The following is a 144,179-nucleotide window of genomic DNA, read 5'->3' on the forward strand; positions in this document are numbered from 1 at the left end:
AGAAACAGAGGGGGAGATTTATCAAAACCTGTCCAGAGGTTGCCCATAGCAACCAATCAGATCACTTTTTTCATTTTCCAGAGACCTTTTCAGAAATGAAAGAAGTGATCTGATTGGTTGCTATGGGCAACTCAGCAACTTTTCCTCTAGACAGGTTTTGATAAATCTCCCCTCGGCTTTTACGTCTCCAAATTTGTTCTGTTCCTGGGGGAGTCATGGAACCAACTTGCATAGGTTCCTCCATGTACTTAGGAGAGGAAGAAGAAGTGGAAGACTGGTCTGAAGAGAGCCAAGGGACAGGGGTGGATCTATGTTCCCTCAGCTGTCTGTCAAGTCGTACTGCAAGTGTCATAACTTGGTCTAAAGTGTCAGGGAAGGGATTACTGACAAGCAAGTCCTTAATGGTATCTGGAGAAAGGAAGGAAGGCGCCTCATGTGCGGGATCAGTAGATCTTGTAGGTGGGGGTGGGGGACGGTGAATCCCAAGCCGCTTACCGAAGTTGGTTGTGCGCCCACACACAACAAGGTTAAGAGCAGAAGAGATATGGAAGAAGGTCCACTGCAGCCCTCCTGGGTAAGAGTAGAATCTAAAACGAATGACCAGGGAGTCAGGAGTTTGTCTGGCGCAGAGAGGAACCATCAGACAGCCAAATAAAATCAATGGATTTATTAGATGCAATGCGTTTCGCTGCGCATGCGCAGCTTCATCAGGCATGACAAGGGAAGGCTGGTAACAGATATATATACCTCCAGGAATTAACCATTAGAGTGCTTTTTGAAAGAGTTGTTACATAAAATTACATATCCATGTAAAAATGTAAAAAAATATATAAATAGATATAAATAAATATAAACAGATAAGCAAAAATCACAAAAATAGTAATAAAACAGCAATATGAAAGCACAATGCAATCCTGTAAACACATATATATATATATATATATATATATATATATAAATAATATAATATAATTATCGCATGTGGTGTGAGTATAACACCACTAGCGACTCAAGAAGTCACACCGCTTAATCACCGGTGCGGCATTCAACAACACAAGTTGGGTATTATTTCGAAAAATATATATGATATAGAGAGTTATGTATATTAATTCAAGGGATAAAAAATTTATAATTATAAATCGCTGCCTTATTAAAATAAAATAAAAAGTAGATAAATGACAGTGCGGTAAACCAAATCGCAACTGACCAGAAGGAAATATATGAACACTACTTAGAAAAAAGATGAACTAGAATAACTAGTGCGGTATTGAATACAACAACCGGCGAAAATGCAGGGTGTGAATATTCGAACAAAAATCCAAATTTACAAAAAAAAAAATTTATGTAGAAAGGAAAGGAAAATGAACAGAACTTAGATAATAAAACATAAGGAATAATAAATACACAGTGGGGCGCTCCAGGGTGAACAGCACAGAAGGAACGAAGAAAAATCAAGGTGTAATCTTTTCGAAATTAGTCCATATGAAAAAATGGGAAATTTTTAAACCCCAAATTATCAAATTATTTAACTGTATCGATACATTCATTAAAACCTTGAGGGTGCAAAGTATGTAGTTTGTGAATCCAAAAGGATTCGCGATTATTTAATCTTTGTATTCTATTCGGTAAATGAATGGGATAGTTTCTTGAATAATTAATTTTAAAGTTTCAGTGTTTTTTTTGGTGATGAAGAGTGAAGTGTCGGGACAAACTATGCAACAAAAAAACATGTTTTATGTTCCATCTGTGTTTGTTCATCCTGGAGCGCACCGTTTGTGTGGTACGGCCAACGTATTGGCGGTCGCAACCACAGGTTAATAGATAGATAGCAAAAGTGGTGTTGCAATTTAGTGAATCCTTAATTTTAAATGTTTGTTGTGTAAAAAAGGAAGAAAAAGTATCAGTTTGGATGATCCATTCACAACAGAGGCAGCAACTTTTTTTTACAAAGAAAACAATATGGTTTGATAGAACAGGAATTCTGTGGTGTACGATGTTCGGAAAATCTGCTGGGGGCTAATAAATTGGTGAGATTTTTGGAACGTCTGTAGGTGACATTAGGGATTGGGGGAATTAGTTCCAAAAATCTCAGCAATTTATTAGCCCCCAGCAGATTTTCCGAACATGGACTGACGGGTTTTGGGAGCACCCTTTATCAAAGCATACAAAACAGTAATGAAACCCTGAATAAATAGATAATTTCAAACCTTAGCAGCAGACGGCTGGCACTGGTACTGTGTAGTTAGGCACTTCAGTCTGCAGTACAGCCTAGCGGTTCAGTTCAGTTCCGAGCCCTCTCACCGTCACACCCCGGTGCTACTACCCGCAGAGAAGAAGCAACTTCCAAATACAAACGCAAGAAAGGAGAAGCGGGGGCACTCACGTTTAGGTGATCAGGTAACAGGCTTCTTTATTTCATCGGTGCAGGTAAAATCATACAATAGAGGTGCTCCTGACGCCCCGCTATTGTATGATTTTACCTGCACCGATGAAATAGAGAAGCCTGTTACCTGATCACCTAAACGTGAGTGCCCCCGCTTCTCCTTTCTTGCACCTGAATAAATAGACATACAATACAAAAGACACTCTCCCTATGCATTAACCTGTTCAGGACACAGGGTGTATGCATACGCCCTGCATCCCGAGTCCTTAAGGACTGAGGGCATATGGATACACCCGTGGGAATTCCGGTCCCCGCCGCAAGCCGGTTGGGGACCAGATCAGGATGCCTGCTGAAATCATTCAGCAGGCATCCCGGCACATCGCCCAGGGGGGTCCTGAGTCAATTCAGACATGCGATTTTCTCCAATTCCGGGCTGATCGGGTCTCAGGTGACCCGATCACCCGGAAAATAGGGCCGATCGGAGTTGTCAGCGACAGCCCCGATCAGCCTAAGGGATAGGAGTGAGGTCGCAGAGCTGCGATCTCCTCCTATCCCCTGCCATTAGCAGAACGGAGTTCTGACCAATGGCAGCGCAGGACAGGATGTCCTGGATGTCGAGGGGATCGTGGGAAGAAGATGGAGGCCGTACCTGCAGGAAAAGATGCCTGGAGACTGCTGGATCCTGGCTCAGGTAGGGAATCGTCGGTGGGGGGGGGGGAATTGAAAGTAAAAGTAAAACGATCTTTACTGTGGCAACCACTAGGAAGGCCAAACTGTTCTACTCTGTGCAGTTCCCAAAACAAGCAGAGATGTCAGCAGAGAGCACTGTTGCCAGACAGAAAAGAACAACTCAACTTCAGCAGCTGATAATTATTGGAAGGATTAAGATTTTTTAATAGAAGAAATTTACAAATCTGTTTAACTTTCTGGAGCCAGTTGATATAAAAAAAAAGTTTTTTCCTGGAATACCCTTTTAATATACATGAAAAGATGTGTAGTTGAACATGTAGGTTAAATCATAGTGTCGCAATGGCATATTAAATATATACTCATATATACACTGGATATAGGCAAAATATCATGTTAATATGCACAAATAAATATATAATATAGCCTACAGTGTATGTCAATGCGGTTCTATGACATGATAATTGTATGATCAGATGTATGTTAGATATCAAACGAATAATGCAGCATAATATCTGATCTACTGTTAAGACCTGTGGGAGATCGCGTGCCCAGTTTAATAATCCAGTAGGCTTCACGCGCCAGGAGTTTCTTCCTCCTCTCTCCACCACGAGTGTACAGTAAAAAATTACATGATATCTTTATTCTGACAGCGAGGCTGCATTCACGCAGTCACGTTTTTAATTGCAATTATTAAATGCAGGTACAGATTATAAATGGAGGACGAGTATAAAGGAAAAACTGGGACTTTTCCTGCATTCAGATCCAAAGCTGGCTTTATATTCTGTAATTAAAATTTAAAACCTAAACATGTGAAAACAGTAAAGTTCTTCAGATGACAAATGGATAGTTTTTATTAAGTTATACCAATTATTATTATTTTTTTTTATAAATTGCTTTATTTCTCTAGATGAAGAAATGTTTTACATTTATAGGGATAGAAAGATCATCTTTAGAGCTATGTCAGTAAGGTGAGCTCTACTCTTTATTGGTATCATTTTGTAGTAGATGGAACTTTGTGATCACTTTAAATTCCATGTTTTGTATGATGTGATGTGACCTAAAAACAATAAATATAGTAAATATAAATAGTTGCATTTTTTACATTTAGACATTTCCCCACATGTTCTTTTATTTTTTTTTATTTTTTTTTTTATAGTTTATACTTTTTTATTATTGGAAAATGTGGTAATATACATTTTTATTAGGGTATTGTAAAAAAAATATATATATTAAAAAACTATACTTAAACTAAACTTTATTTTTGATCATTCTATTGTTTGTATAGTACACTTTATGGGGGAGATTTATCAAAACGTGTGAAAAAAAAAGCTGACCAGTCGCCTATAGCAACCAATCAGATTTCTTTTATATATATATATATATATATATATATATATATATATATATATATATATATATATATCAGAGGCCATGGGCAAGTGGTCAGCTTTTCCTCTGCACAGGTTTTGATAATTCTCCCCCCATGTTTCTATGTTAGTGCCATGACAACTGAATAGCACATCGTCAGTTGTATCAGTGGTACCATTCTGAACCCAAACAGGATCAGCACCTGTCAGATAGTTGAGGCATCTAAGGAGTTAAATGACTGGCATCAAACTGATCTATAATGCTGGCTGCAAACAGTGGTTGTTAGCTACAGAGAGCAGCTGGCATCCACCAGGTATGGAGTTGACATAGCTAATAAGCACATGCCATGCTCATTTCCCAATATTAAAGGGGTACTCCAGCCCTAAGACATCTTATCCCCTATCCAAAGGATAGGGGTAAGATGTCTGATGTCGGGGGTTCCGCCACTGGGGGACCCCTGCAATCTCTCATGCAGCACCCACCTGTCTCAGCTGCACGGAGTGACTATAGCTTTGTGTCTGAACACTCCGCCCCCTTGTGATGTCACGCCCCGCCCCATCAATGCAAGCCTATGGGAGGGGGCGGGGGTGATGTCACAACGAAAAACATTTAATCAGGACATAATTGAGCACACATAGAAGATAATTACATTGGCCTAGATTTATTAAACTGTGAGAGAGAAAAACTGAAGTGATTTATCCATAGTGACCAATCGCAGCTCAGCTATATTCTCTTGAAGGGATTATCCAGGAATAGAAAAAATAAAAGCTAATTTCTTTTAAAAGCAGCACCATGTCTGTCCCCAAGTTGGGTGTTGTATTACAACTTGGCTTCATTTACTTCAATGGAATTGAGCTGCAGAACCACACCAAACCTCGAGACAGATGGGGAGCAGTTTTTGAAAGAAATTGGCAGTTTTTTTCCTGGATAACCCCTTTAACCCCTTAAGGACCAAGGACGTACCGGTACGTCCTTGGTCCTGCTCTCCTGATATAACCCGGGGTTACACAGTAATCAATCGTGGCGCCGCACGCTATTAACCCTAATTGAAACCAGTGATCAATGATGAAGATCAGTGTGTGCAGTGTTATAGGTCCCTATGGGACCTATAACACTGCAAAAAAAAGTGAAAAAAAAGTGAATAAAGATCATTTAACTCCTCCCCTATTAAAAGTTTGAATCACCCCCCTTTTCCAATAAAAAAAAAAACAGTGTAAATAAAAATAAACATATATGGTATCACCGTGTGTGGAAATGTCCGAATTATGAAAATATATCATTAATTAAACCGCTTGGTCAATGGCGTGCGCGCAAAAAAATTCCAAAGTCCAAAATAGTGCATTTTTGGTCACTTTTTATATCATTTAAAAATGAATAAAAAGCGATCAATAAGTCCTATCAATGCAAAAATGGTACCGTTAAAAACTTCAGATCACGGTGCAAAAAATTAGCCCTCATACTGCCCCATACGCGGAAAAATAAAAAGTTATAGGGGTCAGAAGATGACAACTTTAAACATATTAATTTTCCTGCATGTAGTTATGATTTTTTCCAGAAGTCCGACAAAATCAAACCTATATAAGTAGGATATCATTTTAATCATATGGACCTACAGAATAAAGAGAAGTTGTCATTGTTACCAAAATATGTACTACGTAGAAACGGAAGCCCCCAAAATTTACAAAACTGCGGTTTTTTTTCAATTTTGTCGCACAATGATTTTTTTTCCGTTTCACTGTAGATTTTTGGGCAAAATGACTGACGTCATTACAAAGTAGAATTGGTGGCGCAAAAAATAAGCCATCATATGGATTTTTAGGTGCAAAATTGAAAGAGTTATGATTTTTTAAAGGCAAGGAGCAAAAAATGAAAATGCAAAAACGGAAAAAAAAACCTGTCCTTAAGGGGATAACAAGCTACTGTACAGTGAAAGCTGAGCTGTGATTGGTTCTTGTGGAAAAATCTCTCCAGTTTTTCTCTCACACACAGTTTGATACATCTGGGTCATTATAATTTTGTCTATTATATGGCCAAAAATAATCATAATTTCTCAGTTATTGAAGATTTCATTAAATTATTTATGTTAAATGATGTTGATAAATGTGGTTCTCTTCACTCACATTTTAAAACACATTTTTAGTGAATTAAAAAATAGACTTTCCTAAACTTAGTAAGGGATTACACTTTCCATTCTGTATAGAGGAGTCTACCATATTTATGTTAACATCGCACATTGGAGGCAGCCAAGAACGTTTTTTGCTGGATTTTCTGAAAGGCAGAAGCAATTACTAATTCACTTCTAAAATGTGTAAATGATCATGGTCTATCAAAGAAATTTTTAAAAGAAAACTTTTAATTCCAACACATAGTGCAGCAACAGATGATGATTGTTCCTAGTCAAATTTGGTAAAAAGTTTAAACAAAATTAACCCCTTCCCCGATCCATAATGTACGGATCCCTCATGAGTCGGGTGAGGGGAATATGATACGGGCCCATGATTCAGTCTGTGCTATCAGAAGCTGACATCTGCCAGAAATGACAGATATCATAGCCAGCTTAAATAGTTAAATGCCGTGATCAATAGCGTTCACTGCATTTAAACATTAAATGCTGATAATCCCTGGTGTCTAGGGGACCCATTGGCAGCTCTGTCGATGGGTTGCTGGGGAAGAGCATGGACATACCCTTTCCTTCCGATGCTCAGTGGATCGGCGGTCATCGGTGGATCGGCTTAAGGCAGCCCTTAGCAATTGAGCGCCGATAACATAGATCAATGTAATGCAATAGCATTACGTTGATCTATGTAAGCCATCTACAGATGTGTAAAAAATATTTTAAAAATATAAAATGAAGTCCCCAACCCAATAATAATGTAAATCACCACCCTTTTCCTATTTTCAAATAAAACACTGTCAAAAAATTAAATAGACAAACATATTTGGTATCTTCACGTGAGTAATTGTCTGAACTATTAAATTATGACATGATTTTTGGTCACATCATGTCCCAGAAAAAAACTTAATAAAAAGTGATCAAAAACTCACATATATGCAATAGTGGCAAAGTTAATGTGACATGTTGCGCTCTGGCCACAGACACTGGCCATGAGCGCAGCATCCCCATGTCCCCGACTGCCAGCGAGGCCAGGATTCGCATCGCGGGACACGCCCGCATGCGAATCCCGGCCCGTCTCTTACCTCACTCCGCTCCTGCAGCTGCTTCCTCTCAGCCCCGGCGCGCGCGCCCCGTCCCTTAGGGCGCGCGTGCCGGAGCTTTGAAATTTAAAGGGCCAGTACGCCCTTAATTAGTAAATTCCCCTGTCACCATGTTATAAGTTATTTGCACCTCCCATGGCCCCCTGCCAGATCTTCAGTGCTTATTGCATAAGAGAAAGCGTTCCCAGTGCCTGTTTTGCCTATCCGTGTTTCCTGACCTTCCTGCTACGTTTTTTGACTCTGAACCTTTGCCCCCTGCCTAGACCTTCTGCTATGTGGACTACTCCTCTGCCTCATCCTCTGGTACCCCGCTTTGCCCAGTTACCTGTGTGGTCGAGCCGTGTCGGGGGGGGGGTAGCGACCTGGGTTGTCCTGCCGCAGCAAATCGATCCTGCTTTGCAGCGGGCTCTGGTGATGACCTGCGGCACCTTAGACTCCGCTCCCTGATACGGTCTGAGTCATCAGCCACACAGGTAGAGGAACCCCATCCAGTTTCGTGACAGCTTGCATTCAGATGCGTGACACGCGTTGCATACTGGAAATAAATGTTTTACTGTCTCCACGTTGTCTGGTCCTTCAGCGCCTGAAGTCCACTTTCCTTGGAGGTTTTTGTCTTGTAATTGCTACACCGGTGGCACGGCAGCAGTGGACCATTGTTACATACCTTCACCCAAGTTGTGCTGGCCCATGCACAACTTGCTCTGGTAAGCGCTACTATCATCTAGTGTCTTACTTTGATTTGGCGATATTACACCATGGAGCGCTCCTTTTCTGTTTTTCTAGTTAAAAACTAAAGGCACAGTTAAAAACTAATAAAGCTCTGTAGCAAAGAAGTGGAGCAGCACTCAAATATACTCAGGAGCGGGTGCAAGGTGAGGTCAGTCCTGGTCCAAAGTTCCCACTAGGTACAGCAAATTGATGCACAGCAGCACTCCAATTTGTCATTAAATGGTGGCTTTATTCAATCACACAAGTGTAGAGACGCTTCGGTCACCTCTCGTGACCATAAAACAAAACAAAACTTATCTAAGTTTGGTATCATTGGAATCGTACTGACCCATAGAATAAAGTTGGCATGTCAGATTTACTGTATTTTAACCTCTTAAGGACGCAGGGCGTAGGATACGCCCTGCATCCCGAGTCCTTAAGGACGCAGGGCGTATCCATACGCCCGTGGGAATTCCGGTCCCCACCGCTAGCCGGTTGGGGACCGGAGCCGGATGCCTGCTGAAATCGTTCAGCAGGCATCCCGGCATATCGCCCAGGGGGGTCATTATGCCCCCCCATGTCGGCAATCGCCGCAGATCGCTGGACAATTCAGTCCAGCGATCTGCGGCGATTCCGGGTCAATCGGGTCTCCAGTGACCCGGTGACCCGGAATTACTGGCTGTTCGGGGCCGTCTCTGATGGCCCCGAACAGCCAGAGCCTGCAGGGGTGAAGTGGCACTGGTGCCACCTCACGATCGCCCTGATTCGTCGGCCGGTTTACCGGCCGACCAATCAGGGCGCCTGCTGCGGGCGTCACTCCCGCACCCGCTCCGCCCCTCTTCCGGAGGGCGTGAGCGGGTGCGGGAAGACGACCCCGGGTGCTGGGGACCCCGATCCCCGGCATCAATGTTGGGATCGGGCCCCAGGAGCGATGGCGGCGGCGAGGGACAGTCCTGTGATGAAGCAGCAGCAGGAGGTGAGTTACAGCCTCCTGCTGTTGCTTAGCAACAGCTCCCAGCATGCAAAAAGGGCATGCTGGGAGCTGTAGTTATGCAACAGCAGGAGGCAGACCACCACAACTCCCAGCATTCCCTCATGGGCATGCTGGGACTTATGGTTTTGCAACAGCTGGAGGCACATTTTTTCTATGGAAAAGTGTACCTTCAGCTGTTGTATAACTACAACTCCCAGCTTGCACAAACAGCTAAAGTGCATGCTGGGAGTTGTAGTGGTGCATCTGCTGGTTGCATAACTACAACTCCCAGCATGCCCGTTGGCTGTCTGTGACTGCTGAGAGTTGTAGTTTTGCAACAGTTGAAGGCACACTGGTTGTGAAACTTAGATAGTTTTTTTTTTTTACCTAACTCAGTGTTTCACGACCGGTGTGCCTCCAGCTGTTGCAAACTACAACTCCCAGCAGTCACCTTACAACATGCACCGTACATGCTGGGAGTTGTAGTTTTGCAACAGCTGGAGGCACACTGGTTTTGAAACATTGAGTAAGGTCACAAATTCCGTGATACATAACCAGTGTGCCTACAGCTGTTGCAAAACTAAAACTCTCAGCATGTACAGTCTGTCAGCGCATGCTGGGAGTTGTAGTTTTGCAACAGCTGGATGTCCCCCCCAATGTGAATGTACAGGGTACACTCACATGGGCGGAGGCTTACAGTAAGTATCGGGCTGCAAGTTTGAGCTGCAGCAAATTTTCTGCAACAGCTCAAACTGCCAGCGAGAAACTACTGTGAACCCCCGCCCGTGCGACTGTACCCTAAAAACACTACACTACACTACCACAAAAAATAAAATAAAAAGTAAAAAACACTACATATACATATACCCCTACACAGACCCCCTCCCCTCCCCAATAAAAATGAAAAACGTCTGGTACGCCACGGTTTCCAAAACGGAGCCTCCAGCTGTTGCAAAACAACAACTCCCAGTATTGTCGGACAGCCGTTGACTGTCCAGGCATGCTGGGAGTTTTGCAACAGCTGGAGGCACCCTGTTTGGGAATCACTGGCGTAGAATACCCCTATGTCCACCCCTATGCAATCCCTAATTTAGGCCTCAAATGCGCATGGCACTCTCACTTTGGAGCCCTGTCGTATTTCAAGGCAACAGTTAAGGGTCACATATGGGGTATCGCCGTACTCGGGAGAAATTGGGCTTCAAATTTTGGGGGGTATTTTCTGATTTGAGCCTTTTTAAAAATGTAAAGTTTTTGGGAAAAGAAGCATTTTAGGTAAATTTTTTTTTTTTTTACATATGCAATAGTCGTGAAACGCCTTTGGGGTATTAAGGTTCACTTAACCCCTTGTTACATTCCCCGAGGGCTCTAGTTTCCAAAATGGTATGCCATGTAGGCTTTTTTTTGCGGTCCTGGCACCATAGGGGCTTCCTAAATGCGGCATGCCCCCAGAGCAAAATTTGCTTTCAAAAAGCCAAATGTGACTCCTTCTCTTCTGAGACCTGTAGTGCGCCAGCAGAGCACTTTTCACCCCCATATGGGGTGTTTTCTGAATCGGGAGAAATTGGGCTTCAAATTTTGGGGGGTATTTTCTGCTTCAACCCTTTGTATTAATGTAAATTTTTTGGGAAACCAAGCATTTTAGGTACATTTTTTTATTTTTTTTTACATATGCAAAAGTCGTGAAACACCTGTAGGGTATTAAGGTTCACTTTACCCCTTGTTACGTTCCCTGAGGGGTCTAGTTTCCAAAATGGTATGCCATGTGTTTTTTTTTTTGCTGTCCTGGCACCATAGGGGCTTCCTAAATGCGGCATGCCCCCAGAGCAAAATTTCCTTCAAAAAAGCCAAATGTGACTCCTTCTCTTCTGAGACCTGTAGTGCGCCAGCAGAGCACTTTTCACCCCCATATGGGGTGTTTTCTGAATCGGGAGAAATTGGGCTTCAAATTTTGGGGGGTATTTTCTGCTATTACCCTTTTTAAAAATGTATAACTTTAGGGAAACCAAGCATTTTAGGTAAAAAAAATTTTTTTTTTTCTACATATGCAAAAGTCGTGAATCACCTGTGGGGTATTAAGGTTCACATTACCCCTTGTTACGTTCCCCGAGGGGTCTAGTTTCCAAAATGGTATGCCATGTGTTTTTTTTTGCTGTTCTGGCACCATAGGGGCTTCCTAAAGGTGACATGCCCCCCAAAAACCATTTGACGCTCCTTCCCTTCTGAGCCCTCTACTGCGCCCGCCAAACACTTTACATAGACATATGAGGTATGTGCTTACTCAAGAGAAATTGGGTTTCAAATACAAGTAAGAATTTTCTTCTTTTTACCCCTTGCAAAAATTCAAAAATTGGGTCTACAAGAACATGCGAGTGTAAAAAATGAAGATTGTGAATTTTCTCCTTCACTTTGCTGCTATTCCTGTGAAACCCGTAAAGGGTTAAAACGCTTACTGAATGTCATTTTGAATACTTTCGGGGGTGTAGTTTTTATAATGGGGTCATTTATGGGGTATTTCTAATATGAAGACCCTTCAAATCCACTTCAAACCTGAACTGGTCCCTGAAAAAAAGCGAGTTTCAAAATTTTGTGAAAAATTGGAAAATTGCTGCTGAACTTTGAAGCCCTCTGGTGTCTTCCAAAAGTAAAAACTCATCAATTTTATGATGCAAACATAAAGTAGACATATTGTATATGTGAATAAAACATTTTTTTTTGGAATATCCGTTTTCCTTACAAGCAGAGAGCTTCAAAGTTAGAAAAATGCAAAATTTTCTCATTTTTCATCAAATTTTGGGATTTTTCACCAAGAAAGGATGCAAGTTACCAAAAAATTTTACCACTACGTTAAAGTAGAATATGTCACGAAAAAACTATCTCGGAATCAGAATGATAACTAAAAGCATTCCAGAGTTATTAATGTTTAAAGTGACAGTGGTCAGATTTGCAAAAAATGGCCGAGTCCTTAAAGGGGTAGTCCAGTGGTGAAAAACTTATCCCCTATCCTAAGTTTGATATCGCGGGGGGTCCGACCGCTGGGGCCCCCTGCGATCTCTCTGTACGGGGCCCCGGCTCTCCGCCGAGATAGCGGGTGTCGACCCCCGCACGAAGCGGCGGCCGACACGCCCCCTCAATACATCTCTATGGCAGAGCCGGAGATTGCCGAAGGCAGCGCTTCGGCTCTGCCATAGAGTTGTATTGAGGGGGCGTGTCGGCTGCCACCTCGTGCGGAGGTCGACACGCCCCCTTCCTGCCGGCTGTCGGGGCTCCATACAGGAGATCTCGGGGGGCCCCAACGGTCGGACCCCCCGCGATCTGCAACTTATCCCCTATCCTTAGGAAAGGGGATAAGTTGCTCACCACTGAATCACCACTGGACTACTCCTTTAAGGTGAAAAAGGGCTCAGTCCTTAAGGGGTTAAACTTTGAAAAACAATTGTTGCACAAAATTGTGCACTTCCATATTTTTTTCAATTTTGACATAAACATATATATATTTTTTCTGGCTCTATAATACATCTATATATATAAATCTCAACGTGTGTGTGTGTGTGTATGTATGTTCCACAAAAACTTCCAAATGGCAAAAGATATTAACATGAAACTTGGCACACGTTACTTATATGTCAGCAACAAACATAGGATAGGTGATTTAACCCTTACTCACCCCCATTTGCCAGGGGTGGGGCTTATGTTTAAAGTCCCATACAAGTCAATGGAAATATAAGTTACTGCATAACTTCCAAACGGCTGGAGATATTTCGATAATACTTGGTCACATGTTACTTATATGTCCACTTAAAATATAGGACAGTTAATTTAACCCTTAACTACCCCCATTTGTGAGGGTTGGGGTTTTTGTTTAAAGTCCCATGCAAATCAATGGGAAATGTATGTTCCCACATAACTTCCGTACGGAAGAGAGATTTCAATACCTGGTACACATATTACGGGTCAGGATATGAGGACGGGATGGGAGGTCGGGATAGGAGGACGAGATAGGAGGAAGGGATATGAGGACGAGATATGAGGTCGGGATAGCAGGTCCGGATAGGAGGATGAGATAGGAGGATGGGATAGGAGGTCTGGATAGGAGGTCGGGATAGGAGGTCGGGATAGGAGGTCGAGATAGGTGGTCGAGATAGGAGGTCGAGATAGGAGGATGGGAAAGGAGGTCGGGATAGGAGGACGGGATAAGAGTATGGGATAGGAGGTCTGGATAGGAGGTCGGGATAGGAGGTCGAGATATGAGGACGGGAAAGGAGGACAGGAAAGGAGGTCGGGATAGGAGGTTGAGATAGGAGGATGGGATAGGAGGTCAAGATAGGAAGTCGAGATAGGAGGTCGAAATATGAGGACGGGAAAGGAGAACAGGAAAGGTGGTCGGGATAGGCGGTCGGGATAGGAGGTCGGGATAGGAGGTCTGGATAGGAGGATGGGATAGGAGGATGGGATAGGAGGTCGAGATAGGAGGTTGAGATAGGAGGACGGGAAAGGAGGATGGGAAAGGAGGTCGGGATAGGAGGTCAGGATAGGAGCTCGAGATTGGAGGACGGGATAGGAGGTCGGGATTGGAGGTCGAGATAGGAGGACTGGATAGGAGGACTGGATAGGAGGACTGGATAGGAGGACGGGATAGGAGGATGGGATAGGAGGTCAGGATAGGAGATCAGGACAGGAGGTTGAGATAGGAGGTTGAGATAGGAGGACAGGATAGGAGGACGGAATAGGAGGACGGGATAGGAAGACGGGATAAGAGGTCGAGATAGGAGATCAGGATAGGAGATCGGGATAGGAGGTCGAGATAGGAGGTCGGGATAGAAGGTCAGGATAGGAGGACCGGATAGGAGGATGGGATAGGAGGACGGTATAGGAGGTCAGGACAGGAGGTCAGGACAGGAGGTCAGGATAGGAGGTCGAGATAGGAGGTCAGGATAGGAGGTTGGGATATGGGGTTGGGATATGACAAGAATATATGAGGACTGGATATGAAGTCAAAAGCTTCCTCCTTTGTTTATTTTCCTCCCCAACAGGGATTAGGAAGGAAAAGTCGGGCAACGCCGGGTATTCAGCTAGTAATATGATAAAATAAAGTGTGCCACTTTGGTCCATGACAAGTATTCTCCCTGCAAAACTTTTGTCAACTGTACTCTGAGTTTATTATTAGTGAACCTTCCGAAAAGCCTGTAGAAAAGCAACAAATAATAATAGTGATTTTTTTTTTGTGGATGATTCCATAATTTTTTCCAGGATTACATTTTTCCTGTATTTTATTTGGAAACCCATATGCCATTGTTTTTATAAAACATTTTTTATATGTTTAAATCAAGTTTCACTAAGCCAAAAATAAATCAGCTATTACACAGTGTTCTGCATCATAACTGTAATGTACATGTGAAAAAAAGTTTAAAAAAAAGAGCTGATTAAACATTCTCTACATGATTTAAATCCGTAATTTTAGCTAAGGGTTGTATTCATTTTTTTTTTATTTTTTTTTAGTTTTAGTTCCTTAATTATCAAAGTTAATAAGTTAGGAAAAAGCTTGAAACTATTCTTTGTACATAATATTCTTTGAAGTACTTATACTTCAAACACATGTAATGTCCAAACTTGCTGCAGGATACAATGACTGTGTGGAGCTACCAATAACTGTAAAATAAGAAATAAACACCATAGTACATCTAAGCAAATTAAGAAATAAACACCATAGTTCTTCACTGTATGGATTGATAGAAAAGACAGTAAATAAGATAAAACGTTGCTTAGATCAATTACATGGCTAGACTAAATAAATTCAAAGTCAGATGAAAGTACTCTATCACAGCATGCCTAAGAAAAAAAAGTCTTAAAAATATTCTGTTGAAAAGAAGCACAGTTCTATTTACGTAGGGTAAGAAGACAGCTTCATATAAAAAAAACTGCATCGGTGGACATCGGGGAATTAAGGTCTGGGGACCGCATCAGCAGATGCTGAGCGGTGTGGAATGTGGCAACAGTTTCGCGGTCAAACACCCGCTTCCTTTGGCCTCCTGGAGGCTGGAGGAAGCGGGTGTTTGACCCCAAAACTGTTGCCACATATCTCACTGCTCAGTGTCTGCTGATGCGATCCCCAGACCTTCATTCCCTGATGTCCACCGATGCAGTTTTTAATATGAAGCAATAAAGGGAAAATGTTTAGTGCCCTTGGCAATTTTTTCTCTCTTCTGCTACAGTTCTATTTACATTACTGGCAGGATAATCTGCTTTAATTATTACAGCTGACAAACAGGTTAAAGGGTTTATCACAGGGTTAAAACATTTCCCCTATTCACAGGATAAAGGATAATGAGCTGATCACTAACAGTCCAACAGATAAGACCCCCATGATCAGAAGAACAGAGGACTCCTTGTCTCCCCGCAAATTAAGCCTGTTCATTAACTTGTAATCAGATTTATGAACAAAGTAAAAGCCAGAACTAGCTGATGGCCGACCAAACAGCTAATAGTTCCCTATCCAGTGAATCTTCAGATTACCCATTTAAATGTATGTGTGTGTATTTAGAGGTGTAAGGAGGAAGGAAGATGGCAACATTTAAACCCTCATGAGTTGCATAAAATAAATGCATTCTAAGATACAATTTTGCCCATGAACAATTAATTGGGTTCTCCCAACTTGAAAATTTATCTACAGGAGAGGGGATATTTATCTGATGGCAAGGGGTCTGTGGTGTCCCGGTACCACATCCTATACAGTACCTATGTATGTGTGGGTCCCCATAGCCAGAGTCCCTAGGACGTAGGGATCCATGTAATGTAGTTTACCCCTTGTCGCCTCTATTTCTACTAATAGACCAGTGGTCTATATAAGGTTGATGTAAATATAATGATATATCTGTAAATAAATGGTTAATTACCTGTACCATAGCGTTGCAGGACCTGCGAGTCATGTGACTAGGTGAACTCTATGGTATTAAGTTTAAGGACCTTTGGAGGCCCTGTGACGTAAGCAATCCCAATCAGATTTGCCCCGCCCCCTGCCCATATAAGGGAGCGGCGGCCATCTTCTCTCTCTCTTGTTCCTGGGCAAGCAAGACCTGTACAGCAACTAACGCAGTGAGTTAGGCCCGAGCCTTGCGGCAAAGGCTGAACAATTCTAAATATAGAGTGTACCAATTCCCAGACACTCTGCAGCATCACCGCACCGGATAATACCCCTAAATACGGACGGATCTGCAAATATCTACCCTTAATTCAGAGACTATTTAAATATCAAGGTCCGCAACATCTGTCAGTCACTAAGCAAGCTAAAGACTGTTTATATGAGACTGTTACTGTGCCTTGGATACTGCAAGCACTTAAGTAAAGTTGTTCAAGTTCAAGTTAAATCTTCTTGTGGACCTTCAGTCATTTCATGCACCTATCGTTACTGGGAAGGGCGGCGATAGGCCGGAACATTGATTCAGCATACCAGCCCTCAGCCTGGCATCACGAACTATAGGGTTAACATTAACCCCTCATATACCATACCACCACTACCATACACCCCCCAAGGGCTACCACAGGTCCGACTGCTAAGACCCATGCAATCTTGAGAAAGGGGACCTGGGTCCTCTGTCGTAAAGGGGCAACAAAGAAAAGTGCACTGGTGCACATATTTTCTGGCAAATAATTATTTTTTTATTTTTTATTTTTGACATTTTGCATAACAACAAGAACATTGAACAACATGTATGCAACAGCGAGAGGTATACTGCAAAAAGTGCAAACAATATGCTCTCAGACAAAAACAGTAAAAAGTCCGAGAGTAAATAGGAAACAATTGTCCATTAGGCATCGGCTATAGGTCCGACGGCAGCCAGGGCTCCTTGGAGGGCATTGAAAGGGAGACATAAAAATGTATTAACATTTGTGAATATACACTATCTTTACTCATTAATGATAAAGGGAGATTAGAAAAAGTCTGAGGCTGCTACTAAGGTTTAGCAAGGAGAGGTTCTAAGTTAAGGGGGATGTAGGTGGTAACATCAGCAGTCACCTCAACCCTCAGGTACCTAAACTGTTTGACCACCTTTAGGCGGCACTGGAATGGACAATGGGAGTTGGTAATGCACAGACAGAAGCATCAATGAATATTTAGCCAAGATGGAGCCAACGGAGTCAAGTAGGTGAAACTGCCAACAAAGGCTGCTCTGCATCAACGAAATACACCTGAGTGCCACCATTGTTTTTTCATCCAGAGCACCATGGGTAACATTGGGGCAACATGCCCCTGCCTTAGCAAAAGGGCCTTAAAATATTTAAATTGGTACAGCATACAACAGCCGTACCATGAAACTCATGAAACCTCAGAGGGCCATCCAGTCCTGGAAGCTTCCTTGGTATGTCACGGATGGCTTTCTCAATCTCCACTCCAGAGGGGCATTAAATGCATTAGCTTGAACCTCCTTTAGTGGAGTAGGAGGGAGAGTGCAGAAGAAAGAGGAAAACTCTCTTGGGAGGAATACAGATTCCTGTAGAAGTCCTGAAAAACCCAGTTAAAGGGGTATTCCAGGCAAAAACTTTTTTTTATATATCAACTGGCTCCGGAAAGTTAAACAGATTTGTAAATTACTTCTATTAAAAAATCTTAATCCTTCCAATAGTTATTAGCTTCTGAAGTTTTCTGTCTAACTGCTCAATGATGATGTCACGTCCCGGGAGCTGTGCATGATGGGAGAATATCCCCATAGGAACTGCACAGCTCCCGGGACGTGAGTCATCAGAAAGCCGTTAGACAGAAAACAGCAACTCAACTTCAGAAGCTAATAACTATTGGAAGGATTAAGATTTTTAATAAAGTAATTTACAAATCTGTTTAACTTTCCACAGCCAGTTGATATATAAAAAAAAGTTTTGGCCTGGAATACCCCTTTAATGTCAGAAGGGGCAGTGAACACTCGTTCTTTAGTACATGGGATGAAAGTAAAAGGTTGACTTGCTTTAGCAATGTATACCAAAAGGATACCATTCTTATCTCAAACTCAAATAAGACTGCCTCCCTGTCTGCACCCTTTTTTGTACCTGCTGCTTTTCCTTGATTGAAAGAGCCCTCTTGCGATTTAACCCAAGCCCTGGTTCCGATGTGCGATCTCTGAGATCCTCGCCTCCGTAAGCTGCACCTCCCTTTTGAGAGCCAACTCCCAGTCTCGATAGATAGCCCTCTGACTCACATTGCCAGCAATTAAAGCCCCTTTTATCATGGCTTTGTACGCATTCTCTTGTGCCAATGAGTCAGGGTGGGTACCATTATACTCCCAGTAGCTATCGTGAAATAATTTAAGGGCCTCAGACACTGCTATGGATGCCAGCCACCCAGGGTGCATGTGCCACAACGTAGAAGAAGGAAAGGGCCAAGACTTAATGTAAAAATCAGGGCAGAGTGGACTTAAATCTCTCTCTTAGTACACTTAACTTCACATACCATAGGCAAAAAGTCAGAAGAAGCTAAAGCTATGTTTATTCTTGAGAAAGTTTTGTAAACCAAGAAATAAGAATACCTGGTTGAATATTTCCAATGCCAGACATCCTGCAGGCCCATAGCTGAAAACCACATAGCAAGGTGATGAGAGGCAAGATCAGCGCCGTTCGTGCAATATGAAACCGTATTAGGCACAGCGTTGAAGTCACCTATAAACATGACAGAAGCAGAGGGGAGAGAGGCAAGTTTAGTCATTAGTAACTTCAAGAGGGACAGAGTGAAAGGAGGAGGCATTTGGATATTAGAAAAATATTAAATAACACAATGTAAATAAGCAAGTATAAACCTTCTGCCCTGTTACATGGGTCTCCTGCAAGCAGATAATGTGTGGTAAGTTTTTCTTGACAAAATCGAAACAGAGAGCCTGCTTAAATTTCAAGTTAACATTCCAACTAACGACCTTGAGAGTACCCATTTGCAAAAGATAGGCAGCCAATAAATGGCTGCCTATCTTTAAGCAGAAAATTAAATCCATTATAACTCCCTCTCTAACACTAAACAGAGCTACAAATTCAGACCTAGATCCTAAAAAATACAAACCAGTCTGGAGCTGAAGGGCAAGGTACAACAGGACCCCAAGTGCAAGGGTGTCAGAGGCAGGGACCTGAAAAGACACTTAGCTGGTTGCTCCTCAGGACTCTTCTGGAAGAGTTAATGTAAGGTATAGCCTCACCACACTCACTCTGTCCCTCAGTGGATCAGACTTCTGTTGTTATCAGAAAAAAGAGGAGCCACCTGGGAAGCGACACACACAGCTCATTGCAGCCTGAATTGCTGGCCGAGATCCCTCTCGAAATGGCACCTCCCATGTGGTGATGGTCATGCTGAGCAGGGAAGAAGAGACAGCAGGGAGCAGCAGCAGAGCTCACACACCTAAACCAGGGAGAAGAGAGGGACACAAAAAGTCACCAGGAGCCTCAGCTGAAGGGAGAAGAAGACGGAGGCATGCACCACACTTTCCCACTGACTGCAGGAGCCAGGCTGGCTGGGCTCGCGGTCCAGAGGAGCACACACAGTGACAGGACTGGGACTGCAAGGCAGCAGGAGGTATCTCAAGATAACAGGTACCCCTCACAAAGCAGCAGGTAAATTGGTTCATAACACCTTAATAATATAAAGTAGTATGTAAAAGTTTAGGCACCCTTGACAATTTCCATGATTTTCATGTACAATAATTGGGTGTTTGGATCAGCAACTTAATTTCTGAAAGACACAATAATATTTCAGTAGCTAAATGAGGTTTATTGGATGAACAAAAAATGTGCAATCTGCATCAAAATGAAAGTATCTAGGTGCATAAATTTGTGTCCCCTTGTCATTTTGTTTAGGTAAATACCTGTAACTACCGAGCATTGATTTATTGGAACAGACAGTTGGTTTTGTGGCTCATTAAGCTTCACAGACAGGTGCATCCAATCATGAGAAAAGGTATTTAAGGTGACCAATGGCAAGTTGTTGTTCTCTTTGACTCCCTCTAAAAAGTGTCAACATGGGGGCATTAAAACAACTCTCAAATGACCTGAAAACAAAGATTGTTCAACATTATGGTTTAGAAGAAGGCTACAAAAAGCTATTGCAGTGGCCAGAAGTATCAGGTCAATTAAAATATCGCAGAGGCAAAGTCGAAGGATGGTGAGAACAGTCAAAAACAGCCCTAAGATCACCTCCAAAGACCTACAACATCTTCCTGCAGATGGTGTCACTGTGCATTATTCAACAACAGCACACTTTTCACAAGCTGTATGGAAGAGTAACGCGGAAGAAGCCATTTCTGTACACATGCCACATGCAACAGAGTTGCTTGAGGTACAGTGGGGATTAAATGTTTGGGCACCCCAGGTTAAAATTTGTATTAATGTGCATAAAGAATAAATAATCAAAATAACAGAAAACAAAAAAATGCTAAAGTTTGGGCACCCTGCAGAATTTATAGCATGCACTGCCCCCTTTGCAAAGCTGAGACCTGCCAGTGTCATGGATTGTTCTCAATCATCATTTGGGAAGACCAGGTGATGTCAATCTCAAAGGTTTTAAATGCCCAGACTCATCTGACCTTGCCCCAACAATCAGCACAATGGGTTCTTCTAAACAGTTGTCTAGAAATTTGAAACTGAAAATAGTTGACGCTCACAAAGCTGGAGAAGGCTATAAGAAGATAGCAAAACGTTTTTCGATGTCAATATCATCTGTTCAGAATGTAATTTAGAAATGGCAGTCATCAGGAACAGTGGAAGTTAAAGCAAGATCTGGAGGACTAAAAAAAATATCAGACAGAACAGCTCGCAGGATTGTGAGAAAAACAATTCAAAACCCACATTTGACTGCACAATCCGTCCAGAAAGATCTGGAAGACACTGGAGTTGTGGTACACTATTCCACTATAAAGAGATACTTGTACAAATATGGTCTTCATGGAAGAGTCATCAGAAGAAAACCTCTTCTATGTCTTCACCACAAAAATCAGCATTTGAACTCTGCAAATGAACATATAGACAAGCCTGATGCATTTTGGAAACAATTCCTGTGGACCGATGAAGTTAAAATTTAACTTATTTGGCCTGAATGAGCAAAGGTACGTTTGGAGAAGAAAGGGAACATAATTTATTGAAAATAACCTCTGTCCAACTGTTAAGCATGGGGGTGGATCAATCATGCTTTGGGGTTGTATCGAAGCCTGTGGCACAGGGAACATCTCACGAGTAGATGGAAAAATTGATTCAATAATATTTCAGCAAATTTTGGATGCTAACTTGATGCCATCTGTGAAAAAGCTGTTAAAGAGAGGAAAAAAGTTAAAGAGAGGATAGCTTCTACAAATGATCCTAAACACACCTCGAAATCCACGAGGGATTACATTAAGAGGCGTAAACTGAAGGTCTTGCCATGGCCTTCACAATCTCCTGACCTCAACATAATTGAAAATCTATGGATAGACCTTAAAAGAGCAGTGCATGACAGACAGCCCAGAAATCTCAAAGAACTGGAAGACTTTTGTAAGGAAGAATGGACAAAGATACCTCAAAAAAGAATTGAAAGACTCTTGGCTGGCTACAAAAAGCGTTTACAAGCTGTGATACTTGCCAAAGGGGGCAGTACAAGATATTAACTCTGCAGGGTGCCCAAACTTTTGTAGACGCCATTTTTTTGTTTTCTGTTATTTTGAAAGTGTAAATGATGGAAATAAAATTTTACTTTTGTTGACATATTATAAGAATGTCTAATCTGTAATGTGTTGCCTTTTGGAGATTTTTCCATCTTTCCTTGGCTTCTTTATGCACACGAATACACATTTTTATCTGGGGTGCCCAAACTTTTGATCCCCACTGTATGCAAACACACATTTGGAAAAGCCAGCTTCATTTTGGAAGAAGGTGCTGTGGACTGATGAAATAAAGTTGTAGTTATTTGGTCATAACAAGGGGCATTCTGCATGGCGTCAAAAGAATACAGCGTTCAAAGACAAACACTTGCTCCCCAAAGTAAAATTTGGTGGGGGTTCCATCATGCTGTGGGGCTGTGTGGGCAGTGTCGATACTGGGAGTCTTGTTATAGTTGAGGTTTGCATGGATTGTGCTCAATATCAGCAGATACCTGAAAATAATGTAGAGGAATCAGTCACAAAGTTGAAATTACCCCGGGGTTAGATATTTTTCTTAACAAGACAACGACCCAAAACATTGCTCAAAATTTACTCTGGCATTTATGCAGAGGAACAAGTACAATGTTCTGGAATGGCCATCCTACTCCCCAGACCTGAATATCATTGACAATCTGTGGTGCGATATGAAGCGGACTGTCCATCAAACCTAACTGAACTAGAGATGTTTTGTAAGGAGGAATAGTTTAAAATACCTTCATCTATATTCCAGACACCCATTACAGTCTATAGGAAGTGTCTAGAGGCCGTTATTTCTGCTAAAGGCTGCTCAGCTAAACAGATATTTCTGTTGGGGTGTCAAAATGTATGCACCGGTATGTATCTATTTTCGTTTGGTGCAGATTGCACATTTTCTGTTCATCCAAAGGACCTTATTTCACTACTGAAATATTATTGTGTCTTTCAGATATTTGATCCAAACACCCAATTATTAATAAATGAAAATCATGGAAATTGTCAGGAGTACCTAAACCTTTGCATAAGACTTTATTTGAAAGATAATAAAAAAAATGTAGTCAAATATTTAGCTCTAATATACTGGACTGGGTATGAAATGTGATATATAATGGAAAAAGTGCTACAATCAATACTATGACCACGATCTACCTGTTAGCCTTTTGGTACGATTTTCCATAAAAACTAAAGGGTAACTGCATTTATTGCATATTTTTTAATAAACCAGTTAACATAAATGTCCTTTTTAATAATCAATTGCATGGTCATTTTACAGTAAAACTAAAAAGTGGCTGTAATTCTGAGGCAGGAATGCTTTCATATATTCATGAAATCACTTTGAAATTGATGCTGTGTCCTGGGTAGTAAAATTTTATATGCTAAAATTTCACTTTTAAATGTATTTGTAATGCCGTAATATGTGCAAAGTGTTTCTGTTCAGGTCCCAGCAGACATAAAACAAAGAAGCATTTTATACTTTGATGCCTGCCTGACAACCGCGAAAACATAAATTGATGAGAAGCAACGTAAACGGGTAAAAAGTCTACAAGCGTGATTAAAGGTTATTTAAAGAACATTAATCGTAAAGGAAGGTGTATAAAACCTGTTTTAATGAAACAGGTATTGAGATAAAATGAAACGATTCAACTAAACAGGAATACAAGTTACAGCAAAACTGTATTTGAATTTAATTTCCTAGATCAGTGTAGATTTAGTAAAAGGGAAAAAGAAGAGGCTCATAAAGAGAAAAAAGAATAACATAGTGAGGTAACATACTGGGGCTCCAGGTGGTTCTGGTGTAGGTCTGGCATATGTGTAAGACTTGTTAGTACTGCATTTACCATTTAAGATTTTGCAGAAGTAGGTATTTTGGATATAGAGGACATGTGTAGGGGCGTAGCTATAGGAGATGCAAAGGTAGCAGTCATATCAGGGCCCTAGTGCCTAGGGGGGCCCGAAAGCCCATCTGACCCATAAGAGAACAGTATTATAATCGGCCCAAGGGACCCTGTTGCAGTTTATGCATCGGGGCCCAGAAGGTACAAGTTACGCCTCTCGACATGTAGATTTGGACACAAGATTGTGGGACTGGTGCATGGGAATGGTATAATATATACTTATTGATGATGAGGCAATCCTGTCTTGTGGAACACTGACCAATGGGGTGTCACCTTGGCGTCTACATTCTGCTGAGCCTGGCATTTTATGCTTTCAGTTGCCACTCTGACCTTGCTTGTGAAAGAGTGTACTTTCCAGCTAGCTTACTACTGCATGTTATTCTGTATTCTAAATCTTAGACTTTGATATTCGTTTAACCCTTTGTCTGACTATTTGGCACTTTTGTAGTTCTGTTGGCTATTGGAACCTGCTTGCTTACAATTCTATCATTGTTTCCCTCTGTGTTTTGTATCTTGTACATGTTAATCCATTGTTTCTCTACCGTTTCTCTCTGACCTGTAATGTATTGTGTATTGTTTATTATTTTGACGTGCGACACCCCTGCACTTAGTCTGGAGCAGGGACTGGCCCCAAGTTGCGGAATCGCCATTTATTGCGACAGTGGATCTGGGTGAAAGCCAGAGTAAACTGTTCCCTGCCCATATGTGACAATAACATCTAAAAATGCAAACGCTTAATGTGAATATTGCGCTCATTAGAGGTGGTTGTGCAGACCAGGTACAACATTGGACAACATACAACAGATAGATGGAAATCCCTGCAGAATGGCAAACAACAATTGTATAGCAATCCAGACTCTTCCTCCAAGTAATGATGCGATTAAAACAGGGGCTGGGAGCTCCTCATGTTAGACATTGAGGCATGCTTATCACCCACAATGCGATGCATTTCGCAGCAAGAAGGCTTTATTAGGCCCGATTGTTAAGTTATGCGCCCACATGCGAGCCCCAGTCCGTCACTCACCTGGTGCTTCTCCTGCCCCCGCCTCTGCCTCTCTGCTCCGGCGCACGTGTCCCCGTCCCCTAGGGCGCGCACGCGCCGGAGCTTTAAGATTTAATGGGCCAGTGCGCTCATTAGTTTAATTCACCTGTGGCTCATTGATAAATTCCTCCAAACTCCTCACTTCCCTGCCGGAACTTTGTTGCCTTGAGCCTGAGAGAAAGCATTCCTGTTATTGCCTTGCCATGTATCTTATCCTTTGCTCTGTGACCTGACATTGCTCCTTGCCGCCTGTCTACTGACCATTTGCCAAGTTCCTGACTATGCTACTGTGACACCTGCCCTGACGTTCTGCTATCCTGACTACAAGCTGTTTATCCCTCCTGTGCCTCGCATCTCGTCCGCCGCCTGTGTGGTTGAGCCGTGCCAGGGGTAGTGACCTTAGATTCCGCTCCCTGGTATGGTCCAAGCCATCTGCCACACAGGTCCAGCGGATCCACATCCACCGGGGTTACTGTCTTCTGAAACGTGAGTGTAACAGTAATGCATCCCGCTGAGGTACCCCTGCCTGAAGTCTCAGATCTTCCCTCCGTTGTGGTACGTCAGTCGCAGCAGTTGGCCCTACAGGCGCAGTAACTTTCTCAACTTTCTGCTATGATGCAACAGCTTTTGGCCTTACATCAGCAGCAGGTACCGCAACCTGGCCCACTCCCACCTACGGTTCATGCAGTGTTTTCTGGCTCCCAGCTACGTCTGCCGTTACCTTTCAAGTATGATGGGGATTCCAAGTCATGCAGAGGCTTCGTTACACAGTGCTCCATGCACTTGGAGCTCATATCTGAACTGTTTCCGATGGAACGTGGTAAGGTGGCCTTTGTCATCTATCTACTGTCTGGAAAAGCCCTGGCCTGGGCTACACCCCTTTGGGACCGTGGTGATCCGGTGTCCTCCAATTTGTCAGACTTCTTGGCAGAATTTCGCAGTGTCATTGAGGAACCCGCACGTGCCTCTTCTGCTGAGACGGCTTTGCTGAACCTCTGTCAAGGTTCCGTTGGTGACTACGCAGTTCAATTCACTCTTGCCTCAGAACTTGCATGGAATGATGAGGCTTTGTGTGTCACATTCAAAAAAGGACTGTCAATCAGCATTAAAGATGCCCTCACAGCACATGATCCTCTATCCTCTTTGACAGAACTTCTGCACTTGGCTACTCGCATTGATGTGCGTTTTGCTGAGAGACAGGAGGAACTGTGCTTAGAGAGGGAACCTGTTTGAACAAGGATATATCCTCATCTCGCGCTCGTGTTTCAACGTCCACCTCTTCTGTTTCCTGCAGCTCTTGCCGCAGGGGCTATGCAAGTGGATCGTTCTCGTCTTAAGTAACAGAAGAGGTCAAAACGACGTAGGGAGAATTTGTGCTTTTATTGTGCTAGCCTGTAGCACTTCCTCAAGGAGTGTACAGTTCGCCCACAGCGTCCAAGAAACGCTCGCACCTAGGGTTTGTGGGAGAGGCGTCCCTGGGTGTGAATACTACCTCTCCACGCTTAACTATTTCTGTACAAGTCTTCGCTTCAGCCAAGTCTTCCTTCAGCACTACAGGATTTTTGGATTCTGGATCAGCAGGTGACTTTATTGATGCTTCTTTGGTCCACAAGTATCATCTTCCCCTTATTCAACTTGCCAAGCCCTTGTTCATCTCCTCTGTTAATGGACAAAATCTGAACTGTATGGTTCACTTCCGTACTGAATCTGTTGTCATGCAAGTAGGAGTATTGCACAAAGAAAAATTGAATTCTATGTTCTACCACACTGTACTTCAGAGATTCTTCTTGGTCTTCCTTGGTTGCAACGCCATTCTCCGCATCTGGATTGGAGAACTGGAGAGATTATTTGTTGGAGACAATCCTGTCAAAATCTTTGCCTCCAACCAGTTCATCCTAAAGTATTTTCTCATCTTCCTCCTTTACCTGGCCTGCCACCACCTTACCAAGATTTCCTTTTAAGAAATAGGCTGAATCTCTGCCTCCTCATCGTCTTTATGACTGCCCTATTGATCTTCTGCCTGGTACCACTCCTCCTCATGAAAGGATATACCCTATATTGGTTCCTGAGACCAAAGCCATGGCTGAGTATATCCAGGAGAATCTCCAAAGGGGATTTATCTGTAAGTCCTCTTCTCCTGCTGGAGCTGGTTTCTTCTTTGTAGGGAAGAAGGATGGCTCACAGGGGACTTAACAAAATTATGGTCAAGAACCGTTACCCTCTACTCTCATCTCAGAACTTTTTGACCGTCTACGTGGTGCCAAGGTCTTCTCCAAGTTGGACTTACATGGAGCATATAACCTCATTTGTATCCGGGAGATGGAAAATGACCTTCAATGCTCGTGACGGATATTTTGAGTATCTCGTAATGGCTTTTGGTCTCTGCAATGCTCCAGCCGTTTTTCAAGAGATTGTTAATTATATTTTCCGTGATCTTCTCTACACCTGTGTTGTCGTATACCCAGATTACATCCTGATCTTCTCTTCCAACTTAGAGTAGCATCGTACTCATGTTCGTCTGGTTCTTCAGCAACTACGGAAAAATCATCTCTATGCCAAATTGGAGAAATGCCTGTTTGAGAAATCTAGTCTTCAGTTTCTTAGCTACATTGTCTCTCATCAGGGCCTGCAGATGGATCCAGAGTAATTGTCTGCAGTATTGAATTGGCCTCGTCCTTCGGGCCTACATGCTATTCAACGATTTCTGGGATTCGCAAACTATTATCATCAATTCATCCCACATTTTTCATCCTTGGTTGCTCCAATTGTGGCTCTCACTAAGAAGGCATCTAATCCTAAGTCTTGGCCTCAAGAGTCTGAAGAGGCCTTCTCCCGTTTAAAGTCTGCATTTGCCTTTGATCCCGTGCTTACAAGACCTGATCCGAAGAGGCCCTTTGCTTTGGAGGTTGATGCCTCATCTATTGGAGCGGGTGCAGTTCTTACTCAGAAAAACGCAAAGGGCAATACTGTAACTTGTGGGTTCTTCTCCAAGATCTTCTCTCCTGCTGAGAGGAATTACTCCATTAGAGATCGTGAACTCCTCCTCAAGCTAGCTTTGGAGGAATGGCGACATTTATTGGAAGGTTCTTCTCATCCGGTCAGCATCTACTCCGACCATAAAAATCTTCTATACCTTCAGTCAGCTCAGCGTTTGAACCCCCGCCAGGCAAGGTGGTCCCTGTTCTTTTCTGGGTTCAACTTCTTCATTCACTTCCGTCCAGCAGACAAGAACATCAGGGCTGATGCTCTCTCCAGGTCCTCTGACATCATTGGTTTGGACTCCACGCCTAGGCATATTATTCCTCCTGACCGTTTGATTCCTGCCGCTCCGGCAAGTTCCTCTGGGAAAATCCTTTCTGCCTGCCAGATTCAGATGTAAGGTCCTGAAATGGGGTCATTCTTCCTTGACAGCAGGACATCCTGGAATACGCAAGACTCTACTTCTTATCTCCCGACTCTACTGGTGGCCACATCTTGAATGGTGTTTCTGATTTTGTCCGTTCCTGTGTAACTTGTGTCCATGACAAAACTCCTCGACAGAGACCTGCAGGACTCTTACAGCCTTTACCCATTCAGGAAACTCCCTGGTCCCATATCGCCATGGATTTCATCACCGATTTGCCACCATCTCATAATAACACTGTCATCTGGGTTGTTGTAAATCGGTTTTCCAAGATGGCTCATTTCATTCCTCTACCAGGTCTTCCTTCTGCCCCGCAACTGGCGAAGTACTGCCTGATGAAGCTGCTTTCCTGCAGCGAAACGTGTTGCATCTTGTGAAATAAACTACTTTGATTTTATCTGATCTCCATTCGTTTTGTATCCTGCGCCACGTGGAGCTGGCGTTCTCCTTGAAGCCAGACCGATTGAATTTTGTTTACATGGTCTTCCTCAGCATATCGTTTCAGATCAAGGTGTGCAGTTTGTCTCTAAGTTCTGGCGAGCCCTTTGTAACCGTCTGGACATCAATCTGGACTTCTCCTCTGCCTACCACCCTCAGTCCAACGGTCAGGTGGAGAGGGTTAATCAAATCCTGGAGACTTATGTTTCAGCTCGCTGAGACGATTGGGTCGACATTCTCCCCTTGGCTGAATTCTCATATAATCATTAGGATTCCGAGTCCACAAGGTCGTCCCCCTTTTTTGTTGTCTACAGACTCCATCCCCATCCTCCTCTTCCTTTCCCAGTTTCCTCCAGTGTGCCTGCTGTATATGAGCTGGTCCGTGACTTCTCTACCATCTAGCAACAGACCCGACAGTCGTTATCCCAGGCTTCTTCACGCATGAAGGTGCAAGCGGATAAAAGTAGAAGACCTCCTCCGTCCTTCTCTCCTGGTGACATGGTGTGGCTTTCTTCCAAGTACATCCGCTTCAAGATACCCTGTTACAAGCTCGGTCCTCGCTACCTTGGTCGCTTCCAGATTCTACAAAAAATCAACCCTGTCTCCTACAAACTCTGTCTACCTGCTACATTACGTATTCCCAATTCCTTCCACGTCCCTCTCCTCAAGCCTCTTGTCATAAACCAGTTTTCTAAGACAGATCTTGTCCCCAAACCTGTCTCCGGCTCTTCTGACATCTTCAAGGTTAGAGAAATTCTTGCAACAAAAACTGTGAAAGGTAAACAATTTTTTTCTGGTAAACTGGAAGAGTTACGGTTCTGAGGAGATATCTTGGGAGCCTGAGGAGAATATCCTGGACCATGACCTTCTCAGGTTTTCTGACTCGTAAAAGGAGGGGGAGACCAAAGGGGGGGTACTGTTACATTATGCGCTCCAGCCACACATGCTGGCCGTGAGCGCATGGTCCTGTTACCTGCTGTTGCCGGTGGGGCTGGGACTCGCATCGCAGGACGTTCCGTCACTCACCTGGTGCTTCTCCTGTCCCCGCCTCTGTCTCTCTGCTCCAGCACGCATGTCCCCATCCCCTAGGGCGCACGCGCGCTGGAGCTTTAAGATTTAAAGGGCCAGTGCGCTCATTAGTGTAATTCACCTGTGGCTCATTGATAAATTCCTCCACCCTCCTCACTTCCCTGCTGGATCTTTGTTGCCTTAAGCCTGAGAGAAAACATTCCTGTCATTGTCTTGCCGTGTATCTGATCCTTTGCTCTGTGACCTGACCTTGCTCCTTGCCCTCTGCCTAATGACCATTTGCTAAGTTCCTGACTACGCTACTGTGCTGCCTTCCCTGACCTTCTGCTTTCCTGACTGAGCTGTCTTATCCCTCCTGTGCCTCGCATCTCCTCAGCCGCCTGTGTGGTCAAGCAGTGCCAGGGGTATAGACCTGGGTGCCGCCTGCCGCAGCAAGTCCATCCCGCTTTGCGGCGGGCTCTGGTGAAAACCAGCAGCACCTTAGATTCCACGCCCTGGTACGGTCCGAGACATTTGCCACACAGGTCCAGCGGATCCACATCCACCGGGGTTCCTGTCTTCTGAAACGTGAGTGTTACACCGACTACGTGGTCTTGCCATGAAATGTTTTGTATTGCTAGTAATAACTTGTCTGAATGTCTAACCCGACATTCAGCACCTGTTTTAATCCCATTATTACTTTGAAAAAAAGTCTGTATTTCCCTTTGTAATTGATTGCAGTCTTACAGTGAATCATATCTGTACTGAACCTTTATATGTTCATACATGGTTATTAGATGATCCCTAAGGTTTTTTTTTTTACCCTTTATTTGCTGTGTATTTGTTCTTCATTGTTCACCTTGTGCTCCTTTTCTTTATATTAGCGATCCTGTAGGTCTTCGTACATTTCTGACAAACTGTAGATGCAGCTAAATACTAATACAAGGTTGATGTGAAGGAGTGGTACAAGAGACATAGACTGAAGACACCCAGGAGAGTATGCAGCGCAAAAATTCATCAAAGTTTGCATAGCATGTGTTATCTGTCTCCATCTATGTAAAATTCCCAGGTTAAAGGCGACCACTATTTTTAAACAAGCAATGGCTTATGAAAATCTGCCCCTAACAGAGCTTATAGCACAGGAATACATTTTCAATAGCTGCGTAGATACATATGTGACATATGTGTATAGTACAGTTAAACATACATTTTACTTGGGAAATTAAGGATCATAGTGGTTAGTGGTCTGTTAGCTTTCATGTTGAATTTCAGATCCAGGGGGTGCATTTTAAAGGGGTACTCCAGAAAGTGCCAGAAAGTTATACAGATTTGTAAATGACTTCTATTTAAAAATCTTAATCCTTCCAGCACTTATCAGCTGCTGTGGGCTCCAGAGGGAGTTGAGTTGTTCTTTTCTGTCTGACCACAGTGCTCTCTGCTGACATCTATGTCTGTGTCCGTAACTGTCAAGAGCAGTATAAGTTTGCTATGTGGATTTGCGCCTGCTCTGGAGAATTGCTGACATGGACAGAGGTGTCAGCAGAGAGCATTGTGGTCAGACTGAAAAGAAATTCAAAAAGAAAATAACTTCCTGTGAAGCATACAGCAGCTAATAAGTGCTGGAAGGATTACAATTTTTAAATAGAAGTAATTTACAAATCTGTTTAACTTTCTGGCACCAGTTGATTAAAAAAAATTATTGTTTTCCACCGCAGTGCCCCTTTAAGGTTGCTGTCTTGAGCACCAACTCTTGTTCCATGCCTGTTCAAAAGTAATTTGCTACTTTTATAATTTGATGTTCCATAAACAGACATAGAAGAGTGATCATGAAGTTTGCCAAGTTTAAAATTCTTTTATTTTAAATAGAATGTTTTATCACTTTTCTTTAGTTTGGCAGACAGGCAGCTTGCTCATGAAAAAGGAACACTGTGTTGCATGTAGTGTTCTTTATAGTGTCAAGACTTCCCAATGTACTGTATACTGTGTAGAATTATAGAACAGAAAAGTCCAGTCCAGACATGGGCTCAGTAGCTTGGTGGTTCTCCGTGCTAAAGCGCAATTCTTCAATTGTCACTGTCCTTTCAAACAACTTCCCTTCATGTGATAGTTTATGTGTTCTGTGCCATATTAATAAATCACTAGCTGAGTACCCGGCGTTGTCCGTTTTTTCCTTCCTCATCCTTGTTGGGGAGGAAAATCAACAAAGGATGAAGCTATATCCCATGCTCATATATTTTTGTCATATCCCAACTCCATATCCCGACCCCATTTCCCATCCTCATATCTCAACTTCATATCCCGACCTCATATCCCATCCTCATATCCCGTCCTCATATCCCGACCTTATATCCCGTCTTCATATCCCATCCTTATATCCCATCCTCATATCCCGACCTCATATCTCAACCTCCTATCCGTCCTCATATCTCGACCTCCTATCCCGTCCTCATATGCAGACCTCATATCTCGACCTCATATCCTGACCTCCTATCCCGTCCTCCTATCCCGTCCTCCTATCCCTTCCTCATATCTCAACCTCATATCCCATCCTCATATCTCGACCTCATATTCCGTCCTCATATCCTGTCCTCACATCTCGTCCTCATATCCCGTCCTCATATCCCGACCTCATATCCCATCATCTGATCCCGACCTTATATCCAGACCTCCTATCCCATCCTCCTGTCTCGACCTCATAACCTATCCTCATATCCCGTCCCCATATCCTGACCTCATATCTCGACCTCCTATCCCGACCTCCTATCCCGACCTCATATCAAGTCCTCATATCCTGACTTCCTATCCCGTCCTCCTATCTTGATCTCATATCCCGTCCTCATATCCTGACCTCATATCCCATCCTCATATCTTGACCTCCTATCCCGACCTCCTATGCCGACCTCCTCTCTTTGTGAGATGGGGTGTGGCTTGCAAGCCGGATTGACTTATTCACCAGGAGATGCAGAGTGGAGCTTGTGGAGTAAGGTACTGGAAGTCCCATATACTCGCATGGGACTTGAAACAAAAACCCATCTTTTATGTAAGGGTGTAGGTAAGGGTTAATTTAACTATCATATTTTTTTATTTGACATATAAGTATTATATGTACCAGGTATTATTGAAATATCTCCAGCCGTACTGAAGTTATGTGGGAACATACATTTCACATTGATTTGCATGGGACTTTAAACAAAAACCCTGACCCTCACAAATAGGGGTATTTAAGGGTTAAATTAACTATCTTATATTTTAAGTGGACATATAAGTAAAATATGACCAAGTATTATCGAAATTTCTCCAGCCGTTTGGAAGTTATGCAATTTTCCCATAGACTTGTATGGGACTTTAAACAAAAACCCCAACCCTGGCCAATAGGGGTGAGTAAGGCTTGTTTCACACTAGAAAATAACATTATAGTCTATGGGATTTTTCTAATATCCGTTTTAATCCATTATAGTCCGTTCATGAACTATTTTCTTCCGTACTATCCGTACTTCCGTACTATCTTCCGTCACAAAATAACGTCCGTTATCAACAATGGACTATAATGGATTAAAACGGATATTAGAAAAATCCCATAGACTATAATGGGATTTTCTAACGGACGTATAGGATTTGGTTACTGCCGGTGACAGCTGATTTTAGGACGGAACTAGCGACGGAACTTGCTAAATGGAGTAATTTGCTAGTGTGAACGAAGCCTAAGGGTTAAATTACCTATCCTATGTTTGTTGTTGACATATAAGTAACATGTGTGCCATGTTTCATGTTAATATCTTCAGCCGTTTGGATGTGATGCTGGAACATACACACATACATACATACATACACACAAACACATTGGGGGAGATTTATCAAAACCTGTGCACAGGAAGAGTGGTGCAGTTGCCCATAGCAACCAATCAGCTCGCTTCTTTCATTTTTAAAGAGGCCTGTGAAAAATGAAAGAATTGATCTGATTGGTTTCTATGGGCAACTGGAGAACTTTTCCTCTGGACAGGTTTTGATAAATCTCCCCCATTGAGTTTCATATATATAGATAGATTTGCATCTCACTTCCCTGCAAACTGCTACACATTGCCTGTTGTTAGTGGGATTTCATCTCAAGCAATAAAGAGATCAGGATGGAGCACAGAAAATGTGTGTGTTTAGGTAGCTAGTATTATGCAAGGGATAGCCTGGACTGTGTATGTGCATTCTGAGCCTGTCTGCCACCTCTAGAGGGTCCAAGCTGTGTCTAATATGTAAATCAAGATTTCCCCTATATGACCACCAATAATTTTCTGAGAAGCTGCTGCCACCTGAATGTTCTGGGATTGCCCAGAGAAGTAAGGGAAAGGATATCCAGGTGTGGATACTGCTTGCAAGCAACCAGCCTTGGTGCCGCCCCCTGAAATGGAGAAATAAGCAATAGCTGTGCACCATTAAGGGGGCCAATTGTAGCTTAGCTTTCATATCTTAATGAGCTCTGATAAGATTAAAGTTAAGCTGTGATGGGATGCTATGGGCAAATGAGACAGTTTTGATTTCAGACAAATAGATAAATCTGGGCCAGTGTATGAACCTGTACTGCCATAGGATGGCTCTCTGGCTGCTTTGGTCACTGATCATCTTCTCACAGCTCCCTCTTATGATTGTGGCTCTGCTGCAGAAGGTCTCACTGCTGTCTCTAACATTAGTGGCTCTCAGCAGAAAAACACTCCTGCGTCTGGGTCGTTGCCCAAAAGTAGTCACTTAGCTAGTTAGCATTTGTCAGTTTTCAGAGACATACTTACCAAGATAGTGGAAGGCATAACATTTTTGTTAGTTAAATGTGATGGCACAAATGCTGTCATCTATTCTCTCCTTCAGGGCTCCCAGTCAAACCTTTTACTATGTAACCCCACAGTATAGCATTCAGGGTCAGAAACTCCCATCCCATTCAAGCACACTGTACAAACTGCCACCCTATGCCACTCATAGAGTTACATAGAGAAATTACTTCTGCTTCACACACAAATCCCGCCGTCAGGGTAGAATGGACAGCTTCAGCAGAACTTAAAGCGTACCTGTCATAGTGCAAAAAAAAAGTTATATATTACTCAGTACCTAATCCTGATCGTGTGCATATAAGTTTTTTTGTGTCTAGGACATATATATCCAGAGAAAAAAGCATTTATCTGCTGCTGAGTTACTTTTTCATCTTGCTGGCTGGAGGGGCGTGTCTATCTGTCTCCCTCACAGTGATGACTCATCTGCTCTGAGTCTCGGGGCGAGCCTGGGCAGTCAGCCAATCACTCCTCTCTACTCTGTAACCCTTTCCTTTCTGGGTATATGTACATTCCTATACAGGACAAAGGACATCCTGAAACGTGCATTGGGGCGGCGTCACTCCAGCGGACCTCCATTTGTAGCACTGTTTCTTATATTGGGTATGTATGTGTATCCATGTGTTAGCCTAACTGCACATTACTAATGGGAGGAATCCATGGTCCCCAGAGTGTATAGAGCATTTATACTTATGGATACATACCTATATATGTTCATTCTTATTTTCATTCATGTGGGTCTGTACTGGAGTGATGACTATTCATTCTCCATTTAGTGGAAGTTTTTTGTTTTTATACATGTCTTTATATACATATATACTTTTATAAATATTTTAATGTATATCAATAAAAGTATATTTTATTTTTGGTAACAAGTGTCTCCAATCTCGTCCTTCATTTATTAAAGATATGGTTATGTGTAGAGCATTGCACCCTTGACAGTAGTACAGACTAGGGTGCAATGCTCTGCACATACCCCCACCTGTATAGGAATGTACATACACTGCTATACACATGCTAGGGGGGGTGCAGACTGCAGAGTATTGCACCCCAGTGTCTGTAGAAGACACTAGGGTGCAATGCTCTTCAGTCTGCACATTCAACCCCCCCCCCCCCCCCGTGTGTGTATGTAAATTCTTATACAGGTGGAGGTATGAGCAGACTGCAGAGCATTGCACCCTAGGGTCTGTGGAAGACACTAAGGTCCAATGCTCTGCAGTGCGCTTAGCCCCATGTGCAGAGGCCCTGGCTGGGAGGATTGCTGAGATGCAGACACTTACAGACCCAACCGGGCCCGGGCCAGGGCTGCACCACGAGCAGTACAGGTGCAGTCACGTTCCTCCAGGGCAGGCTACCTGGGCTCCACAAAATGGCAAGGGGGACAACATAGGAGGGGCACAATCCCAATGCAGCCCTCTAGTACAGAGCTTTATGCTGCTGCAGAACAAGGGACAGACAGCACAGAGCTTGGCTGCAGACTTCTCTGTGCCTAATAGCATGAAAGGTAAGGCCTCGCTCACTGCTCTACAGGAGCTGAATTACTATGAAACAAACCATGGTGCGTGGTTTAGACAAAAACTATTGTAGGGCCTGTGAGTGTTTTCCACACTGCCTGTGTGTGCGTGCTCCCTGTGCCCGTTCACAGGCAGTGCATGCCCGTGCATTACACTCTACATGATACTTCAGGGATCGCCTATACTGGATACTGACACGCTTTACGGCCGGTATCCAGTATGTTACAAAATCTAGACTAGTCTGTCTGGCTAAAAGTCAGGTGACCCATAGTGGCGGCTATTTTGAGCTTTAATTTCGGGTGAAAATTAAAATAAAATTTTAACAGTTGTATATTGTGAAATGGCATATTATAATGAGTCCTGCAATATATCAAAAGTTTTCAACAATGACAGTGCGATTTTAAAGACAGGACACAAACAGACTGTTTCACAGTCTCCCGCTTCTCCCAGCTTTTGTCTGTATTCACATTGAGCACCCCAATATTGCGTTTTTTCCCCCTTGCATGGATTACTGCCCCTGATCTATGTATGCTGAGGTTGTGTTTTATTCAGGAGTCGTGTCATCTGCATGTTGGTTACAATGTAGCGTGCTGGGACTAAAGATGGATGAATAGCAGATAAAGCATGGTGGCTGTTTGGCCTAACCGTGCTATTGTCCCATATGAAATAAAATTTAGGACTGGAGGATCCCTTTAATTCAATATAATAGTAACCACAATATGGGCTCATACACACTTAGATCATGTCTTAATAAACTATTTACGTAACTTTTTGCCCCATACAAAAAAGAAAAAAAGAAGGGAGCAAGCAACTGAACCCAAGTAAATGAATTAATGAGTATGTAAAAATTGGCAGCATTCCAAATAAAATCAAAGGGAGTGAATCTTGGTGTGGGTGAATAAAGAATTTATTTAATACAATTTGGAGTATCGCCAATTTCTACAATAATTTATGATGAGAAACATAGTAGGCAATCACACTTGAAAAGCACACCTCTCCATCCAATACAAACACAGTTGTTCATTGTGTTGGAAAAGTGAGTTTAACATGAGAAATGCTATGTTTTCAGTGCACACAAGAACAGGCAGCATTTCAGTGATAAACTCTCAAATTTGCTCTAGTACTGATCTATGGTATTCATGGCAGATTGTAGTGTGGAATCTAGATTAAAACGCTACGACAAAGTACTGTAAAATGCATGAAAATCACATGGGGTCCACATGCTGCAGTATTTGGCCTATGTATTGTAAGCCGAAGTCACAAATAGGTACAGAACACTGAGTTATAAATCTTTCCTTTATAGTTTCCTTTTTTTATGTTCCACTTTTCTCTTTAATACTGATACTACCTCCCCCATAGAGATATTTAGAGTGGGCATGGCAGAAAACTTTCTATGGGTGAGGGGCACAAACTACCATAAACAGGTACTCCCACCCTAGACATCTTATCCCCTATCCAAAGGATAGGGGATAAGATGTCTGATCGCGGGGGTCCCCTCAATGCAAGTCTACGGGAGGGGGCGTGACGGCCGTCACGCCCCCTCCCATAGACTTGCATTGAGGGGACGGGGTGTGGCGTCACATGGGGGCGGTGTCCTGACATCACGGACTTCTGTTCCCGTGTTCGTGACCCAGACCCTCCAGCGCTTACGGACAAGAAACTGGTGGGTGCCGCATGCAACATTGCGGGGGTCCCCAGCGGCTAGGGGATAAGATGTCTAGGGTGGGAGTACCCCTTTAATGGTGATCCTACCTACAGTGGGTAAACTACCTTCAGGGGGTTTCTACCTCTGGGGTCCTACCTACAGGGGCAAGCTACCTTCAGGGGTTCCTGACAACAGGTGGCAAATTAGCTACAGGGAGGGGGGTGCAGACTACCTACAACCTACCTTTTTTTTTTAGTAAAGGTCCATTTACCTGATGGAAGGTATATCTAGTAACTTTAAATTCTAAGTGAAATCTAAAAAATGGACAGAAGAAAAACTTTGCTCCTCATGCTCCTGGAAATAGATACATGAGTAAATGTTTAATGAATTCTCTCTGCTTCAATGATCACTACTTGCTCTTTTTCCATCACATTGCTCAATGGGTTAGATAGATCCTGGGGAACATTTATAATAATAAGGGCATATGCACTTGCAATGGATTTGTTGCTTAAATCTCTGTGACTAAAAACCAATTCCATTCAACTGAACGGGGTCTGCAGAATTCCATGCCATGCAGCAGAAACAACCCTATTTAAATATATGAACCAGATTTTTAGTCACACACATTTCTGGAAACAAATCTGCCAAGTGTGAATTTTCCTTTAGTGGAATGAAATGGAAAATTGCCGACAGCTTTCTTTCCAACCTGCATTAGTACTAAGCCATAAACTGGATATTCCCCTTAGAGACTCTTGATATGTTGTACTGGTTTGGACATAACAATTGCTGCTGGTGGTAAGTGCTGCAAAAAACTAAATTATTTTAATTTCAAATGTAACACTGAGAAATATTTTACAACCAGTCTAAATGGTGACCAAACACATTTTCCTAATGGATTGCAAAATGCTTGTCTTCTTGGCATTCGAAAGGAAATTTTTTACTATATAGGAAAACACGGTCAACAATTTTGAATGGGAACCTATGGGTGATTCATGCTCACAGTGACATAGGACATACTCTGATGTATAGAGTACCTCAGGTCTCTAACATGAAGTGAACAGAACTTTATCTGCATTGAGCGCATGGAGATAAGCAGCTACCAGACACCACTACCCCAGATTATTGCTCAAGAAGATATTAAAAGGGTTATGCAGTAATGTTTTTATTTTACTACCGTGCCTAGAATGCCTAATAAAATAATAAAAACTTAAAGTGTACCTGTCGTCAACAAAAACTTTTTATATGATGTAGATTATACCATTATATGTATATTTGTAATATACATTGATTAAAAAATGTGTATATTTTTGGGTGAAAAAATGCTGTCCTTTCAGCTATTGCCTGTGTGTCTCTGTGGGGAGTCCAAATACAGGAAGTGAGGGCTCTGTGCAGGCTCCTGGCTGTTCAATCATCCTGCTGTGTGAGCCCAAAGCGTGTCATAGAGCCTCAGTGCACATAGTCCTGCATGTCCTAAGTGCACAGAGCCCTGCTTGTCCACACACACACTTCCTGTCTTTGGACTCCTCAGAGAACTCACCTTCATCACCTCCCTCGTAGCCACCAGTATCTAGATGCCCCATCTGCAGCTGGTCTCTGCTAACAGTCTGCTTCCCTGGAGCCAGTCGCAGCTGCAGACAGGACCTTACAGCAATGCTCAGCCAACCACTGGCCACAGCGATGTCCTTCCACAGCCAGAGATTTGCAGAGGGGCACTGTCAGTTCCCCCGGCTGCGGGTGCTACGATCTGCAGCTACAAGGAAAGCAGAGTAACTGGTTGCAGATGAGGCATCCTGATACCGAAGGCTACAACGGAATACGGAAGGTGAATTATAGGTTTTATTGTTTGATTAGGCTTTTAACCCTTTTAACCAGCTAGACCCAATTTGAATCCAATCTGCTCAATCCAGACAGCAGACACTGAGGAGACTTTGGTAGGCCAAAATATTAGGTGGACCATTTATCAAGCCTCCTCCAGTGCAAGATCCGCTGCCGGCGCACAGGTTTGCTGGATTTATGTAGATGCACAACATCTGCAGCTAGTGCAGAAATTGTGCAATTATCTGCTGTTTTTGTCAAATGGCAAAATAGTCGCAAATGATAACCCCCCCCCTATATTGTTTCTAAATTAAGTTGAACATATCCCCATACTTACTAGTTGTTTTTTTTAGTCTTAGGTTACACCTTAATAAAATGGGAATGGTTAGTGATATTAACTTCCTGTTTGTTTTTGGCACATTAGTATATGTGAGGGGGGAAACTTTTCAGGATGGGTGGTGACCATGGTGGCCATTTTGAAGTCGGCCATTTTGAATCAAACTTTTGTTTTTTTCAATAGGAAGAGGGTCATGTGATACATCAAATGTATTGGGAATTTCACAACAAAAACAATGATGTGCTTGGTTTTAACGTAACTTTATTCTTTCATGAGTTATTTACAAGTTTCTGACCACTTATAAAATGTGTTCAATGTGCTGCCCATTGTGTTGGATTGTCAATGCAACCCTCTTCTCCCACTCTTTACACACTGATAGCAACACCGCAGGAGAAATGCTAGCACAGGCTTCCAGTATCCGTAGTTTCAGGTGCTGCACATCTCGTATCTTCACAGCATAGACAATTGCCTTCAGATGACCCTTAAAGATAAAAGTCTAAGGGGGTCAGATCGGGAGACCTTGGGGGCCATTCAACTGGCCCACGATGACCAATCCACTTTCCAGGAAACTGTTCCTCTAGAAATGCTCGGACCTGACACCCATAATGTGGTGGTGCACCATCTTGCTGGAAAAACTCAGGGAACGTGCCAACTTCAGTGCATAAAGAGGGAAACACATCATCATGTAGCAATTTTGCATATCCAGTGGCCTTGAGGTTTCCATTGATGAAGAATGGCCCCCACTATCTTTGTACCCCATATACCACACCATACCATCAATTTTTGTGTTCCAACAGTCTTGGAGGCATCTATCCAATGTGGGTTAGTGTCAGACCAACAGCGGTGGTTTTGTTTGTTAACTTCACCATTCACATAAAAGTTTGCCTCATCGAACAAAATCTTCTGCGTAAACTGTGAGTCCTGTTCCAATTTTTGTTTTGCCCATTCTGCAGCACCTGAAACTACAGATACTGGAAGCCTGTGCTAGCATTTCTCCTGCGGTGTTGCTATCAGTGTGTGAAGAGTGGGAGAAGAGGGTTGCATTGACAATCCAACACAATGGGCAGCACATTGAACACATTTTATAAGTGGTCAGAAACTTGTAAATAACTCATGAAAGAATAAAGTTACATTAAAACCAAGCACATCATTGTTTTTCTTGTGAAATTCCCAATACGTTTGATGTGTGAAATGACCCTCTTCCTATTGAAAAAACAAAAGTTGGATTCAAAATGGCCGCCATGGTCACCACCCATCTTGAAAAGTTTCCCCCCTCACATATACTAATGTGCCACAAACAGGAAGTAAATATCACCAACCATTCCCATTTTATTAAGGTGTATCCATATAAATGGCCCACCCTGTATAATAAAAGGTAATTTGAGTGATATAACTTTTATGTCATTTATATCATTAATATTTTCCTAAACTTTTTACAGATCTTTGCTAACAAAATTTGTCTTGACGTTTTCTTTTTGACAGGATCAGAATCAGGGCTAGATACCTTAAATCCTGTAAAAGGTCAGCTGGACACAGTCAGAACAGGTTTTTGGAATGCTGCAATACCTGAATATTATCTTAATAAAGAAATCTAAAAATACTTAAAATTTCATTTTTAGTATGTACCTGGCCTCCCCTGCACATCGCTAACAGGGATAATTTGTGGTTGAAATCTATGCCAGCTACGAGCAATGCCATTTTCAGTTTTTCTTAGCAATAACAATGGCATTGATGGTGGCACGGCTGAACAATGGTAGACAAGTTTTATCCTTTATTTTCATCTTTAAAGTGGCCAACGATCATTCTGCTGGCTAAGAAATAAGCTAGTTATCATACACTGCTCAAAAAAAAAAATAAAGGGAAAACTTAAACAACACAGTGTAACTCCAAGTCAATCACTTCTGTGAAATCACACTGTCCACTCAGGAGGCAACACTGATTGACAATCAATTCCACATGCTGTTGTGCAAATGGAACAGACAACAGGTGGAAATTATAGGTGATTAGCAACACACTCCCAATAAAGGAGTGGTTCTGCAGATGGTAACCACAGACTACTTCTCAGTTCCTATGCTTCCTGCTTGATGTTTTGGTCACTTTTGAATGCTAGCGGTGCTTTCACTCTAGTGGTAGCATGAGACGGAGTCTACAACCCACATAAGTGGCTCAGGTAGTGCAGCCACTATCTGTCATCCAGAATGGCACATCAATGCGAGCTGTGGCAAGAAGGTTTGCTGTGTCTGTCAGCATAGTGTCCAGAGCATGGAGGTGCTACCAGGAGACAGGCCAGTACATCAGGAGACGTGGAGGAGGCCGTAGGAGGGCAACAACCCAGCAGCAGGACCGCTACCTCCGCCTTTGTGCAAGGAGGAGCAGGAAGAGCACTGCCAGAGCCCTGCAAAATGACCTCCAGCAGGCCACAAATGTGCATGTGTCCACTCAAACAGTCAGAAACAGACTTCATGAGGGTGATATGAGGGCCCGATGTCCACAGGTGGGGGTTGTGCTTACAGCCCAACACCCTGCAGGATGTTTTGCATTTACCGGAGAACACCAAGATTGGCAAATTCGCCACTGGCGCCCTGTGCTCTTCAAAGATGAAAGCAGGTTCACACTGAGCACATGTGACAGACATGACAGAGTCTGGAGATGCTATGGAGAATGTTCTGCTGCCTGCAACATCCTCCAGCATGACTAATTTGGTGGTGGGTCAGTAATGGTGTGGGGTGGCATTATATACTCTACGTGGGACGATACCCTTAAGCTCAACCTGTGCTTAACTTCTTATTTAAGGTTCATTAACCTCCTGAGCGGTATTCCCGAGCGTGACTCGGGGTTAATTTTCCCTGCCAGGATCGGTAACCCCGAGTCACGCTCGGGGTAGAATTGCAGAGTTCCCGGCCGGGCTGCACGATATATCGCAAAAGCAATGCGATATAGCGATGCGGCCCCCGGGAAAACATGCGATTATCTGCTCGGGTCGGCTCCCGTTGCGGGGGCCGGCCAGAGCAGGTAAAGAAAAATACTAAAAGTAAGTGTTTCCCTACCAGGGGGCTTCCAGCTGTTGCAAAACTACAACTCTCAGCATGCCCGAACAGCCAAAGGCTGTCCGGGCATGCTGGGAGTAGTAGTTTCACAACAGCTGGAGGCCCCCTGTTAGAAAAACACTGAACTAAGTGTAAAAGGAAGAAGTAGTAAAATAAAAAAAACTTTTGCTCACCTAATCCCGGTCCCTGCAGATGCCGTTCCCCTCCGTGCGGTCCGGGGTGTCATCTCTTCACTATTCATCTTCTAGGACCTTTCACTTTTCAGCCAATCACAGGCCGCAGTGGTGTAAAGCCTGTGATTGGCTGAAGGGGAAAGGACTTGTTCTGCAGGAAATACACTAGGTTTGAAATCTGCCCGGCAAACCCAGTGTATTCTGCTGCAGGACAAGACAAGGTGACAAGGGGGGGGGGGATGTGACAAAGGGGGGAATGTAACAGGGGGGGAATGTGACAAGGGGGGAATGTGTCAGGGGGGGGGGAATGTGACAGGGGGGGAATGTGACAAGGGGGGGAATGTGTCAGGGGGGGGGGAATATGACAGGGGGGGAATGTGACAAGGGGGGGAATGTGTCAGGGGGGGAATGTGACAGGGGGGGATGTGACAAGGGGGGGAATGTGACAGGGGGGGAATGTGACAAGGGGGGGAATGTGACAAGGGGGGGAATGTGTCAGGGGGGGGAATGTGACAGGGGGGAATGTGACAAGGGGGGGAATGTGACAGGGGGAAGAATGTGACAAGGAGGGGGGAGAATGTGACAAGGAGGGGGGAGAATGTGACGGGGGATGTGACAAGGGAGAGGGGGAATGTGACAGGGGAGATGTGAAATGAGCGGAGGGAGATGTGAAATTCAGTTAAAAAAATTGTACCGCTTTTGGTACAATTTTCCAGACAGAATCATACCGCCAGGGAGGTTAAAGGGGCTTTTCCACCAACAACACTTATCCCCTCTGTACAGGACAGGTGATGAGTGTCTGATTGCTCAGTGCCCTAATACTGGGACCTCCACCAATAACAAAAACACTGCTACTCCTTTCAACTCGATTGATCCAGCAGAGATAGGTAAGTACAGTGCTATGTCTTCATCAAGCCCATAAAGTTGAATAATGCCAAAATACATATAGTGTGGCAAAAAAGTATTTCGTCTGCCACCAATTGTGCAAGTTCTACCACTTAAAAAGGTGAGAGAGTCCTGTAATTTTCATCATAGGTATACCTCAACTACGAGAGACATAATGAGGGAAAAAAATCCATCAAATAATTTTTTCTGAGTTTGAAAGAATTTATTTGTAAATTATGGTGGAAAATAAGTATTTTGTCACCTACAAACAATAAATCATATATACACACTAGAACACCAATTTTATACATAAATAGTAAACTTTATTGAGAACATCATTTGATAAAAACAGTTAAAAGGGACAGTATAGCCAGACAAAAAGGAGTTGGTAAGGCAGGTAGTATATTGTTGGTTAGTATAAATGCGAAAATGCAAAACATGACATAGTTATTCCTAACTACAGAGTAGGGCCACCAGTATAACAATAATTATAAGTTACACATAACAGTCATGTAAAAAATTGCACCAAAAAACAAAGCTAACCTAAATAAGGAGGTCACTGCATGAATAGCCTCCAGCGAGTGGTCAGGAGAAAGGGGAAAGGCAAGTAATGGTGTGCAATTGGAGCACAAAATCTCAGCATTACCATAAGGCTTCCCCACTCACAAAGCACAGGCTGGGAGACATAGACAGTGTACCTACCTACACAAACCCAGTACAAAATCTCAGCATTACCATAAGGCTTCCCCACTCACAAAGCACAGGCTGGGAGACATAGACAGTGTACCTACCTACACAAACCCAGTACCCCTGGGGTACTGGTGTTGTGTAGGTAGGTACACTGTCTATGTCTCCCAGCCTGTGCTTTGTGAGGGGGGAAGCCTTATGGTAATGCTGAGATTTTGTGCTCCAATTGCACACCATTACTTGCCTTTCCCCTTTCTCCTGACCACTCGCTGGAGGCTATTCATGCAGTGACCTCCTTATTTAGGTCAGCTTTGTTTTTTGGTGCAATTTTTTACATGACTGTTATGTGTAACTTATAATTATTGTTATACTGGTGGCCCTACTCTGTAGTTAGGAATAACTATGTCATGTTTTGCATTTTCGCATTTATACTAACCAACAATATACTACCTGCCTTACCAACTCCTTTTTGTCTGGCTATACTGTCCCTTTAAACTGTTTTTATCAAATGATGTTCTCAATAAAGTTTACTATTTATGTATAAAATTGGAGTTCTAGTGTGTATATAGGATTTATTGTTAGTCATTAACACACTCGACTTTAAATATATTGGTATTATTTTGCCCTTTCTTTGGATTTATCACCTACAAACAAGCAAGATTTCTGGTTCTCACAGACCTGTAACTTCTTCTTTAAGTATCCGCTGTCTTCTACTCGTTACCTCTATTAATGGCACCTTTTTGAATTTATCAGTATAAAAAACACCTGCAATAGGCAAGCAGCTTGGTGTGAAGAAATCAACCGTGGGAGCAATTATTAGAAAATGGAATACATACAAGACCACTGATAATCTCCCTCGATCTGGTGATCCAACCAAGATCTCACCCTGTGGTGTCAAAATGATCAGTAGAACGGTGAGCAAAAAAAACCAGAACCACACAGGGGGACCTAGTGAATGACCTGCAGAGAGCAGGGACCAAAGTAACAAAGGCTACGATGAGTAACACACTATGCCACCAAGGACTCAAATCATGCAGTGCCAGACTTGTCCCCTACTTAAGCCAGTACATGTCCGGGCCCCTCTAAAGTCTTCTAGAGAGCATTTGGATGATCCAGAAGAGTACTGGGAGAATGTCATATGGTCAGATGAAACCAAAGTAGAACTTTTTGGTAAAATCTCAACTCGTCGTGTTTGGAGGAGAAAGAATGCTGAGTTGCATCCAAAGAACATCATACCTAATGTTAAGCATGGGGGTGGAAACATCATGTTTTGGGGCTGTTTTTCTGCTAAGGGACCAGGACGACTGATCAGGGTAAAGGAAAGAATAAATGGGGCCATATATTGTGAGATTTTGAGTGAAAACCTCCTGCCATCAGCAAGTCGTCTGTAGAAAACTATAAAGAGAGAGAGCGCTCCATAGTGTAAAACCGTCCGGGTGAGAGTAAATGATAATTTGGATAAACTCTTACCGCAGGCGGTTGTGTAAGCTCACACACAGTAATGGTCAGCGTGGGTGAGATAAAAGCCTGGTCTCCAGCCTCCCAACCAAACGAGCAGTAGAGGGTGAGGACTTCCAGGGAGTGGTGGGTTACAGCAGCGCTGACCAGGGATAGGCACGTCAGGTGAGTAGGAAAGAAGGATTCATTTAAAGCAAAGCAATGGCTTCATCAGGCATGATAATCAAGGTAAGGAGAGATCTTATATATTTATATTTTCATAACTATAACTTTTGCTAAAAATTAAAGCCTAGTTGCGCACTAGCATGAGTGCCCACTCACACACAATCCATATGTGAATATGATTCGGACCATATAAAATAATAATATTAAAATTAAAATCGAATGCTATCGATATTACAAAGAACCTAAGAGAAAAAAAGAGAAACCAAGAAGAGAAAATGAAAACAAATCTAGAACGATTCAAAAACAAAAATTGATACTATAAAGAGTTAAAACTTATATGCAAAAACGCTGAATATGAACCGAGCATCAGGATCCAAATTATCGCATGTTATCGATTGTTTAATTTAATCCCTGAGGGATCAACGTGGCCAGTTTATGTATCCCGATTGATCAAGCATTGAAATTGATTGGGATAATCTTTGTTCGAGTATGATTATGATAATGATAAAGAGTATGAGTATGATTATTTGTAATGTACCCATGTCACCTTTATGTACAATAGAAAAATGTCAGTGCAACAAAAATTTTTTTTTAGATTAAATCTATGTTTGCACATGCGGGATTGCACCGTCTGCATGGTGCGACCCACATATTGTAAATTACAACTGCATGTCAATAAATATATAGCAAATTGTGTGCCACAGTCAACCAGATTTTTTATTGGAAACTTTTTCTTGGTTTGTATGGATCCTGGTGCTCTGCGTCATACTACAGCAAAGACATCAACTTTTTTTTTTACACGGAACACACCCTTTATCTACTATCCCATCACTATTTTCCAGGGGGTCATTATTTCTAAATCTACTAGGTGCTAATAGATTTTTTAGATTTTTTGCACGTCTAGATGTCACACTGAGGAATTCTGGTACTAACTGTTTTAATATAGGTTCAGCAAGAATAATAGACTAATTATTACTAAGGATTTTTTTTTTCGGAAGCACTATTATTAAAATTGGTTATAAAATTATATTTAAATTTACTTTCCCCATTCGGTCCCTCCATTAACCCCTTAAGGACCCATGACGTACCCGTTCTATAACGGGGGGCCACAGCGTGTCGGGCCTGGCCTCTAACAATGGCTGGGACCCATGACTAATAGCACTGATCGCGGTGCCGCGCGCTATTAGCCCTTTAGACGTGGCATTCAAAGTTGAACTCCGCGTCTAAAGTGAAAGTCAAACCATGCCGGTTAGCTTAGGGAGCTGTTCGGGATCGCATCGGCAAAATCGCGGCATCCCGAACAGCTTACATGACAGCAAGAGGGTCCCTACCTGCCTCCATGCTGTCCGATCGCCGAATGACTCAGATCCAGGCATGAGCAGTCAAGCGGCAGAATGATCGATCAGTGGTAAAAAAAAGTGAATAAAGATCATTTAACACCTTCCCTAATAAAAGTTTGGATCACCCCCCTTTTCCCATAAAAAACCCAGTGTAAATAAAAATAAAATATGCGGTATCACAGCATGAGGAAATGTCCGAATTATAAAAATATATCATTAATTAAACTGCACGGTCAATGGCGTACACACAAAAAAATTCCAAAGTCCAAAATAGTGCATTTTTGGTCCCTTTTTATATCATGAAAAAAAAATAAAAAGATCAATAAGTCCTATCAATGCAAAAATGGAACCGCTAAAAACTTCAGATCACGGCGCAAAAAATGAGCCCTCATACCGCCCCATACGTGAAAAAATTAATAAGTTATAGGGGTCAGAATGACAATTTTAAACGTATAAATTTTCCTGCCTGTAGTTATGATCTTTTCCAGAAGTACGACAAAATCAAACCTATATAAGTAGGGTATTATTTTAATCGTATGGACCTACAGAATAAAGAGAAGATGTCATTTTTACCAAAAAATGTACTGCGTAGAAACGGAAGCCCCCAAAAGTTACAAAATGGTGTTTTTTTTTTCAATTTTGTCTCACAATGATTTTTTTTCTGTTTCGCCTTAGATTTTTGGGTAAAATGACTGATGTCATTACAAAGTAGAATTGGTGGTGCAAAGAATAAGCCATCATATGGATTTTTAGGTGCAAAATTGAAAGAGATATGATTTTTTTAAAGGTAAGGAGGAAAAAACGAAAATGCAAAAACGGAAAAACCCCGGGTCCTTAAGGGGTTAAATCTGCTTTTTTTAGTCTAATTTTTGGTTACTAGAAAGTTAGACTGTTTTTTCATTTTTACTTTATTATAAGCTGTACATAAACGTTTTTTTTTTTATACCGCATATCACAGAAGCGTTTTTGTAATAATGCGGACTGCGTTTTGAAATCTGCATCGCTAGTGCAGTTTTTCCTGATGCAGACATACTGCCCATAGGGCACATTTTTAAACAATTAAGATAATGTGTGCTATCAAAACTTTAAAAACTGTTAACGTCTATCTCTTTAACCCCTTCATGACCCAGCCCATTTTCACCTTCATGACCTGGGCATTTTTTGAAAATCTGACCACTGTCACTTTAAACATTAATAACTCTGGAATGCTTTTACTTATCATTCTGATTCTGAGATTGTTTTTTCGTGACATATTCTACTTTATGTTATCGGTAAAATTTCACTGATATTTGTATCCTTTCTTGGTAAAAAATCTAAAAATTTCATGAAAATTTTGAAAATTTTGCATTTTTCTAACTTTGAAAGTCTCTGCTTGAAAGGAAAATGGATATTCCAAATAAATTACATATTGATTCACATATACAATATGTCTACTTTGTGTTTGCATTAAAAAATTGACAAGTTTTTACTTTTGGAAGACATCAGAGGGCTTCAAAGTTCCGCAGCAATTTTCCAATTTTTCTCAAGATTTTCAAAATCGTAATTTTTCAGGGCCCAGTTCAGGTTTGAAGTGGATTTGAAGGGTCTTCATATTAGAAATACCCCATAAATGACCCCATTATAAAAACTGCACCCCCCAAAGTATTCAAAATGACATTCAGTAAGTGTTTTAACCCTTTAGGTGTTTCACAGGAATAGCAGCAAAATGAAGGAGAAAATTCTAAATCTTCATTTTTTACACTCGCATTTTCTTGTAGACCCAATTTTTGAATTTTTACAAGGGGTAAAAGGAGAGAAATCACCCTAAAATTGGTAACCCAATTTCTCTTGAGTAAGGAAATACCTCATATGCGTATGTAAAGTGTTCGGCGGGCGCAGTAGAGGGCTCAGAAGGGAAGGAGCGACAATGGGATTTTGGAGAGTGAGTTTTTCTGAAAGGGTTTTTGGGGGCATGTCCCATTTAGGAAGCCCCTATGGTGCCAGAACAGTGGACCCCCCCCACATGTGACCCCATTTTGGAAACTATACCCCTCATGGAATTTAAAAAGGGGTGCAGTGAGCATTTACACCCCACTGGCGTTTGACAGATATTTGAAACAGTGAACTGTGCAAATCAAAAATTTTATTTTTCATTTTCACAGACCACTGTTCCGAAAATCTGTCATACACCAGTGGGGTGTAAATTCTCACTGCACCCCTTATTACATTCCGTGAGGGGTGTAGTTTCCAAAATGGGGTCACATGTGGATATTTATTGTTTTGCGTTTGTCAGAACTGCTGTAACAATCAGCCACCCCTGTGCAAATCGCCTCAAATGTACATGGCGCACTCTCCCTTCTGGGCCTTGTTGTGCGCCCCCAGAGCACTTTGCGCCCACATATGGGGTATCTCCGTACTCGGGAGAAATTGCATTACAAATTTAGAGGGTCTTTTTTCCCTTTTACCTCTTGTGAAAATGAAAAGTATAGGGCAACACCAGCATGTCAGTGTAAAAAATTAATTTTTTTACACTAACATGCTTGTGTAGACCCCAACTTCACCTTTTCATAAGGGGTTAAAGAAGAAAAAGCCCCCCAAAATTTGTAAGGCAATTTCTCCCGAGTACAGCGATACCCCATATGTGTCCCAAAACTGTTGCCCTGAAATACGACAGGGCTCCAAAGTGAGAGAGCGCCATGCGCATTTGAGGCCTGAATTAGGGATTTGCATAGGGGTGGACATAGGGGTATTCTACGCCAGTGATTCCCAAACAGGGTGCCTCCAGCTGTTGCAAAACTCCCAGCATGCCTGGACAGTCAATGGCTGTCCGGCAATACTGGGAGTTATTATTTTGCAACAGCTGGAGGCTCCGTTTTGGAAACAGTAGTGTACCAGACATTTTTCATTTTTTGGGGAGGGGGGGCTGTGTAGGGGTATGTGTATATGTAGTGTTTTTTACTTTTTATTTTAGGTTAGTGTCAGTGTAGTGTAGTGTAGTGTTTTTAGGGTACAGTCACATGGGCAGAGGTTCACAGCAAGTTTGCCGCTGGAAGTTTGAGCTGCAGCGCAAAATTTGCGCCATCTCAAACTTGCAGCACTCACTGTAAACCTCCGCCCATGTGAGTGTACCCTGTACATTCACATTGGGGGGAGGGGGCAAACATCCAGCTGTTGCAAACTCCGAGCATGCCCTTTGGCTGTCCGTGCATGCTGGGAGTTGTAGTTTTGCAACAGCTGGAGGAACACTGGTTTGGAAACACTAAGTTAAGTAATAAACTTTCAAGTGTTTTGCAACCAAACTTAGTGTTTCCAAACCATTGTGCCTCCAGCTGTTGCAAAACTACAACTCCCAGCATGCATGGTCTGTCAGTGCATGCTGGGAGTTATAGTTTTGCAACAATTGCAACAGCTGGAGACACTGAGGTAGGAAACGGACAATGTTTCCCAACTAGTGTGCCTCCAGTTGTTGCAAAACTACAACTCCCAGCATGCCCAGACTGCCAAGGCATGCTGGAAGTTGTAGTTCGGCAATATCTGAAGGATCTGATGTTGCCGAACTACAACTTCCAGCATGCTTGGGCAGTCTGGGCATGCTGGGAGTTGTAGTTTTGCAACATCTGGAGGTCCACAGTTTGGAGACCACTGTATAATGGTCTCCAATCTGTGCTCTTCCAGATGTTAGAGAACTACAACTCCCAGCATGCCTGGACAGACTGAGCATGCTGAGATTTGTAGTTTTGCAACATCTGGAAGAGCACAGATTGGAGACCATTATACAGTGGTCTCCAAACTGTGGACCTCCAGATGTTGCAAAACTACAACTCCCAGCATGCCCAGAAAGCCAAAGGCTGTCTGGGCATGCTGGGAGTTGCAGTTTTGAAACTCTCAGAGGCAGCAGTGAGATCGCTTTACGGCGATCTCACTGCTGCCAATGAAGATGCCGCACTGCTGCCGGAAACTCACCTCCGGGACGCAGCGCAGCCAGGACCGCATGGAGGACGCCGGGACCGCCGGGACCGCTCATGACACCGCTCGGACGGGTAAGTGACGCCGGGGGACGGGTCAGGGACACTTAGCAGAGCGGTGTGTGTCCCGATCCCCGTGATCGGGACTCACACACCGCGCTGCTAAGTATTCTGATAGCGAAACGCTGCTATCAGCTAGTCAGATTTGACCAGCTGATAGCAGCGATCGCTGGGGGGGGGTGGGGGACGAAACCCCCCGTGGTCGCACGGTAAGATGGCTGGCTATCAGTGATAGCCACCATCTTACCGGGCGCTGCGGGATGCCGCGAGTAGCGGCAGTAATGTCCATGACGTACCTGTATGTCATGGGTCGGGAACACCTTGCCACCCATGACGTACAGGTATGTCATAGGTCGGGAAGGGGTTAAAATGTGTACGAGTGGCAATCTTGCCTTCTTCTGTTTTCATAATTTTCAAATCTAGGAATTCTATTGAGGTATGGGAAAAATGTAATGTAAATTGTAAACCTCATGTATTCTGATTTAAATAATTAACAAAATCTTCCGCCTCCAATTGGGTCCCTGTCCATATAAAAAATAAATCGTCTAGAAATCTCCTAAATATTAAAATGTGCTGTGAAAATAATGAAGACTGTGCAATGTATTGGGACTCGAATCGCCCCATGAACAAATTTGCATAACTGGGGGCAAAAGGAGTCCCCATGGCAGAGCCTTTAGCCTGTCTGTAAATAATATTATTAAAAGTGAAAATATTGTGTTCCAAAACAAATTTAATAGAATTTAATAAAAAGGAGGATTGTTCTCTCTTTAATTCCAGATCAATATTCAAATAATATTCTACACTATGTAAACCAAAATTGGTGCTGATATTCGAATAGAGAGAGCACACACACATCCAGGGTCAGAAAAGAAAAAGACGATGGAAGGGATATTTTACTAATATCTTGAAGGAGTTGTGTGGAGTCCCTCAAATATGAGGGTCATTGGAAAACATATGGTTGAAGGAATAAATCAACATAATGGGATAAAAGTGCAGTGATAGAGTGAATACCTGAAATAATAGGACAACCTGGGGGGGGGGGTTAAATAAATCTTTGTGTAACTTAGGTAAATAATAAAAAATGGGGATCGAATAATATTTGATATTTAGGAATGTGTGTTCTCTCTTATCGAGCAGGCACCCGTCTATGGCAGTATTTATTAAGTCTATATATAATCGGAAATATTCCGATGAGGGATCTTTTGTGAGGAACTCATAATATTCTGTATCTGAGAGGATCCTATTGGCCTCACAGATAGAGGTCTCTCTATCAAGAATGGCTATTCCGCCCCCTTATTGGCGGGGCGGATTATAATATTTTTATTATCCTGCAATGATTTAATGGCAGAACGCTCTTTTTTAGTCAGATTATCCTTAAATATGAAAGAAGACATTTTTTTCACATAATGAATTGAATTCTTTTTGTACCACAGAATAGAATGTGTCTCGTTATCCCTATGGTGAATAATGGGGTAAAAAGAAGATGTAGTTTTCACTGGAACATGTTTAATTGTGGGGCCCATAGGAATGGATTCCATGATTTGCCAAAATTGAGATATAATATCACTTTGAGTGTTGTTTTTAGTAAAATTAAAATGATGTGTTAAAGTTAATTTCCTGATATATTGGTTCAAATCCAAAAATAACTGAAATAGTGAATAGTGGTGGGATAGTAGATAAAGGGTGTGTTCCGTGTAAAAAAAGTTGATGTCTTTGCTGTAGTATGATGCAGAGAACCAGGATCGAGAGTTTTCAGTCCAAACAAATCAGGAAAAAGTTCCCAATAAAAAATCTGGTCGACTGTGGCACACAATTTGCTATATATTTATTGACATGCAGTTGTAATTTACAATATTGAGTATTTTTTCACAATACACATCACAGTGATCATCCCTCTCTGCTTCCAGCTTGGGTGGTGTAAAGAAGGCTCTAATACTACTGTGTGAGACTGGCGTGCGAATTTTCGCATATGCGAAAAGTTGCATATACTGATTATTGCATATGCGAATTTTCGCTTATGGTAATTTTCGCATATGCAAATTTCCGCATATGCGAAAATAAACGCGATTGTTACGAATATGCCAATTTAGCGAATATATGACGTATATTCGTTCATATATTCACGAAATATTATGAATTCGAATATAGCCTATGCCGCTCAACACTAGTGCAGACATAGATTTAATATAAAAAAAACACATTGTTTGTTGCACAATGTCTCTCGACATTTTTCTATTATACATAAAGGTGACATGAGTACATTACAATTAATCATACTTGAACAAATCCCAGAAGATTATGTCGATTTCAAAGCTTGATCAATCGGGAGTCATTCTGGATACATAAACCGGCCACGTAGATCCCTCAGGTATTAAATGAAAAGATCGATAATGTGCGATAATTTGGATCCTGATGCTCTGGTCATATTCAGCATTTTTGCATATAAGTTTTAACTCTTTATAGTATCAATTTTTGTTTTTGAATCCTTCTAGATTTGTTTTCTTTTTCTCTTCTTGGTTTCTCTTTTTTTTCTCTTAGGTTCTTTGTAATATCGATAATATTTAATTTAAATTTTAATATTATTAATTTATATGGTCCGAATCATATTCACATATGGATTGTGTGTGTGTGGGCACGTATGCTAGTGCGCAACTAGGCTTTAATTTTAGCGAAAGAAAGGTACTATATTCAAACCTATTAGATCTAATTGAGTTTGTAATAGTTATGAAAATATAAATAAAAATGTAAATGGATATAAACAAAAAGAACTATTAATGATAATTATGATAACTGATGGTTGTCTTGCGCATATGTATGCCCGTCTCTCACACACACATTCTATATAAAAATGTGGTTTATGGTTATAATCTATATATATTTTATTCTGTAGATGCTGGTTATAAAGTTTGAATAGTAATTTGATTTTAACTATTGTTAAAGATGCAATACAAGTTATGAAAGCGTTAATACTGCTCCATATATAAGATCCCTCATTACCTTCATTGTCATACCTGATGAAGCTGCGCAAGCGCGGTGAAACGAGTTGCATTGTTTTAAATAAATCCTTCTTTTCTACTCACCTGACGTGCCTATCCCTGGTCAGCACTGCTGTAACCCACGGCTCCCTGGAAGTCCTCACCCTTTATTCCATCAGAAAGGGCATTAAAGATGAAACGTGGCTGTGTCTTTCAGCAAACACACCGCCCAAAGGAGTGGCTTTGTAACGAAGGAGTGGCTTCGAAAGAAGCATTTCAAGGTCCTGGAGTGGCCTAGCCAGTCTCCAGATTTCAACCGCATAGAAAACCTTTGGAGTGAGTTGGAAGTCCGTGTTGCCATGCAACAGCCCCAAAACATCACTGCTCTAGAGGAGATCTGCATGGAGGAATGGGCCAAAATGCCAGCAACAGTGTGTGAAAACCATGTGAAGACTTACAGAAAACGTTTGACCTCTGTCATTGCCAACAAAGGGGATATAACAAAGTATTGAGATGAACTTTTGTTATTTACCAAATACTTATTTTCCACCATAATTTGCAAATAAATTCGTTAAAAATCATTATGTCTCTCATAGTTGAGGTATACCTATGATGAAAATTACAGGCCTCTCATCTTTTTAAGTGGGAGAACATGTGTCACGATGCCGGCTGGCAGGAGGTGGATCCTCTGTGCCAGAGAGGGATTGGCGTGGACCGTGCTAGTGGACCGGTTCTAAGTCACTACTGGTATTCACCAGAGCCCGCCGCAAGGCGGGATGGTCTTGCTGCGGCGGTAGTGACCAGGTCGTATCCACTAGCAACGGCTCAACCTCTCTGACTGCTGAAGATAGGCGCGGTACAAGGGAGTAGACAGAAGCAAGGTCGGACGTAGCAGAAGGTCGGGGCAGGCAGCAAGGATCGTAGTCAGGGGCAACGGCAGGAGGTCTGGAACACAGGCTAGGAACACACAAGGGAACGCTTTCACTGGCACAATGGCAACAAGATCCGGCGAGGGAGTGCAGGGGAAGTGAGGTATACATAGGGAGTGCACAGGTGAACACACTGATTAGAACCACTGCGCCAATCAGCGGCACAGTGGCCCTTTAAATCGCAGAGACCCGGCGCGCGCGCGCCCTAGGGAGCGGGGCCGCGCGCGCCGGGACAGGACCGACGGAGAGCGAGTCAGGTACGGGAGCCGGGGTGCGCATCGCGAGCGGGCGCCACCCGCATCGCGAATCGCATCCCGGCTGGAGGCGGTATCGCAGCGCACCCGGTCAGTGGATCTGACCGGGCGCTGCGGGAGCGAGAGTGTAGCGAGCGCTCCGGGGAGGAGCGGGAACCCGGAGCGCTCGGCGTAACAGTACCCCCCCCCTTGGGTCTCCCCCTCTTCTTGGAGCCTGAGAACCTGAGGACCAGATTTTTATCTAGGATATTGTCCTCAGGTTCCCAGGATCTCTCTTCAGGACCACAGCCCTCCCAGTCAACCAAAAAGAAGGTTTTTCCTCTGACCTATTTGGAGGCCAGTATCTCCTTTACGGGAAAGATGTCTGAAGAACCGGAGACAGGAGTGGGAGAGATAAGTTTAGGAGAGAAACGGTTGATGATGAGTGGTTTAAGAAGAGAAACGTGAAAGGCATTAGGAATACGAAGAGAAGGAGGGAGAAGAAGTTTATAAGAGACAGGATTAATCTGGCACAAAATTTTGAAAGGACCAAGATAGCGTGGTCCCAATTTGTAGCTGGGAACACGGAAGCGGACATATTTAGCGGAGAGCCATACCTTGTCTCCAGGAGAAAAAATGGGGGGAGCTCTTCTTTTCTTATCAGCAAACTTCTTCATGCGTGATGAAGCCTGTAAGAGAGAATTTTGGGTCTCTTTCCATATGGTGGAAAGATCACGAGATATTTCATCCACAGCGGGTACACCAGAGGGCAAGGGAGTAGGGAGGGGGGGAAGAGGGTGACGGCCGTACACCACGAAAAATGGGGATTTGGAAGAAGATTCAGAAACTCTGAAGTTATACGAGAATTCGGCCCATGGTAGAAGATCTGCCCAGTCATCCTGGCGGGAGGAAACAAAATGCCATAAATAATCACCCAGGACCTGGTTAATTCTTTCTACTTGCCCATTGGATTGAGGATGATAAGCAGAAGAAAAGTTTAATTTAATCTTGAGTTGTTTACAGAGAGCCCTCCAGAATTTAGACACGAATTGGACGCCTCTATCCGAGACGATCTGCGTGGGCAACCCGTGAAGACGAAAAATGTGTACAAAAAATTGTTTTGCCAACTGAGGCGCAGAAGGAAGACCAGGAAGAGGGATGAAATGTGCCATCTTGGAGAATCGATCAACGACCACCCAAACAACAGTGTTGCCACGGGATGAGGGTAAGTCTGTAATAAAGTCCATACCAATCAGAGACCAAGGCTGTTCGGGAACAGGCAGAGGATGAAGAAGACCAGCGGGCTTCTGGCGAGGAGTCTTATCCCGGGCACAGACAGTGCAGGCTCGCACAAAATCCACAACATCCGTCTCCAGAGTCGGCCACCAATAGAAACGAGAGATGAGTTGCACGGATTTCTTGATGCCCGCATGACCTGCGAGATGGGAGGAGTGACCCCATTTGAGGATTCCGAGGCGTTGGCGTGGGGAGACGAAGGTCTTCCCTGGAGGACTTTGCCTGATGGAGGCTGGAGAAGTGGAGATCAGGCAGTCAGGAGGAATGATGTGTTGCGGAGAGAGCTCTACTTCCGAGGCATCCGAGGAACGAGAGAGAGCATCGGCCCTAATGTTCTTATCGGCAGGCCGAAAGTGAATTTCAAAATTAAATCGGGCAAAGAACAGAGACCACCTGGCCTGGCGAGGATTCAGCCGTTGGGCAGACTGGAGATAGGAGAGGTTCTTGTGATCGGTGTAAATAATAACTGGAAATCTTGACCCCTCCAGCAGATGCCTCCATTCCTCAAGTGCTAATTTAATGGCTAGTAGCTCTCGATCCCCGATGGAGTAGTTCCTCTCCGCCGGAGAGAAGGTCTTAGAAAAAAAACCACAAGTAACAGCATGCCCGGAAGAATTTTTTTGTAGAAGGACCGCTCCAGCTCCTACTGAGGAGGCATCAACCTCCAATAGGAAGGGTTTAGATGGGTCAGGTCTGGAGAGCACGGGAGCTGAAGAAAAGGCAGACTTGAGCTGTTTAAAGGCGTCTTCCGCTTGAGGAGGCCATGACTTAGGATTGGCATTCTTTTTGGTTAAAGCCACGATAGGAGCCACAATGGTGGAAAAATGTGGAATAAATTGTCTGTAATAATTGGCGAACCCCAAAAAACGTTGGATAGCACGGAGTCCGGAGGGGCGTGGCCAATCTAAGACGGCAGAGAGTTTGTCTGGATCCATTTGTAGTCCCTGGCCAGAGACCAAGTATCCTAGGAAAGGAAGAGATTGACATTCAAACAGACATTTCTCCATTTTGGCATAAAGTTGATTGTCACGAAGTCTCTGAAGAACCATGCGGACATGCTGGCGGTGTTCTTCTAGGTTGGCAGAAAAAATCAGGATATCGTCCAGATACACAACAACACAGGAATATAAGAGATCACGAAAAATTTCATTAACAAAGTCTTGGAAGACGGCAGGGGCGTTGCACAGGCCAAAGGGCATGACCAGATACTCAAAGTGTCCATCTCTAGTGTTAAATGCCGTTTTCCATTCATCCCCCTCTCTGATGCGGATGAGATTATAAGCACCTCTTAAGTCCAGTTTGGTAAAGATGTGGGCACCTTGGAGGCGATCAAAGAGTTCAGAGATGAGAGGTAGAGGGTAGCGGTTCTTTACCGTGATTTTATTAAGACCGCGGTAGTCAATGCAAGGACGTAGGGAGCCATCTTTTTTGGACACAAAGAAAAATCCGGCTCCGGCAGGAGAGGAGGATTTGCGGATAAAGCCCTTTTTTAAATTTTCCTGGATGTACTCAGACATAGCAAGAGTCTCTGGGGCAGAGAGAGGATAAATTCTGCCTCGGGGTGGAGTAGTGCCCGGGAGGAGGTCAATAGGACAGTCATAAGGCCTGTGAGGAGGTAGAGTCTCAGCTTGTTTTTTGCAAAAAACATCCGCAAAGTCCATATAGGCCTTAGGGAGACCGGTTACAGGGGGAACCACAGGGTCACGGCAAGGAGTACTGGTAACCGGTTTAAGGCAGTCCTTGAAACAAGAGGAACCCCAACTCTTGATCTCCCCTGTGGACCAATCCAGGGTTGGGGAATGGTGTTGAAGCCAGGGTAGTCCAAGGAGAATTTCGGAAGTGCAATTGGAGAGGACCAAAAACTCAATTTTTTCGTGGTGAGGTACGATGCACATTAGGAGGGGTTCCGTGCGGTAACGCACGGCACAGTCCAATCTTTCATTGTTAACGCAATTGATGTAGAGAGGTCTGGCGAGACTGGTCACTGGGATGTTGAACCTGTTGATGAGAGAGGCCAAAATAAAGTTTCCTGCAGATCCGGAGTCCAAGAAGGCCTTAGTGGAGAAGGAGAAGGTAGAGGCAGATATCCGCACAGGCACAGTAAGACGTGGAGAAGCAGAGTTGACATCAAGGACTGTTTCACCTTTGTGCGGAGTCAGCGTACGTCTTTCCAGGCGGGGAGGACGGATAGGACAATCCTTCAGGAAGTGTTCGGTACCGGCACAGTACAGGCAGAGATTCTCCATGCGGCGTCGTGTCCTCTCTTGAGGTGTCAGGCGAGACCGGTCAACTTGCATAGCCTCCACGGCGGAAGGCACAGGAACGGATTGCAGAGGACCAGAGGAGAGAGGAGCCGGGGAGAAAAAACGCCTCGTGCGAACAAAGTCCATATCCTGGCGGAGCTCCTGACGCCTTTCGGAAAAACGCATGTCAATGCGAGTGGCTAGATGAATGAGTTCATGTAGGTTAGCAGGAATTTCTCGTGCGGCCAGAACATCTTTAATGTTGCTGGATAGGCCTTTTTTAAAGGTCGCGCAGAGGGCCTCATTATTCCAGGAAAGTTCTGAAGCAAGAGTACGGAATTGCACGGCGTACTCGCCAACGGAAGAATTACCCTGGACCAGGTTCAGCAGGGCAGTCTCAGCAGAAGAGGCTCGGGCAGGTTCCTCAAAGACACTTCGAATTTCCAAGAAGAAGGAGTGTACAGAGGCAGTGACGGGGTCATTGCGGTCCCAGAGCGGTGTGGCCCATGACAGAGCTTTTCCAGACAGAAGGCTGACTACGAAAGCCACCTTAGACCTTTCAGTAGGGAACTGGTCCGACATCATCTCCAAGTGCAGGGAACATTGCGAAAGAAAGCCACGGCAAAACTTAGAGTCCCCATCAAATTTATCCGGCAAGGATAGTCGTAGGCCTGAGGCGGCCACTCGCTGCGGAGGAGGTGCAGGAGCTGGCGGAGGAGATGATTGCTGAAGCTGTGGTAGTAGCTGCTGTAGCATCACGGTCAGTTGAGACAGCTGGTGGCCTTGTTGCGCTATCTGTTGTGACTGCTCGGCGACCACCGTGGTGAGGTCGGCGACAACTGGCAGAGGAACTTCAGCGGGATCCATGGCCGGATCTACTGTCACGATGCCGGCTGGCAGGAGGTGGATCCTCTGTGCCAGAGAGGGATTGGCGTGGACCGTGCTAGTGGACCGGTTCTAAGTCACTACTGGTATTCACCAGAGCCCGCCGCAAGGCGGGATGGTCTTGCTGCGGCGGTAGTGACCAGGTCGTATCCACTAGCAACGGCTCAACCTCTCTGACTGCTGAAGATAGGCGCGGTACAAGGGAGTAGACAGAAGCAAGGTCGGACGTAGCAGAAGGTCGGGGCAGGCAGCAAGGATCGTAGTCAGGGGCAACGGCAGGAGGTCTGGAACACAGGCTAGGAACACACAAGGGAACGCTTTCACTGGCACAATGGCAACAAGATCCGGCGAGGGAGTGCAGGGGAAGTGAGGTATACATAGGGAGTGCACAGGTGAACACACTGATTAGAACCACTGCGCCAATCAGCGGCGCAGTGGCCCTTTAAATCGCAGAGACCCGGCGCGCGCGCGCCCTAGGGAGCGGGGCCGCGCGCGCCGGGACAGGACCGACGGAGAGCGAGTCAGGTACGGGAGCCGGGGTGCGCATCGCGAGCGGGCGCCACCCGCATCGCGAATCGCATCCCGGCTGGAGGCGGTATCGCAGCGCACCCGGTCAGTGGATCTGACCGGGGCGCTGCGGGAGCGAGAGTGTAGCGAGCGCTCCGGGGAGGAGCGGGAACCCGGAGCGCTCAGCGTAACAACATGCACAATTGGGGGCTGACTAAATACTTTTTTGCCCCACTTTATGTGTAACTGCCAATCCATACCAATGAGGATAGTATGATAGATGATGATCATTGTTGGTAAGAAAATCCTTATTTGTGTAGTTCTATGTGGGCTTGCATTGGTCATTATCATCTTGGGGATCCTAAATGTATTTTTTTTTTTTTAACTAAATAAAATATTTTTAATGAAAACAATATATATTTTTAATGTGCATATTTTTTTTATTTAATATTTTTTGTCTCATTAGGGGACTTCACAATGCAATAATTAAATCACTGATATTATGCACATTATCCTGCTAAAAAGAGGCCATACATTTGCCAAGGGGGGGGGGGGGGGTCGAGATAATATTTGGTCTGCAACAGTGTTTAGGTAAGAGAAATGTGTACCACTGCGTGCCAGAAATTGCCTGACCCTTTTGTTTTCCAGGAAATAGGCTGCCACCATAAATGTCTCACAGTGGCTTACCTCCCTCCCAACATTTGGTGGAGCTGAACGTTAAAGTGTATGGGGTAAATAGAAGAGATAGCTGTTGGACAACAGCTATTGAAGGTGTATGGGCACCTTTACTTGTCGACACAGTTCGGTAATGCGTGCAGTTCGACAAAAATGTAATTTGTTCAGTCTTGAGAATACTCAGGGGCTTAAAAACTGGCTTGGATACATTCTTAGAACAAAATAACATTGAGTAGAAATATAGAATCACATCCCCTCCCCCACTTTCACCATACCCCTTCCCTTCACCTCCTTGGTTGAACTTGATTGACATGTGTCTTTTTTCAACCATACTAACTATGTAACTATGTCATTATGTAACTTTCAACATATTTTAAAAGTCAATTCCTTTAACGTCTTCATGTAAAGACTTGCAGATGACTTCTTTAGATTGTTAAAGTCCCTGTCACGAGACGTCAGAAATATAAGCATGTATACATATGATAGCTGGATGTTCCCATGAAACACCATCCAGTAGCAATCACTATCATAATGTTTATCCATGTTCCTTTGCCTTGTGACTACAATTTAACTGTATTGCCGTATGAATTAACTGACACATGTAGAGACGTGTCATACACCTCCTTCCTTATCAGAAGATATCGTTGTACAGATTAATTACTGAATCATATGCATTAGTAAAAGGAAAAGTATTCTTACCCTACACAGGCATAATGTCACTTTCAAAATTGAGATGACAGCTTTATGGATCCAATATTCTATTCTTTCAGTCCACCAGTATAAGGGTATGAAATAGAGCACACTAAAATGAAATCATATTGTGCCAAAAAGTGCTTATGAGGCAGAAACACCAGAGCAGAGACAATAGGGGACATCTATCTATGTTTGCATATGTATTCCTTTTTTTAGTTATTTTTTTCTTACAATTTCTTTGCTTATGTGTGATGTATTTATCCACTGGTTTCCGCCTGTTGATAAATTTCTTTCATATAAGCAATTTTTTTTTTTTTTGCTTTGGTAGTGGCTTTTTCTGCTCCATATCTGAGCTGGAGTAAGTTTAGTAAGTTTTTTCATGCGATGCGACTTTTTTGTGACTCTGACCACTGCAAGTCAAAAATAACTTTTTGCTTTGGTAAGCAAGATTTTTATTTTTTGCTTAGGACACTGCACAATCAAAAAAGTTGCAGAATAAAGAGAGTAGTCGCACTAAATGCTTTGATAAATGTCCCCCAATAAGATCCCCAGATTTGCCTATATCATTTAGGCCCCTCTCTCTGATGTGTGCATGGGCAATATACAGTTCAATTCCTCAAGCCAGACCAAAAAATTGGGTGGTTGGGGGGCATTCCAGGATGTTGTGGGGCTTAGGATCTGTGCACACACAGTATTTTAGTCCTCATTTTGGTCAGTATTTGGTCACATTTTACTTTGTAATGACATCAATCTTTTAACCACAAAAAAAACAACCATATTGTATATTAATATGTATATATATATGTATATATATATATATATATATATATATATATATATATATAAATAAATAAAAATTTTACAGTGTTTTTTAATATTGTAGTCAATGAGAACCTTATTAACCCCTTAAGGACCCGGCCTTTTTCCGTTTTTTCATTTTCAATTTTTCCTCCTTAACTTTAAAAAATCATAACTCTTAAAAATTTTCACCTAAAATTCTATATGATGGCTTATTTTTTCTGTCACTAATTCTACTTTGTAATGACATTAGTAATTTTACCCAAAAATCTACGGTGAAATGGGAAAAAAAAATCAATGTGCGACAAAATTGATGAAAAAACACTATTTTGTAAGTTTTGGGGGCTTCCGTTTTTACGCAGTACATTTTTCGGCAAAAATGATACCTTATCTTTATTCTGTAGGTCCATACGGTTAAAATGATACCCTAATTGTATAGGTTTGATTTTGTATCACTTCAGAAAAAAATCATGAATACATGCAGGAAAATGTATACGTTTAAAATGGTCATCTTCTGACCCCTATAACTTTTTTATTTTTCTGTATTCAGGGCGCTATGAGGGCTAATTTTTTGCGCCGTCATCTGACGTTTTTAGCAGGATCATTTTTGTTCTGATCATACTTATTGATCACTTTTTATTCACTTTTTTTGATCACTTTTATACAAAAGTGATCAAAAATTCGCTATTTTGGACTTTTGAATTTTTTTGTGCGTACGCCATTAAACGAGTGGTTTAAAAAGCGGTATATTTTTTATAATTCGGACATTTCCGCACGCGGCGATACCACATATGTTTATTTTTATTATTATTTACACTGTGTTTTTTTTATTCTTGGAAATGCCAGGTGATTCAAACTTTTATTAGGGGAAGGGATAATTGAAAGGGTTAATGATTTTTTTTACACTTTTCTTATGCAATATTATAGCTCCTATAGGGGGCTATAACATTGCATTTACTGATCTTTTACACTGATTGATCCATCTCCATAGGAATGGATCAATCAGTGTTTTCGGCGATTGAATGCTCAAGCCTGGATCTCTGGCTTAAATCATTCAATCGGTGATCGGACTTCAGGAAGGAAGGTAAGAAGACCTCCTCCTGTGCTACAGCTGTTCGGGATGCCACGCTTATACCGCAGTGATCCCGAACAGCTCCCTGAGCTAACCGGCAACTTTCACTTTCATTTTTAGCGGCTCAGCTTTGAGCGCGCGGCTAAAGGGTTAATAGCGCGCGGCACAGCGATCAGTGCCGCGAGCTATTCTAGGCGGGTCCCGGCTTCACTATGACGTCGGGCCCGCCGCGATATGATGCGGTGTCCTTAAGAGGTTAAACCGTGCAGGAAATGGTTACATACAGTTTTGTACTTTTTTTTTTATCACATATGGTCTTAATCCCTTAAAGGGGTACTCCGCCCCTAGACATATTATCCCCTATCCAAAGCATAAGGGATAAGATGTCTGATCGTGGGGGTCCCACTGCTGGGGACCCCCGGGACCTCGGCTGCAGCACCCCTCTGTCATTACTGCACAGAGCAAACTCGATCTGTGTGTAATGACAGACAATACAGGGGCCGGAGCATTGTGACATCACGGCTCCACCCCTCGTGACGTCACGGCCTGCCCCCTTAATGCAAGTCTATGGGAGGGGGCATGACAGCTGCCATGCCCCCTCTCATAGTCTTGTATTGAGGGGGCGGACCGTGACGTCACTAGGGGCGGAGCCGTGATGTCACAATGCTCCGGCCCCTGTATTGTCTGTCATTACACACAGATCAAGTTTGCTCTGTGCAATAATGACAGAGTTGTGCTGCAGCCGAGGTCCCGGGGGTCCTGGGGGCCCCCACGATCAGACACTCAGGCGATGCTCCGGCCCCTGTATTGCCCATCTTTACGCACAGAGCGAGTTTGCTCTGTGCAGTAATGAGAGAGAGAGGAGTGCTGCACCCGAGGTCCCGGGGGTCCACAGTGGCTGAACAGCGGTGGAACCCCCTCGATCAGACAACATATCCCCTATTCTTTGGATAGGGGATAAGATGTCTAGGGCGGAGTACCCCTTTAAGAACGGACCCATTTTTTACCTTAACCTCTTAAGGACCCATGACGTACGCGTACGTCATGAGTCCACTCCCGATCTATAACGCGGGGCCACGGTGTGTCGTGTCATAGCGGGTCGGGCCCGGCATCTAACAACGGCCGACACCTGTGGCTAATAACGCGCGGCATTGATCGCGGTGCCGCGCGCTATTAACCCTTTAGATGCAGCGTTCAAAGTTGAAAGCCGCCTCTAAAGTGAAAGTGAAACCATGCCGGTTAGCTCAGGGAGCTGTTCGGGATCGCTGCGGCGGAATCGCGGCATCCCGAACAGCTTACAAGACAGCTGGAGGATCCCTACCTGCCTCCTCGCTGTCCGATCGCCGAATGACTGCTCAGTGCCTGAGATCCAGGCATGAGCAGTCAAGCGGCAGAATCATCGATCAGTGGTTTCTTATGAGAAACCACTGATCAATGTAAAAGATCAGTGTGTGCAGTGTTATAGGTCCCTATGGGAGCTATAACACTGGGAAAAAAAAGTAGAAAAAAAAGTGAATAAAGATCATTTAACACCTCGCCTATTAAAAGTTTGAATCACCCCCCCTCCTTTTCCCATAAAAAAAACTGTGTAAATAAAAATAAACATATGTGGTATCGCCGCGTGCAGAAATGTCCAAATTATAAAAATATATTGTTAATTAAACCGCACGGTCAATGGCGTATACGCAAAAAAATTCCAAAGTCCAAAATAGTGCATTTTTGGTCACTTTTTATATCATGAAAAAATGAATAAAAAGCGAACAATAAGTCCTATCAATACAATAATGGTACTGCTAAAAACTTCAGATCACGGTGCAAAACATGAGCCATCATACCGCCCCATACACGGAAAAATAAAAAGGTTATAGGGGTCAGAATATGACAATTTTAAACGTATTAATTTTCCTGCATGTAGTTATGATTTTTTCCAGAAGTACAACAAAATCAAACCTATATAAGGAGGGGATCATTTTAATCGTATGGACTTACAGAATAATGAGAAGGTGTCATTTTCACAGAAAAATGTACTGTGTAAAAACTGAAGCCCCCAAAAGTTACAAAATGGCGTTTAAAAAAAATTTTTTCGCACAATGATTTTTTTCTCTGTTTCGCCGTAGATTTTTGGGTAAAATGACTGATGTCATTACAAAGTAGAATTGGTGGTGCAAAAAATAATCATATGGAATTTTAGGTGCCACACCATCCAATACTGGGACACCACATACATGACGCGAGCATCGGAAAGGAGCCTTATTTTAATATTGCTCATATGCTTAATGGCATACAGATCTTTTTTTTACTTTGGATTTTCTATTAATCTGAAATCATGGTATATTCCATTAGGGGCAAAAATATTGAAGTATTCTGCCCTAGAAGCATTATATCTAATAAAGGATATTTCACAAATACGCATGACAAAGCGGCACACAAAGCCTCCTCCAGATAGCTCTCATGTGTGCCAGTTAAAGGAGTAGTCCGGGTTAGAAAAATGTATCCCCTATCCAAAAGACCCCCCATGTTCTCCTGTCTGGTGCCACAGCTCTCTTCCTTCACGGAACTGTATCGACCACCACACAAAGCAGGAGGAAAGCTGGAGATACCGGAGTACAGCACTTCGTCTCTCCCATAGAGATGAACAGAGGGAGTGTGCCGCCCCCCACCCCTTGCAGGTGAGCTGGGGCGCCAAACACAGGGGTTATGGGATAACTTTTTCTAAGCTAGATAACCCCTTTAAGGGTTAGCTTGCTGTATGATATATAAATATGTCTAATTTAATTTCTAATTCCTTTAAATGTCATCATCTCCTTTAAATGTTTTTTTAAGCATGAGTAGTTTTAAAACACAAACGTCATCCCAACAGCACAGACATGACCATGCTGTCTTCCCTTATCTGTTACTCATGTACTGTAGTTTTCTTATGTAAGTGTGCCGTTCTACTGTACATACCGGACTACTGTATGTTAGTCATATGTTCTTCAGCAGATAAGCAGCATTACAATTATCACTAACATTTGTTCTTGGACAAAAGGCCATAATCCTCTGACTAATTCTAACTAATTGCCTGTGTCTAAAGAAGTGTTAGACAATCATTTACACTCACATGTTGTACTAACAGCCACTTAAGCTGGGGCTTTAACAATACATCCCTGGATTCTTTGACATGAGATTTAATTTGGCTGAAACGGAAGCAAAAATGCTTCATATTTATTCAGCAATTTTACCTTTGACTTTACATATATTAAACATAGTGTTTTACTGTATATTCAATGGTATTAGACGCCCATTACAATTGCTTCTGCTTCCTCAGGATGCAAATACAACTGAATACAGAATAGAGTTATGTGCAAGGAGGGATGTGTGTCTGTGCGTGTGTGTGTATGTGTGTGTGTGTAGCTTCTCATTATAGGAATAGGAATAGAGGAGGGTATATGGTATGGGGGTGCAGCAGGCAGGAGTTACACAGTAGATTCAGTCCATAGGTAGATAAAAAAAAAAGCACTGCCGGAATTGCCCCCCCCCCCCCCCCCCCCCCAATTAGTAGACCGCCACCTTGATGTCACCTGGACCCTTTACACTTCTATCTTTTTTCTTTACTGCTGTAGTGGTGCTCTATCACAAAGAATTGTAGATCCAAATTCACAGTAAAAAAGGACTTGATGGCACTCACCAATAAAGCAGAAAGGATTTATTTACAGTCAGGTCTGTGGATACACACAATGGCCGCGTGTCGGCCATTGTGTGTGTCCACAGACCTGACTGTAAATAAATCCTATCTGCTTTATTGGTGAGTGCCATCAAGTCCTTTTTTTTTTACTGTGTTATACAGTAGATATAGCTCTGCAGCTGGTAGGCATTTCATATGAAGCTGCAGTGGACGTACACTGTATATGGGGAGACACAGTGGGAAGGATTTTCAGATAGAGAAAAAAAATATTTTACACATTTGGCCAACACCACATGAGGAAGCACAGGCGGCAAGCAACTTGCTTCACAAGTCTTTGTCTGATTTGATACCTTTGGTGACTGATACAGTGACGTTCCTTCTGAAGTTTAGTTGTCAATGAGCAAACAACCATCAATGGTGGGATATCTGACACTAGATCGCCATAAAAGGTTTGGACACCAATGAAATAAACAGGCTTTTGATTCCAACACCGTAGGAGAAAACCTCCCTGGTAAAAAAAAAAAAAGAAAAAAAAAAAAAGAAAAACATAAAAGTTTATAAACTGTCAGTGTGTAAAGTATCTATTGTAATTTCCCTGCGGACTACAAGACATCTGAAACACTATTTACCTTCTAAGAAACCAGATGAGTGAGAACAGATTCCCCATCTACATCTTTTACACATAACTGACTTTAACCTCATTTTTTCTCATGTAATCTCAAGGGCACTTCTAGTGTTACAATCTTTATGGAACAGAAAAGCAAACTCCCTTTTCCAATAGCCTGAATGGAGCCATTTACCAACCACTACCATTTTCTTTTTCTCCCTTTTTTCCCTAATTGAGGAGGAGAAGAGGGGTTAATTTATCATACAAAAGTCACAAATTTCTGCGCAAGCTACGGTTATGCACAAAATGTGTAAATGTACCTTTCTGTGTTCTTTTACTAAAAAGTTGGCCAGGCTTTGTGGGAACGGTGTGGCCTTCGATGGCACAGCAGATTTATCATAAGTTTGATTAAAGTTATGCCCCAAATCTACTCAAGCTGCTTGCTGGTGTCCATTTCTAAGTCTAGCGCATGGATAGTGTGAGAGAGGCGCCAGAGACATGACAGAGGACTTAGGAGACCCCAGTCTAAAAAAATTCTCCCAGTAATCCTTTTCTTTCTCTGCCTCCCATTTCTTACTGATATTTCTCTGTACCCCAAACTTTCTCCCCTCAAAAATGTCTTTACTACTTTTTGTCATTCCTGCATTATTCACTTTTATTTAACATATATCTTTTACAATTGCAATGCCTGAAATAAAGCAAGAAAGATCTAAATAATTTGATATATTGCTCTGCTGGAAAAGAGGAAACACAACTTAATGGTCTTTCACACAGACAGATTATCAGCCAATTTAAAGTGTACCTCTCATTAACAAAAACTTTTTATATAATGTAGATAATACCATTAAATATATTTATTTGTAATATACATTGGTTAAAATGTTTATATGTTTGTCTCTACAGCTATTGTCTGTGTGTTTCTGTGAGACCAAATACAGGAAGAGTAGGTGGACAAGCAGGGCTCTGTACACTGAGGACAAGCAGGGCTCTGTACACTGAGGACAAGCAGGGCCCTGTACACTGAGGACAAGCAGGGCTCTGTACACTGAGGACAAGCAGGGCCCTGTACACTGAGGACAAGCAGGGCTCTGTACACTGAGGAGAAGCAGGGCTCTGTACACCGAGGACAAGCAGGGCTCTGTGCACTGAGGACAAGCAGAGCTCTGTGCACTGAGGGCAAGCAGGGTTTTGTACACTGAGGACAAGCAGGGCTCTGTTCACTGAGGACAAGCAGGGCTCTGTCAACTGAGGACAAGCAGGGCTCTGTACACTGAGGACAAGCAGGACTCTGCGCACTGAGGACAAGTAGGGCTCTGCGCACTGAGGACAAGCAGGGCTCGGTGCACTGAGGACAAGCAGGGCTCTGTACACTGAGGACAAGCAGGGCTCTGTGCACGGAGGACAAGCAGGGCTCTGTGAACTGAGGACAAGCAGGATTTTGTACACTGAGGACAAGCTGGGCTCTGTACACTGAGGACAAGCAGGGCTCTGTACACTGAGGACTAGCAGGGCCCTGTACACTGAGGACAAGCAGGTATCTGCACTGAGGACAAGCAGGGCTCTGTACACTGAGGACAAGCAGGTCTCTGTACACTGAGGACAAGCAGGGCTCTGTACACTGAGAACAAGCAGAGCTCTGTACACTGAGGACAAGCAGGGCTCTGTGCACTGAGGACAAGCAGGGCTCTGTACACTGAGGACAAGCTGGGCTCTGTACACTGAGGACAAGCAGGGCTCTGTACACTGAGGACAAGCAGGGCTCTGTACACTGAGGACAAGCAGGGCTTTGTACACTGAGGCCTAGCCTGGCTCTAAGCAATGAGGACAAACAGGGCTCTGTACACTGAGGACAAGCAGGGCTCTGTACACTGAGGACAAGCAGGGCTCTGTACACTGAGGACAAGCAGGGATCTGTACACTGAGGACTAGCAGGGCTCTGTACACTGAGGACAAGCAGGACTCTATACACTGAGGACAAGCAGGACTCTGTACACTGATGCTCTGTGACACGCTTCCGGCTCACACATCAGGCTAAATGACAAGCCAGAAACCTGCACAGAGCCCTGCCTGTCCTGCCCTCATTTCCTGTATTTGGACGCCTCATAGAGAAACACAGGCTGCAGGGACGGCATTTTATAATCAATGTATATTACAAATATACTTACAATACTATTATCTAGATTATATCAAAAGATTTTGTTAACGACATGAACACTTTAATATTCATAGGAGTGTTTGTTCCCGATAATTCACTCATAAAAGGTCTAGCGATCAGCTGATCGTATTAGTCATGCAGGCCCAAAAATCTTTAGTAAATCGGGGATGTTCAGCCGACAGTGATGAAACTGAAGGGCCCCTTGAATAACCCAGCGACCATTTATGTGGCCCTGTCTGCACGATAATTGAGACTTGTAAAACCATTTCTGAATTAACCCCTAGTGCATGTTTTGGGCATGCATCAGCCTGTCTGAAAATGGGGCAATTTTCAAGCTGTATTTTGGCAAGAGTTTGTTAACAGTATTTGAAACCCAAAACTAGGAGTTTAAATGTCAATGGTTGAGCTTAATGCCTAAATGATAAAAAAAATAACATAACATGAACAGCAAGCTAAGCAATATCAAGAAAAGCTATATGTGTTTGGCTTATGTTTAAGCCTTCTAAAGATTGAACACCAAGCAGTACATTTACTACTAAATTTAACATTTATTGTTTATATTTCCCAGTTAACCCTCTGAAATTGACCTGATCCATGACTGAGTAGAATCTATACGTCATTTCTGCACGGAGGCATTGCTTCAGTTGCTACGGCAATTGATTGATGACCGCTTCAGTGTGACCTTGAGAAAGCCATTATTTCGCATCTATATCTAGTGCATAAGTGTAAATGGTAGGCAGCCTATTTTTCCATACTATGCTTGATAATATGATGCTACAGTCTTAATTTACCATGAAATCATTCAACAATGATAGAACCAAACATTGTCCAGGTCATTTCAATGTTTTTCTGATCACAAATGTTACGGGTTTACTGGATGCAGGTCTCCTTGCAGTAAGTATGTGGCAGAAGCAAATAACTGCTTGTCTTTTATTAGGTTTCTTGAAGAGAGGCACTTATGCATGGCGGTAACATAACAAGCAAGAATCAGTCTCTAGCATTACAGTATTTACACTTATATATTCCATACGGTTGATCTCGAATGCTGAGGGTTGCACCTCCACAGACCCCTGAAAGCTCAACACACTCTGAAAGGGAAATCCTCTCTCTAAAGTTCAAGAAAAGAACTAAGTGAACCCTATTGCTTAGAATAGAGTTGGTCACTTTCTGGGGACTTTCTCTCTCCCTGTAGCCCTTCTGGCACCTCTTACAGGTACCCCCTATTAAAATGCCCAGCTTCCAGACCCTAAATGATGGCACAAAATCAGGCTTTACCCAAGCTGCCAGCTATCTCCCTTGGGTGTTGCTTAGGCCTGTTCCCTATGGGGGTCTCTCAGCTCAAGTGTCAGGGTATGTGCATTTACCCATGCAATCCATACTACTATTACTACCAGGGTTTTTGCTATGATGATATAGATTTTCTAACATAATGACAAAACAAGACATATATGGGCCTTGAACATTGATTAAAAAATTACTTTTTTCTGTCCCCTCCATTCCACTGTGAGGACTATGGACTATGGTACAGTAATATTTCATCCATGTGACTATAAAGGGTTCAAATGTATTGACACGATAGGCCATCAATATTAGCTCGGTGAGGTGCCGACACCTCTGCCAATGTGCTGTTCGCCATTGGCTCTGTACATTGTGTAGAAGCTATGCTACATCTGCAGTAACCCAGCAGTAACTGCTTTAAGTTGTGTCACGTGACTTACATTATGAGTCCGTCCAAGCTGGGCGAGAAAACGCTAAGCGTCCACTTCATCTGACTCATTCCTGTGATCAGTCTGGGTCTGCACACTCAAACCGCAACCACTCAAAACTTTTGATATGTCTGCATTTTGTAACAACAGTGTGCATTTAAGTCTGGAATGAGAGCTGCTGGGGACCAGAGTAGGTAGGTATCTTGTCTGTTATTTTTACATCATGCCCAGAAACATCAAGAAATTTCCTTTTTTTGCCAGAATACCCCTTTAATGTCATATGGTCTGATGTTTTACCACTATTGTTTAGTGACATTTTAGTCACATTTACATAACATCCCATGGCAGTGACTGGAATACAATAGAAATACTACAACATAAGATCTCGTAAACGTTCAACTAAACAGCTTCCGAAGTGGAAAGAGAGTTAGGCCATCAGTTCACCTCTACACAAGGGGATGAGTACGAAAAAAAAAAAAAGTATTGGCCCACAAGGTTTTCTAAGGTACATGGTACGCAACCCTTGTTAGTAAATGAAGGGAACATTTATTTTAAAAGAAGGATGGCCATCTGTTAAAAAAGGGGTCACATAAATGTATTAAAGCATATCACAGTCCTCTTGTGCATGCCCGGCATCACATAGCAACAAAATCATAAGTACAGTGGTCCCTCAACATACGATGGTAATTCGTTCCAAATGAACCATCGTTTGTTGAAACCATCGCATGTTGAGGGATCCGTGCAATGTAAAGTATAGGACAGTGGTCTACAACCTGCGGACCTCCAGATGTTGCAAAACTACAACACCCAGCATGCCCGGACAGCCAACGGCTGTCCGGGCATGCTGGGAGTTGTAGTTTTGCAACATCTGGAGGTCTGCAGGTTGAAGACCACTGTTAGAGAAAGATGTACTCACCTGACCCGCGCCGCTCCGGACCGTCACCGCTGCCCTGGATGTCGCCGTCCATCGCTGTCGCCGCGTCCCCGAGGTGTCCCCGACGCTCCGGCAAGGCTTCTTCTTTCCCGGCATCCGCGCTCGCCGTCGCCGCCATCACGTCGCTACGCACGCCACTCGTATTAGATGACGGGACGGCGTGCGCAGCGACGTGATGACGTCGATGGAGAGCGCCGATGATGCAGGGGATCCTGAAGAGGACGCGCCGGAGCCCCGAGGACAGGTGAGTGATCGTCAGCGGATCACACGTAGCACCGTAAACGGCTATCCGGCGGCAGCTGAAGCAGTCTGCGCTGCCGGATAGCCATTTATGCGATGGCCCCGACATACAAAAGCATCGTATGTTGATACTGCCTTCAACATGTGATGGCCTCTGAGAGGCCATCGCATGTCGAAATTATCGTATGTCGGGGCCATCGTAGGTCGAGGGGTCACTGTATAGACATTATGGATAAACATGAATTAGTATATAGATCAATATATAGTAACTTTTAAGGTATATGCTTTATTTCTATACTAATGAATTTGTAACTACAGTAGATGATACTTGGCATACAGTGATATGCTTTGATACATTTATGTGATACATTTTTACAGTTAGATGGCTATTCTTCTTTTACAGTAAATGTTCCCTTTTACTAATGCGTACCATATACCTAAGAAGACTTTGAAAGCCAATATTCTAGTTTCTTCATAGTCCAACTGGCAGCACAGAATGGATATTCCCAGTCTCACTGACTTCTCCATAGGACCACCCACCTAGGCTAATTAAAATAACAATAACAATTAAGCATTAATTAGTCAGTAACAAGCTAGGAAAACATAAATGAGCCCTAGACACCAAGCACACTGTTTATTCAGTCCTATTCTCCTGACAGGTGCGTTCTCACCTGTCACCCACCTGAATTAAGAAGACCGGCCTTGCGTTGTTCAGGCTGCATCGGACCTGCCGGTGGTTATCCTGTCTCAGATCTAGTTTTAGTGTATTTTGGGTTAATCCCTGCCAGTGCCTTGCTCCTGGTAATGCCTATGCTAGTGTCCTGGTAATGCCTATGCTTGTATACTTACTTCCTCCGGTCTTCTTTCTGAGCAAGATGCGCGTGATGAGCATGATGCGCACACTCCTTCACACGTGGTCGACAGACCGGATGTTGGTGAAGACGCGTCATTAGCATCTTTAGGTCTCCGTTGGCGCATGCGTAAGGAGGAGGAGGTTCAGCCTGAACCAATGGATGTCTTGGGGGGAAAGGGCAGAGCCTGTACAGCGCATCTGGGCATTTAAACCCACTGTTCCCTGCTGATGGTGGCTGGATGTGCAGTTAATCCTCCACCTAAACGGTGCGTCAGTTGCTTGCAACCATTAAAGAGTGACTCTGCTTCAAACATCTGTGATGACTGTTGTCCAGAGCAGGTTGGTTATTCCAAAGAAGCTAAAAAAAAGTTCTTTGATGAAAGAACATATGCAGTTGCTGGCTGTAGAACTGTCACGATGCCGGCTGGCAGGTAGTGGATCCTCTGTGCCAGAGAGGGATTGGCGTGGACCGTGCTAGTGGACCGGTTCTAAGCCACTACTGGTTTTCACCAGAGCCCGCCGCAAAGCGGGATGGTCTTGCTGCGGCGGTAGTGACCAGGTCGTATCCACTAGCAACGGCTCACCTCTCTGGCTGCTGAAGATGCTGAAGATAGGCGTGGTACAAGGGAGTAGGCAGAAGCAAGGTCGGACGTAGCAGAAGGTCGGGGGCAGGCGGCAAGGATCGTAGTCAGGGGCAACGGCAGGAGGTCAGGAACACGGACTAGGAACAGACAAGGGAACGCTTTCACTAGGCACAAGTGCAACAAGATCCGGCCAGGGAGTGCAGGGGAAGTGAGGTGATATAGGGAAGTGCACAGGTGGGAGCCAATTAAGCTAATTGGGAAGATTGGGCCAGGCACCATCATTGGTGCACTGGCCCTTTAAATCGCAGAGACCCGGCGCGCGCGCGCCCTAGGGAGCGGGGCCGCGCGCGCCGGGACAGGACCGAGGGAGAGCGAGTCAGGTACGGGGGCCGGGGTGCGCATCGCGAGCGGGCGCTATCCGCATCGCGAATCGCATCCCGGCTGAAGGCGGGACCGCAGCGCACCCGGTCAGTGGATCTGACCGGGGCGCTGCAACAACGAAGATGAGGCGAGCGCTCCGGGGAGGAACGGGGACCCGGAGCGCTCGGCGTAACAGTACCCCCCCCCTTGGGTCTCCCCCTCTTCTTGGGGCCAAAGAACCTGAGGAAAAAAGACTCAATTTTTCCGTGATGAGGTCCGATGCAAATTAGGAGGGGTTCTGTGTGGAAACGTACGAGACAGTCCAATCTTTTATTGTAAAAACAATAGATGTAGAGGGGTCTGGCGAGACTGGTCACAGGAACGTAGAACCTGTTGATGAGAGAGGCCAAAAAAATTTTTCCTGCAGATCCGGAATCCAAGAAGAGCATAGTAGAGAAAGAGAAGGTAGAGGCAGATATCCGCACAGGCACAGTAAGGCGTGGAGAAGCAGAGTTGACATCAAGAACTGTGTCACCTTCGTGCGGAGTCAGCGTACGTCTTTCCAGGCGGGGAGGACGGATAGGACAATCCTTCAGGAAGTGTTCGGTACCGGCATAGTACAGGCAAAGATTCTCCATGCGGCGTCGTGTCCTCTCTTGAGGTGTCAAGCAAGACCGGTCAACTTGCATAGCCTCCGCGGCGGGAAGCACAGGAACAGATTGCAGAGGACCAGAGGAGAGAGGAGCCGGAGAGAAAAAACGCTTCGTGCGAACAAAGTCCATATCCAGGCGGAGCTCCAGACGCCATCCGGAAGAACGCATGTCAATGCGAGTGGCTAGATGAATGAGTTCATGTAGGTCAGCAGGAGTCTCTCGTGCGGCCAGAACATCTTTAATGTTGCTGGATAGGCCTTTTTTAAAGGTCGCGCAGAGAATCTCACTATTCCAGGACAACTCGTAAGCAAGAGCACGGAACTGAATGGCGTACTCGCCAACGGAAGAAACACCCTGGGCCAGGTTCAGCAGGGCAATCTCGGCTGAAGAAGCTCGGGCAGGTTCCTCAAAGACACTTCGAATTTCCGAGAAGAAGGAGTGTACAGAGGCAGTGACGGGGTCATTGCGGTCCCAGAGCGGTGCGGCCCATGACAGGGCTTTTCCAGACAGAAGGCAGAACACGAAAGCCACCTTAGACCTTTCAGTAGGAAACTGGTCCGACATCATCTCCAAGTGCTGGGAACATTGCGAAAGAAAGCCACGGCAATACTTAGAGTCCCCATTAAATTTGTCCGGCAAGGACAGGCGGAGGCTAGGAGTGGCCACTCGCTGCGGAGGAGGTGCAGGAGCTGGCGGAGGAGAAGATTGCTGGAGAAGTTGCGACTGAAGTTGGTGCGAAATGGTGGACATTTCCGACAGCTGACGGGTTAGAAGGGCGATCTGTCGGGCTTGCTGGGCGGCCACCGTGGTGAGGTCAGCGACAACTGGCAGAGGAACTTCAGCGGGATCCATGGCCGGATCTACTGTCACGATGCCGGCTGGCAGGTAGTGGATCCTCTGTGCCAGAGAGGGATTGGCGTGGACCGTGCTAGTGGACCGGTTCTAAGCCACTACTGGTTTTCACCAGAGCCCGCCGCAAAGCGGGATGGTCTTGCTGCGGCGGTAGTGACCAGGTCGTATCCACTAGCAACGGCTCACCTCTCTGGCTGCTGAAGATGCTGAAGATAGGCGTGGTACAAGGGAGTAGGCAGAAGCAAGGTCGGACGTAGCAGAAGGTCGGGGGCAGGCGGCAAGGATCGTAGTCAGGGGCAACGGCAGGAGGTCAGGAACACGGACTAGGAACAGACAAGGGAACGCTTTCACTAGGCACAAGTGCAACAAGATCCGGCCAGGGAGTGCAGGGGAAGTGAGGTGATATAGGGAAGTGCACAGGTGGGAGCCAATTAAGCTAATTGGGAAGATTGGGCCAGGCACCATCATTGGTGCACTGGCCCTTTAAATCGCAGAGACCCGACGCGCGCGCGCCCTAGGGAGCGGGGCCGCGCGCGCCGGGACAGGACCGAGGGAGAGCGAGTCAGGTACGGGGGCCGGGGTGCGCATCGCGAGCGGGCGCTATCCGCATCGCGAATCGCATCCCGGCTGAAGGCGGGACCGCAGCGCACCCGGTCAGTGGATCTGACCGGGGCGCTGCAACAACGAAGATGAGGCGAGCGCTCCGGGGAGGAACGGGGACCCGGAGCGCTCGGCGTAACAAGAACCAGCCCAGAGAAAGAAAAAACGGCACCATCATCATCATCAGTATTATCGGGAGGAAGAGTCAGTATCCTCTTCATCTTCTATTTCCTGTTATTCTGAAGATTCTTCAGATTCGGATTCTTTTGCAGAAGATTTTTACCTTCTGAAAAAAGACGCAGAAGAAAAATTAGTGAAGCGTGTTACAAGATGTCTAGAGTTTAAACGGGTACTCCACTGTTCAGCGTTTGGAACGAACTGAACGCTGGAGCCGGCGCCGAGAGCTTGTGACGTCACACCCCACCCCTCAATGCAAGTCTATGGTAGGGGGCGTGTTGAATGTTTGAAAAGTTTGCAATGTTTGCAAAGTCTGGAAACTACAAGGCTCTTATAGCAACAGATAGTGCTAAACATTGTTACATGATGTGCATTACAGACAGAGCTGTAGCTAGCTCTTTTTGCTCCTGAGGCAAGAACAGAAAATTGCGCAACCCCCTCCCCCATTTTGGCTTGGGACACCCCTTGGAAAATTCTCCTGAGGCGAGAACAGACATTTTTTTCCAAGGGCACCTCTTGGAAAAAAAAAATTGCGGTACACCCTTGCCGAATAATCAAAGTCATTCTCTCTTTTTTCTTCCCCTTCTGGCACACGACATCATGAAAATCTGTTCCACCCAAAACTCTTGGGCAGAACCTGCAACACAAACATATTAGTATTAGGCTCTGCACTTTTCCAGTCTTATCCTCCCCTTTTCCCTACAAATTACTCCAGCCTCCTCCAAACACAATGGGGGAGATTTATCAAAACCTCTGGAAAGCAAAAGTTGCCCAGTTGCCCATAGCAACCAATCAGATTGCTTCCTTCATTTTGCAGAGGCCCTGTTAAAAATAAAAGAAGCAATCTGATTGGCTGCTATGGGCAACTGGTCAACTTTACCTCTGCACAGGTTTTGATAAATCTCCCCCAATGCCACCAGCCTTCCCACAACGCACAAGGGGGGAGATTTATCAAAACCTGTGCAGAGGAAAAGTTGCCCAGCTGCCCATAGCAACCAATCAGCTCGCTTCTTTCATTTTTAACAAGGCCTCTGCAAAATGAAATAGGAAATCTGATTGGTTGCTATGGGCAACCTTTCCTTTGCACAGGTTTTGATAAATCTCCCCCAATGTTTCCAGCCTCACTCAAATGCCTCCAGCCTCCCCCTGACAAGCACACACAATGCCTCCTGCATTACCCCACACAGTGACAGAGGGGTGTACATGGGAGACAGGGGTGTAGAGGGGTGACAGAACGGTGTACGGGATAACAGAGGGGTGTCCAGGGGTTACAGAGAAGTTACGAGGGGTGACAGAGAGGTGTAGAGGAGTGAAAGAAGGGTGGGGGTGCACTACCTGAAGCAGAGTAGGCCTTTGTCAACGCTGCCACTGCTCCTTCCCTCCATCCACATCATTCTGCTGAGGGACCAGGGAGAATCCAGAGTCCAGAGCTGCTCCACAGGAGAGGGAGGAGACACGAGAAATGGAGCTGCAGCATCACCCATCCCAGCATCCCGGCACACAGACTTCCCTCCGCCTGGCTGCACGCTTGTGACTCTCAGGTGCGCAGGCCTGGGCAGAAAAATCTAAAAATGTTAGCACCATATTTCCCACCAGAATGTCCTGGCAATGCCTCAGTGTAATGAGTGCTGGACCCCCCTTGTGCCCCCTTGCAACAGCGCACCTGAGGTGATCGCCTCACTCGCTTCATCAGAGCTACAGCCCTGATTACAGAACATACAAGTGCAAAAAACACAAACTTCCAAAAACACTAAAATCTGTGATAAAAGTGCTATAAAAAAAGAGGTAGTATTATATGTGACATCAAGGGTGGATTTAAAAGGGGGGCAGTTTAAGTTGTAGAAATTGCTGCAACTGTCCGTTCCATAAACCTGAGTGAGGGGAACTCTGACTCTCCAGTATGCTCCAGTTCACACTGCGGAATTCTGCACAGTGAACATTTCCATCAGTGTGAATGTGTCTTCCGCGAGTACTGCATAGCAGTCAATGGTGACAGCACAGTGACCTGCGGTCCTACCGCCAAAGTATCTTCGGTGGTGACCACCCTACGGAATATCCTCTTTGGGAATTCCACGAGCGGAGATTCCGGCAGGCGGCCGCCGCCGAAGATGCTTTGGCAGTAGGACTGCGGGGCATGGTGCCGTCACCATTGGTTCCGCAGTGTAAACATACCCTAATGCTTCGGATAGTTACTAAGACAAGCAGAGGTGTCAGCAGAGAGCACTGTTGTCAGAAAAAAAGAACAACTCCACTTCAGCAGCTGATAACTACTGGAAGGATTAAAGGGGTAGTCCAGTGGTGAAAAACTTATCCCCTATCCCAAGGATAGGGGATAAGTTTGAGATCTCGGGGGGTCCGACCGCTGGGGCCCCCTGCGATCTCTCTGTACGGGGGCCAGGCTCTCCGGCCAGATAGCGGGTGTCGACCCCCGCACGAAGCAGCGGCCGACACGCCCCCTCAATACATCGCTATGGCAGAGCCGGAGATTGCCGAAGGCAGCGCTTTGGCTCTGCCATAGAGTTGTATTGAGGGGGCGTGTCGGCCGCCGCTTCGTGCGGAGGTCGACACGCCCCCTTCCTGCGGGCTGTCGGGGCCCCGTACAGGAGATCGCAGGGGGCCCCAGGGGTCGGACCCCCCGCGATCTGAAACTTATCCCCTATCCTTAGGATAGGGGATAAGTTGTTCACCACTGGGTTCACCACTGGACTACTCCTTTAAGATTTCTTAATAGAAGTCATTTACAAATCGGTTTAACTTTCTGGAGCCAGTTGATATATAAAAAAAAAAAAAAAAAAAAGTTTTTTCCTGGAATACCCCTTTAATGTTGGCCGTGATGCTATCTCGATATGGGAATTCAGACCTCTGGCGCGTTTCACGTATTTTGTACAATAACATCTAAGGTCTCACACAGGACGTGACATAAGATGTTGGCGACTGGCATAGAATGTGTGAGAAGGTCTGAGGTTTGCGGAGGGTGGGAGGGGGGGGGGGCATAATTTATATAAAGAATCAGAGGACAGGGAGCTGGGAGCCCCCCACAAACAGCTGCTTGCAGTGTGAACATAAGGCATTCAGTGCTTTGCTGTAGAGCAGTGTTTCCCAAGCAAGGTGCCTCCAGCTGTGGCAAACCCAGGGCTCAAGACCTGCAGGAACATGTGGGAACTGAGTTCCTGCACTTTTTCCACAGCAGGAACACTGTTTCCATTAGCAGGACTAACCCTTGAGTAGAAATCTTGGGTGAGTTCCCACACTTCTCTTCCCCAGCACTTGACCCCTGGGCAAAACTACAACTCCCAGCATGCCCGGACAGCCTCCGGCTGTCCGGGCATGCTGGGAGTTGTAGTTTTGCCACAGCAGGAGGCACCCTGGTTGGGAAACACTGCTGCAGAGCGATGACAGCACAGGAATAGCTGCTGCATCTGTGTGCTGACGATACCACATCCCCCTGCCAATCACTCTGACTCATTGTGACCAAAGTTTGGTCGTCAGTGAATGGGAAGCCTGCACAACACCAGCTGTCTGTCTGCACATGTCTGTCCTAGTTCTGCCTGCACACTGTGTCCAGGACTGGTCCCAGGAATAACTGCGAGGAAACTGGGTCAGTCCCTGGAATATGGAAGGAGACAGATAACCTGCTCAGTGCACACAATGAGAACAGCTCCAGCCTCCCCCCCCCCCCCCCCCCCCCTCACATGATGCAGAATAGCTGCAGACCCAGCGATTTAGGATGCAGCACAGGTAACTGAGCCCAGGGGGGCGGGGCCCGGGTGACGCGCAGCGCGGTGGGCGGGGCCAGAGCATTAATCACAGGAGCTTTAATTGTGAAGCAGCCAGTGGTGTGCACGGGCTCCATGTGAGCTGCGGTGTCCCTCCTCCCCCCTCCCACCTCCACAGCTGCCCTCCCCCCTCTTTTGTGAGGGCTGCAGATAAGAGATAGAAGGGATAGGACTGGCAGGCGATCAGTTCCGATCTCACTGCACCAGGGAGGACGCGCAGCATGCACGGAGGAAGGATGCTCAGCTGATGGCAGTGACAAGCCGTCCGCATCTGTAGGGGACACATCTGCACGATCCTGGCAGGGGAGCGATGCGAAGCACACCGACTGCACTGTGAGAAGGCTCTGCTTGAGGATTATGTCCGCTGTCATCTGAGGGCACACACACTCATCGTACCCACACAGTGCCAGCCAGCCAGCCAGCCGTCTCCACGTCCTGCCAGCTCCGTCCGCTCTCACATTGTACATAGGAGAGACCTTGGAAAATGGCCACACTGCTGCGGAAAATAGGACTCATCCGTCTTCACGACCGCGATACGGAGGACCCCAAGCATCACCACCATCACCACCGCAACCAGCAGGGATCGCTGAAGAAGGGCAAGAACAGCACCAACAAGCAGCAAGGGGGGTCGGCAGGAGGGGGCAGCGGGGGCAGCAGCGGAGGGGGCAGCGGCGGATGCTGCAGTAACACCACAGCGACCGAGGGCATCCTCAACCAGGCCGATGGCAAGGGCAAGAAGAGCGAGCAGTGCCATAAGGACAAGACCAGTGCCAAAGAAACCAGCACCCCCACCATCACTAAGGAATCCAAACAGCAGGGGGAAGGAGGGGGCAACAAGCCCAACGGGGGCTCCTCGCTGCAGCCCCTCCTGCCCCCCAACAGGCAGCACTGCACCCAGGTGAGGAGCCGGCGGCTGATGAAGGAGCTGCAAGACATCCGCAAACTCAGCGACCACTTCATCTCGGTGGAGCTGGTGGATGACAGCCTCTTCGACTGGAACGTCAAGCTGCACCAGGTGGACAAGGACTCCACCTTGTGGCAGGACATGAAGGAGACCAACACGGAGTTCATCCTGCTCAACCTCACCTTCCCGGACAACTTTCCCTTCTCCCCCCCTTTCATGAGGGTGCTGAGCCCCAGGCTGGAGAATGGCTATGTGCTGGATGGGGGCGCTATATGCATGGAGCTGCTCACTCCCAGGGGATGGTCCAGTGCCTACACGGTGGAGGCAGTCATGAGGCAGTTTGCTGCCAGTCTAGTGAAAGGCCAGGTAAGTGTGGGTGCACATCTCTTACATTCTGCCAGTGGTGATGCCAAGCTGAATGATGGGCCCTGTAATGATACACTGGTATGGATGTCTTCTCATGTCTATGTAAACAAGACCCGCCACTACTAGGGATACCCAACCTGTGTAGAGGGATTGGTCTCTTCCATTGTAAACGCATCTATACAATATGGCATCCATTGCAGGTGAACGCCAAGCATGTGTGCCAACCTATGGACTGCTGTTATCCTCCTCTATCATCCTTTATTACTGACTACCCAGACTGAAGGGTACAGTAATGGGGGCAATGTAAATGGGACCAGAATTGCGCTGTCTTGGTTGCTGATGGGATCTTGGGCCTGGAGCATTGTTTGCAGATCATCTCTGATCTCCCAGGATGGGGGGTTGTGATTAGTCGCTGACCATTTGCTGACCTCACATTTTAATTCCTAGTCTAGCCTTTGTCAGTGGTGTTCACATCACATCTGCTTGTTGGGTAGAGGTTATAGTGCCCAAAGGAATATTATGTAGAGCGAGGTTTGCCTTCCTCAGGGACGTTCCCCAGCGGTGAGATCAGTGCGGGTTTAACCCTTACTGTTTTCTATTGGTGTGTCTTTATGATGTGTCATATTTGTGTGTGAGATAGTAAAAGTGCCAGCTTGTTCTGACTATTCATAATACACCTCATCCTCATTACATTGCAGGAGTAACACAACAAGCCTGGTGATGTGTGTGAATGGGATGGATACATTGTAACACAACAAGCCTGGTGATGTGTGTGAATGGGATGGATACATTGTAACACAACAAGCCTGGTGATGTGTGTGAATGGGATGTATACAAATCTAACACAACAAGCCTGGTGATGTGTGTGAATGGGATGGATACATTGTAACACAACAAGCCTGGTGATGTGTGTGAATGAGATGGATACATTGTAACACAACAAGCCTGGTGATGTGTGTGAATGAGATGGATACATTGTAACACAACAAGCCTGGTGATGTGTGTGAATGGGATGGATACATTGTAACACAACAAGCCTGGTGATGTGTATGAATGGGATGGATACATTGTAACACAACAAGCTGGTGATGTGTGTGAATGGGATGGATATATTGTAACACAACAAGCTGGTGATGTGTGTGAATGGGATGGATACATTGTAACACAACAAGCCTGGTGATGTGTGTGAATGGGATGGATACATTGTAACACAACAAGCCTGGTGATGTGTATGAATGGGATGGATACATTGTAACACAACAAGCTGGTGATGTGTGTGAATGGGATGGATACATTGTAACACAACAAGCCTGGTGATGTGTGGGAATGGGATGGATACATTGTTACACAACAAGCTGGTGATGTGTGTGGATGGGATGGATACATTGTAACACACCAAGCCTGGTGATGTGTGTGAATGGGATGGATACATTGTAACACAACAAGCCTGGTGATGTGTATGAATGGGATGGATACATTGTAACACAACAAGCCTGGTGATGTGTGGGAATGGGATGGATACATTGTTACACAACAAGCTGGTGATGTGTGTGGATGGGATGGATACATTGTAACACACCAAGACTGGTGATGTGTGTGAATGGGATGGATACATTGTAACACAACAAGCCTGGTGATGTGTGTGAATGGGATGGATACATTGTAACACAACAAGCTGGTGATGTGTGTGAATGGGATGGATACATTGTAACACAACAAGCCTGGTGATGTGTGGGAACGGGATGGATACATTGTAACACAACAAGCCTGGTGATGTGTGTGAATGGGATGGATACATTGTAACACAACAAGCTGGTGATGTGTGTGAATGAGATGGATACATTGTAACACAACAAGCCTGGTGATGTGTGTGAATGAGATGGATACATTGTAACACAACAAGCCTGGTGATGTGTGTGAATGGGATGGATACATTGTAACACAACAAGCCCGGTGATGTGTGTGAATGGGATGGATACATTGTAACACAACAAGCCCGGTGATGTGTGTGAATGGGATGGATACATTGTAACACAACAAGACTGGTGATGTGTGTGAATGGGATGGATACATTGTAACACAACAAGCCTGGTGATGTGTGTGTGAATGGGATGGATACATTGTAACACAACAAGCCTGGTGATGTGTGTGAATGGGATGGATACATTGTAACACAACAAGCTGGTGATGTGTGTGAATGGGATGGATACATTGTAACACAACAAGCCTGGTGATGTGTGTGAATGGGATGGATACATTGTAACACAACAAGCCTGGTGATGTGTGTGTGAATGAGATGGATACATTGTAACACAACAAGCCTGGTGATGTGTGTGAATGGGATGGATACATTGTAACACAACAAGCCTGGTGATGTGTGTGAATGGGATGGATACATTGTAACACACCAAGCCTGGTGATGTGTGTGGATGGGATGGATACATTGTAGCACAACAAGCCTGGTGATGTGTGTGAATGGGATGGATACATTGTAACACAACAAGCGGTGTGAAGGGTGGCGTTACAAAGGAGGCATTCTAGTGGGAGAGCACTCCACCGTAATTGATGGGCACTGCGTTACATGGATATTTACAATGGCTAACCCTTATTTTCTTCTAATGTTTATACAATTGGATAACTGTGACCATTGCCTACAGCTAATCCACTGTATCACGTCTGGTACCAAAGATTAGACTGTCAAATCCATCACGTAATGCCTTTCCATTGTATTTTCTACATAACCCATTTATGATAAACAGAGCAATTTGTAGTATAGGTTCTAGTATTTGCATCCAAAGCATACAATACTTTATCTCTGCAGATAGTGTAATAGGTAGTGGCCCCATTGTATATAACCTGATGTCTTTGTTGTGTGTTTTGATACGTCATTTATGTTTATATGTATTACCTCATCCCCCCCCCCACCACCATCTTTTCTTCTGTTCTGTTTATCAGTTCAGATTACACAATATTTCCTAGAATTATTATTTGTAATATATACTGTATAGATTGATAGATAACAAAACGACAATTCTATGTCTGCAGTTATTTAGGAACAGGATTGTGTAGATGGTGAGTGATGTAGATGATATAGATAAGAAACAATATGAATATATAGACAATATACTGTGGATATATAGAAAATAGTCTGTCGGAATGGAAGCATGTACCTGACATGGACAGTAAAGCCAGGTGATACATGATAAGCCTCTGTGCTGAATGTCATCCCTTTTATGTATGCTCGGCTACTCCATATAAATAAATGTAGGAAAGTATCAGGTGCAGCATAAAAGACAATGCATATTCTATTTTATATGTAGTGTAAATGCACATCCATATACATTGCCTTAATAAGATATCCACCCCATTATACCAGTTGCCTGCCAGTATTACCAGGGGCCCCTGGCTATGCCAACTCTGCAGGAGAAAGTGAAGCATGCCACGTCAATGGACAGGCTTTGTCTTTTGAGTGGTGGCCTTTCATGGCCAACAGCTAAGGAACAGAGTGGATCCTGTTTGGTGGATGAAGATCAAGACCATATATTATAAATGAATTTAGCATTAAATATGCCCACACACTGTGACTTCTACACCAATCAAATGTAGAAGAAAAATAAAGTGGCACCAGTACCTTTAATTAGCAGCTCTATGAGATGGACTACAACCAAACCAGGTCGGACAACCAGATAAATCCAGCAGCGGTGGTGCTTGGACAATACAATGTAGAAATCAGTAATAGACATACCAAAGGGACGGACAGGCGTCCTGCACTCAGCGCGTAAGATCTGGTTATTCAGCTCCCTTCTCGGGCACACTTCTCCGGTAGGGACTTCAAAGACAGTGTTGAGTGCTCAGCGGCGACTACCGGCAGTTTTACGCATAGGAATGCGCTTCATCCAGCCTCGAAGAGACCGGATGAAGCACATTCCTATGCGTGAAACCGCCAGCAGTCGCCTCTGAGCACTCTAAGAGGCCGGATGAAGCGCATTCCTATGTGTGAAACCGCCGGCAGTCGCCTCTGAGCGCTCCACACTGTCTTTGAAGTCAAAGAGACCGGATGAAGCGCATTCCTATGCGTGAAACCGTCGTCAGTCGCCTCTGATCGCTCGAAGAGGCCGGATGAAGCACATTCCTATGCGTGAAACCACCGGCAGTCGCCTCTGAGCGCTCCACACTGTCTTTGAAGTTCCTACTGGAGAAGAGGCCCGAGATGGGAGCTGAATAACCAGATCTTGCGCGGTGAGTGCAGAACGCCTGTCCGTCCCTTTGGTATGTCTTCTACACCAATAGTCGCTTAGATGTGTCCTTGTCAATGCTTTGCCTACCGTCTATCAATAGCTCCGAATGCATGATGCCATACCTGGCCTAATGATCACTAGGCCAACAGATCTACAGGCAGATATAGTTACTAGCCAGGCCATAATTTCAGAAATGGAACCTAAGTCTTTAAGATAATGATATACCAAGATGTTTTATGGTCATTGGAAGAGATTTTACATGGGGATATGGGTTTTGGTTATGTTAAAAAAAAAGTGTGTGAAAAATGAGTTATTTTTTTGTGACTGACCACATTTGAAGCATAGCCCTAGTGTTGGCCATATTAGTTGGAGTGTCAGAACAGAGACCCTATATGTCAGGAGAGTGGGGCCATATCCTCTTTTTTGTGCCTTTCATAACCTGACCACAAAAGAGAAGCAGGTCTGGGTTGTTTGTTTCAGTCTCCCTTATCTTTTATGGCTAGTAAACAAAAAAAAAACAAACACAAAAAAAAAAAAAAGTGTTGGGGACCTCTGCCTTTTAGATGGTTATGGCAGATCCCATGGTTGTGCCCTAAAATTCTATTGTCACATGCCCCTTTACATAGTTTGATTGGGTAATAGAATTAGGGGATTAGAACATTTAAAGGGCCATGATAAGATGGTTAGACACATATAAAGGGTTGTTTTTTCAGCATTAAATAACAAATCTTCATGTTTTATATCTCCCGCCACTTCAGTACTGCTGTTCCTATTGGTCTTTGTTCGCACCAATGTGCTAAACCATGTGACCACTCCAGTCAGTCACTTGTTGCCGTATTTATGTGCAACCCCTTATCACTGCTAGTGATGAGCGACAGGGGCCACATTCGAATTACCAATATTTAGCGAATATATGGACAAATATCCGTCCTATGTTTGCGAAATTTGCATATTCTCTATGTTCTTTCCTTTTTTTTTCACGCAAAAATCGTAATGAAATTAGTATAGTGCGCATGCGCAATTATATCTTTCAACTAACTAACACTATACCCTACACTAGAACCCACTCGAATCTGCTAAACTAACCCTATCTAACACTAACTATCACTTTTTTAATCACTTTATTTTCCACAGTACACATCATTGTTGTGTACTGTGAAGAAAAAAAAACGAATATACATCATTCCGAATATATAGCGCTATATTCTAAATATTCGCGAAATCACGAAGTGCCAATATTCGCGGTAAAAATTAGCATTTCGAATATTCGCACTCGACACTAATCACTGCCCCAGTGTAAACAAAGACGACCATGGACCAGTGATGCTCTATCAGTGTGGCATCTAAATTGCAATTGTATATTTAATATATTATGCCACAAGCAGCTGCCAGACCTCTTATTCTAAACATGTAGACTGACAATAATGCAATTCTAGTAATAGTAGTAGAGCACTTTGTTAGTTGTAAATACAGTTCTATAATATAGATATGTAGTCACCAAATAAAATAGTAAAAAGGCAGTACTCTTGAGAGGAGAATAAAAAGTATATAAGGAATATTAGTTGATTAGGATATATATACCGTATTTTTCGCCGTATAAGACGCACTTTTTCTTCCCCAAAACTGGGGGAGAAAAGTTGGTGCGTCTTATACGACGAATACACACCTATCGGGTCGGTCCCTGCGGCCATCAACGGCCGGGACCCGCGGCTAATACAGGATATCACCGATCGCGGTGATGCCCTGTATTAACCCTTCAGACACGGCGATCAAAGCTGACCGCGTCTGAAGTGTAAGTCGGGCTGTTTGGGTCGATGAAATCGCGGCGTCCCAAACAGCTTACTGGACACCGGGAGGGACCTTACCTGCCTCCTTAGTGTCTGCTCTGTGCCGGGATCCCCTGCATGGCGGCGCTCTCCTTTGACATCATCACGTCGTCGCGCACGCCGTCCCGTCATTCAATAGAAGCGGCGTGCGTAGCGATGTGATGACGGCGACGGAGGGCATGGATCCTGGGGAAGAAGACGTCCGGAGCGTCGGGGACACCCCGGGGACGTGGCGACAGCGATGGAGCGACATCCAGGGAAGCGGTGACTGGTCCGGAGCCCTTGGACACTTGAGTACTACCTCCTATTCCGTGGTCTTCAACCTGCGGACCTCCAGATGTTGCAAAACTACAACGGCTGTCCGGGCATGCTGGGAGTTGTAGTTTTGCAACATCTGGAGGTCCGCAGGTTGAAGATCACTGTTGGGTGCAAAATCTTTTTTTGCACCTTTAAAATTGGGTGCGTCTTATATGCCGTCCTATAGGGCGAAAAATACGGTATTTTTATATCAATATAATACACTAGAATAGTTTTCATTGTGTCAATCGCATAAATATACAACTGTATAGCTGTATAAAAATGCAAACGCAAAGCCCCCATGTACAGAGACAGGATTGGAGGTGTTTATTTAAATGAACCCCCCGTCATTGTTGGCAGTGCCCAGTGTCTTTCCATTTCCAGCTATTATCTATTACATTCTGGCAGCGGTCCTGGTGCTCTGTTACACTCACTGGAGCATATTACCCAAATTTCTCTTTCACTCTGACATCAGGTTAGGCATCTGATCTCCTGCGGAGTTACCTTTTATAACTGCTGTTATTTGCACAATGGTCCTGAGAAAATAGTACTTCCACATTAAGATAATACTTCAATGTTAACATACTGGAATCCTGACAAAATGTAAATAGGGCTTTATTATTTTCTGCCCTTTGTAAAGCTTTAATGTTGGTGTTTTTCTAGGTGCGGTGGCTATGTGTGGTATTGGGAGTTGTAGGTGGTTTTTCCAGCAGCATTAGCAAAGAATTATTTTTTTTATTACCATTACTTTCCTGCTACCTAGTGAAGAGAATGCTTGGAGGTCATGCTGGCTTTTAGATACAATTATCAGTGAAAAGGAAACATAATGAATGTTTTTAGTATTCTGTTGTGCAGTTCATTAAATAGTGGGGCCCGATAAATGGTATCTGTTCTTGTTTCCTTATGTGTAGTAACTGTACACAGGCTCTTTCCTATTAAGGGAATGTTCCTATCAGAAATTTCACTCGGAGATTCCATCTGGCGGACTCCCTCGGTAGGACCATGCAAACCTGTGCTGTCACCATTGACAAACGGATTCATTCTTTCGGCAGATCAGTTTCAGTGGCGTAATTCTCTGCCTCTGAAATTCCATTGTGTCAACGGGTCCGCTAAAGAACCATTCACACCAATGTTAAGGGTCACACAGTAAAATTCCCAAGTGCAGTTCCGCGTATGGAAAATTCCTTGTCTGAACATACCGCTCTTCCGGTGCCACTGGAATCTGACACCTGTCCTCCGGCCTTCTTCTGGCATTTGGTGCCCGACACATCACACTACACTCAGCTAATTGCCGGTTGCAGCAATGTCTCTCCTCAACTGGTGAGTAGCAGTGTAATGTATTGAGCCCAGCCCTGGCCTTCTTCCTGGTACAAACAAGTGATGTAGAGGGTACAAAAAGATCAGGGTTTTTGGAGAGCACTACTGTATCTCGACGGGAGTTGGAATGAAACAGAGATCGAGCCAGCACTTACGCAGGACTAACTTTTATTGGTAAAAGAAGTCTATAAGTAAAACAGGACAATGCGTTTCGGCGCACACTCAGGTCCACAAATATAATTTTGTGTAGTCCTGGCCGGGAACTCCTGTGGGCGGTCTGTCGGAGCTCCCGGCCAGGACTACACAAAATTATATTTGTGGACCTGAGGAAGGCGCGAGTGTGCTCCGAAATGCGTTGTCCTGTTTTACTTCTTTTACCAATAAAAGTTAGTCGTGTGTAAGTGCTGGCTCGATCTCTGTTTCATTCCAACTCCCGTCGAGATACAGTAGCACTCTCCAAAAACCCCGATCTTTTTGTACCGTCTACATCACTTTGTTGTCCGTCTCCCTCGGGAACACGGAAAATAGGGGTGAGAGCAGCAGATTGTGACCACCCCATCGGTAAATACCCTCAACCACAAAACAGAGGCTCCACCAACCTCTTCATACATCCACTCAAGGTCAGTACCTCACCTTGGGTGTTTGGTGGTGGGTATTTGCACCATTTTTCCCTCCATCCTCGCAATACTACACTAGGGAGCGCCCCGTTGTTTTTTCCTCCTCCTTTTTCCTTCATACCTTGGTACAAACAAGAGCAGATGGTCCAGCACGTCAAAGAATGCAGCTTTAATGTAGTTAGAAACACATAAACAGGTAGAAGTCAGACATGTTTCGAGCGCATGCGCTCGAAACATGTCTGACTTCTACTTGTTCGTGTGTTTATAACTACAATAAAGGTGCATTCTTTGACGTGCTGGACCATCTGCTCTTGTTTGTTCTGTGAAGTATGCCTGGCTGAGCACAGGTCCGAGCACCTATTTGTGAGAGGTGAGCTGAATCTTGCATCTTCCTTCTTCCTGGTGCCTGAGCCATTTACATCACACTGCTGCTTAGCCAGTCACCGGCTGAGGTGAGATATCGATGCGGCCAGTAATTAGCTGAGCATAATGTTATGTGTTGGGCACCAAAATTCGGAAGAAGACCAATTCCAATGGAACCAGGGGAGCGGCTTATGGTAAGTTAAAGTTTATTATTTTTAATTATTATTATTTTTATTATTTCGCCGCTCATATTGGATAAAGAAAAATTATAGCCAGAACTCTCCTTTAAACTTGGTAGTATGCTCCTCCTTCTGTTTCTAGGAGAGGAAGTAGCTTTCAGCCATTAGCATTTCACTTTGTCACCCATTGGATCATCAACCCCCCCCCCCCCACACCCATTCCCCCCCCCCCCCCTTCCCTGTATCTCTTTTCATCCCAGTGGGAAATTACACAATTCCTGACCCCTCTGGTCACTCTTATGTACAGAAATCTGATTGGTTGGTTTAAATGCCTATAGATTGGCATGAGATTTGGTATCAGTGACCAAGAAACATTAATAATTTATCAGGCAATAACTGAGAGTGAAGGCTTTGGTCTGTCTGACACATCCCTATTAGGGTAATGTAGTGTATTGGAAATGTAGTGTTCAATAACAACATACTGAATGCTATTTTGTGTCTCCTGCTATAGGAAAAGCAGTTCTGTATTGCAATATGGTAGATGTGTACGTAAAAGCTACTCAGTGGAAAAATAAGTAAAGCACAAAAAACATTATTCATATTTTATAAAAAAAAAAAATATTGAGATACTTTATACTTTTTATTTTAAGAGAATATAATTCAGTAAAATTCCTTTAGTCTTAGTAATCTAAATCATCTGGTGCTAGTGTATAGCACAGAACCACAACCTAGTAAGGAAATTCACAAAACCAAAAGAAAACTGAACTGAGAACAAACTAGGAAAATGTTCTGTAGTTATTTTATCATATGTCATTTTATTTTTTTTATTTACATGTTATTTATTAATTAATTAATTTATTTATTTTTAGGGATTGGGGACTGTTTTCTCTAGGCACTCCATACGTTCATATTATCTAAACTAAGAGATAAAGCATCTGTCAGATCTTATTTATGCCTGATTGATGGAATTTAACTTTACATACTGCCCAATAACAGTTTGTATCAGTATACGTACAAAATGGATTTTGGTGTGATAATCTTAGTCCAATCTTAGACATTTATGATGTATGGATGCACCCTAATATTTGACAGATAACGGTCATACCTATCTCTATAACAGTGTCCTCTGTTCCAGAACACATCAAGTTTTGCTGTTCCTGTAATCCTGGACACTTTTCTGTTCAGTTCCTGCCGGCATAAAATGGTCAGTTACTGTGTCACCAGGCCAGAAAGGAGTTGGGAACCCTGCAGACTTATACTGTGTGTATACCATAAATTTCGAAAATGGGAATAACCCTTTAAAGAGGAAAAATTGAAGAATTACCATAAAATAACAATAGAAGCATTATTGACGTGATAAAGCCGCCCCAGCTATAGTGTCTCCATTCACATCTTTCCTACTGGTCTTTGTTTACCTTGCTGCAGCAGTGACGCGCCCATATACCAATCCAATATGACCACTACAGCCAGTCACTGGCCTTGTGATGTACAGGCTGAGATCAGTTATTGTCTGTAGCGGTCGCACAGTTATACAGGCGTGCAGTAATGCTTATTTTCTATCCTTCAAGTCAAGGGTAAATCCTACAGAGCAGGGGATGCGTAGCAGACTGCATTATGTATTGGCTACAAGGATGTATAAATGCATTACTTGGCGTGTCCAGCTTTTTCTCTAGTGTTCTCCCAGTCCTTACAGACAAGGACCTGAAAGGGGTACTCCGCCCCTAGACATCTTATCCCCTATCCATAAGATGTCTGATGGTGGGGGTCCCGCAGCTGGGACCCCCGCGTTCTCTGTTCGTCGGGGGGTCGTGACGTCACTGCCACGCCCCTTGTGATGTCACAACACGCCCCTCAATGCAAGTCTATGAGAGGGTGTCGTGGCAGCCGCCACGCCCTCTCCTATAGACTTGCATTGAGGGGGTGTGGCATTTTGTAACGAGGGGCGTGGCCATGACATCACGACCCCTGCCGCCTCCTTCCAAGCATTCTGAGCAAAATATTCCGAACACTGGGGCAGCGGAGTACCCCTTTAAGTAAAAATAACCTCAAATGTAGTTTTAAAGCCTAGTGGCTGGGGCTGAAGTCCAACAACAGACACAGGCCATGGGCAAGAGTAGCACTGTTTCTGTGGAAAAGAAAAAGCAGATAATCTTGTAAAACCCCTCTTAAATTCTATCTTACACTTTTTTTTAATGGTTTTCTTTTTGTTTTTTGTTTTTTTTCTTTGGCACTAGGTAAAGTTTTATAAAATACATGACGTTAATGTCATTGTAATGTTAGCAAACAGATGTAACTCTTGCATTGTGCCCACCTCTGCGAGAAACCTACCAAATACCTATTTCATTCAAACCTGTCTTAATATGGTCTAAATGAGTTCTTTCCTCTAGTCACACCACCCAAATAGCTTGTTAACACGTGGTAAATGATTCTGTAGCATTTGCCAAGCTGCAAACGCTTTAGGGTACCATTAAGCTGAACATTTGAACATTTCAGTCAGGTTTGCTTTTGCCGAGACATGGCACAGAATCCTGCAGCTGCCAGAGGATGAAGGAAAGGCTTGCCTTGCTTTGAAGCTAGTTTGTACTGTCCCTTTAAGTGTAGCTCCATATAGATCTGACATACTTTCATTTGGAGAAAAAAAAATGCTCCATAGTGTAAATCCAGTTATTTGAATCCACGAACCTGCAAGCAGAAGACTTTGAAAATGTATGTTGCTTTCCTGCAAGCTGTCTACAGGCACCAACAGTTTCTCTGAGTGAGGAGGGCACTGGGTCCCAAACTTGGCATTGCAGCTCACTACAGTAAGTGTACATGAGCCTAGTGTGCCACAGAATGTACATGCAAAAGCAGGGACTCCTGTCTATAGCTGGACTCCTTGTTTCTCTACAGTACTGGGTGGCCAAGCATAGAATGTATGCATCGTCGCTCACTTCAGATTTCCCCAGTTGGGTGCAAGATTAAACAAAGAGTAGGGTATACAGTAGTAAGTGGTAATGCATACACTGTAGAGGGTGCCATATTTGCCCTACACTAGTCCCTGGCAACCCTGGCTGACCAGCGGAGTTTTATATAAAGGGAAACAGGCAGCCTAAAAAATAGTAGGCACCTTTTGGCATCAAGTCAGCGCAGTCACAGTCCTTCTATTTGATGAAGACCATAAAGTAAAATTTTAACCACAGTTGAAGCTAACTAAGAGTATGTTCCCACACACATTCTACAATTATATATATATATATATATATATATATCTATACTGCTCAAAAAACAAAGGGAACACTAATATAACACATCCTAGATCTGAATGAATGAACTAATCGTATGAAATACTTTCATCTTTACATAGTTGAATGTGCTGACAACAAAATCACACAAAAATGATCAATGGAAATCAAATTTACCAACCCATGGAGGTCTGGATGTGGAGTCACACTCAAAATCAAAGTGGAAAACCACACTACAGGCTGATCCAACTTTGATCTAATGTCCTTAACACAAGTCAAAATGAGGCTCAGTAGTGTGTGTGGCCTCCACGTGCTCGTATGACTTCACTACAATGCCTGGGCATGCTCCTGATGACGTGGTGGATGCCATCCCACACCATTACTGACCCACCGCAAAACCAGTCATGCTGGAGGATGTTGCAGGCAGCAGAACATTCTGCACGGCGTCTCCAGACTCTGTCATGTCTGTCACATGTGCTCAGTGTGAACCTGCTTTCATCTGTATAGAGCACAGTGGCGAATTTGCCAATCTTGGTGTTCTCTGGCAAATGCCAAACGTCCTGCACGATGTTGGGCTGTAAGCACAACCCCCACCTGTGGACGTCGGGCCCTCATACCACTCTCATGGAGACTGTTTCTGACCGTTTGAGTGAACACATGCACATTTGTGGCCTGCTGGAGGTCATTTTGCAGGGCTCTGGCAGTGCTCCTCCTTGCACAAAGGCAGAGGTAGCGGTCGTGCGGCTGGGTTGTTGCCCTCCTATGGCCTCCTCCATGTCTTATGATGTACTGGCCTGTCTCCTGGTAGCGCCTCCATGCTCTGGACACTACGCTGACAGACACAGCAAACCTTCTTGCCACAGCTCGCGTTGATATGCCATCCTGGATGAGCTGCACTATATGAGCCACTTGTGTGGGTTGTAGACTCCATCTCATGCTGAAAGCACCGCCAGCATTCAAAAGTGACAAAAACATCAGCGAGGAAGTAGAAAAGTTGTCTATGGTGACCACCTGCAGAACCACTCCTTTATTGGGGGTGTCTTGCTACTTGCCTATAATTTCCACCTGTTGTCTGTTCCATTTGCACAACAGCATGTGAAATTGATTGTCAATTAGTGTTGCTTCCTGAGTGGACAGTGTGATTTCACAGAAGTGTGATTGACTTGGAGTTACATTGTGTTGTTTAAGTGTTTCCTTTATTTTTTTGAGCAGTGCAGATATATATATATAATGGTGAGAAGGACAAATAATTTTTCTAACTATCCATTTTTTCAATGAGAATTTCACTTGTAACATTCCACTTTGGCACAAACCACATATTTAGCATGTATTGTTTTCTGGAGGAGTAATGCATATTATGTGTTTTGGGAAAGGATGGGAAAGTCCATCAAAACAGCTCTGAGACATTCGGTTTACTGTGTAGTGCTGCTACAAGTCAGAAAGGAGGGACTAAAATGGTGTCTTAAAGCCCATCTCCCCATCAGCAGCTGCATACAAATAGTATTATATATCTTTGCTAAGAAAAGAAAAATAAATAAATATATATATATATATATATATATATATATATATACTAGCTACTTCCCAATATATTTTGCCATCTTTATTAGTTGAAGATTAAACACTTAAATAAAGGTTTCCACCAAGTACTAGTGGTCACATGATGTTACCTCTGTATGTAATGGACTTCCTATTCATGCCGCTTATGGTTTAGGTCACAGGAAGCAGAAGTAGATAGCCCAAAATATCTTGATTTAAGATAAAAAGAAAAGGTGGTAAATAAGCTGGAAGAAGAGATATTGTAGAGTAAGTTATGTGTTCTATGGGACACAATGGGGGACCAAGCAGGCTTTCCGTTTCGGCGTGTTCATTCAGTTGTGTAGGAACAGTTGTGACAAGCGTTGTATGTTGCGATTTGTTGTGTTTTTGTTTTGTACCTGCTGATCAGAGACTGTCACATATTACACTGTGAATGTTAAATGATTCACCTCCAGGCTACCTTCATTCAATACATTATTAATCTTCCTGTCTACCTTCTGTGCGCTCATTTTCATAGTCTTTGGATAGTGTGTAAGCAGATACACTACAAAGCAGGAGAAGTGATGGCACTACACTGCCAGGTGAACAAAAAATCTGTATGACATCACAAAGAGAGAAAGGATGTTACATAGTAAAAACCGGAACGCATGCCCAGGTAAAAAGGGAAAAGGCCACATAATAATAATAATAGCAATAGCCATGTTGTGATTATTAAACTGCTATTTATTCTTTTAACACTAGGCACAAGAAGAGTATGTGGGTTGCACTACTGAATAGAAAAATAGTCACACAGCCTCATAAAACAGGAAACATTATCCCTATAGCGGGACTGATACATATGGGGAGGTGCTCAAATGCTGAAAAACAGTCCCTGTGAATACTAACAAACGTGTGTCATATAAAGATAGCAATGGCACTCACTCACCCCCTGTAAAACATAGCCTTTATTTCTTCATTAAAATAATGCCCGCAAGCGGGCATGATTTTAATGAAGTAATAAAGGCTACGTTTTACAGAGGGTGAGTGCCAATGCTATCTTTTTATGACACACGTTTGCTATTTTTTTGTTTTACCAAGAAGAATAAGTGATATAATGTCCATCCCTGAGCACAGAGAAAAGCAAAATAGTAGTTTTATAAATAAAGTATAGCGCCAATATTACGCTTTCTTGTAATTCTACATAGCTGTCCAGGATAACATCATACACAGCTTATAAATGACTTCCCAGTACAATACAACATCGGTCTGTCTGTCCAGCATTGTTTTTTGTTTTATGGTTCTGTTTACTTCATCGCTGTTACATTTGTTTTCAGCATACCTTTTTATATCCGCTTTTGTGGTTAAATTAGGTATACAAGAATTTGTCAAATATTTTAAGACTTTTTTTTTTAAGACAACAAAAGCCCATGTTTACTAAAATTGTCTGTTTTTTTTCGAAAACCCACCACATTAAGGTTTTAGTTCCTCATCCCACCAGATTTATTTATTACCTTTTTGTGTATTTGGCCGTTTTTTTTTTATTATTATTATTTTTTTTTATACAAGCGACTTTACTTGCACCAATGCGTGCCATTTTGCGCCAATCATGTCACTAATGGGAAAACCGACTAATTTAAAGTTGGTCAAACAAGTGCACCTGATTTTGTGGTAAAACCTATAATAAATGTGTCAGGAAGGCAGGAAATACCAAGGCATCAAACTCTTTTCAGGTTCACAATTGTATAGGAAATTGTCTAGGTAATCGTCGTATTTGGCATCTTTTGCGTCCTTGCTACAGCCGTTTCATACACCAGAGCGTACTTCCTCTGGCCCACTTACAGAATCTGCCTCAACATCAGCATGAGTTGTGCTTGAAAATACTCAGTGTGCACTAGGCCGTAACATTAGAACTGTCTCGGTTGCCCATAGCAACCATTCACAGCGCGTCTTTTTTTTTTAGCAAAGCAGTTTAAGAAGATAAAGCAGAGATGTTATTGGTTGCGTTGGGCAACAAAGACAGCTTTACTATTAGACAGTTTTGATGAATGAGGCCCATGGTGTTTAAAATCCACTTACAGTTTTATTAGTTCTATCCAGTGACTAGGTGATTGTCAACTGCATGCATTTCTGGGGACAAAGGGCAAGTGCCCTCATGTGACAGTCAGCAATGATCTTAAAGGGCACCTCTCGTGCTTTTTTGACAAATGACATGCACTGTGTACAATAGTCATTTTTCTACATGACATTCATTGTAGATTCTGCCATATATATGCAATAGGAGACGGAGCTTCCCGCTTCTCCAGCATGAGTCCCTGTGTAATGTAAATCTATGGCACTAGTGACGTGGAGATGACGCACAAAGCTCTGTCTCATCATGCATAGTTATGTACTGCGTAAATGGCGCCCCATTCAGGAATTTAAAATAAATGTCACCTTTCGTGTACAGAAAATTGACATTACAGTGAGAGGTAGGCTTTAGGTACTATAACTGGATCTACCGTTGAGTAGCCAGCACTTGTAAGGATTCATATATGCAGTATAGATAAGCAAAATACAGAGATTTTTTTTTTTTTTAAGATATTCACCCAAAGATATTTCCGTTGATAAGATGTTCTCTTACAGGTTTCTTCAGCTTCCTGTCTAAAAATTGTGGCCTAGGAATAAAATAAAAGCTATGCCTAATGCTTGTGTCATTGATATGCAAATGCAGAATAAAAAAATAAAAAAAATGTTATAAGTAATATGTAAAAAATACGACACATCTACAACTGTTGATAGCTAGTATGGAATGGGCAGTTTGCATATGTAGCTATAGCCAAAGTAGAGCACATTTCAGAGATATATACGGTAACATATACATAACAGAGACTCCTTTACTATCCAGAGCTTTCCTCACATCTCTTAGTCTACAGTATAAAGCTCTCCTGGGATGGTTAATTATTTTATGGCTTTTGTAAGGGATACATGGGAATTCTCACCTTAGTTCATTAGCAGTTCTATATTATCAAAGGTAATGCTTGAAAACAAATGGTATCCAATTGTGAAAATAATAATACATACAGATAATACAAATTAAATATGTAAAGTACCAGATTATAGTCATAAAAAAGACAGTCCAGCTCCTTCAGAGGTTTACCATAGTACCACTCCTGTCTATGTTCTGTGTGTTATTCTGCTGCACTGTCTTAAAGGGGTCCTCTACTGCTAGCCATTTTATCCCCTATCCAAAGGGGACTCTGCGATCTCCCGCAGCACCCGGAGTTCTAAACAAATGCGGGTTTTTCCTGCAGCAGTGGTCGTGACGTCATGGGAATGCCCCCTTGTGATGTCATGTCACGCCCCCTCTGTTCATGTCTATTGGAGGGGGCCGACACGCACCCTCCCATAGACATGAATGGAGGGGGCGTGGTGTGATGGCAGGAGAGGTGTGGTTCAGAACGATGGAGCACCGGAGCACCCCTTTAAATCCCTCAGATCCTGATGGTTGTGCCTGCACCAATCACTCTTTATATTCTAGGGAAGAAATTCTTATGGATTTAGTTTGTGGAATACCAGTAGTGAATTACAATAGTCAAGGGATATTTGTTTGTGCTTTTTCTTGTTATCTTAATTAATAAGCAATCTAAGAGGTAGGTGAAGGTAACATAGTATGGAAAGTAAGTCAAAAGCTGCTAAATCCCTCAACTATAACTCCAGTATACCAGGACACTACAGTATAGTAAATGCTAAATGCTATATAAGGCTATGTTTATACAATGTATATTGTCTTGGGTATTTTATATGAAAAATATATTTAAAAAAAAATGCTCCCGTAAAATTACAAAAAAAATTAGCGTTTGTGTTTGCAAAAGTAATGTGTTCTATGTAAGTCTATGGGAAAGTGGTTGTCTGTGCACACAGTATATATATATTTTTTAAATGACGTATTTTTTTACATCCGTGAAAATAAGTGACACGTCAGTACGGCTCTGGAAAAAATGAAGGAATAGAGCGGTAGACTAGGCTGTTCCATCCACCAGGGTCCTTTAAAAAGAAGGGTAATGGATGTCAATGAATGGCATATATCATATATGCTATAATGGCATCTTGTTAATGTATATATCACGAAAAAACTCACAAGATATCTGTTTGATGGTATACTTTTTAATGTATGTGTCAGGAGCTTTTCCCAGTGTATACATTAAATGGAAGGGAAAAACCTGATGTAAACATAGCTTTACCACAATACAGTTTGTCACTCCTCTGTGTGCGCGTGTCCTGTTTTATTTTTTTTTCCAACAATGACACTCCCAGAATGCAACAGATTGCATTGAATTCCGCCTATACACTCTATCCTTGTAACACCTCCCTCCCTGCTCTCTTCCCCTAATAGCCGTGTTACTCAATGCACCCATTAGATTATCCTTCCCCCTTCGTATTACGCTGATGTCCTGTTTATTCTGGGAGTCGATCATAAGGCACTTACTATAAGATCAATGTACAAGACGTCATGAAAAGGGAAGTCATCATGTGACTTGTGCCCAAATTTGGCAAGAGAGGCAGTATTGGAAGTTCAAACAAATTAGGAATTAGGAAAGGTGGGTGAAAGTTTTTTTTTTTTTTAGGTCGGGCACAGTGGAGTTGGAATAGTCTGCATTAGACTTCTCCTTTAAGCTCAGTTCACACCATATTTGCCTATTCCTTTTTGTAATTATGTCTGTATACATGTTTTGCATGTTGCTGTACACAGCACATAGACACTATACAGTATACTAGGCTTGCATTGCCTTATGTAATTAAGGGCTGTATAAGCCGGGATTTATGGATGTTTGATCCACCCTGTCACTAGGATTGACCTGTACCTGCCATTCACCTCTGTGCTAAGTCCACTGCTGATTCCGTATGGCATGGTTATGCGTTTCATATGACTTCCATGTATTATTATTGCCTGTTTGGGAAGATGCATAATCACTATCCCTATGGGATCAGCACAAATGACTTCATATACCACCATATCTAACTTGCTAAATAGAATCTATACATACACACTTTCATGGTATAGTGATGTAGGTCTCACTAGCATTAACATATTCTACAATTAAAGCAAGTCTTTGTAGTTCCTTGTAGCTATAGCTGGCCATACAGATTCAAGCTGTCCAACTAACTACTGGGGGCTTCCTGAATCTTCCCTGGTAGTAGATATTGAGGAAGAGAAGGATCAGGCATGTTGATTTTTAAGTTATCTGTTCCTTTGTTGCCGCAACAATAAGCCACTGTAGAAAGAGTCTGACAAATATATGCAACTTCCTGTCGAATCATGACATAACCCCAGCCTTAATGTAGCATTTCATTACATTGCTGAAAACAGACTTTCCAACAGACTTTCCAAGTTGCTTAAGGCATTGTATGTATATCATATATTAATAAATTATTTGAATTACTGGATGATTATTTCATAAAGGACAAACTACACTAAAGGCTATGGTGTCTAAATGGAGCGAAAGAAAAACTGGTGGCACTCACCACTGACTCAATCAATGCTGGCGTTTTAATGGTTCACACAGTCGAGGATACAACATAGAAAGAGATGAGGGCCATTGAGGGGCCAGAGAAAGTGCAGGAAGCCAGACAAAACGGTCATTGTCCCTTTCTATGCCGTATCCTTAACCATATGAACCATGAAAACACCAGCATTAATGGACTCAGTGGTGAGTGCTTCCAATTTTTCTTTTTTCTTTCACTCCATTTGAACATGTTCCATCAAGCTTTTTCTATGTACCTGGCTGAGCAACATTTAGTGGAGTCTTGTGCAGTACTTGAGAAATATTTGAGTAAATGTGGATGGGGTTGGACGGAAAGTCTTGGCTTTTCTGATTCCTTTTGCCATATTATTGTTATGCAGTGGAACGCAGGAGGTAATGAGGGGGCTCCAAATTTATAAGGCACATACATTCGAATCTTATTTATTTTTAGACACTATTTTGATGGTTCGAAACCTTTCTTGTAATTTGTCCTAAAAGTAAAATGACTTGATACTTTACAAACAAAAACAATAATAATCATAATGATAATAATAAAACCAACGGCAAAATCAAGTTAATGGCATTCATCGTACAAAGTACATTCAAAATGATTCAAATTACATATTGTTTTTGCATAATGTTTTTTTTTTATGTTGTTTTGTTCTAGAAAAGAGTTGTACAAATTCATTTAAAAAAAATCTTTCAGGCAAATAATGCAGGATTTGGTAGGGCTCTAACACTGATTTGCAAGATTTTTACCCGTTAAGAAAATAGTAGTTTTACGGGATGGAAGGTGTGTGTATGACTTCTTGACCCTGCAAGGAAAAAATGTTGCAGTGAAAATTCTACTGTGGAAACTCAGCAGCAGAACTTCAGCAGAAGAAAATCTTCTGCAGAATCCCATTGACAGCAACGGGAGGCTGCTGCAAAACGGAAATTCTGGCCAAAAATTTTCAGTGTGAATTGGCCCTCAGGCTTTCCTCATAGTGGATGAGACATAGTCTAGTAATAACTATCTTTACACTGCATTGACTAGTTAACAAATCTCTTGATATGGTAAATCTTGAAACTTTGCTATAGTTCAGCTACTGTAGATCAGTCCACAGCTAGCCCTGATAAAGCGAATCTACAGATGGTTGACTCTGGAGAAAAATCTATGTCCAGCCTCAACCTTTGTTTCTCCTTTGGTAAGGCCAACCTTTACATTTCAGTATTTAGGACTGATGAAGGTATTGAGTAGAATGCTATAGACTTGTGTTCCCTTTTATTTTTATTTATATCAAATTTTTTCTTCCACATATCTTTTTATGAAAGCATAATCCGTAAGAATATGGAGGGAGATTGTTTAAAACCGGTCCAGAGGAAAAGTTGGTGAGTTGCCCATAGCAACCGATCAATCGCTTCTTTCATTTTTTTAGAGGTCTTTTCAAAAATAAAAGAAGCAATCTGATTGGTTGCTATGGGCAACTCAGCAATGTTTCCTCTGGAGAGGTTTTGATAAATCTCCCCCATGGAGTGTACAAAATAATCGCACAATATCAAGCAACAACAAAATGTGCAAATATAATAGTAATATTTAACAAAAAAAGATCTTGTCATATAAGTACTACCTAAACTACCTAAACTAGCCTTATGTTAGCCTTAGATCCTACATGCTTTGGTAAACATATAAAAGTGGGTATATGTGAATATATATGCACGTGTGTCAACACTTGCAATGTATATGTAAGTAAATGGTGGTGTTAATGTCCTGGAGGAAATATGTGGTTTCTTTCTCGCGGTGACCACTCATTGGGATAACTGCGCTTGTTCTGTTCTTTGAAGCTTTATCTAAAACTGGTATTGAATGACGCACACACTGATTTTCAGCGGGAAGCTAAGCTCCACTTCATTACATCTCTGCGATAAAGCAGAACAAGGTTACTCATTCTGTAGGTGAAGCGGGGAGGCATTCTCCGCTACTTCTCTTCTAGTTAGAGACGATCAGGTATTGTTAGTCTTGCCGATAATGTGCCTTTGAAATACAGCATTCAAACCTAATGGAACCCTGGTGGGCTGAAGACAATTAACCCCTTTATCAATGAAAGGCCTCCAAACGCACAATGACAAGTAGAGATGCATTCACCATGATCGATTTTTCAGCTATGATTTTTATAGCATCCATTATTATTCTTTCAGAGATACAGTAAATTGTGTAAGACATTATCTTCTCATCTGAGACCCTGTTTTATACTAACCATTGTATGAGAGTTGTGACATATGAATTACTGGTAACTGATTTACATTGACCTATTTTGTGTGTAGGCCGAGGGATTCTACCTTTAAAATAACTGTTTACTTAGAATGTCTGCTTGTTTTGAACTAGATGTTTTGTCCCAGATATTTACTAATGGGTTCACTATTTATGGGGGACCTACAGTATATCATACTGGTCCTGTTTTATTGTGTTAAAAGGCATTGATGAACAGACTGTTTTACACAGCGGTAATATAGCCAAAGTTGGGAAATAAGACATTACACATGGAATCCTGGGGTTTCATGGCCATCTTAGTTGGGTTTAGCAGAACTGTTGTGGCTCCTGTTATGGCAAACATAATATAGACAATAAAGTTTGTTAGGTTGAGCCCACATCTATATGTTTGCTTCTTGTAGGTTCTTATCAGTAACCAGTTCACTTTCATTATCAGTTTTGATATATTTGGAGATTAGACATGGGTGCAGTAAGCAGATATCACATTGTATTTAGATCATTCACTGGAATGAGCTGCGTTACCAGACAAAGCCCATGGACTAAAGTGATGGTGTTTCTCTTTCCGCCACACCATGACTACACATTAACAAAATACTGTTACTGAATAATAACCACTATTCAACAATCAATATTACACCCATAGAGTGACCATATAGTAGTAGATACCAGTACCATATGTGATAACAGTGCAGTTACATCCATTGACTCACAGGTGATCTACTCATCAAATTGTTCTCTTTCCGCCACACCATGACTACACATTAACAAAATACTGTTACTGAATAATTACCACTATTCTACAATCAATATTACACCCGTAGAGTGACCATATAGTAGTAGATACCAGTCTTACACAGGCACTCTAAGGATTATATATGTGATAACAGTGCAGTTACATCCATTGACTCACAGGTGATCTAGTCATCAAATTGTTCTCTTTCCTTTACTCCTCCATCCAGACCACTATGATGACTTCTTTTCGCCATGACTCCTCTCTGCAAAATCTGCCAGACAAACATTTTAGGCTTGTTATCTTTTTAGACCCCACACAATAATTTGCCCCACTTTGTGCCCCCACTCAATAATAATGCCCACTTTGTGCCCATACATAGAAATATGGCCCCCTATGTGCCCCCCACACTGGTTAGCTCCTGCTTTCCCACTGTGTTCCCCCATACAGTAACATGGCTTCCTTAATGCCCCCACAAACTAGTTAGCCTTCCATTAATAATTTCCCTTACCCTATTAGCAATACCCCCTTCGCACAGTAATAGTGGCTAACTATGTGCTAAAATGACAGGGGAGTCCCTGGCTTTTATATTAACTTGTAGGCCACAAGCATTAAGCAGCTTGCAGCCTACAAGTGCAAGGATTGCTGTCTGCTCTAACACAATATTCAGCCAAATCTGCATCCTGCCGACACAGATTAAGTTGAAAGTGACAGTGGCTGGAGCAAATGGACTAACAGAGGGCTCCCCCACCCATAGGCCCCATAGCAGCCGTGTGGTCTGCCTTCATTGCCGTTGGCCTGAGGCTGACCTTAAGCACTTGCTAACATGTGATAACTGATTGAATGCATCCTCAAGTCATTTTTTATAACCCTTGAATGTGTAACTATATGTCTACTTTATTTTAAATGTATGATCACGTAGCTCTGAATTATTCTAGTATTTTATACAGTACTTCTATACATTGCTGTAAGAAAAACTTAAACCACTTTAAATCTACTAATAGTAAACATAAAGTGCATTGATTTACATTTTCACATCAGCATGATCATAACCATTACTGTATAGGACAAGTTTATATGCATCAAATTTGTTCCAAGAATTTCTGTCACTGCCCCATTCATCTGAATTGGTTTTGCAGATACCCGAGCACATGCTGCAGAAATAACTAAATTTATATGACTGGAGGAGATTTTTCAGTCACGGAAAGTTATGCAACAAATCTGTTGTGCGTGAACATACCCTTAAAGTTCTATGCATAGTTGGGACTGCTTACTGTTGTAGCAAAAGGAGGTGCAAATTACACTTACGGATCTCTTTTATTTTTGGCCTGTGCAAAAGTTGCTTAAAACAATTCTGCTTAATACTGCTTTTTACTCACTATTATTGTCTGAAACCGTCTTATAGAAAATATTTTGAGAAATCATGTTAAGGCCCAATTCATATCTTGTTTTTGATATCCACCACTAGTTACTGTCCATGCTTCACCGAAAAATGTTATGGCCGTAAATTTTTGGTTTTTGTTTTGAAACCTCCAGCACAGGGTTGGATTCTGCCATAAGATTAAACATGTTCAATCTGTGGACAGAATCCGCTGGAGAAGTCTCGGTACTGTACTGTAGAAGGTAAAGGGGATGGCGCTTATTGTCCGTGGTAGATTGCCGCAGACATTAAGTATCAATTCCAGGGGAGGCAGCTGTAAGCAGAATTCCACAAGGAAAATGTGTACTGTGAAATGGCCCTAAGGAATCTTCGCTCATTCTTCATGGGTATATTTTAGGGTTTGCCGCTGCAAGCACCATCTTCAAAGTGACGGCCACTCTAGAATCTAACAGGACTTTTTTGGTAAAAAACCTAGGTGGACTTTTAGGTTTGCTTGGTAACTTTGTTATGTTGGAAGGTTCAGTGGTGCCAAGTGCATAATGTTTTATTCCTTCAGATAATACTGCTGAATGTTCAAGTTTGCTTCATCACTCCATGGCATTTCTATAGTTCTGAGTATTTTGGAGTCATTTTTTTCTTTGGTTTGCCTTACTGTGCCAAAGGAAATTTCAGCACCATATTGTTTGTGCAACACAATGATCTCATGTAGTTTTGCAAAGATGGCCGTCTCCATAATCATTTGGAGGCAGCAATTGCTAGTTATCACCCAGGAAAGCAAGCAGCAGTGTATCACTCCCTTCCCAGTATAGAAACCTGGTGTAATAAATGCTTTTGATATGTGTGGACAACATGTCAAAAGTTTTTTGTAATGATAGTAACCCTTTAAGGGAAAGGTCACACATACCATATCCGCAGCGTATTTTACACTGCGGGAAATCCGCTGGAGCTTCTGCTACGAGTTTCTCACCTAAAATCCGTTGCGCCATCATGTCACTGGCTTTTGATTGACAAACAAAGTTACTCAGCTGCAGCCCTGTGTGTGCAGTAAGGTCTGGAGGCTTCCCCCAGCATTCTGATGTCAGTCACTAGTGACTGTGACATGTGGGTCAGCCGACGGGGTCGAAGCTTACTTCCACAGCGGATTTTAGGTGACAATTGCTCGTAGCAATCATCAGCAGATTTCCTGCAATGTGAAATTCTGCAGCTGCGGTATGTGTGACCATACTCTAAATAATAATAAAAATATAACTGATACCTTCCCTTTAAATTGTCAGGCCATAAACACGTATTGTCTTTACTTACTACTAAAAATAGTTTAAAAGCCAAGAACCTGTTATAAAGTGAAGAGCAGTACCAGCGGGAATTGCATTCATAACCACATTCTATTCTGTAAATAGGATACTTTCTTATTTAAGACCTAAGATAAAAGAATACAAGTAGGATAGTAAAGTATATGAAGTATTCATTAAAAATGCATCACCCTAACATGTTCGAGAACTTCTACTGAGCCATATCCAAATCTTATTTGTAATGCATCTTTCTCACACAGCTGCAAGTGTTTCAGTACAGGCCACTTTTGGGCTGTGTTCACATGTTCAAGTTTTTAATTGCAATTGATGAATACAAAGCCAGGAATGGATTTGAAAAATAGAAGTTTCAGCGTTTCCGTTATACATGTCCTCCATTATCTGATCTATCTCTTGTTTTGCTACTAATAATTGCAATTGAAAGCCTAAACATGTGAACACATCCTTAGTATCAGTTGAGTTGCATCTAAGTGGTTTCATCTGTCACTGGTTTATAGGCAACAAGAAGATAATAAAGAACCTGTTCATATTCTAGTCAGCGCTGAACTAAGTGTGCAGACCAGCAGCCAATATGCTCAGACAATGGCGAGATGGGGGAGGGGGGTGTCTAACCGATGGGATACCTCCTAACCCCTCGCCCCGCAATCTCATGCACGGAGAGACATGAGCGCTGTACATTGAGGGGGTGTTGACCACCGCCACTACTACATAAAAATTTTCAGAACTCTGGGGCGCTGGGCAGGGGATTTCAAGGGAGGGGGGGGGATGGCAAGCGGTTGGAACTTTTATGCTGGCGCACTAGATTTATAGAATACCTCAAGGCAAGAATTTCTGTTTTGCTTTCTTACAGAAGATTCTGTGATCCCAAAGCTTAATAATGACTGGACACATATATCACCTGAGGGCGATCCAGTAATAAAAGTGTTTAGGCCATTGGTGGGGGTTCAGTTCTGTGGTGTAGTAGTGACCCCTTTTGTGCATGGTGCCTCCCTTTGGCTAAACACATTAGTAGTGTTCACTTAGTAGAATCAACCCAGTAATAGTGTCCTTTAGTGCCTTCACACAATAACACTGTCCTTTTTCTTGCACATACAGTAATAATGTCCCAGCATAATAATTATACCCACTCAATGCCCCAACACAGTTAAATTTTCCACTTAATGCCCTGCTCCCATTAATAGTGCCCCTACAGAATTTGTTACACTAGTAGTGCCCCTACCCAGCAGTAGTGCCCCCACGCAGTAATAGTGCCTAGTATTATCCTCTTATTGCCTGTGCACAGTGATATTGCCCTTACTTAGCTTAAGTGTCCAATTAGTGCCCCTGCAGTTAAAGTACCCCCTTGTTGGTGTGTCAGCAAAGTCAAAATTGCCTCAAAATACCAAATAAAATACTCCCTTAACCCCATCACCACAATAAATATGTAGCCTAAGGCCTGCATTGTCAGCGGGTTTGTGCAGGTAAAGGTAATGACAAAACTGCATGATGTTGGTGTGCCTCAAGTCAGCCACCAGCCTGAAGTCCTGCTACCTATCAAAGTGTGCAGTGGGACTCCCTTCTTCATTATAGTACTCCATAGGGTGCAGATGCAGTTGACAGGAGCACAAGAGTACAGTTTTAACCATTTAACTTTCCACTGGTGTTAATCCTTAATGGCAGGGTGCTGAAAATTGGGCCCTCAATAACCTAATATTGATGTACCATAAGGATAGGAGTAGCCCCCTTTCATATTGTCAAAGTGCCATATTGAAGACAAGAATTACTTTAAACATCTTCTTTCCTTAAAGAATAAAATATATCTTTAAAAATTCCACTCAATTGATCTCATTTAATGGTTGATTTTTGACTTGTGCTTTTATACCCTCACATTGACATACAATTTGGTAGCAACAAGTAGCATAGCATGGAAGCATAACGTAGAAGTAATTTTCCTGTTGTGCAGATTATTCTTGAAAGCTAAGCATACCTTCTCTGTGGGGGGCCCCTTCACTATTACCTAATGCATTTCAGTAAATTCCTAGCTGTATTGAAAAATATGCTGCAAACATTGTATACATCTCTAAACTACCTGGTGGAGAGGTGCTTTGGCTCCAATATAAAGGAACTGTATTATTGTATGTCAGTCAGAATAGAGAAGCAACAAAAAGTCCCAAATATAAACTATGTCCTGTCAATTTATGGTATCTGGAGTACAAAACCTCCATTTTGTTTTCCACTGGTTTTAGGGCCTTTTAAAGGGGTACTCCGGCCCTAATACATCTTATCCCCTACTCAAAGGATATAGGATAAGACAGCCATCACGCCCCCTCCTGTAGACCTGCGTTCAGGGGGCGGGGTGTGACGTCACATGGGGGCGGAGTCGTGACGTCACAATACTCAGGCCCCGTGGTCGTCACGCTTCACACTCGGAGCCTCAAGCGATGCAGAGAGCTCACAAAAGGTGGGTGCGGAATGACAGATTGCGGGGGACCCCCGCAATCATACATCTTATCCCGTATACGTTGGATAGGGGCTAAAATTTATTTGGGCCCGAGTACCCCTTTAATGTAAAGGGATTGTATTTAGTAGAAATATTCACATTTTCTGATGGGCGAGGAAAGTTTTTATATAAACTTATCTTCTGGGTCAAACCAAAACATGAATTCATTTCCATTATTTTCACACAAAAAAAATACACCAGTGAAAATGTATTCATTTGGCTTAACCTTTGTTTGATCTTAGCTTTGTTGAGATCCATTGTCACCTTTCTTCTTTTAGTACTTTACTGTGAGTTAGGCCAAGAAAAAAACAGCCATGTTTTAATCCTGAAAACCTTTTTTTAAAAACATGCCATAAAGCAAGACAAGAGTCTAGCACAGCTTGTGGAATCAGTCAAGAAAGATGTAGACATTGTCACTCACCCGTGTAGTGCAATCTTCTTCTTTATTACAAAACAGTGCAGACATGCATTGTTGTGGCTATACCTATCGGCACCAATCGTTTCCTGCGTCTAAGCACACTTCCTAGGGACGTAATTTATTGAGTGACACTGTATAACTCTTTAAAAAAATGACTTGAGAGCCATTGGCTTCTGTGACATATATTTTAGTCCTGTATGTTTCATTTAATACAATCCTAGCATATTTGGATAAATTGAAATTAGGTTGATCATCTCAATATCAAACACCTTTCTAATATTATTCCTACTGTGTTTTAATATAGTAAATTGACTCATAAACCTACAATACACCCTCGATATACAAGTGTTCCAATCTATACACTCCTTAACCCTCTTAAATTTGCACATTGTCAAATAAGGACAGTTCCAGATGGTCAGGAGTGCACTTTGTGCAACCCTCACATTTGACTTTACCCATCATGACTATAGTAGGAGCCCTGTCAAGGGGCCTAGTGAGAGAGGCAGTCTCCAATAGGTGTATGGGGACCATATCCTCCAGAAAAAAACATCATTAGTTCATCCACTGGACCTAGGCTCCTCAAGTTTGCCTAGCCCTTAAAGGATATATGAAGCAAAAGACAACTAATCGCCTATCTACAGGATAGGGGATAAGTGTTTGATCGCTCTCCTCCATGTAGTTCTATGGGAGAGAAGCAGGGAGGCAGCGTTCGTGCCTCCCCACCTGTTCCATAGAACTGTATGGGGAGGGGACATGTAGGGGGCTTACCGTTGAACTCAGAGAGGTCGACGCTACGCGCATTAGCTGCTCACATAGAGCGGCATTGCGGGGGGCCCCGTTTGGGAGATCGTGGGGGATCCTGGTGGTTGGACCCCCCCCCCCCCCCCTGCAATCAGACATTTATCCCTTATCCTGTGGATAGGGGATAAGTTGTCTTTTGCTGCAGATGTCCTTTAAATTGCTGAGCTGCTGCTTTGTTTGCTGGACATCATTGGCAGATTTAATTGTTTATTACTAAGTGGACTGAGTCCTATTATAGCAAACCATTGTTGTTAATAACATATTTAACATGTACTTGATCTGATACTGTCAGATATTATCTACTCATGCATATTGTATATTAGATTGGACCTTTGTTTTAAGGCATATCTATTATTACTACAGTACAGTGAGATTACATTGACTCTTATTAATGACTACACAATGTCGTGGTAAATATATTTGATATTGTGGATTATATCATATAATGATTTTTTTATAATGTTTTTGTTTTACAATGTTTTTGTTTTGTTTCCATAGGGTCGTATCTGTAGGAAAGCTGGAAAATCTAAAAAGGCCTTTAGCCGCAAAGAGGCAGAAGCAACATTTAAGAGTTTGGTGAAGACTCATGAGAAGTATGGTTGGGTTACTCCACCAGTGTCTGATGGTTGACATATATAAAACCCTGAGGAATAGACTTCAAAACAGGGAGAAGGAAACCACCTCACCGAGAGAAAATGATATATATTTAAGAAAACAAATCACTATGCCATCTCCTCAGTGCTGTACATCATACATCATTCATCTGTCCTTTTTCTACTTCACCTTCAGTTTAAGAATGTGATTGACAGGAAGACTTAATTTATTTATGTTCAGAAGTGTTTACACTGGAATAAATGGAAGAAGAAAAGTTCGCTGCGCGGAATGTCGTGCTGCAGTCATGCTTCAAGATTGATAATCGAACATCTTCAGGTCACTGTCCAAAGGAGTTTGAGATTGCTTCATTGTCCATCCCAGACGCATGGTTTTTTGGCTTCTTCCATTGACAGCAGCGCCAAAAAGCAACAGTGGAAGTTCTCACCACTGATGCTCAATTAATGTAAATGTACATGAAGCCTTTAATATTTAATAGGCAAGCAGTGCATTGCAGGTACATGTTTGCTGTGCTGTTTATCTTTGTCTCTTTTCCTGGCAGGTCAACACAACATTGAAGATTTGTCTTTATGTGGAGCTGTGGTCCGCTGTGACTCAAACTTTAGACCTCATTTGTGTTCGATGTGATCTGTGTTGGATAACTGACGAAATATAACAGTGGATAAATAATAAAGAGTTATAGTGTGGAACTATTGTAAAATAAAATCATTTCAAAGGTGCCTGCAGGTTTATTTTCATTATAGCGCTCACTAATAAGCAGCGGCCAGGAGGTCGGGGGCCAGATTCTGTGTCATTAGTAAAGGGTCACCCCGCCTCTTCAGATTGACTCATTAATACAGTGATTATATAATCCCGGGCAGGAATGTTAACCTGACATTTCTGTTAGTGAATAATAGAAACTGCTCTTGTCGAGTAAAACATTTTATTAACACAGGTCGAAAAAAGACCAGAGTCCATCAAGTTCAACCTATAACCCTAATGAGTCCCTAAAGAGTTGATATAGATCTAGAATCTATAACCTGTAATGTTATTATTCTCCAAAAATGCATCCAGACCCCTTTTAAATTCTTTTACAGAGTTCCCCATGACCACCTCCTCTGGTGGAGAATTCCACAGTCTCGTGACTCTTACAGTAAAGAACCCCCATCTGTGCTGGTGTAGAAACCTTCTTTCCTCTAAACGTAGAGGATGCCCCCTTGTTATAGATACAGTCCTGGGTATGAATAGATCATGGGAGAGATCTCTGTACAGTCCCCTGATATATTTATACATAGTTATTAGGTGTCCCCTAAGCCTTCTTTTTTCTAAACTAAATAACCCTAATTCTGATAATCTTTCTGGCTACTGTAGCCCCCCCCCCCCATTCCCCGTATTGCCCTGGTTGCCCATCTTTGAACCCTCTCCAGCTCCACTATATCTTTCTTGTACACTGGTGCCCAGTACTGTACACAGTATTCTATGTGTGGTCTGACTAGTGATTTGTACAGTGGTAGAATTATTTCCTTGTCGTGGGCATCTATGCCCCTATTGATGCACCCCATGGTTTTATTTGCCTTGGCAGGAGCTGCCCGACACTGTTCCAAGTGTTCTCCCATTTAATACATAATCCCAGCCCGGAGTTTTCTTCCCCATGTGCATTACCTTACATTTATCAGTGTTGAACCTCATCTGCCACTTCCCAGCCCAAACCTCCAACCTATCCAGATCCATTTGTAACAGTGCACTGTCCTCTATAGTGTTTACCGCTTTGCAGAGTTTAATGTCATCTGCAAAGATTGCTACTTTACTATTCAACCCCTCTACAAGGTCATTAATGAATATATTAAATAGAACAGGACCCAAGACTGACCCTTGTTGTACCCCACTAGTAACAGTCACCCAATCAGAATAAGTACCATTAATAACCATCCTCTGTTTCCTATCACTGACCCAGTTACTTACCCAATTACACACATTCTCCCCCAGTCCAAGCATTCTCATTTTATATGGTGTATGTTTGTTTGTTTCGTGTGTTTTTGTGTGTTTCTGTTTTCTTTGCTGACAGTCTTTTTTTCTCACTTCCAGTTCGTGTTGTCTATTAACAGCTAAAATGAATACAGACACGGGCCTCTATTGGTTTTCATAACAAAGTATAACATATATAAAAAAATTAAGTTTAAAAAATGTTACCATTACTTGCTAACATAAAGAGGGCACTACATTAACACACTACATGTGTTAAAATTTAGAGTTTTAAAGAGGTACTCCACTGGCCAGCCTTTGAACATTTAGTTCAGAACGCTCTGTCGCACGCCCCCTCGTGTCAGGCCACGCCCCCTCAATGCAAGTCTATGGGAGGCGGCGTTCAGAATGCTGGCAAGTGGAGTCCCCCTTGAAAATCCGTAATGCAAGTTACCATTGCTATAAAAAACCACTGTCACTCCTTATTTTTAACATATTGGATATGACCATCGCTATCAAAGCAGCTAACATGCTTCAGACTGTGCTTATTCATAGCAGCATTGGTCATATGCATTATGGATCCTTAGTAATCCTGTAAATTAAAATTTTTTGTTGCATTACAAAAGCCATAACGTTTCTATTTTTACATGGACATAACGTTTCTATTTTTACATGGACTTATATATGAGAGCTTATTATTTGCAGGACAGGTTTTATGTATTTTTAATGGCACCATTTTAGGGTTGGGGAAGGAGAAATGGAAATCATTCTCTTTTGCCTTTTTCTGTGTTTTAAATTTATGCCATGCACCATGTAGGACAAATTGCATATCTTTATTATCTGGGTTAGTAAAAGTATGAAACCTACCGTAATTTATTACTTAGGGATGATTTTCCAAGCATCTGAATTGTTGCCCAACTATTATAATAATTATGAAGGATGGGATAGGATGTGTATTGGAAAATTTTATTTATTCTTTTGTAATATTAATAGCACTAATATATTGAAAAGATTGATAGCTAACACTCCTATTTATGCACAGTCCACTCCTGATCATGGAGTCTGGTACTACAATAGACCTGAATGGAGCTGAGCTGCAATACCAGACAAGACTCATGAACAAGAGTAGCATTGTTTTCGGGAAGCAAATATGGGCTTTAACAAATATATATGTTTATGAATATGGACTAAATGTTTAAAGGAGAACTCCGATAGGAGGGTTTTCTTTTTATAATTATGACCACTGTGTGAGAAATAAAAAATAAATAAACATCTACTTACCTCCAGCATTCCCGCGGTGCTTCCGGTGTCCATGCCAGGCTGGAGCAGCAGAGTACCGATAACACTAATCATTGCTATGATATGGCATAGCATTGTTCAGTGTATGCAATCTAATGATTACATGTAATAGTCCCCTATGGGGACATAAAATAGTGTTACATTTTTTTTTTTAATAAACGTGATTTAACCCCTTCCTTAAAACTTTGAATTACCCTTCCCATTTGAACAAAGAAAATATGTAAACAAAAATAAACATACATATGTGGTATCGCAAAGATGCAGAAATGTTCGAACTATAAAAAATATAATGTTAATTAAACCGCACGGTCAATTAGTATACGTACAAAACTACTGTGCCGATCATGGTGCAGATATGGTTTTAGCATACATTTTGGCTTTGTTGTAGTTTTTGTGGTGAAATGATTGATGACTTTACAAAGTAAAATTAGCGTTGCAAAAAAACAAGCCCTTATATGGGTCTGTAGGTGGAAAATTGAAAGTGTTATGATTATTAGAATGTGAGAAGGAAAAAACAAAAGTGCAAAAATGAAAAAACCCTGAGTCCTTAAGGGATTAAGGGAAGTGCTCTTAAAGGGGTACTCCAGCCCTAATACATCTTATCCCCTATCCAAAGGATAGGGGATAAGATGCATGATCGCGGGGGTCCTGCCGCTGGGGACCCCCGCAATCTGTCATTCCTCACCTACATTTGTGAGCTCTCCGCAGTACTGGAGGCTCCAAGTGTGAAGCGTGACGACCACTGGGCTGGAGTATTGTGATGTCACGACTCTGCCCCCGTGTGGCATCACGGCCCGCCCCCTGAACGCAAGTCTATGGGAGGGGGCGTGACGGCCATCACGCCCCCTCCATAGACTTGCATTGGGGGGGCGGGGCAAGGTCGTGATGTCATGATACTCCGGCCCCTTGGTCATCAGGCTTCACACTCAGAGCCTCCAGTTCTGCGGAGAGCTCACAAAGGTGGGTGCGGAATGACAGATTGCGGGGGTCCCCAGAGGCTGGACCCCCGCGATCATACATCTTATCCCCTATCCTTCGGATAGGGGATAAGATGTATTAGGGCCAGAGTACCTGTATAAAATACACCTGTCCACAGAGGAATCAGTGGAGAGATAGATTACAAACTCTCCCCCATAGACCTAAACAAGGTTGAAATAGGCTACAAGACCATCCCCAAGCAGCTTGAGGAGAAGTTTACAACAGCTGGTGCAAATATTTGCAAATGGAAGGAACACAAAATAATTGTACTTACAACAATATCCCTTGGTCAAGACCTCCATGCAGGATCACACCTTGTGGTGTTTCGATGATCATGAGAATGGTGAGGGATCAGCCCAGAACTAGACGGGAGGATCTCAAGGCAGCTGAGACCATAATTACCAAGAATCCAATTGGTAACACACTACGTTGGGAGGACTGAAATCCTGCAGCGTCCGCCCGTCTGACGTTTGTCCCTGAAGATCAGAATGATTCTGGCATTGCTGTAAATATACAACCTACAGAATAAACTTTAAATGTTAAAATAACCAAGAGTACAAGCATGTGTGTTCAGGCTGCTTGTTTTAAAGCAAATGGACCCGAGCAAAATGAGAGGTTAACCAGGAATAGAAAAACAGCTTATTTCTTCCAAAAACAGCACCACACCTGTCCTCAGGTTGTGTGTGGTATTACAACTTAGCTCCATTCAGTTAAATGAAACTGCAAAACCACACCAACCTGAGAATAGGTGTGGTACTTTGCATTTGAAACACACTAATCATTTTAGTTTAAAAAAGCCACTGGAACCTGTGTAAGTAGTGATAGGGGGTGGAAGGTCCCGGCTGCTGAGTCCTGCCAGGCTAGCTTGAGTCATGTGTTTCTCCTTATTTTTGTATAGGAATCAATGTGTCACTCAGCACTAGTGGGCAGAGAGCAGCTGCCAGAACCCGCCACCAAGGCTCACGGTAGCATTTTTAGTTTATGATTACGCCCAAGTAGAGTTAATCATAGTGTCCCGGAATCACATTGCTTGCATCATTTATATACTGTCTGCGGTTTTGGCAGCATAAAACTGATCACTTGTTCCCTTTGAGGGTATGTTTACATGGTGGAATTTACACAATGCTGCACAAATTCCATTCAGCAAAGCTTGCTGAATGGAATTAAGGTGTTTCAGAGGAGCTGCATCGGAATTTCTGTGGAATTGTGGCAGTTCTCAAAAGCTGAAATTCAAAGCCCCATTGACTTCAACGGGATTCTTCTGCGGAATTCCACAAAATTAAAGACATGTCTTTAAACTTTGTGAAATGCGGATTATACTGTGTGAAGGGGACAGGAAAATCCCATTGAAGTCAACGGGCAGTTCATGTCGGCGAAATTTCTGGCAAAATTCTTCTGCAGAATTCCGCACATAAATTCCGTCGTATGAACATAGCCTAAGGGTCTATTAACATGGCAGAATTTCTGCACCAATTCCACTTCCACTTCCTTGGGTGGTTTCTGACTTGTGCTGAATTGGTGCAGAATCCGTGCCAGAAGACCGCATGTTGAAATTCAGAAATGTGAATGGGAGTGCGGAGTTCCATAGAAGTCTATTGGGCTTTCATTTGTAGTGGAATTCCGCATGCGAAGATTTTGCTGTGTGAATGGACCCTAAGGCTAGGTTCACACTATGGAATTTCTGCCTGCAATTCTGATTTGAAATTGCAGGCAGAAATTCTGCTTACTAAAATGTACTGTATAAGTAATGGGTTTCTGTTCGCAAATTCCAATTGTGAAGCGGAATTTGTGAGCAGAAAATCCACTTGAAAATCTCTGCCTGAAGAATGGCGCTCTCTATCGGAGACTGCAGTGTTCGCGCGATCCTAGCGCCGACTGATTCAGTCGGCGCTGGCCACACTCGGAATCTCCGGGTGGAAATTTTCTGCCCGGAGGTTCCGCAGTGTGAACCTAGCCTAAAGGGTCTATTCTCATGGGCTGAATTTCCGCTTGTGGAATTCTGCCTGCAATGGAAGCCCAATAAGACTTCTATGGGATTCCATACTCCATATGGGATTTCCGCACCAATTCCAGAAACCACCCGCGGAAACAGAATTAATGTGGAAATTGTATATCACTGTATACATAGTAGTTGCCAACTTGCCGTTCAGTGCTATGAAATGTTTTTTCATTACAGTGAGAATTCAAAACAGACATGGTCGCACATCTACATTTTGTATTTTGATCTAATTGCTTCTCAGCATAAATTAAAAAACTAACAGGTTATTAATATACATTTTGATAAAAAGGTACAAGCCCACTCGACTTATCAAGGCCACCTATTTAGAGTGGGCCCCCAACGTCCCTAGCATAAAATGGCGTAGCACTGGGCGGCGACCACCACCGCCGCAACACCAGTGCCCACAGGGGGAACGACCCACTGGCAGTGCAGCCCCAATGCCACTCAAACCAGTCCCTGGGCTGCACCTCCCCACAGACACGGTGCCACGGCAGCAATGGACGCTGCACAGCACCACACCAGTGTGAACAAGGTGTAAAAGCTCACTTACCATGTGCTGCCCAGTCAGACTGGGAGGCTGCCAGAAATGAAAAGGCCCTGTGTAGCTACCTGCTACTTTATATAGGGTTGGGCTGAGGGGGTGGGGCAGAGTGCAGACCAAGTGAAAGCAACAAAAAAAAGGAGGGGATATAAAACACAATGTGAATTCAAGTAGAGGAAACAGACATGGTCGCAAATCTACATTTTGTATATTGACTGGGAGCACATGGTAAGTGAGCTTTTGCACTTCATTTTCATTTTATTACAGTGACATTTACCTATTCCTACAATGTATGTCTGGTCTTTGTATGTGTTGGTTATATACGGCTTTAGGCATTTATATCATTGTCGCTGTGGATGTATTGTTCTTAAATTGCAATTTGCAAAGACATAGAAATGAAGAATCGCTGCTGTAAAAAGCTAAGTGACGGTTTTCACATTACAATTCTTAAAGGTGTACTCCGCTGGAAAACATTCTTTTTTTATCAACTGGTGCCAGAAAGTTAAACAGATTTGTAAATGATTTCTATTTAAAAATCTTAATCATTCCAGTACTTATCCGCTGCTGTATTATACAGAGGAAGTTCATTCCTTTTTTAATTTATTTTCTGTCTGACCACAGTGCTCTCTACTGACACCTCTGTCCATGTCAGGAACTGTCCAGAGCAGGAGCAAATCTCTCCTACTCTGGACAGTTCCTGACATAAACAGAGGTGTCAGCAGAGAGCACCGTGGACAGACAGAAAATAAATTCAAAAAGAAAAGAGCTGATAAGTACTGGTAATTTACAAATCTGTTTAACTTTCTGGCACTAGTTGATTTAAAAAAAAAAAAAAAAAAAATGTCCACCAGAGTACCCCTTTAAGGAAGATTGTAGCACAGGTGGCTCAATGTTCTCCAAAACTAGCATTTCATTTCTTAAGATACTTTAGGAGCTGACTGCATATGTATAGAGGATGGGAACATTTGGTATAAAATGTGCTCAGCTTTCCATGTCTGGGCAAAGGAAGTCAGGCAGCAAAGCTTTAACATTGCCGTCTTTTCATTTCTTTGCATAATGTAAAAAATAATGAGAATTGCATAAAAATGTATGTGCATTAGCATTTATGTATTAGCTATACAATAGGATATGCATGATGTTCCCTTATTATCTCCAGCTCTAGAAAATCCTGCATGCATACATTGTATATTTGGGCCTTATTTCTTGTAAAGGAAAAAAAGAGTGCCTGCCAAAAATGGATTGGCCAAATAAATAAATAGATAGATACCGTATTTTTCACCCTATAGGACGCACCTGCATATAAGACGCACCAATTTTAAAGGTGCAAAATCTAGAAAAAAAAGATTCTGAACCCAACAGTGATCTTCAACCTGCGGACCTCCTGATGTTGCAAAACTATAACTCCCAGCATGCCCGTTGGCTGTCCGGGCATGCTGGGAGTTGTAGTTTTGCAACATCTGGAGGTCCGCAGGTTGAAGACCACTGGATAGGAGGTAGTACTCACGTGTCCCCGCCGCTCTGGACCCGTCACGGCTCGTCACCGCTGCCCTGGATGTCGCCGTCCATCGCTGTCGCGGCGTCCCTGGGGTGTCCCTGACACTCCGGACGTCTTCTTCCCCGGGATCCACGCTCTCCGTCACCGTCATCACGTAGCTACCCACACCGCTCCTATTGGATGATGGGACGGCGTGCGCGACGACGTGATGACGTTGAAGGAGAGCGCCTGTCATGCAGGGGAACGCGGCACGGAGCAGACACCAAGGAGGCAGGTAACGTCCCTCCCGGTGTCCTGTAAGCTGTTCGGGACGCCGCTATTTCACCGCGGCGGTCCCGAACAGCCTGACTGAGTAGCCGGGTTAGTGTCACTTTCCCTTCAGATGCGGCGGTCAGCTTTGATCGCCGCGTCTGAAGAGTTAATACAGGGCATCACCGCGGTCCTGTATTAGCCGCGGGTCCCGTTGATGGCCGCAGGGACCGCCGCGATAGGTGTGTGTATTCGCCCTATAAGATGCACCCAGATGCCCAGTTTTGGGGAAGAAGAAGTGCGTCTTATACAGCGAAAAATACGGTAGATAGATAGATGAAAATACGTGATATATAGATACAATTGTATAGAATTTCGATTATTTTCAATTTAATTTTGAGCTATCAAATATCTGAAAGACACAATAATATTTCAGTAGTGAAATGAGGCTTATTGGATGAACAGAAAATCTGCAATCTGCATGAAAACAAAAGTAGACAGTTGCATAAATTTGGGCCCCTACCTCAATATTTAGTTGAGCCTCCTTTAGCCACTAGATTCTTCCTATAGACTGTAATAAGTGTCTGGATTCTGGATGAAGGGATTTTGGACCATTCCTCCTTCCATCTCCAGTTAAAGAGGTACTCCGGTGGAAAACATTTTTTTTTTCTTAAATCAAATGGTGCCACAAAGTTAAACAGATTTTGAATAACTTCTATTAAAAAATCTTTATCCTTCCAGTACTTTTTAGCAGCTGTATGCTACAGAGGAAATTCTTTTCTTTTTTAATTTATTTTTTGCCTTGTCCACAGTGCTCTTTGCTGACACCTCTGTCCGTGTAAAGAACTGTCCAGAGCAGCATAGGTTTGCAATGGGGATTTTCTCCTGCTCCGGACAGTTCCTGATATGGGTACTGTGGACAAGACAAAAAAGAAATTTAAAAAGAAAATAATTCCTCTGTAGCATTCAACTGCTAAAAAATACTGGAAGGGTAAAGATTTTTTAAAAGATTTACAAATCTGTTTAACTTTCTGGCACCAAAAGGTTTTCCACCGGAGTACCTTTAAGTTAGGTTTGATGGTCGCCGAGCATGGACAGCCCGCTTCACATCGCACAACAGATTGTCAATCATATTCAGGTCTGGGGAATAGGATAGCCATTCCAGAACATTGTACAGGGTGGGCCATTTATATGGATGCACCTTAATAAAATGGGAGTGGTTGTTCATATTAACTTCCTGTTTGTGGGTGGTGACCATGGCGGCCATTTTGAAGTCAGCCATTTTGAATCCAACTTTTGTTTTTTCAATAGGAAGAGGGTCATGTGACACATCAAACGTATTGGGAATTTCACAAGAAAAACAATGATGTGCTTGGTTTTAACGTAACTTTATTTTTTCATGAGTTATTTACAAGTTTCTGACCACTTATAAAATGTCTTCAATGTGCTGCCCATTGTGTTGGATTGTCAATGCAACCCTCTTCTCCCACTCTTCACACACTGATAGCAACACCGCAGGAGAAATGCTAGCACAGGCTTCCAGTATCCGTAGTTTCAGGTGCTGCACATCTCGTATCTTCACAGCAGGTTATCTTCAATGAGGTTTCCATTGATGAAGAATGGCCCCACTATCTTTGTACCCCATATACCACACCATACCATCAATTTTCGTGTTCCAACAGTCTTGGAGGGATCTATCCAATGTGGGTTACGGTCAGACCAATAGCGGTGGTTTTGTTTGTTAACTTCACCATTCACATAAAAGTTTGCCTCATCACTGAGCAAAATCTTCTGCGTAAACTGAGGCTCCTGTTCCAATTTTAGTTTTGCCCATTCTGCAGCACCTGAAACTACGGATACTGGAAGCCTGTGCTAGCATTTCTCCTGCGGTGTTACTATCAGTGTGTGAAGAGTGGGAGAAGAGGGTTGCATTGACAATCCAACACAATGGGCAGCACATTGAACACATTTTATAAGTGCTCAGAAACTTGTAAATAACTCATGAAAGAATAAAGTTACATTAAAACCAAGCACATCATTGTTTTTCTTGTGAAATTCCCAATAAGTTTGATGTGTCACATGACCCTCTCCCTATTGAAAAAACTAAAGTTGGATTCAAAATGACCACCAAGGCCACCACCCATCTTGAAAAGTTTCCCCCCTCACATATACTAATGTGCCACAAACAGGAAGTTAATATCACCAACCATTCCCATTTTATTAAGGTGTGTCCATATAAATGGCCCACCCTGTACTTCGTAAATGCCAGAGTAGATTTTGAGCAGTGTTTTGGGTTGTTGTCTTGTTGTTGAGTTTTTCTTTTTTTACGTTCACGCCTTTCACCGTATGGGATCAATGGCCCAGATTTATCAAACTGTGTGAGAGAAAAAGTGGAGAGATTTCCCCACAGCAACCAATCACAGTTCAGCTTTCACTTTACCAGAGCTTGTTAGCTGAGCTGTGATTAGTCGCTGTGGGAAAATTTCTCTATTTTTTCTCTCACACAGTTTGATAAATCTGGGCCAATAACATAAAATTTTAATAGTTCGGACCTTTACGTACGCGGCGATACTAAATATGTGTATTCATTTTTTTTTTACACTTTATGGGGTAAAATGGGGAAAAAGGACATTTTCCATTTTTTATTGGGGGAGGGGATTTTAAAAAAAAAAATCCTTTTTTTTTCTTCCTTTTTTCCCTTTTATTTTTTTTCCTTTTCTCCTTTTTTTTTTTTTTTAACACTTGAATAGTCCTCATAGGGGACTATTTATAAAAATCCTTTGATTGCTAATACTGTTCAGTGCTATGCATAGGGCATAGCACTGATCAGTGGTATCGGTCATCTTCTGATCTGGTCTGCTCGATCTCAGACCAGAGCAGAAGACCCGTGAAAGGTGGCAGAGGCAGATGAGGGGAACTCCGTGTGCCGTTCTGGATGATCGGATCGCCGCGGCAGCGCTGCGGGTGATCCGATCATCCATATTTCTGAGAGTACTCCCGCAGATGGCGTGATCTGTATTGATCATGGCCTCTGAGGGGTTAATGGCAGACACCCGCGTGATCATGGATATCGGCCATTACCGGTGGGTCCCTGGCTACGATCAGCAGCCGGGACCAGCTGCACATGATCCCTGCATCGCTCTGATGCTCTCGGTCATGTACAGGACGTAAATATATGTCCTGGTGCGCGAAGCACCGCATCAACAGGACGTAATATTACATCCTTGGTCGTTAAGGGGTTAATAATTCCACCAAACCAATTTTGTGTTCAAAGTAATCAGTGCTGGTAGTTACAGGTATTTACCTTAACTAAATGACAACGGTGCCCAAATGTATGCATCGGTCTCCTTTCATTTTGATGCCGATTGCACATTTTCTGTTCATTCAATTAACCTAATTTCACTACTGAAATGTTATTGTGTCTTTCAGATATTTGGTAGCTCAAAATTAAATTGCTGATCCAAACACCCAATTATTTATACATGAAAATCATGAAAATTGTCAGTTGTGCCTAAACTTTTTTGCAGTGGTAAACAAATGTTTCAAATCAACTGGTGCCAGAAAGTTGAACAGATTTGTAAATTACTTCTATTTAAAAATCTTAATCCTTCCAGTACTTATCAGCTACTGTACACTACAGAGGAAGTTGTGTAGTTCTTTTCTGTCTAACCACAGTGCTCTTTGCTGACACCTCTCTCCATATCAGGAACTGACATGAAGAGTAGAAGCAAATCCCCATAGTGAACCTCTCCTGCTCTGGACAGTTCCTGAGACAAACAGAGGTGTCATCAGAGAGCACTGTGGTCAGACAGAAAAGAACTATACAACTTCCTGTGGAGCATACAGAAGCTGATAAGTACTGGAAAGATTAAGATTTTTAAATAGTAATTTACAAATCTGTTTATCTTTATGGCACCAGTTGATTTGAAAACTTTTTTTTCCCCACCGGAGTAGCCCTTTTAGTACAAGCATTGTGGTTGTGTTGATACAAAACACAAAGGAGAATATGCTGGTTTAGGTACAGAGCGCTGCTGCTTGATCGGAAAATAATCCAGTAGATGTGTTTTTTTTGTTGTTTTTTTTTTATTTTAAGAAGTTTCAAAAAACAGGACAATGCATTCAGTGCTAACTCTCATGAGTTCCAATACATACCTGAATGTGATTTTATATGTAGTTATACAGAATACATGAAATCGACCAGTTATTACCTTAGTAAAGTAACCTAGGATGAATGTATTATGATTAAATGTTTTTTATAGGAATACATAAAAGCCCGGTCACTTTCCAAGAGATTAGTGGACATTTAACAAGGACACTCTAGTACCCCAAGTCCCAAAAGAGGGAACAAAAATAGAGATTAATGTAAAGCATGTAAACAATTGTACTGAATGGAAAATATACCCAAATGTACATGAGCTGCAAAATATACAATGTCTAACAGACTCTGGTAGCCGATTCAGTGTCCAACGGAAAATCCACTGTTCAAAAGAATCTTATAGGGAAAAAAAAATATTTTATATGTTTTAAAATAAGCAGCTAGAAACAGGCTTGACCTTTAGGGGAAAGGGTAATACGCTGTTACAAATTATAGCTATTAAAAAAATCAGACTGAATGATAAGATTGAAACCATATTGGTCAACATATATTCTTCATATATTATGAATTTATATAATTTTAAACATGATAAAATCCTAATGAATTATATGAAGTTTAAATGGTCAGCATAGGATATTATACAGAATATTTTGATAAGGGTTGACAAAGGGCCCGTGTACAAAACCAGGTGTGCCCCCTACCATTCTAACTTTAGAACACAGCACACTGTTCAACTTGACAGTAATTTTGTCACTTATACTAGTTGTCTCCTGATGTCTCCTGCACTACTCTTTACTTTGCAGAGTTACATTCAAGTAAACTGTTCCTACCACAGGTATGGTGTCTCTTAGTGGTCTTTCACCTGAGTGCATAGGGCCATGCATACATCTCACGGTCAATCATGTGCCTGCTGTGCACACATTCACTAGGCTCTGACTTCTTTTACTTGAGTTGGCTCCCTCGTGCTCACAGTCTCCTGACTGAACTACACAGATTAGCCAGGCACTCATGAATAACTAATGAACAACTTCCAGCTTGCAGCCTATATAAAGCCTTGGCGTTATGGCTGCATGTAGTGGTAAAGATGAACATTTGAGGCATATGTTGAATGTATTGGTTTACATTAAGTTAGTTTGGAGCAATAGAGTAATAAACAGTGCAATGCAATATTAGTAGGGGGGGCACACTTAGATCACTTGCAGGCCACCCACTTACAGACATATTCTGTACATATACAGTGCATTCACAGCGTTTTTCCTAAGCCAATCTCATATTGTCTTGGCTGTTTGCTTTGGGTCATTGGGTAAGATTTAGAGAAAAAGTTGACCACAGCAACCAATCAGATTGCTTCTTTCATTTTTAATAAGGTTCTGAAAAATTAACAAGGCAATCTGATTGGGTTCTATGGGCAACTGTTAAAATTTTCCTCTGCAGGAGGTTTTGATAAATCTCTCCCCCCCCCCCCCCCCCCCCCCCCCTCTGTCTTGTTGGAAAGTGACCCATCAGCCTAGTCTGAGGTCTAGAGAACACTAGATCAGGTTTTTATTGAGAATATCTCTGTACATTGCTTCACTCAAGCTTTCCAATAACCCGAACAGTCTCCCTATCCTGATGTTGCCACCAAAATGCTTCACTTAAGGGATGGTATTGGAAGAATCTTATTTTTTACAGTTTTTTAGGTTCTTTTTTCATACTCATGGCAGCTTATATGTGTCTTTTACTAGAAGAGGCTTCTTTTTGTCAATTCTGCCATTAAGCCCAGATTGTTGGTGTCCTGCAGTGATGGTTGACCCTCTGAAAGTATTTTCCATCTGCACACAGAATCCTTGGTTGCCTTCCTATATCAAAGCCCTTCTCCCCTGATCACTTAGTTTGACGGGCAGCCAGATCTAGAAAGAGTCCTAGTTGTTCCAAATTTCTTTCATTTCAGAATTATTTAGGCCAACATGCTTCCTTATAGCATGTGCCAGCTAAATTGCATTGCAACATTGCACAATAAAGCATGAGGTTATATAGCAAGTGTTATGTTATGCGCTCTGGCCGCATGCGCTGGCCATGAGCGCATGGTCCCGTTACCTGCTGCTGCCGGCGGGGTTGGGACTCGAATCGCGGGACACGCCCGTATGTGAGCCCCAGTCCGTTACTCACCTGTTGCTTCTCCTGCCCCCGCCTCTGCCTCTCTGCTCCGGCACACTTGTCCCCGTCCCCTAGGGCACATGCATCGGAGCTTTAAGATTTAAAGGGCCAGTGCGCTTACTAGTGTAATTCACCTGTGGCTCATTTATAAATTCCTCCACCCTCCTCACTTCCCTTCTGGATCTTTGTTGCTTTGAGCCTGAGAGAAAGCATTCCTGTTATTGCCTTGCCGTGTATCTGATCTTTTGCTATGTGACCTGACCTTGCTCCTTGCCGCCTGCCTACTGACCATTTGCTACGTTCCTGACTATGCTGCTGTGCCGCCTGCCCTGACCTTCTGCTATCCTGACTATGAGCTGTCTTATCCCTCCTGTGCCTCGCATCTCCTCAGCCGCCTGTGTGGTTGACCCGTGCCAGGAGTAGCGACCTGGGTGCTGCCTGCTGCAGCAAGTCCATCCCGCTTTGCGGCGGGCTCTGGCAAAAACCAGCGCCACCTTAGACTCCGCTTCTTGGTACAGTCCGAGTCATCTGCCACACAGGTCCAGCGGATCCACATCCATAGGGGTTCCTGTTTTCTGAAACGTGAGTGTTACAGCAAGACATTGCCAATAGGGTGCTGGGGGTACCAGGTTGTCTATGTCTATATAGGAAGAAATTTGTAATTTTAAGTCTGAATAAAAAAATCTGTTCCAATATCCATTCTGTATATGAGCCTGCACTGGGGCTTTATGGAGGGTTGAGTTTCTTAATATGGTAGCATGAAATCTTATTTATTTTTTATAACCATTGAATACTTGTGACAGAAATGCAGAAAACATAAAATTTTTACTACTTTTAATTGCTTCACTGATCTTTAATGATATGTTATGAATGAGCAGGAACACCTTCAAGGTGTTGTGCACACTTTACAATGCCACTTTCTAATATACATCTTGTTTTTTTTCCCTCATATCTCATAACTCCTACATCAGGTCAGAGGGTTCCTGATAAAATTGAATTGTCAAAAATGCTATCACATGTAAAGTCAGAAAGCCAGTAAGTAGTAGGCATGGTGCAAAGTGATTTTAGCTTCAAGTTGCTTGACATGTAAACGTGTAAAGCGTTTAAAGTGTACCTGTCATCAACAAAAACTTTTTATATAATGTAGATAATACCATTATATGTATATTTTATATGTATATGTTAAATAATATGTATATATTTTTTCCCTGCAGCTATTGCCTATGTGTCTCTATGAGGAGTCCAAATACAGGAAGTGAGGGTGGACAAGCAGGGATCTGTGCGATGAGGACAAGCAGGGCTCTGTGCACTAAGGCTCTGTGACATACCCCCAGCTCACACATCAGGATTATTCACAAGCCAGGAGCCTGCACAGAGCCCTGTTTTTCCTGTCCTTACTTCCTGTATTTGGACTTCTCATACAGACACACAGGCAATAGGTGCAGGCACAGCATTTTTCACCCAAAAATATACACATTTTTTAACCAATGTATATTACAAATATACATATAATGTTATTACCTACATTATATAAAAAGTTTTTGTTGACGACAGGTACACTTTAACAAATCTCTACCAGAATATACTGTAGCACTTGACCAGAAATGTAGGACGCATTACATGCACCTAGCACCAAACATTTTTTGAGGTATGAATCAGAGTATGGTGTTTTACAGTTCTATAGTCATAGTAGAGACCCTTAGTTTTCATAAGACCCGACCTATCTGATCTTGGAAAGGATCTATACCCAACAATGTGTTATCTGTAGATGACTATAAACAAGAATGTTTATACATCATATGTTCTCATCATTGTCCCTATTAAACTATAATACATCAGCAATGACATTTCTAGCCATTTCAATTATATTGTGTCATCTTAGTGAGTATGTTTGTTGTCCTTCAGAAGGAATTTCTATTGGCACCTATGTAACGTAGCTTCCCTATAAATCAATGTCTGGCCCATTAAAGAATATTGAAACATAATCAAGCCAGAATTTTCACCAAAAAGAAAGAGACACACCTATCTGTAATGATAGAAGAAATGAGACGGCAACTCAATCCATTGCTTTTTTTTATTCCAGGGGACGTGTTTTCCTGCTGCTTTGGTATATAGAATAAAGCCAATACTTTGCAGATATATGATAATATCAGTTTCATTATGACATGTACACCAATAAGGCATACATTAAAACCAAATATAGTTGTAGATCTCTCTTGTGCTGTCAGAACAGCGCTGATCTGTCAAAAAGATATATAAAGTAAATAAATGTAATTGATCCTTTGGAAAGCAACTCGATCCATTACATGTATCCAAGATATATGATGCAATAAGGGCATTATATCAGGTCAATGGGAATATCATTCTTTACATATCATGGACAGAATACAGAATGGAAATAACCCCAGTATTGTCATAACCGAGTGGTTTACACTTAAAGGGGTACTCCGCCCCGAGACATCTTATCCCCTATCTAAAAGATAGGGGATAAGATATGTGATCCTGGGGGTCCCACCGCTGGGGACCCCTGCATTCTCGGCTGCGGCACCCCAGGCATCCGGTGCACGGAGCGAAATCCGGATGACTGGAGATGTGGGCCGGAGGCTGATGACATCACGGCCACACCCCACTTGTGACATCACAGCCATGCCCCCTCAATGCAAGTCTATGGGAGGGGCCGCCACGTCCCCTTCCATAGACTTGCATTGAGGGGCCGTGGCCGTGACATCACAAGCCTCCAGCGCTGCACCCAACCCCATGTGCTGAGTGCAGCGGGGGGGGGGGGGGGGAGTTAGCCCTTCTGCTCCACGGGAGGCTTCTGTCCTCCCTGAGTTCGCTTTAGGACACCTGCATTACGGTTTGGCAGGTGTACCGCCCAATCAAACTCCCCACCTGCGATCAGACATCTTATCCTCTATCCTTTGGATAGGAGATAAGATGTCTAGGGGCAGAGTACCCCTTTAGCAGCATTAAGCATACAGAAAGTTGTACCTTTTGTGCAGCAACTTTTGATTTATTTTGTTTAAAACACAAATTAGGAATTGGTTGAAGCATTGTGGGTTTTAATAGAATTACATTTTCCCCAGGGAGTCTTTATGTTTAAAGCTTTTAAGTCTGAAAACCCTGTATGATGTTTTGATCCACTATTCCTGTACTGTGACAAAACTATGTTAATAAAACCTGTAATGTGACATGCATTGGGCATTAAATCCCCGCTATGATTTCACCATGTAAATAACTGTGATATGGCTGTGTGCATTATTAATGTACCGTAATATAAATTTGTGTGTACTAGGATATCACTGCATTAAATGTGTACTGTAACATCACTGTATTTATTCATTCATGTACTATAAAAATCATTATTCCCATAAAATGTCAGCGAGTTCCATATATAAGTATTTTGTTTATTTTGCATTATTCTTGTACAGCATTATAACTGTTTACTATTCTTGTAATTTGGCATCAATGTTTGCATCATTCTTATACTGTGACGCCACTTTATGCATTATTCCTGTACTGAAACATACAGGTCATACAGGTGTGAACTATCCCTGACTGTGAGATCACTTAGTTTATTATCATTATAATGTTTCTATTATTCCTGTTCTGTCATGCCAGTGCATTATCCCTGTACAGTATCATTTTTATCTACATCATCTTTTTAAGGCATTTTTCTTATTGTAATTGAGATAATCGGTGTTCTACATTGTTATAAACATTGTTACATAACTGCTTTGTGTGAAGTGCCAGATTCCTCTATTATTTCCATAAAGAACAAAAATTAAGATTAAGAGTAAAATCCAGCCTCCTTCTTTTTCCAAATCAGAGATAGCAAGTTAGGTGTAGCCAAAACATCATTTAGGTGTAGCCAAAACATTAGTTTACCCAAGGCAAAGTTCACCCAAGCAGTAATAATAAACAGTATACACTATATCACTGCAGTACTGAGATGTCAGGATAAGGAAATTAGCAAAAAAAGTGTATATTTGTAGCATCAATATACCTTTCAAGTGACAATATTCTGGCCTACTGAATTAAAGGTGTTTTCCAGGTAAAATTTATAGATGACCAGATCAGCGGGGTGTCAACACCTGTTGGTTGATCAGCTGTTTGACAGAGTCTTGGTGCTGCCATACATAATGAAGCAGAGCATTAAGCAGATGGCTCTGCCCATATGATAGCAGCCATTCTGGGTTACTGTCTTACTGCAACCCATCTCCCATTCACTTAACTGGAAGCTGAGCTGTAGTAACCCCGCTTCACCACTACACAGTATAGCTGTATGCTTCTGCTTCTCTTCTTGTGGATAGGTGATCAATAAATTTTGCCTAGTGTCAGGGTTCTCACCCTTCATCCGATCCACTACTTTCTCAGCATGACAGTTCAGTTGCTATAATACAGCAGGTCCCAGTTACCGAGGCTAATCTCTGCTGGGGTCTGCCTATTTAACTGCATCATCTGAATCTGGTTTTGTGGCTCCTAACACCTGGAAAATGGCTTTAACCCCTTTCCAACCAATGATGTACATTAACGGCATGGGTTAGGTGAGGGAGTATGGCACAGGCTTGGAGTCGGGCTTGCACCATACCTAGCGGGTGCTGACTGCTATCTGCAACCAACAACCGCCACTAATGACATCAGTAATCACTTTGGTTTAGGTTGTTTAACTATTTAGATGCAATAATCAATAGTGTTCACAGCATCTAATCTAACCAGTTTTTACATGCAACGTTGGTGGTGCATTGGTCTGGTTGCAAGATGCCAATAAGTTGTCACGACAGCTCAAGTCCACTACTTGACTGGTACCTGCTGTTACTGGTCTACAGGTACAGCCTGCCTATAACAGCAGAGTGCCGATAACTCAGATCAATGGAATGCAAGTTTGGTATAATTGAAATTGTATCCATAGACTATATTTACCATGTCAGTTTTACTACATAGGGAACTCAGAAAACATTATTAACCCACAAAATTGCGCAATATTAAAAAAAAAATGTATTTGCCCTACAAACCATTTTTTTTTCTGCCTTCACAATAAATTATACAAGGGGCCAGTAAAACATACAACTTGTCCACTGAAAAAAATAAGCCCTCATGTGACTGTCAGTGGGAAAATTTTTTTTATTGGTATTAGAATGGGAGAAAGAAGAAAATATAAGCCAAAAATCAAAATTAGGAGGGGTCATTCAGTAGGCCAGAACATTGTCAGTTTAAGGTACTGATATAAACCTTGTCTTTTCTTCCTCATTTCCTTATCTTTTCATATCTGCACTGCAGTGATATATCCTGAGGATAGGTCATTATTTGATTTAGTCCTGAGAATGCCTTTGCATGGGCTGTTCGGTGACACACTAATTCCCTATTCACAGGAAAGGGGTTTAGTGTCTGATCGCAGGGTAGACACTCTGTGATCTTCAGACTGGGGCACCGTGCTTCTGCAGATGGCACACTCTCCATTCACTTCTATGGGAGTGCTGAAGAGTGCCTGACTACACCCCCTTTAAACGTAATGATTTTAGTAAATCCAATAATCCAGTAGAAAAGAAAGAACCACAAGGAAAATGTGTGGATCAGATATAGGTGTAATGTCCCTGAAACATTTACATCAATAAACCTACTATACTAAACATTTTATATGATACATTCAAAAGCGCATTCATAGGCTATATATGACAAGTGAAGACTATAGGAGTACAGTAACATCATAAATATACCCCGTAGAGATATAAACTGCCAGTCTGACAGACAAGTATAGCTCTAAATGGTTTGTCTAATTTCAAAAAATCTCCCCCATTATAATATCATTCCATAAAACGGGTAATGAAACGCATCCCGCTATGTTGTAAATGGCAGATCCCCCAGTGACCTGAAACCAGGAGTTCACATGTGCTGATACAGCAAAGAGTGGAGCAGCTTTGTTATCTTCAGTACCATTCCATAGGAAAGCTTCGGGTAATGGATCTCAAAGGGAGACACCGGCCTATTTTACACATGAGTGATGATAATAAAAAAAGATGCAAAAGGGCGAACCCCTTCAATTTAAATGGGATTCTCCTTTAATTGGATACTGCAAATATAATACATTCCCCATCTAAGGCAGGATGGTAATATGATTTGGAATTTGAATTTAATTCACTTCATTTATATGCGTATTGATATGTAGTATTTACATTATGTCATTTATTAGATTTTGAATATATGTAATCAGTATGGAAATATATTTGACCTCTGTTATTAAAAAAAATTTCAAGCGGAATAGTTTATGATCATTAAGCAAAATGTAATGGTGGCATAAGGGTATTTGTGTAAACATATAATAACATTTCAATGACAAGAAATTGCCCCTCTAGTTAACCAATAAACTAAATTTTAAGCCTAGGCTACGTGACCAGTGTGGCCCTAGCCTTCTCAAGAGATGGAAAACAGCCAGGTTGTTAGAGCTATACATATCAGTCTAGAAACGGTTACAAAGTTATCTCTAGCCACTGGGATGCCATCAAATAGTGGAAGCCATTTTCTCAAGATAAATATTTTTTTTAAACCAGAAACCAATTATTACATTATAATATACAGTGTGTATATATATATATATATATATATATATATATATATATATATATATTGGGGCATAAAAGTGTTTAGTCAGCCACCAATTGTGCAAGTTCTCCCACTTAAAAAGATGAGAGAGGCCTGTAATTTTCATCATAGGTATACCTCAACTATGAGACATAATGAGAACAAAAATCCATAAAATCACATTGTCTGATTTTTAAAGAATTTACCGTATTTATCTGTGTATACCACGCACCGGCCTATAACACGCACCCTCATTTTACCAAGGATATTTGGGTAAAAAAAGTTTTTTACCCAAATATCCATGGTAAAATGAGGGTGCGTGTGTGCGCGTGTATACCCCGATACACCCCCAGGAAAGGCAGGGGGAGAGAGAACGTCGCTGCCCGCTTCTCTCCCCCTGCCTTTCCTGGGGTCTAGAGCCCTGCTGCCGGCCCTTCTCTCCCGCTGGCTATTGGCGCCGCTGCCCGTTCTGTCCCCCTGACTATCGGTGCCAGCGCCCCATTGCCGGCGCCGACAGCCAGGGGGAGAGAAGGGGCAGCGGCACCCATTGCCGGCGTCGCTGCCCTGTTGCCTCCCCCCATCCCCGGTGGCATAATTACCTGTTGCCGGGGTCGGGTCCGCGCTGCTGCAGGCCTCCGGCGTGCGTCCCCTGCGTCGTTGCTATGCACGGCGCGGCGCACTGATGTCATGCTCCGCGCCGTGCAGCGCATAGCAACGACGAAGGGGACGCACGCCGGAGGCCTGCAGCAGCGCGGACCCGACCCAGGTAATTATGCCACCGGGGATGGGGGGGAGGCAACGGGGCAGCGACGCCGGCAATGGGTGCCGCTGCCCCTTCTCTCCCCCTGGCTGTCGGCGCCGCTTCTCTCCCCCTGGCTATTGGCGCCGGCACCAATAGTCAGGGGGACAGAACGGGCAGCGGCGCCGATAGCCAGGGGGAGAGAAGGGCCGGCAGCAGGGCTCTAGACCCCAGGAAAGGCAGGGGGAGAGAAGCGGGCAGCGACGGCCTCTCTCCCCCTGCCTTTCCTGGGGGTATATCGGCGTATAACACGCACATAGACTTTAGGCTAAAAATTTTAGCCTAAAAAGTGCGTGTTATACGCCGATAAATACGGTATTTACAAATTATGGTGGAAAATAAGTATTTGGTCAATAATAAAAGTTAATCTCAATACTTTGTTATATACCCTTTGTTGGCAATGACAGAGGGCAAACATTTTCTGTAAGTCTTCACAAGGTTGTCCCACACTGTTGCTGGTATTTTGGCCCATTCTTCCATGCGGATCTCCTCTAGAACAGTGATGTTTTGGGGCTGTCGTTGGGCATAGGTATACCTATGATGAAAATTACAGGCCTCTCACATCGTTTTATGTGGGAGAGCTTGCACAATTGGTGACTGACTAAATACGTTTTCCCCCCACTGTATATATATATATATATATATATATATATATATATATATATATATATATAAAAGAAAAAACTTCGCACACCACTTCTCACGGTGAAGTAGATTTAGATTTTATTAGCAATCCAATAGTTAAACAGTATGACGTTTCGGTCCTACCTGGACCTTCATCAGATCCGGATTGCTGTGGAGGTCAGAGTAAAGAGCCGGTGTATAGCCGTGTGTGGAGGTAGTATGAAGTGCGACCTATGGTCGCTGGAGGCATCAGATGCTGATGCCTCCAGCGACCATAGGTCGCACTTCAGACTACCTCCACACACGGCTATACGCCGGCTCTTTACTCTGACCTCCACAGCAATCCGGATCTGATGAAGGTCCAGGTAGGACCGAAACGTCATACTGTTTAACTATTGGATTGCTAATAAAATCTAAATCTACTTCACCGTGAGAAGTGGTGTGCGAAGTTTTTTCTTTTATATGTACGTAAGGATTGGGATTCCTAACTCCAGCACCCACGACATTTTTGAGAGTGACGTATTTCTGCATTATATATATATATATATATATATATAAATATTATTATTATCATTATTATTATTATTAAAGTAAAAAATAATAGGGGAGATGTTGAAGCGACATGTTGCTGGTAGGATGTGTAAACTCTATATTAAAGAGAATAATTAGTGCATTAGGCCTCATGTACTGCGGTGGTTGGCGTTATTAAAGGGGTACTTCACTGGAAAACATATTTTTTTTAAATCATCTGGTGCCAGAAAGTTTAACAGACTTGTAAATGAGTTATATTTAAAAATCTTATTCCTTCCAGTACTTATCAGCTGCTATATGCTCCACATGAAGTTCTTTTCTTTTTGAATTTCCTTTCTGTCTGGCCACATTGCTCTCTACTGACACATCTGTCCATTTTAGGAACTTGCTAGAGTAGGAGCAAATCCCCATAGCAAACCTATCCTGCTCTGGACAGTTCCTGACATGGACAGAACATTGTGGTCAGACAGAAAGGAAATTCAAAAATAAAAGAACTTCCTCTGTAGTATACAGCAGCTGATAAATACTGAAAGGGTTAATATTTTTAAATAGAATTCATTTACAAATCTATTTAACTTTCTGGCATCAGTTGATTAAAAAAAAAAAAAGTTTTCCAGTGGAGTACCTCTTTAACCTCTTAACTCCTTAACCCCTTAAGGACCAAGGGCGGTACAGGTATGCCTTTGCTCCCTGGTACTTAAGGCCGCGCGCCGGGCAGGGACCGGACCCGGGTGACTGCTGATATCTATCAGCAGGCACCCCGCACAAATGCCGAGAGCGGTCATCAGACCCCCCCATGTCGGCGATCGCCGCAAATCGCAAGTGAATTCACACTTGCGATTTGCGGCTATTCCGGGTCATACGGGTATATAGTGACCCGGTGACCCAGAAAATAAAGGAGATCGCCGATGTCCTAGACACCCACGATCCCCTTGAAGCAATAGGAGTGAGGTGGCAGGGGTGCCACCCCTCCTATCTCTGCTATTGGTGGTATAGACGCGACCACCAATAGTAGATCGGGGGCGGGGGGCTTTACTTTCGGTTTCCCCGTTCTGCCCACCCACAATAGGCGGGGCAGGACAGGGAAACCGACAGGGACCGGCGCCGAAGATCCACTTACCCATCGGCGACGGCAGCGGCGACGATCGGCGGCGGAAGTGGGCGGAAGAAGAGGACGGCGACGCAGCTCCCTGGATCCGACGGAAGCCGGTGAGTTACTTAGCAACATCTGGAGGTCTACAGTCTGAGACCACTATAGTGGTCTCTAAACTGTAACCCTCCAGATGTTGCAAAACTACAACTCCCAGCATGCCCAGAGAGCTGTTTAGGCATGCTGGGAGTTGCAGTTTTGCAACAGCTGGAGGTCTACAGTTTGAGACCACTGCACAGTGATCTCTATACTGTGCACCTCCACATCTTGCAAAACTACAACTGATAGCATGCCCACACAGCAGTTTGCTGTCTGGGCATGCTGGGAGTTGTAGTTTTGCAACATCTGGAGGTCCACAGTTTGGAGACCACTGTGCAGTGGTCTCTAAACTATAGCTCTCCAGTTGTTGCAAAACTGCAACTCCCAGCATGCCTAAACAGCAAACAGCTGTCTCTGCATGCTGGGAGTTGTAGTTGTGTACCTCCAGCTGTTGCATAACTATATCTCCCAGCATGCTTTTCGGCGATCAGTACATGCTGGGAGTTGAAGTTTTGCAACAGCTGGAGGCAAACTGGTTGGAAAATACTGAGTTAGGTAACAGAACCTAACTGAAGGTTTTCCAACCAGTGTGCATCCAGCTGTTGCAAAAGTACAACTCCCAGCATGCACGGTCTGTCACTACATGCTACGAGTTGTAGTTTTGAAACAGCTGGAGGTTTGCCCCCCCCCCCCCCCCCATGTGAACGTACAGGGTACATTCACACTGGCGGGTTTACAGTAAGTTTACTACTTCAAGTGTGAGCTGCGGCAAATTTTTTAGCCGCAGCGCAAACTCCTAGCATGGTGCTCTCTCACTTCAGAGCCCTGTCGTATTTCAAGGAAACAGTTTAGTGCCACATATGTGGTATCTCCGTACTCGGGAGAAATTGCACTACTAATTTTGGGGGCTTTTTTTCCTTTTACCCCTTATGAAAAAGAAAAGTTGGGGTCTACACCAGCCTGTTATTGTAAAAAAGATTTTTTTTTTTTTTTTAAACTAACATGCTGGTGTTGTCCTTTACTTTTTATTTTCACGAGAGGTAAAGGGAAAAAAAGACCCCCAAAATTTGTAACGCAATTTCTCCTGAGTATGGAAATACTTCATATGTGGGTGTAAAATGTTCTGCGGGCGCACAACAAGGCTCAGGAGTGAGAGCGCACCATGTACATTTGAGGCCTAAATTGGTGATTTGCACAGGGGTGGCTGATTTTACAGCAGTTCTGACATAAACCCCAAAAAATAAATACCCACATGTGACCCCATTTTGGAAACGACACCCCTCACGGAATGGAACAAGGGGTATAGTGAGCCTGAATACCCCACAGGTATGTTCATTAACAAATGTTCATTAAAGTTGGATGGGAAAATGAAGAAAAAAAAAATTTCACTAAAATGCTGGTATCACCCTAAATTTTTCATTTTCACAAGGGAAAATAGGAAAAAAGCCCCCCAAAATTTGTAACCCCATTTATTCTTAGTAAGAACATACCCCATATGTGGATGTAAAGGGCTCTGCTGGCAAACTACAATGCTCAGAAGAGAAGGAGCGCCATTGGGATTTTGAAGAGAAAATTTGTCCGGAATTGAAGGCCACTTGTGTTTACAAAGCCCCCATGGTACCAGAACAATGGACCCCCCCCCCCCACATGTGACCCCATTTTGGAAACTACACCCCTCATGTAATGTAATAAGGGGTACAGTGAGCATTTACGCCCCACAGGTGTCTGACAGATTTTTGCAACAGTGATCCGTGAAAATGAAAAATGTAATTTTCCATTTGCACAGCCCACTGTTCCAAAGATCTGTCAAACGCCAGTGGGGTGTAAATGCTCACTGCACCACTTATTAAATTCTGTGAGGGGTGTAGTTTCCAAAATAGGGTCACATGTGGGGGGTCCACTGTTCTGGCATCACGGGGGGCTTTGTAAATGCACATGGCCCCTGACTACCATTCCAAACGAATTCTCTTTCCAAAAGCTCAATGGTGCTCCTCCTCTTCTGAGCATTGTAGTTCGCCCGCAGTGCACTTCAGGTCAACTTATGGGGTACCTCCATACTCAGAAGAGATGGGGTTACAAATTTTGGCGGGTATTTTCTGCTATTAACCCTTGCAAAAATGTGAAATTTGGGGGGAAACACACATTTTAGTGAAATTTTTTTTTTTTTTTTTTACATATGCAAAAGTCGTGAAACACCTGTGGGGTATTAAGCCTCACTAAATTCCTTGTTACGTTCCTCAAGGGGTCTTGTTTCCAAAATGGTATGCCATGTGGGTTTTTTCTGCTGTTCTGGCACCATATGGGCTTCCTAAATGCAACATGCCCCCCAAAAACCATTTCTGAAAAATGTACTCTCCAAAATCCCCTTGTCGCTCCTTCGCTTCTGAGCACTCTACTGCGCCCACCGAACACTTTACATAGACATATGAGGTATGTGCTTACTCGAGAGAAATTGGGCTACAAATATAAGTATACATTTTCTCCTTTTACCCCTTGTAAAAATTCTAAAATTGGGTTTACAAGAACATGCGAGTGTAAAAAATGAAGATTGTGAATTTTCTCCTTCACTTTGCTGCTATTCCTGTGAAACACCTAAAGGGTTAAAACACTTACTAAATGTCATTTTGAATACTTTGGGGGTGCAGTTTTTATAATGGGGTCATTTGTGGGGTATTTCTAATATGAAGACCCTTCAAATCCACTTCAAACCTGAACTGGTCCCTGAAAAATAGTGAGTTTGAAAATTTTGTGAAAAATTGTAAAATTGCTGCTGAACTTTGAAGCCCTCCGATGTCTTCCAAAAGTAAACACACGTCAATTTTATGATTCAAACATAAAGTAGACATATTGTGTATGTGAATTAAAAAAAAATTATTTGGAATATCCATTTTCCTTACAAGCAGAGAGCTTCAAAGTCAGAAAAATGCTACATTTTCAATTTTTTCATCAAATTTTGGGATTTTTCACCAAGAAAAGACGCAAGTTACCACAACATTTTACCACTATGTTAAAGTAGAATATGTAACGGAAAAACAATCTCGGAATCAGAATGATAACTAAAAGCATTCCAGAGTTATTAATGTTTAAAGTGACAGTGGTCAGATGTGCAAAAGACGCTCTGGCCCTAAGATGTAAAATGGCCTGGTCCTTAAGGGGTTAAGGACTCAGCGTTTTTCCATTTTTGCATTTTCCTTTTTTCCTCATCACCTTCCAAAAATCATAACGCTTTCAATTTTGCACCTAAAAATTGAAGATTTTCCTAGTATTATGACGGAAAATTTAGATTTTATAAAGACAGGAGGCAAGTATCAGATGCCCTTACTACTTGTTACTACTGGCCCTAGTTCTCTTTAATTCCCCGCAAGTCAGAGGAAGGGACCTCTGCCTCTAAAGTGGGGGGTGGTGCACCATCCAGAGGAATAGGCACATTATGCACAGACATAGCGACAGTGAATTTGTAGTATACGGAGAACACGGGGCTGTGAAGACAAAAGGGGGCAACAGGATCTGTTAATTGGTGTATTTGAATTATAGTAATGTATTGTATTTACTGTATATAAAGAATAATATATATATAGCTATATAACCCTACATATATGTATATATATATATATATATATATATACACATATATACATATATATCTATAGACCTGTATGGTATACTACGTGTATACAGTCCTGTCTATTGCACAGACAGGTATTATAAGGGAATCTCCGCCCCCGGCAAGCGGTGCGGAGGCAGAGGGGAATTAAAGAGAACTAGGGCCAGTAGTAACAAGTAGTAAGGGCATCTGATACGAGCCTCCTGTCTGTGATAAAATCCATATTATGGCTTATTTTTTGCGCCACCAATTCTACTTTGCAGTGACATTAGTCATTTTACCAAAAAATCCACGGCGAAACGGAAAAAAAATCATTGTGCGACAAAATTTAAGAAAAATTTTCATTTTGTAAATTTTGTGGGCTTCCGTTTCTACACAGTGCTTTTTTTGGTAAAAATAATGCCTAATCTTTATTCTGAAGGTCCATACGGTTAAAATGATACCCTACTTATATAGGGTGGATGTGAAAAAAATCATAACTACATGCAGGAAAATTTATATGCTAAAAACTAACCCCTATAACTTTTTTTTCCGCGTACGGGCCGGTATGAGGACTCATTTTTTGCACCGTGTTCTGAAGTTTTTATCTGTGCCATTTTTGTATTGATCAGACTTTTTGATCGCTTTTAATTCATTTTTTCATGATATAAAAAGTGACCAAAAATACACTATTTTGGACTTTGGAATTTTTTTGCGCACATGCCATTGACCGTGCAATTTAATTAACTATATATTTTTATAGTTAGGACATTTTCACACGCGGCGATACCACATATGTTTATTTTTATTTTTATTTACACTGTTTTTTTTATGGGAAAAGGGGGGTGATTCAAACTTTTAATAGGGAAGGGGTTAAATGACCTTTGTTAACTTTTTTTCTTCACTTTTTTTTGCAGTGTTATAGCTCCCATAGGGACCTATAATACTGCACACACTGATCTCCTATGCTGATCCTTGCAAAGCCATAGCTTTGCAGGGATCAGTCAGGCGGTCGATTGCTCAAGCCTGTAGCTCAGGCTTGGAGCAATCAATCGACGATCGGACGCCGCGGAGAGAGGTAAGGAGACCTCCGCCTGCGCCCCAGCTGATTGGAACATCGCAATTTTATCGCGATGACCCGATCAGCCCGACTGAGCTGCCGGGAACTGTTTACTTTCGTTTTCAGACGCGGCGATCAACTTTGATTGCAGCGTCTGAAGGGTTAATAGCGTGCCACCCTGCGATCAGTGCCGCACGCTATTGGCCATGGGTCCGACCCGGGCCCGACCCGCTATGATGCGGGGCCATGCCGTTGCCCCGCGTTATAGATCGGGAGCGGACTCATGACGTAGCGGTACGCCATGAGTCCTTAAGGGGTTAAGGACACAGGGCGTACCTGTACGCCCTGCGCCCGGTCCTGGTATTTAAAACGGGGTCACGCCGTGACCCCCACATCATATCTGGTAGGTCATCATATCGGGTCGGTCCCTGGGCTAATAGCATGCAGCACAGATCGTTGTGCCACGCGCTATTAACCCTTCAGACGCGGCGATCAAAGTTGATCACCGCGTACAAAACGAAAGTAAAAGCTTCCCGGCAGCTCAGTCGGGCTGATCGGGACTATCGCGATAAAATCGTGATGTCCCGATCAGCTGGGACGCAGGCGGAGGCCCCCTTACCTTGCTCCGTCGCGTCCGATCTGCGTTTGCTTGCTCCAAGCCTTAGCTACAGGCTTGAGCAATCGAGCCCCTAGAAAGCTGATCCATGCAAAGCTATGGCTTTGCAGTGATCAGTGTAAAAGATCAGTGTGTACAGTGTTATAGGTCCCTATGGGACCTATAACTGCAAAAAAAAGTGAAAAAAAAAGTTAATAATGGTCATTTAACCCCTTCCTTAAAAAAAGTTTGAATCACCCCCCTTTTCCCATAAAAAAAACTGTGTAAATAAAAATAAACATATGTGGTATAGCCGCGTGCGTAAATGTCCGAACTATAAAAATATATTGTTAATTAAACCACACGGTCAATGGAGTACGCGCAAAAAAATTCAGAAGTCCAAAATAGCGTATTTTTGGTAACTTTTTATATAATGAATAAAAAGCGATCAAAAAGTCCGATCAATACAAAAATAGTACCGAACAGGGAGCAAAAAATGAGCCCTCATACCGGCCCATATGCGGAAAATTTTCCTGCATGTAGTTATAATTTTTTTCAGAAGTTTAACAAAATCAAACCTATATAAGTAGGGTATCATTTTAATCATATGGACCTACAGAATAAAGATAAGGTGTAATGAACTGTGTAGAAACGGAAGCCCCCAAAAGTTACAAAATGAAATTTTTTCTTAAATTTTGTCGCACAATGAATTTTTTTTTCCGTTTCGCCATGGATTTTTTTGTAAAATGACTAATGTCACTGCAAAGTAGAATTGGTGGCGCAAAAAATAAGCCATATTATGGATTTTTAGATGCAAAATTGAAATCGTTATGATTTTTAGAAGGTGATGAGGAAAAAATGAAAAAGCAAAAACTGAAAAATGCTGTCCTTAAGGGGTTAATTGAAGTGCACATTACGCGGAGGGTAGTTAATGAGGGGCAGTGAGAGGGCATTCAGCTTAACACATCCATTAGGCACATTACAATGCAGGAAGGGAAATTACATAGCTCTGGTAAAATAACCAAAATGATTAACAATTCATCATTTACAACTTAGTAAGGGCATGTGCTCTTATATCACTGTCATTACGAGGCACATAATCTGAAGTGTTTTAGTGGAAAAGAAAGAAATTATTTTACGGTACATTCACATGTACAGGATCCTGCGCAGATTTGATGCACAGGATTTTCTGCTGCAGACTTCTATGTAAACTAAATGAGCACAGGTTCTAATCTGCAGTTACAGATCCTGTACATCAAATCTGCACAGGATCCTGTACGTGTGAACGTACCCTTAGGGTCTATTCACACATACAGTATACTGCACATATTTGATGCGCAGGATTTGAAGCTGTGTTCTGTCATTTAGTTTACATTGAAAACTTGCAGGATAAAATCTTGCGCATCAAATATGCGCAGGATACTGTACGTGTGAATAGACCCTAAAAGAAGTTATTTCTTTTCCACTAAAACACTTTAGTGGAAATCCTACGCATCTAATATGCCCAGGATACTGTACGTGTGAATACACCCTAATTCTCCATAGCAGGATCTTATATGCATTATGTTTAAGGTTGTCAAAGTGAATTTTGACTCCAATGCATTTTCACCACAGGGTAGTCTGTTTCTTCATCAAGGCTTCCATTTTGACCAGATCTATATTTTAGTTGTGCAGCATAAATGTACAGAGACATATGCCCATAACCCCTTCTAGCCCCAGGAAATATGCATACGTCCAAGTTGCTAGCTTGTTAACACAACTGGAGGTATGCATACGTCCTGACGATATCCTGCTCAGCGCGGCGGGGTCCTGCTGCAGGTGCCGAGACCGGGATCGCACTTGTCTCGGCAGCATTAACCTCATAGACGCCATGATCAGTCCTGATCATGGATCTATAGGTTTGACAGGGGGAAGGGGCTCCCCCCGTCCACCAACGGCGATACCGCAATGCGATCGAGGGATTCTGTTGGCTGCCATGGCAGCAGGAGGCTAGCTGATGGCCTCCTGTCTGCCTAGTATGGCAGCCTGTGAGGTCCAGCCATAGGCTTAATTGCGCAGGCTGTTAAGTCAGTGTCGTACTGACGGTTATACTATGCTGCAGTACAGATGTACTGCAGCATAGTATAACCTGTAAAAAGTGAAAAGTAAAAAAATAAATAAAAGGTTTTTAAATAAATTTATAAAGTGTAAAAAATAAATGCCCCTTTCCCAATCAAACCCTATATTATCACCCAAAAAAAATAAGAAAATGGCCAACCCTATACATGTTAGGTATTGCCATGTCCGTAATGACTTGTACAATAAATTGATAAAGGTATTTATCCCACACGGTTAACACCGTAAAAAAAAACGCAAAATAATCAAATTTTCGTCAGAAGCGTGGAATAAAAAAGATCAAAAGGTAGCATGAATCACAAAAATGGTACCAATATAAAGTACAGCTCATCCCGCAAAAAATAACAACACAACACAAAAAAGGGGGGAAAAAAATACATAAAAAATCTACATAAATTGGGTATCGCCATGATCGTACCAACCCACAGAATAAAAATTATATAATTTTTACCATACAGTGAATGCCTTTAGAAAAAAAAAAACGCCTGAAATTTTCAGGTTTTTCACAATATTTTGGAGTTTTTCACAAAAAATTTTTTGATAATGGTGTTGATAGTGGTGAATCAACATAGATTTACCACTAATATATAGTACAATATGTCACGCAAAAAACTATCTCACAATTGCGTCACTGAGTAAAAGCGTATCAGAGGTATTACCACTTAAAGAGACGCATGCCAGATTGGAAAAATTGTGCCATTAAGGTGTGTCATTAAGGTAAAAACAGGCGGCGTCCTTAAGGGGTTAAACAGGGTCGGGGAGAAGACTTTTCATCCAGAGGAAAGCAATAAACCCCATAGGTTATGTGCCAATCTATCATCTAGCAGGCCTTTTACATAGGAAAATGTTACTTTTTTCTAAAAAATAAAAATTGTGATGCCCTAAACTATATCTGTTGTAACCAACTCCAGAGGCAGAATGCAATACGTCTCTGAAAACTCTAAATGTGTCAATGTGTTGAAATCTA

At 42.9% G+C, this 144,179-nt stretch overlaps 1 protein-coding gene and 1 long non-coding RNA gene across 2 annotated transcripts; one reads left to right on the top strand and one right to left on the bottom strand.

The window, feature by feature from the left end:
* Positions 1–16,979: 16,979 nt before the first annotated feature.
* Positions 16,980–79,129, bottom strand: LOC130272619 (uncharacterized). The gene is made up of 4 exons (XR_008843648.1): positions 78,637–79,129; positions 19,514–19,704; positions 18,851–18,980; positions 16,980–17,178 (listed from the first exon to the last, which is right to left on the bottom strand). It is a non-coding gene; the product is annotated as an uncharacterized LOC130272619 (long non-coding RNA).
* A 2,028-nt stretch (positions 79,130–81,157) lies between these two features.
* Positions 81,158–112,122, top strand: UBE2QL1 (ubiquitin conjugating enzyme E2 Q family like 1). Its single transcript, XM_056520919.1, has 2 exons — positions 81,158–82,347; positions 111,290–112,122. Exons 1-2 carry the CDS (start codon positions 81,562–81,564, stop codon positions 111,419–111,421), a joined length of 918 nt encoding a protein of 305 aa, XP_056376894.1. The 5' UTR covers positions 81,158–81,561; the 3' UTR covers positions 111,422–112,122.
* Positions 112,123–144,179: the final 32,057 nt, after the last annotated feature.

The sequence above is a fragment of the Hyla sarda genome, chromosome 5, assembly GCF_029499605.1.
Source record: "Hyla sarda isolate aHylSar1 chromosome 5, aHylSar1.hap1, whole genome shotgun sequence".
Lineage (NCBI taxonomy): Eukaryota > Metazoa > Chordata > Amphibia > Anura > Hylidae > Hyla > Hyla sarda.

What these genes read in the sequence shown, in the direction of transcription:
- UBE2QL1 (XM_056520919.1), top strand. Translation starts at nt 81,562, where the DNA reads ATGGCCACACTGCTGCGGAAAATAGGACTCATCCGTCTTCACGACCGC. An exon ending in CCAGTCTAGTGAAAGGCCAG is followed by an intron (nt 82,348 to 111,289) that starts GTAAGTGTGGGT and finishes TTGTTTCCATAG; the next exon opens with GGTCGTATCTGTAGGAAAGC.